Here is a 144,179-nt window from a genome sequence, read left to right as displayed (position 1 = left end):
GGCGGGACGGGAGGGACAGACCAGGGCGGGACGGGAGGGGAGGGACAGACCAGGGCGGGACGGGAGGGGAGGGACAGACCAGGGCGGGACGGGGGAACAGGAAAGACAGACCAGGGTGGGACGGGGAAACAGGAAAGACAGACCAGGGTGGGACAGGGGAAACAGGAAAGACAGACCAGGGGGGGACAGGGGGAACAGGAAAGACAGACCAGGGTGGGGCAGGGAAAATGAACAGTTCTGGAGGCCAGGGTGTAGCCGAGAGTCCATCGGACGGCCAGGGCGGAACAGAGAGTCCATCGGGCGGCCAGGGCGGAGAAGACCCCTCGGGCGGCCAGGGCGGAGAAGACCCCTCGGGCGGCCAGGGTGGAGCCGAGAGTCCATCGGACGGCCAGGGCGGAACAGAGAGTCCATCGGGCGGCCAGGGCGGAGACGACCCCTCGGGCGGCCAGGGCGGAGACGACCCCTCGGGCGGCCGCGGGGGAGACGACGCCTCGGGCGGCCGCGGCGGAGACGACCCCTCGGGCGGCCGCGGCGGAGACGACCCCTCGGGCGGCCGCGGCGGAGACGACCCCTCGGGCGGCCACGGCGGAGACGACCCCTCGGGCGGCCACGGCGGAGACGACCCCTCGGGCGGCCACGGCGGAGACGACCCCTCGGGCGGCCACGGCGGAGACGACCCCTCGGGCGGCCACGGCGGAGAAGACCCCTCGGGCGGCCAGGGCGGAGACGACCCCTCGGGCGGCCAGGGCGGAGACGACCCCTCGGGCGGCCGCGGGGGAGACTCTCCCTCGGGCGGCCAGGGCGGAGACGACCCCTCGGGCGGCCGCGGGGGAGACTCTCCCTCGGGCGGCCAGGGCTCAGGCACAGGAACTGGCCACACCGGCTCGGGCACTGGAACTGGCACCACCGGCTCGGGCACTGGAACTGGCACCACCGGCTCGGGAACTGGAACTGGCACCACCGGCTCGGGCACTGGAACTGGCACCACCGGCTCGGGCACTGGAACTGGCACTGGAACTGGCACCACCGGCTCGGGCACTGACGACAGACTGGCACCACCGGCTGCCAGGAACAGGAACAGACTGGCACCACCGGCTCGGGCACTGGAACAGACTGGCACCACCGGCTCGGGCACTGGAACTGGCACTGGAACTGGCTCAGGAACAGACACTGGCTCCGGCTCAGGAACAGACACTGGCTCCGGCTCAGGAACAGACACTGGCTCCGGCTCAGGAACAGACACTGGCTCCGGCTCAGGAACAGACACTGGCTCTACGGCGACCATCTTGTCCGAAGGCACAGGCTCGGCAGGCGTGACGTGACCAGGCTCCGGCTGGGCAGACGTGACGTGAACAGTCTCTGGCTGGGCAGACGTGACGCATCGCTGAGGTGGTGCAGGCCGTGCGAGCAGGCTCACTGGAACAGGGACCACCGGAACAGGGACCACCGGAACAGGGACCACCGGAACAGGGACCACCGGAACAGTCACGGAAGGAGTCTTCTTCCTCCTCCTCCGTTTCGAGACCACTGGAACTGGAGCCATTGGACTCGGGACCATCGAAACTGGGAACACTGGACTCAGGACCACCGGTACTGAGGTCACCGGAACTGGGACCCTTTTCATGGCCTCTCGCTCCTGCAGGCGAGCGAGACCCTCCACCATACCCTCAAAAGTGCTGCGGTCATACGCCCTTCTCAGAACCCAATCCATGGGCTCGTCAAGGGCATAAAAGAAAAGGTCCTTGAGGGGCTCCTCGTTAAGACCCAGTCCCTCTGCAGCACTAAGGAATTTGACTGCGAACTTCCTTAGATCAGTTCCCTGCTGGCGGAGTGCAAACAATGATTGAACGCGAAGAATGCGTTCATAATGTTGGCATGAGTCCGGGGAAACAAGTGGATGCTGGGACTTCCTCTGCTGAATCTTTGACATGGTCGGATCGTTCTGTCACGGTGAAACTTAAGAAAACGAGGGAAAAAACTCAAGTGCAAAGGAAGTTTAATAAACAAAAGAACAAAGTAAAACAAACACCCACGAGGGGGGAAAACACAACTAAATACAAAACAACAACTTGGAAACAAACATACCAGAAGGGTCAAGGGAGAACAAGAGACGTGTACAAGACAACGATCCGACACAGACTGCAAACACAAAGGAACTTATAAAAGGGACAAATCAGGCAGGTAATAAGGAACAACAGGTGGGGCAAATGAAACCAATAATGAGATAACAAGGAGGGTGGGGTCAAACAGTGACAGGAACACAAACACCACATGTGCTACACAAGACAGGACAGGCATGTGACACCAAATAGGGGCAAATTGGACATACTATTGTGACGACCTGGGTCTTCATTGGGTTTTCCCAGTAGCAGACGGATGACTCCGCCCCCCCGTAACCTGGTTGCATCCGTGACACCTGTGCCTAATTTCCCTTGCCTCTTTAAGAGAAGTAAGCTCGATGGCAGAGGGCGCGGGCGGCCAACTTGATTGCTTTCGTTATTGTTTGATTATGTTTCTTTTTGCATGCATCACGACACTACAGCACATTACATTCTCACACATACACCCAGCACGACATTACTGACTTTTGACTACTACAGTACACTGGGACCCAGAAAAAAAAAGTTTTTTTAATTTAGTTTTTTTTTTCATGTCATCACACTGTTAAGAGCACAATAAACAAATGGTAAAAAAAACATTTTTGAAAAATAATATTTTATTCATACGTTATGCTATGTCCTCTGTAGTGGACGCCAGGACTAAATTGTTTAAAAAATTAAATGACATGAAATTATATGTATAGGCAAAAACAATGGGATTTTTTTTTCAATCACCAATAAATTTGGGGGTTTCAGGATTTTTTCAACCACAATTTGTATAAAGATTATTCTCAACTATGTTATGAAAAAAATAAAGGAATGAATTGATACACCATTTTACTTTATGCAATATGTGGGTAAAATGTCCATAAATTAATATTCCCATTCAATGCAATGTATCTATACACTGTATCTAATTTGCACCTTAATGTGTCCTTGGAGCAACATTTAATGAAAAAAGAAGTGTAATAATTGGAGTAATAATTGGCAACATTTTAATAATAATATCTAATATTTCATATGAATATTGATGTATAATTTATTTCCATATTCACTTGTTGTGTCTCACAAAATGCCTGATAAACATGATTTAAGTCCTGGTGTCCTCTACAGTGGACACGTTTGAAATCAATGCCCTGTTCTGTAACAGAAAATATTTTTTATTTCAAACCCCTTGACATTTTCCTGAGATGTTGTTGTATGAAATACAATTTGAAAAGTAGTCCAATTTAAATTATAATTACAATATATAATCATATTTCCATAAGAATGCTACATTTGATCACTAAATTAATGTCAGACATTTTTTAAAGACCAAGGAGAAGTTGTTTTCATGGTGAAACCTCCAAACATTTGGTATCTCTGAAAAGTCCTGAATGTGCTCTTTACAGGACACCCAGGTTGTGTCATGTGACATGTATGATGTCAGAGAAATTCACTAAAATATAATGTCCACTACAGTGGACAAAAGTCTATTCTTGGGTCCCAGGAGGATATTTATCTTATCTGAATAAAAATGTTTCTTTACGAATTGGCTTTCTTATGTCCCCTTTTTTTGTTGCGTCCCCTTTTTTGAGTCACGGGGCGTAACAAATGGGGGCTCGTCCGTTCTTAGGCTAATTATATGCCTTATTTATTTGAGTTTTCGTCGATTTATTTGAAAATGTTTGATTATTTGGATTGTTTTGTTGTTTCCCATTCCTTTAAATTGGATTTGAAATTATTGTTTGGGCGTGACGTTTGAGGGAATCCCAATTTGAATAATTACGTCACGATAAGTGCTTTGGGGACATCTGAAAGCATTTGGTGCAGTTGTTTGGTCGTCGTTTGAATCCTCCAACTGGTAAGTTTACTTTGTGCAATATTGTTGGTTTTGACTTGGAATTTATCCCTGTTAGGTTTAGCGATGTGTTTCCTTTTAAACATGTCGGGTTTTGTTATTTTTGTAGTGTTGTGGTGAACGCGGGTAGTAGCGGTTGTCTCAGGACTTGACTGTGAAGTAAAACTTAGCGATAAGAGAATAAAAGAAAGTAGTATTAAAACTGAGTTGAAAAATAAACTGGTTGATAAGAAAGTTTTGACAGTTGAAATGAGTGAAAGTGATCAGCACGTAAAAAGTTTGACTACACAGTCTGCTTTAACTTTTGACCAGCAAAAAGAGTTATTATTGTTACAAATGGAATATGAGAAAATAAAGCAGAAGTTGGAGCATGATAGAATGGAATTAGAAAAAGCAAAGATGGACTTGCCTTTTTTAAAACTGAAGCTCATTGAAGAAGGTAAAGTTGGTGACGTTGGTTCAACTGTTGGTGTGAGTGAGAAGTTTCCACTGAATCAAAGTTTAAAACTTGTTCTTAAATTTAATGAGGTTGATCCGGATGTTTTTTTTTTACTATGTTTGAACGTGTTGCTGTGTTACAAGGTTGGTCTAAAACAGATTGTGTTCTGTTACTACAGAGTGTATTATTTGGTAAGGCGCAGTTAGCTTTTGCTGCTTTGAGTACAGATGACTGTAGAGATTATGAAATCGTTAAATCCGCGGTCTTGAAAGCATATGAGTGTGTACCAGAAACATATCAACAACGCTTTAGGTCGTGTAAAAAGGAGCAGGGACAGACTCATTTGGAGTTTGTGCAAGATTTAAGACGACATGTTACTCGTTGGTGTGCGTCGCTTAAGGCCAAAACATTTGAGGAACTGCTTGAATTGATTATAATTGAACAGTTTAAACTTTCCGTTTCTGATCCAATTGCGATGTATATCAGTGAGCACAAAGTGGAGTCTCCTGAGGCGGCAGCGTTATTGGCTGATGACTTCATGCTCACTCATAAAAACACTGCTGCTGATTGGAGAACACGTGAAGTTGCCGTGAATCGCGTTTCATATGCTGTTTCTCAGGGTGGTTACTTTTCTTCAGGGAAGTCTGATCCGTCTAAAATCTGTAACTACTGTCGGGGAAATTAGGCACAGGTGTCACGGATGCAACCAGGTTACGGGGGGGCGGAGTCATCCGTCTGCTACTGGGAAAAACCCAATGAAGACCCAGGTCGCCACAGCTATAATATATGATCTGTGGGGTATTTTGAGCTGAAACTTCACAGAGACATTCTGTGGACAAAAAGGGGCATAATAGGTTCCCTTTTATCAAATCTCGTTGATTTTCACAGTCTGCCAGTTTGTTTTTAATTTTCATGAACTTTTAGTTTGCATTCCCTTGGTTACCACTTTTCCTTTGTTCCATTTTTCCACTCTTCATTTGTTACCATGGTTATTGATTAATTAGTTGTCACCCTGTGTATTTAAGTCCTTCAGTTCATTCAGTTCATTGTCCAGAATTGTTTGTAATATGCACACCGTTTGTTTGTTTTTCTTCTTATTGGATTACCTGAGTTTATTTTATTTAATAAAAAATGCTTGTAGTTTGAAACCTTTTGCCTACCATCCTCACCCAGCCAGCAATGACATGTGGGGCCCAGATGAGGGCTTCATGGGCGGCAAATGTGGGCCCCATTATGGGCTTGCACCCGGGATCCACATTGGGGCCAGCCGTGGAAGCCCAGACGTACTAAAAGTGGGACCTCTAAGGGTACTGCATGGGTCTTAATTGGGCAATTCATGTCAGACCCATTTGGGCCCCACCTGCCCAATGGGGTCCAAAGTGGGCTTTGCAACATGGCTACACAGATGGGTTTTAAGTGGGATCTGTAAGGGTCTTATATGGGTCTTAACTGGGCAATTCATGTCAGACCCATTTGGGGCCCACCTGCTTAAAGGGGTTTAAAATGGGCTTGCACCCGGGATCCACATGGGGGCCAGCCATGGATGCCCAGATGGGTTTTAAGTGGGATCTGTAAGGGTCTTATGTGGGTCTTAACTGGGAAATTCATGACAGACCCATTTGGGGCCCACCAGTCTGAAGGGGTTTAAAGTGGGTTTGCACCCGGGATCCACATGGGGGCCAGCCGTGGATGCCCAGGTGGGTTTTAAGTGGGATCTGTAAGGGTCTTATGTGGGTCTTAACTGGACAATTCATGTCAGACCCATTTGGGGCCCACCAGTCTGAAGGGGTTTAAAGTGGGTTTGCACCCGGGATCCACATGGGGGCCAGCCGTGGATGCCCAGGTGGGTTTTAAGTAGGATCTGTAAGGGTCTTATGTGGGTCTTAACTGGGCAATTCATGACAGACCCATTTGGGGCCCACCAGTCTGAAGGGGTTTAAAGTGGGTTTGCACCCGGGATCCACATGGGGGCCAGCCGTGGATGCCCAGGTGGGTTTTAAGTGGGATCTGTAAGGGTCTTATGTGGGTCTTAACTGGACAATTCATGTCAGACCCATTTGGGCCTCACCTGCCCAAATGGGTCTAAAGTGGGCTTGCACCCGGGATCCAACCATGGCTACCCAGATGCAGACCTGCAAACTCCTCAGAGTAAAAAAGGTGACAGTGTCGCGGGGGGTGTCACCCTGTTGACTTCAATGGGGCAAGTTTTAAACCTGCTTTTTGCCTCTTAACATCCTTGATGTGTCATTACAAGTTCCCAGCTAATGTGAGTGATTCCTTCAGAGTGAACACGGGTGAATCTGACTGCAGTAGATGTGAAAGATATGAATAAAAGTGATGTTATTTCAGCAAGCGCACATACCTGTATTTACATCCTGTTTTCGGTCAAAGTCCATAGTAATCGATTGTCGAGTTCACGAGCATTGGTTTAGTACCTATGATCATGTGCGTGAACTCGACAATCGATTACTATGGACTTTGACCGAAAACAGGATGTAAACACAGGTATGAGCGCTTGCTGAAATAACATGATTTTTATTCATATCTTTCACATCTACTGCAGTCAGATTCACCTGTGTTCACGCTGAAGGAATCACTCACATGACCTGTGCACTTGTAATGACACATCAAGGATGTTAAGAGGCTAAAAGCAGGTTTAAAACTTGCCCCATTGAAGTCAACAGGGTGCAAATTTTAAAAAGAGGATAACACGGTGTAGGCAACACCAATGTCGTTGTTCTCTGTATTGACAGCACTCCAAATGTACAAAAAAATGAGCTCAATGTTAAAATTGACCGGAGTTCTCCTTTAAGGAAACAATCTAAGAAAACGCTTTGAACTGCAAGAAATATATTGTTAAATTGAACAACAAAAATGATCTTTAAAAAACAATTTAAATTTCACAATGTAATGGGTACCGTAGCAACGGCACCGTGGATAACAGATTAATTCCTGTAAAACAGGAGAGAAACGAGGAGACAGTATTATCAGTTTCGAGCTCTCTGCAGTAATTTATTTTCTGAATTTTCTTCAGCAATCACATCTCTATTGTTAAGTATCATTGTATGTTTCACATATTACATGTTCAGTGTCTTTTTAACATTACAATTAATTTTCAGTGTCCATGTCAATGCAAAATCCATATTAAAATAAACCTCTTTCCACCAAATGCATGTTCACTTACTCTTAATGCTTGTATTTTATACTATTTATCAAAATGAAATGTAAAGACAATGGTAATATTCACTAGCTTTTTTTTAGATACTTAGAATCTTCCATTCACAGTATTTTATCAGTATCATGTTAATACAGTACTGCAAAATCATGCTCAGAACTCATAAAGTGCTTAAAGCCCATACACAAAAGAAATATATTTTCAGGATATATTTTGGAATATATGCAAATATTTGAAATTGGCCCAATAAATATATTTCATACTTATATTTCATATATTTTTGTTATATTTCAGAATATATTTCAATGTATTATGTATATGCCACATATATTTTTGCCATTTTTGGGGACCCATACAGAAAAAAATACATTGAAATATATTCTGAAATATAACAAAAATATATGAAATATAAGTATGAAATATATTTATTGGGCCAATTTCAAATATTTGCATATATTCCAAAATATTTCCTGAAATTATAATTCAAATATATTTCTTTTGTGTATGGGAGTGTAACTTTTAACCTCATTTTAAACTGTAAACATTTTTGTATAAACTCATTGAGCAAAAAAACATTTCCAACAGATGGTGGGAAACTGACATACAGTGAGCTAAACATATCTGTTAACATTACAAGCTTAAAAAAATATCATATAGGCCTACGCGGGGAAAGTGTGTGTTGAGCTGACTTGCTCTCTAGTAATGTCTCTCGACCGTTAGTCTGTAGGACTTTGCCCTCTCGTTTCAACTCATTTCAAACTAAATCAAAAACAGACCCTAACGAAACTCATTTTACTAAAAACAGTTCACTCATATCTCACATACATTTCAGCATAGATAAATGCTACTTCTGAGGTGTTTTTATACATTTACCAACCTGTAAAACAGGAGAAAAACGAGGAGACAGTGTTATCAGTTTCAAGCTCTCTGCAATAATGAGAAACCCGCAACTCACGCAGCTACAGTAACTCGTCACTCTACACTGCCCCTACTGGCCTGGAGCAAACACTACACAATTCACTTAAATACAATCACTTGTTTCAATTAAAAGACAGTAATTGTGAATATTCTTAAAACACAAATACAACACTTTTGTGGTCGTCACAACAATATACCGGTAAACAAATCAAAAATATATTTAAATAAAAAAAAAAATCTCTGAAAAAAAAACCAGCTCTCCAAAAATACATTAATACAAAATTGTTACATCGAACAACAAACATAATCTTTAAAAAACAATTCAAATGTCACAACATACCGGTAAATAAATCAAAAATATATTTTTATATATATTATCACAGTTCAAACCCATACCCACTTTGCCCATAAATGTACCATGCAGGACCCATATATGTGTTCCCAGTTCAAACCCATGGCCACTTGGCCCATAAAAATTCTATGCAGGACCCATATATGTGCTCCCAGATCAAACCCATGCCCACTCGGCCCATGAATATGTCATGCAAGACCCATATATGTGTTCCCAGATCAAACACATGCACACTTGGCCCATAAATAAACCATGCAGGACCCATATATGTGTTCTCAGTTCAAACACATGCCCACTTGGCCCATAAATATGACATGCAAGACCCATATTTGTGTTCCCAGATCAAACCCATGCCCACTCGGCCCATAAATATGTCATGCAAGACCCATATATGTGTTCCCAGATCAAACCCATGGCCACTTGGCCCATAAAAATTCTATGCAGGACCCATATATGTGTTCCCAGATCAAACCCATGCCCACTCGGCCCATAAATAAACCATGCAGGACCCATATATGTGTTCCCAGATCAAACCCATGCCCACTCGGCCCATAAATAAACCATGCAGGACCCATATATGTGTTCTCAGTTCAAACACATGCCCACTTGGCCCATAAATATGACATGCAAGACCCATATTTGTGTTCCCAGATCAAACACATGCCCACTTGGCCCATAAATATGTCATGCAAGACCCATATATGTGTTACCAGATCAAACACATGCACACTTGGCCCATAAATATGTCATGCAAGACCCATATATGTGCTCCCAGATCAAACCCATGCCCACTCGGCCCATGAATATGTCATGCAAGACCCATATATGTGTTCCCAGATCAAACACATGCACACTTGGCCCATAAATAAACCATGCAGGACCCATATATGTGTTCTCAGTTCAAACACATGCCCACTTGGCCCATAAATATGACATGCAAGACCCATATTTGTGTTCCCAGATCAAACCTATGCCCACTCGGCCCATAAATATGTCATGCAAGACCCATATATGTGTTCCCAGATCAAACCCATGCCCACTCGGCCCATGAATATGTCATGCAAGACCCATATTTGTGTTCCCAGATCAAACCCATGCCCACTCGGCCCATAAATATGTCATGCAAGACCCATATTTGTGTTCCCAGATCAAACCCATGCCCACTCGGCCCATGAATATGTCATGCAAGACCCATATATGTGTTCCCAGATCAAACCCATTGCCACTTGGCCCATAAAAATTCTATGCAGGACCCATATATGTGTTCCCAGATCAAACCCATGCCCACTCGGCCCATAAATAAACCATGCAGGACCCATATATGTGTTCTCAGTTCAAACACATGCCCACTTGGCCCATAAATATGACATGCAAGACCCATATTTGTGTTCCCAGATCAAACCCATGCCCACTCGGCCCATAAATATGTCATGCAAGACCCATATATGTGTTCCCAGATCAAACCCATGGCCACTTGGCCCATAAAAATTCAATGCAGGACCCATATATGTGTTCCCAGATCAAACCCATGCCCACTCGGCCCATAAATAAACCATGCAGGACCCATATATGTGTTCTCAGTTCAAACACATGCACACTTGGCCCATAAATATGACATGCAAGACCCATATTTGTGTTCCCAGATCAAACCCATGCCCACCCGGCCCATAAATATGTCATGCAAGACCCATATATGTGTTCCCAGATCAAACACATGCCCACTTGGCCCATAAATAAACCATGCAGGACCCATATATGCATTCCCACTTCAAACCCATGGCCACTTGGCCCATAAAAATTCTATGCAGGACCCATATATGTGTTCCCAGATCAAACCCATGCCCACTCGGCCCATAAATAAACCATGCAGGACCCATATATGTGTTCTCAGTTCAGACCCATGCCCACTTGGCCCATAAAAATTCTATGCAGGACCCATATGTGCATTCCCAGTTCTAACCCATGCCCACTTGGCCCATAAATATGTCATGCAAGACCCATATATGTGTTCCCAGATCAAACCCATTCCCACTTGGCCCATAAATATGTCATGCAAGACCCATATATGTGTTCCCAGATCAAACCCATTCCCACTTGGCCCATAAATATGTCATGCAAGACCCATATATGTGTTCCCAGATCAAACCCATGCCCACTTGGCCCATAAATATGTTATGCAAGACCCATATATGTGTTCCCAGATCAAACCCATGCCCACTTGTTCCCATGCCTGTCCCTTCTGGGGCCCATGTAATCAGCTCATATGGGCTTCCTATGTGGGACTCGTACTACAAAACCTACATGGGACCCGCTGATTTCACCCAGCCAAAGCCCATGCCCACACAGTACCCATGGAACCCGTAGTTAACCCATCTGGGCCCCACGTGTCATTGCTGGCTGGGCATCTTTGGACTAAAAACGTTACAGAGATATCTCATGAGAAAGCTTGAAACAACTTTAACTATGGGCAGAGCGATGCTAATGATGATGATAATGATGATGATGATTATGGTGATGATGAAGATGGTGATGATGATGATGATGATGATGGCAGCTCTAATTCCAGATTGACTTCAGTCTCAAGGATATTCAAAGAAACAGTCGTGTCAGATAACAGTGATAAACAAACATGCATATCTTCTATCTGTCTCTCATTTCTGCTTCCTTGTTCTCTATAACGGTTCTGCGAATGAAACTTCAGTCTAACTGCATTGGTTGTTGATTGGATATTGAGATATGGGCTTGGCTCTGAAAAGTGTATGCAGATGAGCGTGAGTTTGCAGAGGCAGAAAATAGATGATGCTGGATTAGGCTGAATTTTCAATCCATGCCGACTCTAAGACAGTAATTTTTTTATTTTCCCCAGTGATAACTAGAGGCCTCTTCTAGTTCAATCCAAGTTTGCTCAGTGCTTTTTCATGCTATACAACAGATTATAATTATTATAATTTATAGTACTATACTGATGAGCATCTGCATTGTGTGTGATTGTATGCATAAATTGGTCTGCATGTCTTTCACTCATATCTCAACACTTATCTGCCCTGTTAGAGATGCAGATGGGTGGAACCGTTATAGAGAATAAGGAAGCAGAAATGAGAGACAGACAGAAGATATGCATGTTTGTTTATCACTGTTATCTGACACGACTGTTTCTTTGAATATCCTTGAGACTGAAGTCAATCTGGAATTAGAGCTGCCATCATCATCATCATCATCATCATCATCACTATCATCATCACTATCACCATCACCATCATCATCATCACTCTCTGCCTGATCTCAGGTCAGTTCTTTACTGGTCTGTCTGGGTCAAATATCTTATTATTACGATTAAATGACCTTGTGTTTGGCAGGTCTGGTACTTTGTTTCAAAGTGACTGGATGCTCTGGAGGGAGTTTCAATGTTCAAGTGCATGAACCCGAACCGGAAAAAGTCTAATGATTAGAGAATGCCATTCTTGTTTTTTAAAGAAATTTTGGTAACACTTTAGAATAATGGTCCGGCATTAATAAGCAACTGTGCAGGAAGTAATACAGGACTTACGAGTAGTACTACATTAACACTACAACTACTACTATTAACTAATATGGAAACAAGCTTAAAGCTGCAGTCCGTAACTTTTTTGGGTTAAACATTACAAAGAGAAACTACCTGGGCAGACTTTCAGCTGAAATTGCAATTAGTTTTGTTTATAATAATTATTATTTGATTTCATTTATAAATATTCTTCGGTAACACTTTATAATAACGTTCAGTTGTAAGTTATTTATAAGTGGTTAGTTGATGATGAACTAATCATTTACAAAACATTCATAAATGATTAGCAAGTGATGTACTAACATTTTATGTATGCTTTGTAAATTCTGTTACAAGTCATTTACAAGTGATTAGTAAATGATTAACTAATTATTTACGAAACATGACTATGCGTTCATAAATGATTAATAAGTGATATGTTCATTAATGTATATGTTTTGTAGATCCAGTTATAAGTCATTTACAATTGATTAGTTAATGATTAACCAGTCATTTACAAAATATGAATATGTGTTTCATAAATGTTTTAATAAATAATGTTTGTTTTTTTGTATGTATGTAGCAATTAGAGGGTGCAGAAAGTGTTGTACTCGTACAGATCATTTGTAACAAGTAAGTGTAACACATTTACAAGTGATGAATAGTTTAAACTTTAGATAAGGGGATGCAGAAATGATTTATTCATGCGTTATAACAGGTGTTGAACACTGTAGTTTGTACTGCAGTGTAAGTGCTCACTGGTGAGGGTATAGACAGCTGTCTTCTGTAGTGTGCAGTGTAGTGTGTACTGTAGTGTGTAATGCAGTGTAAGTGCTGACTGGTGAGGGTATAGACGGCTGTCTTCTGTAGTGTGTTGTGTAGTGTAGTGTGTAGTGTAGTGTGTACTGTAGTGTAGTGTAGTGTAGTGTGTAGTGCAGTGCAAGTGCTGACTGGTGAGGGTACAGACGGCTGTCTCCTCTGAAACACATGGAGTCTTTAACCACTGTGCACCTGATGTGAGCAAAACATACAACAAAATCCTTTATTAAACATTTATGAAATGCATATTCATGTTTTGTAAATGATTAGTTAATCATTAACTAATCAATTGTAAATGACTTATAACTGAATCTACAAAACATACATAAAATAATGAACATATCACTTATTAATCATTTATGAATGCAGTCATGTTTCATAAATGATTAGTTAATCATTTACTAATCACTTGTAAATGACTTGTAACGAAATTTACAAAACATACATAAAATGTTAGTATATCACTTGCTAATCATTTATGAATGTTTTGTAAATGATTAGTTCCTCATCAACTAACCACTTATAAATGATTTCCAACTGAACGTTATTATAAAGAACGTTATTATAAACTGAACGTTATTATAAAGTGTTACCTATCTGTCTAATATTTTATATTTTAATATAATTACTGCAGAAATGTGCAAAGTTTGCCATCATTCTGATTTGAATTTGCTTTTATCAGTTTGTTAGCATTCAAAGAATGTGCTGCAAATATATAGTGTTTTGCAGATGGTGAAGAATGAATGACAAAAGTGTTCATGAATTTGAGAAAATGTGGTCATTGAATATATTTTGTGTGAAAGCAATGAAAAAGGATTCACAGTTTGTTCTGCATATAGACTTCTGTGTCACTGAATGTATGAAGAGTTTCGACGATGTGACTTCAGTTTTGACCGATGCATGTGAGCAATCGGAAAAAAAGAAAGAAGAGAAACTTTCTCAAGTTTAATTTTCCACACCACAACTATTTTTAGTCAGTAACAGCTTTTTGTCTTCTTCTTTTTTTTTTCAGTAATGATAGACCAGTATAATCTGCAAACATTTAGTATTTTTGAGATTGGCAGCTTATAACTGTGCCCGCTTAAATCAATCGGGCTAGTTTCTGCTTTCAGATTGTTATTGTTTAAATATTTTGTGATATATTTAAATTTGCTATCATTTAATTGTATTTAATTTGACTATAAACTATTCTTGGAGCTCAATAGCAGCTGGACTGAACTGCCAGGAGCAGCAGGAGCCAAACATTCAGATGTGGATGAAAATAAATAAATATGTTCATTTATTCAAAGTATTTTTAAACAATTTACAGAAACTAGAAAATTATTGTAACTTGTGGAAGGTCACGTGACCTGTTATTAGCAGCTCCTGCCAGCGAGTTGAAGATTGGACCCCTACACACAGTTTACAGAGAGTGTGTGTGCATTTGTCCTCAGTGTTCACCTCACACAACAGGATTTTATGATCGTAAATATTTAACATGTTGGATATTTTACAATTTTATATCGTTGTGGCCCCGACTTTCTTCCGAGCAGATTCAGTCACTCTTAACACACCTCACACCACAGGACAATCTGATAAAATAATCTGTAGAACCATCAAGATAATTGGGACTTTACTATAGGACTGTCAGAAGGAGGGATTTGAGCCCAAAACTGACCCGATTATCTTGTAGTGTGTTGGTGGCTTTAGATGGATAGAGGCAGATACTGTACCTACTCTTTTAAAGCACCACCCTTGGATTTTTAATAACCACAGAAAGATCTCAGTTTAAAATCTCATCCAAAGCATGTCTCCATCACTATACTGGGCATTAGACCCACACAAACCATGGGTTGTCGAATGCGCATGCGTCGCGTCTGAACGCGTTGTTGTCTTTGGAGCTCTATCGATTTGATTTATAATTCTTGATTTTACTCTTTAAACTTACTTACAACAAACATTTTCTACTTTTCCTCACTGAGAAGCACTACTGCTCAAACCTCATAGTTACAACGCGGACTGTTGAGCAGACGTGTCTCAAGCCTGTTAGTGATTCTACGCTGGATACTCTTATAGGTTACTCCCGGGGATCACGGCTGAACGCGTCTTCTCAACACTCACTTACAAACATTTTTCACCTATCGTGCGTCTACTCTACACCCGTACCACTTAAAAGACGGATTATATCTAAGACGCTTGTCAGAAATTAGTATTAATTGATAGCATCACTGGTAGTGTCGTTGCTAACTTACTGTCCATCTGTTAAAATGGCGAATATATCAGATGCAAGTAGTCTACCTTTTGGTGCAGGTGAGGACACATTTGAGCTGCACGCGGTACAGTCTGAGCTGGAAGCTGTTGAGAAACAGATCCACGACCTTTTAGTGAGACAGGCCGAGCTGAGAGACCGGCGTTTAGCTCTTGAAACATCACGCGCTGATGCTCACAAATCAGAGATTAATGTTACTAACCGGCTGACTCCGACCTCGTCTACTCCGTGCGTTACTCGGCATCGGTTCCGAGCGCCAAGGTCGCGATCAGCCATGGTCTCGTTCACTCCGGCTCCAACACGCCACCACGAAGCCTGGATATTTCCGCAGCGGAAGACGCGAGTCAGGTCTAGACCAAGACCCTCTCCGACCCTCCCGGTTTTCGAGTTATCCACACAAAACCGCTTCTCCGCTCTTCGCGAAACAGAACGCGATGCTTTGATCATCGGTGATTCCATTGTTCGGCACGTCCATGCTACATCAGGTAAAAATAAGGTGCACAGTCACTGCTTTCCTGGTGCTCGTGTTTCTGAAATCGCTGCTCGCGTTCCCGAGATTCTGAACGATAACGAGCGCGTCGGAACTTTGGCATTGCACGCGGGAGTGAACGACATCAGGCTGCGCCAGACGGAAGTTCTGAAGAAAGACTTCAGGAATCTGATCGATACGGTACGCAGCACATCGCCTGATATAACGATCATTGTGTCAGGACCGCTTCCCACGTACCGTCTAGGACATGACAAGTTTAGTAGATTATTCGCGCTAAATGAATGGTTAACGTCATGGTGCAATGAGCAGAAACTGCTCTTTGTAAATAATTGGAATCTGTTTTGGGAGCGTCCTAGGCTATACCGTGCTGATGGCTTACACCCAAACAGATTCGGATCGGATCTTCCGTCAGATAACATCTCCAAAATGTTAAATACCTTTTGACTAGTAACCAAAAGTCCAAATCATAGTCTCTGCTGCACCAAATTAACTGATATAAATACTAGTGTAGAACATTGCATAGAAACTGTGTCTATTCCTCGTTTAGTGCGATCAAATAATAAATCTACTGCAGGATCTAGGAAAAATCTAATTGTTATTAAAACAGAAAATGTTGCTATTAGTAAACAAAAACAATTTCTAAAGCTAGGTCTTCTAAACATTAGATCACTCACACCTAAGGCAGTTATTGTAAATGAAATAGTCACAGATAATAGCATAGATGTACTTTGCCTTACTGAAACCTGGCTTAAACCAAATGATTATTTCGGTCTAAATGAGTCTACTCCATCAGGATACTCCTATAAGCACGAGCCCCGTCTGATTGGTCGTGGCGGCGGTATTGCAACTATCTATAGAGATATTCTCAATGTTACTCAGAAAACGGGTTATAAGTTTATTTCATTTGAAGTACTTGTACTAAATGTTACGCTCTTAGATGATAGAAAAACATCCCTATTATCTTTAGCCTTGGCTACCGTATATAGACCACCAGGGCCTTACGCTGATTTCCTAAAAGAATTTGCAAATTTTCTCTCAGATCTATTGGTCAATGTCGATAAAATATTAATTGTTGGAGATTTTAACATACACGTAGATAATCAAAATGATACGTTAGGGGCTGCGTTTATAGACTTATTAAACTCCTTTGGGGTTAAGCAAAACGTTACCGGACCGACTCATCGTTTTAATCATACACTCGATTTAATTATATCACATGGAACCGATCCAACCGATATAGATATCATTCCGCAAAGTGATGATGTAACTGACCATTACATGGTAACTTGCATATTACGTACCCCGGTAATATATCATGCTGCGCCGCGTTATCGATTAGGCAGAACAATCCTTCCATCCACCATAGATAATTTTTCAAATTGCTTATCGGATCTGTCTCAGCTGCTGCCTGAACCTAAACAAACAGATGAACTAGACGAACTAACCAGCACTATGAGCACCGTTCTCTCTGGAAAATGGGATATTGTTGCACCTATGAGACTAAAAAAGGTCAGAGAGAAAATTAAAGCACCATGGTACAACAATACTACTCGTGTTCTAAAGAGAGAAACCCGTAATTTAGAGCGTAAATGGAAACAAACTAATTTAGAGGTTTTTAGAATCGCTTGGAAAGACAGTACGTCACGCTATAAAAAGGCCCTAAAAGCGGCCAGGGCTGAGCATCTCCGCAAACTAATAGAAAATAACCAAAACAATCCTAGGTTCTTATTTAACACCGTGGCTAGACTAACAAATAAACAAGCGTCACCTGAACAAAATATTCCGTTACAGTTTAGTAGTAATGATTTCATGAATTTTTTCACTGAGAAAATAGAAAACATCAGATCCACAATTGTAAACGTTCAATCTTCAATCGCGCCTTATAATTCAGCCTCGATTATCACCCCGCAAGAACAATTACAGTGCTTTACAACTATAGAACAAAAAGAGTTAAATAAATTTATCATTTCCTCTAAAACAACAACATGTTTATTAGATCCCATACCAACTAAACTATTGAAAGAAGTGTTACCTATAGTGGAAGAGCCTCTCCTCAATATTATTAACTCGTCTTTATCTTTAGGTCATGTTCCAAGAACATTTAAATTGGCAGTTATAAAACCACTAATTAAGAAACCACAATTAGACCCAAATAACCTAGCAAATTATAGACCCATTTCAAATCTTCCTTTTATGTCCAAAATATTAGAAAAAGTTGTGTCTGCCCAACTGGGCTCTTTCTTGCAAGAAAATGACACCTATGAAAAGTTTCAGTCTGGGTTCAGGCCGCAGCATAGCACTGAAACTGCGCTCGTTAAAATCACAAATGATTTACTCTTAGCTTCTGACCAAGGCTGTATCTCAATACTAGTTTTACTTGATCTTAGTGCTGCGTTCGATACTATAGATCACACAATACTCTTAGATCGGCTACAAAACTATACCGGTGTTCAAGGACAAGCATTAAGCTGGTTCAGATCATACCTATCTGACCGCTACCATTTTGTCTATTTAAACGGAGAAAAATCGATCATAACTCCAGTAAACTATGGAGTGCCGCAAGGATCTGTGTTAGGCCCTCTATTATTCTCAATATATATGCTGCCACTTGGAAATATTATAAGGAAACATGGAATTAGTTTCCATTGTTATGCTGATGACACTCAACTATATATTTCATCACGGCCGGATGAAAACGCTAAATTATCCAAATTAACAGAGTGTGTTAAAGATATAAAAGATTGGATGACGCACAATTTTCTTTTATTAAATCCAGATAAGACAGAGGTAATACTTATCGGTTCAAAAAACCGCCCACAAAACCTCCTTCAATACAACTTTAACATAGTAGGGTGTCCTGTTACTTTATCCTCTACAGTAAAAGACCTGGGTGTTATATTAGATTGTAACTTGTCTTTTGAAAATCATATTTCATATGTTACAAAAACAGCCTTTTTTCACCTTAGAAATATTGCTAAATTACGTAACATGCTATCTGTTTCTGATGCAGAAAAGCTAGTTCATGCATTCATGACCTCGAGACTAGATTACTGTAATGCTTTATTAGCTGGTTGTCCTGCATCCTCAATAAACAAGCTACAGTTAGTCCAAAATGCCGCCGCTAGAGTTCTTACTAGATCAAGAAAGTTTGACCATATAACACCAATTTTATCATCACTACATTGGTTACCTATAAAGTTCCGTATTAATTACAAGGTATTGCTACTGACTTATAAAGCCCTAAACGGCTTAGCTCCAGTTTATTTAACGGATCTTCTATCGCCCTATAATCCATCGCGCTCTTTAAGATCACTAAATTCGAGGCTTCTGGTCATACCTAGGATATCCAGATCCACCAAAGGAGGGAGAGCATTTTCACATTTAGCACCAAAACTCTGGAATAGCCTTCCTGATACTGTTCGTTGCTCAGACTCGCTCTCCCAGTTTAAAACTAGATTAAAGACGCATCTCTTCAGCCAGGCATTCATATAATATTTTAATCTTACAGTTAAATCCGGTCTCTACTTCATAAACGCCAGAGGAGAACTGGCCCCCGACTGAGCCTGGGTTCTCCCAAGGTTTTTTTTTTCTCCATTAGGTCACCTGATGGAGTTTTTCGGTTCCTTGCCACTGTTGCCTTTGGCTTGCTCAGTTGGGGATACTTAATTTGATTAATCGATTCAACAGTGCTATTGATCTGCATTACCAAACGTGGATGTTTTACACCAGAAACATACACTGATGTACTATTTTATTTAATACTGTGAAGCTGCTTTGATACAATCTGTATTGTGAAAAGCGCTATATAAATAAAGTTGACTTGACTTGACTTGACTTGTCTTTCCTCTGTGAGTTAAAACCACACTGGTCAGAGATTTCAAGGAGGTACTCAACAAACTTGCACAGTACTACCACCACTCTATATTTATATGGGAACCACCAACAGGGTGTTAAAAGTAACACTGATGCAGTGTTAGAGTTAATGGTATTATTAAGTGATTAACTGAGTGATGATTGAGCATTGAAGACACCTAATGATAACAAGCAGAATCACTGAAGAAAAGAGAAACACAAGAACTACAACTGACTTCCAGAGATGAAATCAACTGAAGATAAAAGAAGACATTAAATATTGAAAGATCTCAGCAGAGGAGGATTAAACAACTCCAAAAACAGCATTGCCAGCTTCACTTATTACCAACTAGTTATTGAGAATTAATAGAGGTGTAGATGTTGATGTTTTATTGGAAATTATAGGTTTTGTAAAGTTACCATTATGGTGATCGTTGTTTCCTTTAGCTGGGCAGTTTGACTTGGTTATTTTTATGCAATTTTGTGGTCTTTGTAACAGTGTTTTCAAAAACACATAATTTGTCACAAAGAAAGCCAGAAACAAAGATGATCAGGTGATATAGTTTTAACCATCATGGTTATTTGTTATTAATAGGTTATTTTAACCAACAATAATTTCTTGCCACAGATCAGACATTCTAAATTGTGATTTTTAAAATACATTTAGGGGAAAATTATTTTAGACACACACAGACATCAAGAATCTTCATATGAATCGCAAGAATGGTGACATGCTTCAAGCAGCAATGCATGCATGAAATATTTCTTAACGACACAATGCAATAAGACTTTCTGTTAATAAAGTATCTGGTAAGAATCTATTCTGTATTAACAATGCATTAAATCACATTACACATCAATAAACCACAATAAATAAAACAAATGAAGTGATGTCTCATGTCTCAAGTCAAGTGAATTACGAGTCATTGGACAGGCGTCCAATCGCAACTGACTTCTGGAAAAGGGGAAAAGTAACCAATGACATTTGAGGTTATTAAAACAGTAAGTCCCGCCCCTCGACTGCCAAAAATAAAATTGTTCGAGCGAGCAAAAGCAGCAGGCGAGAGCAGATCAAGCGCGAGCGCGTAGGGATTGATCATGCGCGCGCGAGGGCTTGTATTGCGTGCAGACAAGCGTGCCGCACAAGCCCTGAAAGTGAAGCCAAAACGTCTCGATCGCCCCCCAGTGACTGGTCCTAGTATAGGTCATAAGTCCCGCCTCCCTGTGTTATTCAACGGGACGTGAGACCAACTAAACAATTAAATTACACTTCAAATATCTTTTTTCCAAATGCGGTTTCTTTCATTTGCTGTCGTTTTTATCACGCTGATGTAAGTTCAAGTGTCTGTTTCAAAAATAAGTTGTTTTTTAGTTAGTTACGTGATGCGGTGGTGTAACGTCATGATTGACAGCTGTGATTGACAGGTTCTCTGAGCAAAGTAGTCACTGAAGCACCAACGGACATTTTTTTCGGGATCTTCGGAGGACTGAGGAGATTGTATTTAATTTATTTTAACAAGCCTCTTGTCGTACTGCAATCAATTTTTAAAAAAGTGTGCAGAATCCACTCTCCCTGAGTGTATTCTGCGAGAGTGAGGGCGGAGCGCTGATTTCGCGGCTTTACTTCCTGCTCACTACTGCGCAGGTCTGGTCCCGAGATCGCTACTGCGCAGACTCAAGTTCCAATATGTCAGCGCCATATCGGGACGCTGGCGGCTTCAGTTCTCATCAATGGAAGAGAGCGAAGGGGCGTCGTCCATCTTTTTTTACAGTCTATGCGTGCAGAGATGATGTTATGCGCGCGCGCAGGGTTTGAATGAGCTCGTGAGTTCCCGTTTCTTCGCGTGTAGATCTGTTATCCTCTCGCGGAAGTCATTTACCGCGCGCGCCCGCATCAGTTGTGCGCTCGTTTTTTATTGGCATTGATTTGCCGTCATAGTAATTCCCAATCTGCTACACATGTGAAACAAAATCATCCTGAAGCTATCCTGTTTTACTAAAAGATGAATAAAAAAAAAAATGAAAAAAAAAAAAAATACTAAGAGAAACTACCTGGGCAGACTTTCAGCTAAAATTGCAATTAGTTTTGTTTGTAATAATTATTATTTTATTTCATTATAAATATTCTTCTAATATTTTATAATAATTCCTGCAGAAATGTGCAAAGTTTGCTATCATTCTGATTTGAATGTGCTTTTATCAGTTTTGAAAGCAGTGTTTGCATTAAAATATATATATATATTTACTGCAACTATGCATATATATTACATAAAACTATGTTTTGCAGATGGTGAAGAATGAATGACAAAAGTGTTCATGAATTTGAGAAAATGTGGTCATTGAATGCATTTTGTGTGAAAGCAATGAAAAAGGATTCACAGTTTGTTCTGCATAGAGTTTGTGACTTCAGTTTTGAACGATGCATGTGAGCAATCGGAAAAAAAAAGAAGAGAACTGAAAGTTTCAACTATTTTTGTCAGCAACAGCTTTTTTTTTCAGTAATGACCAAGACTCAAACTAGTTACTGTAATCTGCAAACACTTAGTATTTTTGAGATTGTCAGCTTATAACTGTGCTCGCTTAGCTGATTAACAGAAGACAATCAGGCTAGTTTCTGCTTTCAGATTGTTATTGTTGAAATATTTTGTGATAATTTAAATTTGCTATCATTTAATTGTATTTAATTTGACTATAAACTATTCTTGGAGCTCAATAGCAGCTGGACTGAACTGCCAGGAGCCAAACATTCAGATGTGGATGAATATAAATAAATATATTCATTTATTCAAAGGTTTTTTTTTTTTATTACAGAAAATAAAAACTTATTGTAACTTATTTAATTTAATGAGCCTAAATTAATATATCTCGAAGGTCATGTGACCTGTTATTGACATCTTCTGCCAGCCAGCTGAAGATTGAACCCACACACACAGTTTACAGAGTGTGTGTGTGTTTGTCCTCGGGGTTCACCTCACACAACAGGATTTTATGCTCGTAAATATTCAACATGTTGGGTATTTGTTGGATATTTTACGATTTAAGATCGTTGTTTCAATATTGTTATGATTCTTCTGAAGAATTCTTTCAAAGGCATATGCCATTTTTAATTTCCTTAACTTACGGGAAAAGTGCCCAACTTCACTCTTTATAAATATCTAAAAATAAACCAACTCAAAGTGGTTTGCTATAGTCAGTTGCTATAGTAAACTGGTTTAACTGGTCTCTCAACCCAAACCCCTCTAAAACCATTAAAACTGTTTGTCCAGACTGTGAGACCAGTTTAGGATATTCTTCTTAATAGGTTTTTTTCTTTTCTTTCAGGAACTCAAAGTGCTGCAGTAAACTTAGACCATGGAGGACAACTACAGAGATTTCATCAACTATACCACAGATTATGATTTCTATAACCATGGCATTGGAAATGAAATATTTTCTTATCCAAGCTATTATAATGTTTTTGAAATCAGACTGTCCATCTTCTTCATCGCTGCTCTGTGTGTGGGGGTGCCGTGTCTGATTTGGGCTTTTTATTTTGTGCATCTTCAGAGAAAGACCAGAGGCCGGATCTCTGCCTTCATCATCCTCCTCCCCCTTTGTGACCTGTTGCAACTGCTCCTGTATATATATATAGTGTCAATACTTCTTTCTTCAGGTCTTGGCTTTAACTTCATATTAATCTATGGATATATTTGTCTGAAAGTGTGTGGCGTTCACCTGCAACAGCTGGTGTCTCTGGAGGGGGTTCTGACACTGAAATATCCACTGATCTCTGCTCAGATTTTCTCCACCCCCTGTTACATCATAATCTCCATCATTATACTTATTTTTCCTGTAATGTGTGCATTATTGATGGGTTTTGGTGACCGTGGTTATGGTTTTTATCTCGCTGTTGGCTCAATTCTGGCACCTGTGTTTTTATTGGTTGTCACAGGCATAATCACATGCAAAGCCCCGCCCACTCCTGCCAGAACACCTGTCAGTGACAACAGACCAGGCGCATCGTTGTTTCTTGTTACCATGGTTACCTTAGTTGTGCTCTATTTACCATGTGTGTTGGTTCACTGTTCCCCCATCTTTCATGAGTCTTGGTCCGTGATGTCTCTCTGCTTGTTGAGTTTGACAGTGATTTCAGAGCCTCTCCAGTGTGTGCTGGTCTGTAGAGAGAATCTCAACACTCAGACCAAACAAACTCACATAGAGCTCAACTCTGAACAGACATCAGTCTGAACTGAATATCCAGACGAGGCTTATGTCTATAAAAAAGAAAATTGGTTAAACTTTATTTTGATGGTCCCTTTAGGTCCCTTTAACACATTCTGTTGACTACAAGTAATGTTGCACCTACGGTTGTTACCAAAATTTTAAAAGAAATATAATCACAAATGCTTAATTTTTCTCTTGTGCTGAAGTTAGCGAAATGGCTTAAATGGCTTATGACACACACACACACACACACACACACACACACACACACACACACACACACACATGCACACACACAGTTGCAGCTCACACGCTGCTGCCAGAAAATATGAACATATCACACCAGTCCTCGGGTCCTTGCACTGGCTTCCAGTTGCATTTAGAATTGATTTTTTTTATTATATTTTTTTTATCTTATTTATGTATAATTGTTTTATTCTTTTTATAACTGTTTTACTTATGCTGTTTTGTTTTTTGGTTAGGGCTGTCTGGTTGGAAGAGTTGAGAGGATTTGGAAGTGAGATGGTGATTACCGAAAGCCATCAGAGGCGACAGTCGCTAGGAAGTCGGGAATTGTTACTAGTGTGTCTCGCGATCCGAAGCTCTCCGACTCTTCCATTCAGACAGAGGCACACCGAATTTAGTGATTCCGGACTCTCTGCTTTTATTGTTATTTTTATCTCTTATTCATTATATTTTTACCTTATGCATCTGTTGTGATTATTTTATGTCAATTTAAATTCCTTCTCTATGTTAAGCATTTTGAATTATCATTGTGTATGACATGTGCTATATGAATAAACTTGCCTTGCCTATTGTGTTTATATACAGCTAATAAATACTGTTTTTTTTTTTTGTTGTTGTTGTTTTTTTATTACAAATGAGGATATTACCAAAAGGAGTGATATGTATATATCAAATGTAATATGAATATAATAGTTTTGAATCTGTGTATATCAGGGTTCTTATGTTTAATTTTTTCCCCCATGACCGGGTTTCTTCCCAGTGTGTCTGATTAGTTCACTAGTATAATAACTAGAAACTAGTTAAAAATCTCATTAGGTCCTCTGTGTATTTATAGTCCCTGTTTGGTTCTCTTCGTTGTCTGGTGTTAAGTTAAGATGGAAATACACTGTGCGATTTCAGCAAGGTTACCTACTCACATTGTACGTAGATCGCATGTGATGTAAAGCCACACAGCAAAATATTAGTGATGGGAAACCAAGGCTTTCTGAAGCGTTTGAGGCTTTCATCAAATTGTGCTCAAAACTGTTCATTACCCGAAGCTTTTAACACAATGCGCATCAGCAACATTTGGTGGTCAGACTGGTTTTCTCAACCATATCTAACAAATCACCACAGAGCAGAAAAAGCATGTGACCAAACAAAGCTTCGGGAGTGGAATCAATCTGGGATCAATACAGTTCTATCTAATCTTCTAAATTAATTTGTGCCAATGAGACAACAACACGTGTCAAGTGTAGCCTGGTCAACGGATTCACACATTGACCATAGGCTAATACAAAATATACAAGTATGTGATCATAATTAGTAACTGACGTAATTAGTTGAACAAATATTGTTCTGTTCTGTTTTTTTTTTTTAATTTATCTTATAGTAAGTAAAGTTTATTTATAGAGCACTTTTCACAGATAAAATCACAAAGTGCTTTACAAAGTGCAACCACGATAATAAAACAGTATAGCCTACAATCAATAAAAATTAAAACATTTAAAAAGCCCAAAATAAAACCCAGTCAACTGAAAGCTTGTTTAAATAACAGTGTCTTGAGTTGCCTTTTAAAAGATTCGACAGAGTCGGCCACACGGAGGAACAAGGGCAGGGCGTTCCACAGTCTGGGGGCTACAGCCTGAAAGGACAGGTTTATAACGAGTCTTTGGGACCATTAAAAGACTCTGGCCTGAGGATCGAAGGGCACGGCTTGGGGAGTATGTGCAATGTATTGTGGGGCATGACCATTTAAAGCTCTAAAAGTTTAAACTAATATTTTAAAATCAATACGAAATTTGATGGGTAGCCAGTGTAGGGAGGACAAAATGGGTGTGATGTGTCTCCTTCTGCCAGATCCGGTTAAAAGCCTTGTTACAGCATTTTGAACCATTTGAAGACGATTTAGAGCAGATTTGTTAAAAAAAAAGTAAAAAGAAAGTTACAGTAATCTAAACGTGAAGAAATAAAAGCATGGATAACCATCTCGAGATCAGAGTCTGAAAAAATTGTCCTCAATTTTGCAATATTTCTTAGATGATAAAAACAATTTCTGACCAAAAGTCATAGAATGGCAGTGCAAATACATTGACTGGTCAAACCAGACACCTAGATGTCTGATGCTCGACTGGACAGAGGAGCTCAGAGAACCAAGGTGTTGAAGGATGGATGGGATTTTACTGTCTGGGGCAACAATTAGGGTTACAGTTTTTTTATTTTTTTTATTTAATTGGAGACAGTAAGCCACGATTTAACACAAGAAATACAATTAATAAGAAATACAAATCCAATAAATCCGTTAGTTTGTGGAACTCAGAATCATTGAACGAGCAATACAACTGTCTGTCATCAGCATACAACGGTATGACACATTGTTAAAATGGCTCACAATTTTTCCAAGAGGGGTAATGTACAGTAAAAACAAAAGTGGACCTAGGACAGAGCCCTGGGGAACACCATTCAAGAGTGGAGTGGCTTCGGACAGTATACCATTTACATATACAGAAAAGGTTCTGTCACTCAAGTAGGAGGAAAATCACTTTAAAACAGACCAAACAATACCAAACTCTTTTTCCAATCTATTCAACAGTATTTCGTGGTCCACTGTATCGAAAGCTGATGATACATCCATATAAATAAAGTGTGTGTGATACACTGTGTATCTACCCCGAAGTGACAAAATAAAATAAATTTCTGTATAAAAATTTATAAGGAAACACCAGTACTTTGTTTAGGCTTGGTTCGTAGGGAATTACAGACCTGCGCACATATACTCAAACACACATAACTATAGAACCAATTCTTAATGCGCATGTGAATGCCATCAGCGTTTCTCACAGGTTCGCGTTTAAAGTCTGTGTAGAGAGAATGGTGTCGTCTTAGCGGCCCCTAATTTAATAACAAATGATCGTTGCGACGGAAGCGAATCAATCACAACTAACTTTAGCTGGAATATAACTTTATTAAAGAACCACTATAAAGCCAAAACAATCTCTGTTACCATAAATTATACGTTTATCTCTGTAAAGCTGCTTTGAAACAATCTGTTTCCTTATCATTTTTGATACAGAATTTTATTTTATTTTATTAATTCGGGGTAGATACGCAAATTGAGTTTTCCCGACGACGCTTTATCTGTAGAGTGGTAAAGGGATCCTCCATAGGGAGAGACTAGCTGGCACTTCAGCACTGCGTTGTCATCGGTCCAGGCGAAGGTCCTTCGTCAGATCTGGATGCGGCCTGGATCCGGCAGGCTGCGGGAAAACCTCGGGATAAACACAGCGACCCCATAGACTTCAACGGAGAAAAGTGAAGGCAATTAGAAGCACTCACTTCCTGATGGCTGAGCGTAATGCGCAGACTCAAACTGAGCTTGACGACGTACATGTGACGTGAGTTTCAACCTGTCTGACAATTGTAAGTCTTCTAGTAGCTGTGCCAAGAGAAATCTGAATCATTCCTTTCCGAATCTTGCAGAGACGGAGAGTGTGAGTAGGAGGTGTCCATGAGCAGGAGCAGGAGCAACTTTATGACTCTCTATGGGCTTCTCCCTTGACTTTATCGGACTTTAAGCCTCCACGTACCCCCGATTGACTGCAAGCTTCTCCTCCTGTCCATATGGTAATTTCTCTACTGTGCGACAGAGAGTTGCGTGGTTATGATGCAATCGTTAGCCTACTTTTACAAAAACTGCTTCTACGGGGCCATAACGTAAGATACAGGGTAATGGAGCCTTTATATACATTGTCGTCTTTCTTTAGAAATAAACAATGGATAAATAGAGTATTTAAATGCCTCAGATGTAAAGTTATTTACTGTCAAAGTGACGCCAAAATGAATGGGAGTCAATGGAATGCTAACAGCAGGTGATGGCTTGTTAGCCTATGGCGGCCCCCGGGGAAGGTACGCTTTCTGGGTGCTGGATTACCCCCTTGATCGGGACACTGGTGGCTTCAGTTCTCACCAATGGAAGAGAGCGAAGGGGCGTCGTAAATCTTTTTTTATATTCTATGCTGGCTACAAAGAAATCTCTGACGTTAATTTTGGTCACGGCTTTTCTTGAAAAACGAAGACAATTTGACGTTGTTGTAGAAGTCGCACTGCAGGACTGTGAGCCAAATCTTCTGACACTGCCTGAATTTCGGCTGAGGTAAAATTTGATCGCAATGGTCATCAATCGGCTGTCGGTGAACATGTCAAACTAACGGTCAAAGACTTCAGCAGTGCCTCCCCTAGGATAAGCCCTGTCTCCCTGAGAAATTATCTGACCATCTGATGATAAACTTTTGTATTCATGAAAACAGCTACATTTCAAAGTGGCTTTTTTTGTGCATATTTTTCCATCGCTAGCAAATGGGTCTGACCCAACAAAAATCCAGTTTGGCGGTGTTTGACAGTGCACGCGCGCTTAGGGCAGAAAAAGTGCATCATGTCAGAACAGAACGCCAATGAAATGTTTACCCGGCAAAGCTTTAAAGCACGAGCAAATAATGACCTTATGTGATTGCGAATAAGTGCAGTGTCCTGTGAGTGTAACTCTACCACTGCATTAACATGTGATGTGAATTTACGTCGAGTTTTACAGTATTGGGACTAAGGTGCTAGAACTGCAGCTGATAGAATGTGCATATACTGTACGTATAAATACGTACCATATTTTAGCTTCCATGCTTATTGTGTTTCTACAAGAATGTTAGTGAGTAAATCTACTGAAATGGCCACCATAACAGTGGAGTGTGATGTGTAAGATAAGAAAGCAGAGGTTAACGCCTGTTTCACACATACTCCGTGTGGAGTGCGTATGCACACGCTAGTGCTACACATATGCTGTGTTTGCAGTGCGTAACTGATTGGCGGCTGTACCACAAACACATACTCACTATTTTTATCTTAAATCCAGAAGTTATCAGCAACTTTTATTAAAAAAAAAAGTTTTGTCAGCATTGCGATACTCTTTGTACACATATAGCCTACACTCTTCAATAGACGTATTCACGTAATTCAAACAATGCATTACTTCTATATAGATTTATATATTAAGTTGCTCAAGCAAGTGGTAAAATATTTAACCATGTACTTATATTAAAATCACAAACATTTAAAATTAAAAATTAAAATTGACAAAAACAGCCGACTCTCGAAAACAAACAGTCCCTAACCAGACCGTTCATTAAAAAACATGTAGCCTATTGCTTTTCTATTGGCCGTTATTGGGGATGTGTCAGTCTGCTGTGGCAGCACATTAACAGACATTAGCAGCAGTCACAGTTCACTCTGCACACAGACGACATAGATTTTGAATCTGTTGGCAGCTCGTGTTAAAACGCTCACTGCTCACAACGTTGTTATTTTCTCATTTAATGCTAGTGTGTTCTTATAAGCTTTTCCTGAAAGTCTTGCAGTTGAACAGTTAAGTTTTGTTGGCACTTTTTTTGTGTCATTTTAGAAGGCTATTAATTTGTTGGGTAACACACCCTAGCTCAGGCTGCTTAGATAGCTGCTAGTCACTGAAGGCCAGGCAACAATACATCCCAATGGGGCTATTTTTTTCCTTTACTCCTATCAAAATGAAACTTTACACAATGAAAGTACCCATGAAAAGTAAAAAAAAAATTGTATTACAAGTTTTTTTGAAAATGAATTTTAATATGCAAATGAGCTCTACACTAATCGAATATGCCCAAAATACACCCAAATAGGCTTATTTTTTTCCTTTACTCCTACCACAATAAAACTTTACACAATGAAAGTCTAAAAGAAAAGTAAAACATTTTGTATTAGAAGTTTCTTTGAAAATGAATTTGAATATGCAAATGAGCAATATACTAATCGAATATGCCCAAAATACACCCTAATGGACTTATTTTTTCCCTACTCCTATCACAATCAAACCTCACAGAGTGAAAGTATACATGAAAAGTAACATTTTTGTTTTACAAGTTTCTTTGAAAAATCTGTTTTAAATATGCAAATGAGCTCAACACTAGGCCTAATTGACTTATGGCTGATAAACCATAAAATCACAAGTAGAAAAAACAGGGGCCAAATAACTAACACATTCATGTCCATTCAGTAAGTTAACCTATGCATAAACACGATAAATTTGAAGTCACTTGCCACACTTACCTGGGTCACTTGCCACAAAAGACTTATATTGACCTTAAGAACTGATTGCACAATCTTGCCTCCAGTTGCTTTCTAAATTCTTTTTCTTTACTTTTTTTTTTGGCGAACAAGCCTTACCTAATGACATTCCTCCACAGATAACATCAGAAGAAAGTCAGAATAGCATCTTAGTCATTAGTAACGTGGTGAGATTAAATTTTGGGCTGGTAGATTTACAAATGATTGGTATTGTTGGTAAGATTACGAGATTACAGGCAGAAGTCATTCTTACCAACTAAACGATTCACTCTCACACAGAAGACAGATGAAAAACCAGATAGACACACTTTCCAGACATTCCAGCTCTTTAAAATAATTTTGCCAGACACCAAAACTGTACAGTACGCTTGGGTCTGCCGAGTCTGCAAATGTCTATGTCTGCTAGGAACGTTTGGCCAAGTCTCCTGTCAGAGAGATCTTCAACTCGGTGGTGGACACCGGAAGTAAAGAATGCCGTCAAGCTGAAGAAGGAGTCCTATCGGGCCTGGTTGACTTGTGGGACTCCTGAGGCAGCTGACGGGTACCGGCAGGCCAAGCGAACTGCAGCCCGGCAAACCGTCCGGCGCCTCAGGAGAGGGAAGCAGTGTCCTACCAACGCTGTCTACAGTAGTGGGCAGCTGTTAACCTCAACTGGGGATGTCGTTGGACGGTGGAAGGAATACTTCAAAGATCTCCTCAATCCCGCCGTCACGTCTTCTATTGAGGAAGCAGAGGCTGGGGGCTCAGAGGTGGACTCATCCATCACCCAAGCTGAAGTCACAGAGGTAATCAAGAAACTCCTCGGTGGCAAGGCACCGGGGGTGGATGAGATTTTTCCTAATTTTTTAAATTAAGGCATTAAGTTCAGTTTCCAAAAGATGATTTTTTATTCCTCTTTTTAGTCAACTTTAGCATGGGTGTCTAAACTTATGCATAGCACTGTATATATATATATATATATATATATATATATATATATATATATATATATATATATATATATATATATATATATATATATATATATATATATATATATATATTTTTTTTTTTATCTGGATTTATATATTTTATATTAACTATATTTAAAAAAGTTATGTTGCCTCTGCTAATCATATCATAATTTCAATTCTTATAGTTTCACAAAAATAGCTTTTATTTCAACTCACTAGGTCTCCTGACCCCCTGTAGCTTAATATGTTATGTTTCCTTTTATCTATAGGCCTACTGCTTACATTTATATGTATTCATTTAGCAGACACTTATCCAAAGCCACTTACAACAAGAGAATAACATTCAAATACTGTTCTCATACTGTTCAAATGAGCATACAAGTAGAGGATACAAGTAGCTCCTAACTGGCGAATTTAAGAGAAACTCCTAAAAATAATGGGCATGTCACTCATAACTTTAGACTCCTAATGTGTATTAAGAGTAATTAACGAAGCATTTTAGCCCTTGTCTATACAAACGAGACTTCAGACTCGTTTAAAAAACTCTCTCGTCCTTCTCGGTAGCCAACATGTGTAGCACGTCTTCTCACAAGCAAACACCTGTCACTCATCATCAGGCAATCACCTTATCTGATATACAGTGGGGAAAACAAGTATTTGATACACTGCCGATTTTGCAGGTTTTCCCACTTACAAAGCATGTAGAAGTCTGTAATTTTTATCATAGGTACACTTCAACTGTGAGTGACGGAATCTAAAACAAAAATCCAGAAAATCACATTGTATGATTTTTAAATAATTAAATTGCATTTTATTGCATGACATAAGTATTTGATACATCAGAAAAGCAGAACTTAATATTTGGTACAGAAACCTTTGTTTGCAATTACAGAGATCAAACGTTTCCTGTAGTTCTTGACCAGGTTTGCACACACTGCAGCAGGGGTTCTGGCCCACTCCTCCATACAGACCTTCTCCAGATCCTTCAGGTTTCGGGGCTGTCACTGGGCAATATGGACTTTCAGCTCCCTCTAAAGATTTTCTATTGGGTGTGTTTTTATTGTGTTCCGGGTCATTGTCATGCTGGAAGACCCAGCCACGACCCATCTTCAATGCTTTTACTGAGGAAAGGTGGTTGTTGGCCAAAATCTTGCGATACATGGCCCCATCCATCCTCCCCTCAATACGGTGCAGTCGTCCTGTCCCCTTTGCAGAAAAGCATCCCCAAAGAATGATGTTTCCACCTCCATGCTTCACGGTTGGGATGGTGTTCTTGGGGTTGTACTCATCCTTCTTCTTCCTCCAAACATGGCGAGTGGAGTTTAGACCAAAAAGCTCTATTTTTGTCTCATCAGACCACATGACCTTCTCCCATTCCTCCTCTGGATCATCCAGATGGTCATTGGCAAACTTCAGACAGGCTTGGATATGCGCTGGCTTGAGCAGGGGGACCTTGCGTGCGCTGCAGGATTTTAATCCATGACGGCGTAGTGTGTTACTAATGGTTTTCTTTGTTTGGAGGAATAAGAAGGATGAGTACAACCCCAAGAACACCATCCCAACTGTGAAGCATGGAGGTGGAAACATCATTCTTTGGGGATTCTTTTCTGCAAAGGGGACAGGACGACTGCACCGTATTGAGGGGAGGATGGATGGGGCCATACATTACTTTAAACGAGTCCACCCCACAAGATTACAGTTATAAACATGAACCTCATCTGAAAGGCAAAAGGGGAGGTGTTCCTGTAATTTATAGTAATATTTTCAAAACCACTAAGAAATCAAGTTTTAAATATACTTCTTTTGAAGTGTTGGTGCTTAATGTAAAAATATATAGTGTAAACGATAAATCACATTTGAGATTTGTGCTGGCTACTGTATACAGGCCACCAGGGCACCATACAGACTTTATCAAAGAATTTGCGGACTTTCTATCAGAATTAATATTGACTGCAGATAAAGTACTAATTGTTGGTGATTTTAATATACACATCGATAATGAAAAAGATGCATTGGGATTGGCATTTAAGATTGTAAACTCTATTGGAGTTAGACAACACGTGTCAGGACCTACTCATTGTCGTAATCATACTCTAGATCTAATATTATCACATGGAATAGATGTTGATGCCGTTGAAATTCTGCAGCAGAGCGATGACATCTCAGATCATTATCTAGTCTCCTGTAAATTACATTTAGCCAAGGCTGCAAAGCCGACTCCGTGTTACAAATATGTTAAACCTATCACTTCTGCCACTAAAGATTGCTTTATTAATAATCTTCCTAATCAGTTTCATCATCTCAGCATCCCAGATAGCTTAGAAGAACTAGATATTACAACAGAAACGTTTAACTCTCTCTTTTCCAGCACTTTAGACACAGTTGCTCCGTTGCGCTTAAAGAAGATTAAAGAAAATAGTCCAACGCCGTGGTACAACGAGCACACTCGGGCCCTTAAGAGAGCAGCCAGAAAAATGGAGCGCAACTGGAAGAAAACAAAACTAGAGGTATTTCGCGTTTCATGGAAAGAGAGCTCGATTGCTTACAGAGAGGCTTTAAAAGCTGCTAGATCTGCTTATTTTTCAAACCTATTAAAAGAAAATAAATATAATTTTAGGTATTTATTTGAAACAGTGGCTAAACTAACGAAAAATAAAGCTTCAAGCCCAGAAGTTTCCAAGCAACACAGCAGTAATGACTTTATGAACTTCTTCACTTATAAGATTGATAATATCAGGGAGAAAATTATAACAATGCAACCGTCTACTACAGTATCGCATCAGGCAGTGCATTGTAGTCTCCCTGAGGAAAAATTGTATTCATTCGTTGCTATAGGAGAGGAAGAATTTACTAAACTCATTAAATCATCTAAATCTACAACATGTATGTTAGACCCTGTACCGACTAAGCTACTGAAAGAGATGCTTCCAGAGGTCATTGATCCTCTTCTTAATATCATTAATTTGTCTTTGTCTCTAGGATACGTACCAAAAACCTTTAAGCTGGCTATGGTTAAACCGCTTGTTAAAAAACCGCAACTTGATCCTACAGAATTAGTCAATTACAGATCTCGAATCTACCTTTTCTGTCAAAGATATTAGAAAAAGCAGTATCTTCACAACTGTGTTCCTTTCTTGAAAGAAATGATATCTGCGAGGATTTCCAGTCAGGATTTAGACCGTACCATAGTACCGAAACAGCTCTCGTTAGAGTCACAAATGATTTGCTCTTATCATCCGATCGTGGTTGTATCTCTCTATTAGTGTTACTTGATCTTAGTGCTGCATTTGACACCATCGACCACAACATTCTTTTAAATAGATTAGAACATTATGTTGGCATTAGTGGAATTGCACTAGCATGGTTTAAATCATACTTGTCTGACCGTTATCAGTTTGTAACAGTAAATGAAGAGATGTCTTATCGAACATAAATCTTAAAATATTGCGGATTACTTACAAAGCACTAAATGGTTTAGCTCCGCAGTACTTGAGCGAGCTCTTAACGCATTATAATCCTTCACGTCTATTGCGATCTCAAAATTCCGGCCAGTTAATAATACCTAGAATATCAAAATCGACTGCTGACGGTAGATCCTTTTACTATTTAGCACCAAAACTTTGGAACAGTCATCCTAACATTGTCCGGGAAGCAGACACACTCTGTCAGTTCAAAGCTAGACTGAAAACACATCTCTATGACCTAGCATTCACATAATACATTATAGACTTCTATAATTCAATATTAGGCTGCATAGATCAGGTCAGCTGGAACCGGGAACACTTCCCATAAATCCTGATGTACTCGTTACATCATAAGAAGAATGGCATCTACGCTAATTTTAGTGTCTTTGTTTATCCCGAGGTTTTCCCGCAGCCTGCCGGATCCAGATCTGATGAAGGACCTTCGCCTGGAGCCGATGACAACGCAGTGCTGAAGTGCCAACTAGTCTCTCCCTGTGGAGGATCCGTTTACCACTCTACAGATAAAGCGTTGTTGGGAAAATTCATTTCGCGTACCTACCCTGAAGTGACAAAATAAAATAAAATTCTGTTTAAAAATTTATAAGGAAAGACCAGTACTTTGTTTAGGCTTGGTTCGTAGGGAATTACAGACCTGCGCACATATATTCGAACGCACATAACTATAGAACCAATTCTAAATGCGCATGTGAACGCCATCAGCGTTTCTCACAGGTTCGCGTTTAAAGTCTGTGTAGAGAGAATGGTGTCGTCTTAGCGGCCCCTAATTTAATAACAAATGATCGTTGCGACGGAAGCGAATCAATCAAAACTAACTTTAGCTGGAAAATAACTTTATTAAAGAACCGCTATAAAGCCAAATCAATCTCTGTTACCTTAAATTATATGTTTATCTCTGTAAAGCTGCTTTGAAACAATCTACATTGTTAAAAGCGCTATATAGATGAGGATGACTTGACTTGACTTGACTTTGAGACTGTGGTCCCAGCTCTCTTCAGGTCATTGACCAGGTTCTGCCGTGTAGTTCTGGGCTGATCCCTCACCTTCCTCATGATCATTGATGCCCCACGAGGTGAGATCTTGCATGGTGCCCCAGACCGAGGGAGATTGACCGTCATCTTGAACTTCTTCCATTTTCTAATAATTGCTCCAGCAGTTGTTGCCTTCTCACCAAGCTGCTTGCCTATTGTCCTGTAGCCAATCCAAGCCTTGTGCAGGTCTACAATTTTATCCCTGATGTCTTTACACAGCTCTCTGGTCTTGGCCATTGTGGAGAGATTGGAGTCTGTTTGATTGAGTGTGTGGACAGGTGTCTTTTATGTATATGTATGTGTATATATATATATATATATATATATATATATTGATATATGTGTGTGTGTATATATATATATATATATATATATATGTGTGTGTGTATATATATATATATATATATAAATTTAGTAGATATGTATAGATATTTAGACACATATTTAGTATGTGTTTTGTGGCCTTATTTCAGGAACCTTAATTTTTAGTTTTTTCACTAATCATGCATAAACATTATTCTCTCAAAAATACAAAACATACATGTTGCTCACATATTATGAAAATATACTGCACAAATCAATTAAGCAGTGAAGTTGCCCTGCGTGAAAGGGCCAGGCTTATTCCAATGTAAAACGCTGTATAATTGTATATATTTTTAATAAAATAAGCTTGGATTATTTCTATGTTGAGCTGCCTTGTCATGAAGCTGAAAGTGCACGTAATAAAATAATATACCACTGATGCAAACCAACAGGAATCCTTGCTTTTTCTGCTCTATTATGTTTATGTTTTATGTGGGTAGGGCCCCATATTAGTTATTGAAACGGGCCCCCAGATGCTTAAGGCCGCCGCTGGTTGCCGGCCAGTCTGTTGGAAAGAATGAATAGTTATTCCTTAAGGGGGCTAAGAGGCTTAATCCGCCTCATCCCCATATGGTTCCTACCTGGGACCTGTCTCTGGTCCTCAGGGCCCTCCATGGCCCTCCATTCACTGATTCAAATGGCTGAGCTGTGGCCCCTATCGCTCAAAACCGCTCTCCTGTTGCTGTTGGCATCAGTTAAGTGGGTTGGCGACCTGCAGGGACTTAACGTGTATTTAAACGTGGTGCGTTAATATTCTTGACTCATCTGCTTTTCTGTACATAGAATGCTTTATTACTAGGCATTATAGTAAGCAAAGTTAAGCATTTTCCCACCATCGCGGGAATATATATATATATATATATATATATATATATATATATATATATATATATATATATATATATATATATATAGATGTATAGTAACAATAATGGAATAAAAGTCCAATTAATAATGTCAAATTAATCATCGTTTTAATAATCTTTAGCTTTGCATTAAAGTACACTTTTGATATTTTGACTAAAGCACATGTAAAATACTGTAGTGTGTTATTAGATAAAAAAATATAATAAAAAATAATGTAAAATATAAATTATTATAAAAAAGATTCTGACCTGAATGTTTGACATGTGTAATGCACAGGTAGAATAAAAGAAAGCCTGTTCCAGTGTAAAACTCTGATTTAACCTCGTCTGTTTTTAGTCCTGGCTCGTGTCCTCCCAGACTCGAGTCAATCAAAGTGAGACTTTATTCTATATTGTCGAGATGTTTTTATGTGGCATTTTCATATAATTATGCTCTCATATAACCAAAGGAATTTAAATGATCTATGAAAATATAGACACTGAAACCGTTGTATATTACCACCCCCTTGTGTCCAGATAAAATATCACTCTGTAATAGAGAACTAAATGAAAGCGAGGCTGTGAAGGATAGACATCTCTTCAGTGGGTTGTTCTGTTATTTAAAGTGTTTTTGGATTTACTGCAATACAAATATCATTACAAGAATTTTCAGTAGACACAAAACTTGAACTGTGGTAAATGATAAGTGATCTAGGAGCTTTATAAAGCGTTTTACAGAGGATGCCACAGAAAACACGGTACGTCTGTCCCTCACAGCTGCTCAGAATAAGGTACATGTTTGTATAATTATCAAAGAACTTACATTTTGTCTCCTGTGCATCATAATATATTAGCAAATGAAGAAAGGGATTGGACAGCATTAAACAACTACACACAAGTTTTTTAATAATCCTTCATTTATTCCCATTTGTCTTTACACCACTTTCCCACTGCAGTTTTTGTTTATTATGCACAGGTACATTCCTTCAGGCACAACTTCATTAGAGATAGTTATAAACTAGTTATAAACAAAATACAGTGTCCAGAAACATTATAAAATACCCTTTTACTCCCATTTATAAAGACAACGCAGCAAATAAATACTTAATAAAAAAGAAAAACAGGTTATGTTTGTTAAATTAATTCCAATCACAAAAACATTCATTGATGTCATTTCCCTGTATGTTAAACAAAACCCGCCAAAAGGTAGCGCAAGAATCACATTAGTTATATTACGGCCTTCAACCTGTAAAAAAATAAATAAATGATAGAAAGGTGTCCAACATTGATGTTTATTTTTTTGCTATCCCCTTCAAATTCTTCTTAGCCTTCCATCTTTATTCGTTCAGTGTTTTTGCTCCTAGTGCCTAAACTTTACACAAAACAATCCCAAGCTGTCTTGTCCCACATACTCCTGTCCTTTTCCTCATTTAGCCATGAATCACTCCAGTCATGGAGTTGGAGTCCACCACTGAGCGGTACAGTCCGTTTACCTGCTGTGAGATCGGCTCATCTGAGTTCGGACACATCTCTCTGTTCGCCTCTTATGATCGTCTCAGAGCAGTTCTGCCTCATCGTCCTCATCCTCAGAGCCAGACGGACCCTGACGGACCTCCTCGTACCATTTATTAGTGAGCGTCTTCATCTGGATCCTCCCATGCAGAAGATCCTTAGAGAGGAAGGAAGGGAGAACAATAGATGACAACCAGTTCTTCAAGTAGACTCCTCACATTATTTAAATAATTTGCTAACTTTCAAATGATGACACACATTCAAAATTTTAAAATGTGTAAATGTGGCTATGATGCAAGGGGGATTCTGGGTGGTTGCCAGGGTGTTGCTATGCAGGTGCTAAGGTGTTCTGAGGACAGTTTTGGCTAGGTGTTCTGAGTAGTTTATATGCACTGTGGTTGCTTGAAAGCCCCAGTCAAAAACTTTTTCTTTAAGCCTTATAACTGGAATAATCTGTTAGGAAGGTTATGACCAGTCCAACCTCTTGTGTGAGTCTGCGGGTGAAGAAAGGGTTCAGATATTTGGCATCAAGCCACAGGAAACCCTTCAGATCCTGCCTCTGAAAAATCTGAGCTTCATACTCTTCCTCTGTCAGCTCAGACAAATGCTCAGATTCGATGGTGTTACCCTGAGAGAGAAAGAGAAAGATATATTGCATTTATGCAATTTACTGAAACCAAACCTGTGAAGGGAGTCCAGAAGATCCCACAGCGTTCCTGCACACATAATTGTAGCAATTCATGGGCTCTCTGTTTAATTTTTAGTACATAAAGTATTGAATGAAAAGTGTTAGAGTAGCTTCATGAAAACATCTGTGTATTTGACAAACATTTCATGTAATCCAGTTCATCTGTGAAAAAGTTCATCAGTGACTATAGCATGGTAAACAAGGGGACGGGGCCAAAACAACCGAGATTTGGGACACTTTCATTTGGGGGAGGGGTTGAAACATGATCAAAATCACGTTTTTCTGGGAAAGCCCCAGCCACCTGGCTCCAGACCCTCTTGATTTCCTCCTCTTTACATTACCCTTGTGTGCTAGATCTTGTGCTGATTCGTTTAGTCTTCGATCCTGTCTAAAGCATGCTGGTAGTTTTGCAAGTCTAGAAAGCATGATTTTTTCCCCCAGACCAGTTCAGTGCAAATCCCACCCAGTAGCCAATTACATTGGGTAAGTTTAGGGTGTGAGGTGGGGTTAGGGTTTAGTATCTGTTGTAGCATTGTGTAGGCAATCAGCCCTGTAACTGACCAGACCAATGACCTCTCGGCTGCGGGACGGAGTTTGCGCTGAACTGGTTTGGGGATTTTCTGCCTGCCTGTTTTTGAAAGTTTTATTTCTATCCTATTTTTTATTAGTTAGTTTTGAGTGTTAAATCTGGACGTTAACAAACAAATGTTTAACTATGAAATCTGAAGTTTTATCGTTTCGAAAAGGTCCATTTTACACACAAATTACTGCGAATGTACTTGTTGATAGGGCTGGGAGAAAAAAATGGATTCACCCAGCTATCGGGATTTTTTTTTTTTCGATTCTAAAATCCAGAATAATTCAAATTCAATTGCTTTATTTTGTCCTTCCATTTTTGAAAATGACCTTTCATGTAGTGTGTAACAGCTCTAAGTGAATGAAAACATCCTGCAAAGTTTTAAATCTGAAAGTGCACCGTATATAAAGTTATTGTCTTTCAAAAGTAAGAGTCGACTCTGAGTCAATTAAATTAATCGTTTTTCAAACGAGTCATAAGTCGTTTCGTTGTGACGTCAAGACGAAACATTAGCATATTGTCCGCCCACTTATTGCGCGCGCAGACACCAGGGAAAACTCGAACCTCAAACCAGCAGCTGATTCCTGTGGATACTGGACAGCATCATGTCGAGAAAACGCTGTTGCTCTACAATGTGAAGGTAAAGCCAGTTTTTTTTTCACTGCCCAAAGACGAGCATGTGAAGAGTCAGTGGTTAAAGTTCATCTTTACCATGGTATCACAGCAGTATAATCCTAAACTTTTGCTGCGTTCCCTTTATTTTACTGACGACTGCTTCTCAAATCTCGGAGTTCAAGGCAGGATTTGCAAACCGCTTGCTCTTGAAAGATGGTGTTCAAAATACTTAGTTTTGAGTTTTATATTGTGTATGTCTCCTGCTAACTGGCTAACTCATGTTATTACTGTCTTAAATACTTCTGCTAATCAGTTGCCCACTATTACCTAAAACTGTGTCTATTAATGCAGATTGTCTGTCATTCTCACTACTTTGAGGAAATATTTGTTTTAGCAATGTTTATGTTACATCAGATCATTCACGCTAGAAAGCTCGGCTAATGTAAACATTGCATACATGCACTGTTATTGATACAGTTTTCACGTGTTCACCGCAATATATTAGAAAAATACTCTGTAAATAAAGTAGTACAAGTAAAATAATCAGTTTGTTGATGGACATGCACTTGTTAATGCTGATGGTGAGGAATTACAGTTGCAACATCTCATAATGTCCCTCAAACTGAGTAGTGTATCACTGAGAAACACTGAGTCCTGTTCGAGTCGTTCTTGCGATGGAGGTTCGGGTTGAATAACTAGTTCTTCCAGTGTTTCATCATCAGACTCGCGCTCGCATTGATATGGTCAAATCGACATCATTGTATATCTCGCGGAAAGGAGGGATTTATGGAGATTGATTCATCTGACGAGTCGCTTGAGAGTCATTGAAAATGTGGTGATGTGCAAATGTATATTATAAGGAAATGAAACAGTTGTTTGACCTTTGGTGCATGTAAACATGTTGTAGGAGACTCCACAACAACATGAGGAAACTTTAAAATAGCATAATAGGGGCCCTTTAACTTTTCCCGATGGTCTACTGTTAAAAAAAATTGCAATATATTGCAATATCGAATCGCAATACTTGTAGAATCGCAATTCTTTAAAAAAAAATCGTAATACATATCGTATCGGCACCCAAGTATCGTGATAGTATCGAATCGGGAGATAGGTGTATCGTCCCAGCCCTACTTGATGATTTATGAAAATTTCTTGAATAAGGACCATTGTCTTTAAAATTACTTTTTTTAACTCTTTTCCACGCCATTGACAGAGCTTTCCAGCTTCTTGTGTTTTCACTGTTATACGGTAGGGGGCGCTATTACACATCTTCAGAAAGAGTACTGAATCTCCTGGTCAAAAAACAGGAGAAGCAGCAGCAGAAACAAGAGGTATCATATGTAAGTGCATATATAAAATAATGCGATAATCAACATTAAAGGTGGGGTAAGCAGTATTTGAAAAACGCTGTTTGGAAGTTAATCGGACCGACACGCGAACAAACAAACGTCACATGTGTAGCCAATCAGCATTAGGGGGCGTACGATGGTGGAGGAGAGAGAACAAGCAAGAGGGAGATTTGAAGAAAGCCTGCAGAAATATAGATGAGACACAATAACAAAAGAGAAAAGCTCAGAAGAAATCACTGGAAAAATGAAGGGTTATGACTGGGCAAGAGCTTGAGGAACCGTGTTAATATTAGAAAAGCTGTCCAGCGTTGAGGAGAGCTAAGCGGGAAGGCCTGAAAACAGACACGGATGTTGCTATGATTCGCTCCACATGTGAGTAACACTGGGTTTGAGTGTCATTGCGTGTCTGGAGCTGCTGTGCTGTTGGCAACTAGTAACCGACAACCGACTCTTGTTTGTAATTACTACTGTGTACTGTACGTTCATTTTTTGTGGCTCCTGGTCATTCGTTTATCATCTGCGCTTTATTTTTCATGAAGCATCATTCTGTTAACTTCTGCTATGATAAAGAAACATCCTCTCTTGGATTGCGTGCGTAACGGAGGCCAGTTAGTCAGAGTCGCGCTGACGACTGCTTGTGAATGCGGTGTTTAGCGTCATTGTTCGTGCACTCGACTGGCTTGCGGGGGGTCGGGGTTCGAGACCGACTCGGAGCAGGGCTGTTAGGATTGGAGTGTGAGTTTTGGAGGAGGAGCATTGAAGAGAGGGGTGTGTTTGTTTGGGTTGATTTCAAATATCAACATTGTCCAACAGCGCTTTTGAAATACCGCTTACCACCTTTAAAGAGCAAATCAAAACTGCCTAACTTTACAGAATAAAATGTCGACCTAGGACGAGCTACAGGACTGAGAAGCTTTGAAGGTGTTGATGGACTCGATCTACTCCATCTGTGTTTTTAAAATCGTTCTGAATCCCATCCGGACATAATCTTTGACAAAAATTCAATTTTCTTAGCTTTTTGTTTGAAATGTTGCTTTTTTTACGAAACGTACCCACATTCAAATGTTGATAAAAAAGAATATTGAAGCTAGAATATTTTTTTTTTCTTAAAGCTGCAGTCCGTAGCTTCCGTAGGTTAAAAATTATCCGAAATAAATTTTTGAGCAACTAGTCTAGATGGGATGTACCCAAAAAGTGAAAGTGAGGAGCATTTATGGGTACAAGTCGGGAACCGGCCTACTTTACATATTTCAAGGGTGCTGAATCCCAAAAAACTGGTTCCCAAGCAAAATTTTGAGTGTTTGACCTTCTAATTTGCATATCAAAATGGCCGCCAAATTGCTATCTTGCTCAGTCGTTGGACCATTTTCCCCTAGTTTTTTTGTAAGTAGGCAATCAAGATGAGAAAATTAAGTTTCTAGATCGATAGTCAAGGGTCAGAGCAAAGATATAATGGAGGCTCACTGCCTTTTTTATGTATATATATATATGCAAAATACCAACTTTAAAGGTGAAATTAAGCATTATTTGTGTCATTTTTTAAGGCCGACATACATATTCAATCAATATCACTCTTAAATGTTCCCAGTGTATATATGATATGTGATGTATTCCATATTATATAATAACTAAGAAAAACACCATTGCAAGTTGTCTGAGATTTCATTTTTTTATGCAAATTAAGGCGAGACACTACAGGTGAATAGGGTAAAATTTTTAACTAGCAGATATCACCATGAAACTTTCACAGTTGATTACCTACATTAAAATTTAATGTTTAAATATGCAAATTAGGCAATATCTAATGAAATGTGCACTAATTTGCATAGATTTAAAAAAACGAAATCTGAGTATTGGATAAAGCCAGGTTAAAAATTATTTTTTCATTGTGTTCACATATTAGATGGGAAAAAAATTACAGAGGGATTTATGGATATCTACTTTTGTTATCCTGTAAATCAGAAAATACTGTCAATAGCCTTAAAAAAATGATTTTCGTCATGTTTTTTGGAATAAAAGGTTATATAAATCAGGCTAGGAATAATATATTTACAAATCCCTCTGTAAATGTCTTCATAATATAACTAGGTACAAGACTGGAAAGTTTGGTGTATAGGTGCTACTGAAGTGGAGCGTCATCCATGTGGTTTCCTTAGTCTGCTTCCGAAGCCTTCACCGGCCCCAAGCAGGAGGACGGCACCGCCCGTCTCCGCCCCTTAGCCCGCCAAAACGCCAGGCTAAGCAGCACTCCTGAGATGGGCAGCTTGGAGTTAGGGCTCAGTTCTTCTCAGGAGCTGGTAGCAGGACCACTCCTTCCCCCGGTGGAGGGCCGTGGGAGAATCTTTTTTCTAAGAACTGATGCCCCTTCCTCCGAGCCCCAAGAGGCCATGGATGGCAGTGTGCGACGCTCTGCCTCGCCACTCTTGTCCCTCTCTGTCGCCAGACCTCTGTCAGAGCAGGCCCCCCGTGGAACACTGGTCCTTCCCTGGCCTCCTCTGTCAGGATGCGGCAATGGCCGTGCCCCCACACTGGGTCGCTACGCCACCCAAGTCCGGACCGTTCATTCCACTTCGCTGCCCTACCGAGGGTACGTCTGTGGTTCCCATGACCCCGCTGGTTCAGTTCTTGGGAGCCTGGCTAGAGCTTCCCAACCTGTCCCGCTGGGTTGAGAGAACCACCAGGCTCGGCTATGCGATTCAGTTCGCATGATCTCCTCCCCGCCTCCGGGGAGTCCGTTACACTATCGTGGGTGGCAATGCCCCTGTCATGCGTGCGGAGGTCGCTACCTTACTGGCGAAAGGTGCAGTCGAGATTGTCCCTCCAGCCGAAATGAAGTCCGGGTTCTACAGCCCTTACTTCATTGTACCGAAGAAAACCGGTGGGTTACGGCCAATCCTGGACCTGCACGTCTTGAACCGATCCCTTCACAGGCTTCCGTTCAAGATGCTCACGTGCTCTCATGGCTTCAGCCTCTCCCTGGAGAATGGAGACTCCATCCAAAGACGGTTCAGCTGATTTGGGATCAGTTCGGGGGCGCACAGGTAGACCTGTTTGCCTCCCACAACTCATTCCATTGCGACCTGTTTTACTCCCTGACCGAGGGCACGCTCGGCATAGACGCACTGGTGCACAGCTGGGCGTGGGGCCTTTGCAAGTATGCGTTTCCCCCAGTGAGCCTTCTTACAGAGGCAGGATTGAGTACCCAACCACCAGCGGTAGTGGCTACCATCACTTCCGCTAGAGCATCGTCCACGAGACATGCCTACGCGTTGAAGTGGAACCTCTTCGTCACCTGGTGCTCTTCTCGCAGTGAAGACCCCAGAAAATGCCCGATCAGTGTCGTGCTTTCCTTCCTGCAAGAAGGGTTGGACCGAAGGCAGTCTCCCTCCACCCTGAAAGTGTACGTTGCCGCTCCTCAGCAAAGAAACATATCTGCATGTTGCCAGCATACTTCCTTATATACCCATGAAGTAAGGCGGAGTTACTCAATGCAAATTCCGAAGACCCATGGCATTTCTTTGCCATTGGCTCGTTTTATTTCTCAAAGATGAGAGGCTTTCTAAGCGAAACCCCATTCGTCATCATGATGTAACGTCTCCGTTCCCTACTCAGGGAACGAGGGTTACATATGTAACCGAGACGTTTTACGCCCCCCTCTCAGAAGCCTTGGACATTTGGGACAATGTGTCAAAAAATATTTTCTCTAACCTCAAACCCTTTCTCCCACATTGTATGTAGTAGCAGCAACCATGTGTGGCCCACTATAGTCTTCTATCAAATAGCAGTATTCATTGGTTCCATGAGAGTGGGTCCAGCCCATAAAAATATCTTAAATTTTAACATCTAGTCGGTCCACAGTCTAATTCTGCTCTTTTTGGTTTTCAGCTATTGTTTTTGTCTGACTTTTATTATGTTTTATTAAGTTTTGTCTGTGGGTCATAATTTGTCATTTACTTTTTTGCAGTTTCGTCTGAGATGCTCTGAAATTGGTCACAAGTTCACTTGTTCATTATAGTGAATGGCACTTTACTTTGTACTTTATGGAGAAAAGAGAAATGAAATTGAGTGAGCGGCTTAAGATGATAGAATTTGTGTGTGCCAGAGAGTAGAAATAACTATTTTACACTTTAAAAAATAATGACGATAATAACTTTATATAACTTTAGATGGTATAATGAAAATAAATAACTTGTTCACTTGTTCTCATATTCATGTCATATTTAATAGATAGTTCATTCATATTAATAGAATAATAATACAAAAACTATAAAAATAATTAACAATGATATAATTGTATTATTTTTACTTATAAATTTGCCATAAAAAGCAATAAATAGAGCACATAATACATGAAAGCTGTATTCCTTTCAGGGTCATCTGGTTTTGATTATTTTTAGTTCTCTTACGAGAGATACTCTCGTACTGCGTAGAATACGCTAGGGGAAAATCCTTTTCCACGAGAATACTGAAGCCAAAAAATTATCCTTTAATTTTGTATTAATGTAAAACGCGTTGCGGCAGCATACAGACATAGGCGAGGCAGCTCGCGCGCCTATTGGCTGGTCTGCTGGCAACTGCTTAAGCCTATCGAGCGAGACCTAGAGTGACGTCAGACCCAATGAGGGCGCTTCGCGCCCTCTGCGTCACGTCCCGCCGAAACGGGCGTGGCTTAGGTCTATAAATACCGCTCGCAGGCATTATATCTCTGGTTTTTCATCCTTCAGCGAAGCAACTCACATCGCTGGATCCGAGAAGAAGCCGCGCTGTTGAAGGAGCACCTCAGCGGGACGAGTCGAGGAAGCTGCTGGCCGCGCCGCCTTCATCGCCTTCCTGCTGCGCTATCCAGCGCCTATATCCTTTTCATTGCACTGTGTGTGTGTGTTCGCCGGCGCGACTCACACTATCTAAAAGAGCTGCGTCTTTTTCAAGATGCCTGCTTGTGGCTCGTGCAGAGCCGCACTCAGCGACGGGGACCGCCATGTCATCTGCGCTTCCTGCCTGGGTCAAGAACACGCAGCTCTCGCGCTCGCTGATGGCGGCTGCCATCACTGCGAGCTGTTGCCTTTAGCGACTCTGAGGACTCGCTTGGCACTGTTCACCGAGACTGCGCCCACACCTGCCGGTTGAAGAGGCTATTGCAGCGCACTTATGCCCGCCCTCCGCTGGACGGCGCGCTAAGATGGCGCTGCCCTCAAAAGCCTGCCGCACGACGTCAACCCTGCTCCGCCGCGCTTTCTCCGCCGCCGGGCAGGCCGCGTCAGCGTTGCACACCATGGCCACGCTCCAGATATACCAGGCCGATCTCCTCCGCCAGCTGGACGAGAGAGGACCTGACGCAATCTGCGTGCCGGACTTGAGGAGCGCTACAGACCTCGCTCTTCGCGCCACCAAGTCAGCAGCACAGGCCATTGGACGGAGCATGGCCTCGCTCACCGTGTCTGAGAGACATCTGTGGCTTACGCTCTCTGACATGACTGAGTCGGAACGCACCGCGTTCCTCGACGCGCCGCTTTCCCCTGCCGGCCTCTTCGGAACCTCGGTCAAAGATTTCGCCGATTGGTTCGCTGAGGTGCAGAAAGCGACCCAGGCCATGAAGCACTTCCTCCCGAAGCGCTCCAGTTCTGCAGCAGGCCGTGTGAAACCGTCTGCTCAGAGCTCACAGCCTAAGCCTCCGCCCGCCGCCTCCTCTTCTCAACGCCGCCAAACCCAGAGCTCGAGACCGCGCTCTCGCTCATCCAGCCGCCGCCCCGCCCCGCGAGGCCCGCGGCAGAAGGTTGCGTTGAAGCCAGAGGCCCCGAAATCATCCTAGCACGCCTAGGAAAGCGACGGTGTCCAAGTCCCGCTGCGGCCGGACTTCCACCAAAGCTTACCGCTCGTCCAGTTCCAGGAAATGTGACTGGTCCAGCGTATTTAGCAGCCAACAAGCCGGTTCCATTACCCGCTTGCCTGCACACAAAAGCCGTTTTTACGGCTACCCAGATAAATCCCTTAAAGAGTGTATTTTCTGGTGTCCCGGCCACGGCCGACGGTGTTTCATGTGTAGAAAAAATGCCCGCTACTCAGCGCCCATTCCTGCACACAAGCACAGCCCTTCACACAGGGCGCGCGCACATAAAATCGACTCAGATCGATTGCGCTTCAAATGTAGCAGAAGTGCCCACTACCCAGTGCCCACTAACGCTACTTCCCACATGTCTCACGGTCCCTGTAAATACAGGACCCGTATGCATATGCTCTGCTCACGCGAACAATGCTGTAAAGGTGGTGTACGTGCCCGCTGCTCCGCGCCCACGCCCACACACAGACATGAAACTAGCCCAGCCCTCCTCCTCTCAGCTAAACACTAAATTGCTAAACAGCTAAATTCTGCCCGCTGTTATCAGCGCGCCCCCTGCCTCAGATGTCATGAGCGCGACGCTTATGTCACAGCACACAAAAGCCGCTGTATCGCGAGCCGATCAGAGCGCGCTTCGCATCCGGCCCCTAGCTACTCGCGCACCTGCGTGGGAAAAGCTTCCCGGGGTTTCGAGATGGGTGCTGAACATCATAAAAGGAGGCTATTCGCTGCAGTTTCGCCGACGCCCTCGCCGCTTCATGGCGCGCGTCGAGACCACGGTAGAATCGGAAGTAGCCCATCTACTTCGAGCCGAAATTTTGAAACTGTTGAGCAAAGGGGCTATAGAACCCCTATCTCAAGCTCAAAGCGAGGGGGGGCTTTACAGCAGATACTTCCTGGTGCCCAAAAAAGACGGGGGTCTCAGACCCATACTAGATCTGCGGCAGTTGAACAGAGCGCTTATGAAGCGCCAGTTCAGGATGCTCACAACCAGAAAAATCCTTGCGCACATCCGCCAAGGGGACTGGTTTGTGTCAATAGATCTAAAAGACGCGTATTTTCAAATACAGATAGCGTCACGTCACAGGCGATTTTTGAGATTCGCCTTCGAGGGCCAGGCATATCAGTACACAGTCCTGCCTTTCGGCTTGTCCCTGGCACCCCGTACATTTACGAAGTGCATGGATGCAGCGCTCGCACCCCTCAGGTTACGGGGCATACGAGTGCTGAACTATCTGGACGACTGGCTGATTCTAGCCCAATCTCACTCAGAGCTCGTAGAGCACAGGATCATTTTACTCGATCACCTCGAGAATCTCGGTCTCGCAGTGAACTGGGAAAAGAGCTCGCTTTTCCCCAGACAGATTATATCTTTTCTGGGAATAGAGCTGAACTCGCTGCTAATGACAGCACGCCTGTCATCTCAGCGCACACTGGACATTCGGCGCGCAGCCGGCTCGTTCCGCTGCGGCGCGATAGTCCCTCTCAAAGCTTTTCAAAGGATGCTAGGTCTGATGGCATCAGCATCTTCAGTTCTCCAGTTGGGCCTTCTGCGCATGCGCCCACTGCAGTTCTGGCTCAGAAAGAGAGTACCACGCTCAGCGTGGGCCTCCGGTCAGCTTCGCGTCAAGGTCAATCGAGCATGCATTGCAGCTTTGAAACCTTGGGAGGCAAAAGACTGGTACCAATCAGGTGTAAGCCTGGGGACTTCCTCGAGAGTGATGGTGGTGTCCACGGACGCATCCACCTCGGGATGGGGAGCGCTGCTCGAGGGCAGACCGCTTTTTGGCCTATGGTCAAAGCGGGAGAAGCTCTTACATATCAACTGCCTCGAAATGCTGGCAGTGAGTAAAGCGCTCACGCGCTTTTGTCCCCTCATACAGGGACACCACGTGCTAATACGTTCAGACAACGTCTCAGTGGTGTCCTACATAAATCGCCAGGGCGGCCTCAGGTCCCTGACTCTGTACAGGCTAACCAGGCGCCTCCTGATATGGGCCCGCAGCAACCTGCTCTCGCTGAGAGCAGCGCACGTGCCAGGGCTCCTAAACATAGGACCAGACAGACTGTCCAGGAACCAAGTTCCGACAGGAGAATGGTCTTTGCACCCACAGACAGTCCAGCTGCTGTGGAAGAAATTCGGCAGAGCGGAAGTAGACCTGTTCGCGTCTCAGGAAAACGCTCACTGTCCAGAATTTTTCTTGAAGAGCAAGGACGCGCTGACCCACGAGTGGCCTCGCCTTCCTCTCTACGCTTTTCCCCCCGTCTCCCTCCTGACTCAGGTGGTAGAACGGGTCAGGGAAGAAGGATGCTCAGTGCTGCTTGTAGCCCCACTTTGGATGAGCCAACCTTGGTTCCCAATTGTGATGCAGTTAGCGAGCACCGCCCCGTGGCCAGTGCCTCTGAGGAGGGATCTCCTCTCTCAAGCCAACGGCTCGATTTGGCATCCTCACCCAGAGCTGTGGTCCCTCCATGTGTGGGCCATCAACGGGTACCCGCTGACCTCCCACAGGGAGTGTTAAACACCATCACACAGGCCAGAGCTCCGTCTACGCGACGTCTCTATGCCTCAAAATGGTCAGTGTTCTCTAGCTGGTGCACAGCTCGTGGTGTGTCACCCCTGCATTGCGGTGTGACGGAGGTTCTTTCCTTCCTACAGGAGCTGTTGGATAAGGGCAGGGCGTTAAGAGCTTATGTGTCTCGCTCGTCTGTTTTCAGACAGACGGAGCAGCTCTTTGTTTCGTTCAGCGGGCGTTCTAAGGGACTAGCCGCTTCGAAACAGACCCTATCCAGATGGGTAGTGGACGCAATAGCGCTAGCTTACACAACCAAGGGCATGCAGTGCCCGCTGGGTGTCAAAGCGCACTCCACGAGAAGCATGGCTTCATCGTGGGCATGGTCAAGTGGGATTGCCTTGTAAGAATTTTTGTATGGCGGCAGGCTGGGCCTCTCCGTCTACATTTATAAGGTTTTACAACCTAGAGGTTCCCGCACTACAGGCTAGACTACTGTCGGTCTAGTATGGCCAAAATCTCATAACTGGCGCTGTCAGTTATGCAGCTATTGAGTATTGCAATCCTTGCTCTATGCTGCTATAAGGAAGATAGTGGCTAACCCCCCCTCTCTTCCAGGATTCCCTGTGAGTCCCCTGGGTGATTATGTACTGTATGAACTCCGGGCTGTCGCCCTTGAGTCTATGGTATCAGATCCCAGCACGCACGGCGTTTTACAGTAGGTTCCCCTAGCGTATTCTACGCAGTACGAGAGTATCTCTCGTAAGAGAACGTACTCGGTTACTAACGTAACCTCGGTTCTCTCTAAAGAGAGGAACGAGTACTGCGTATGCTGCCGTGCCTGCACGCGCTCTGGTTGCTTCGGCTATGAAAAACCAGAGATATAATGCCTGCGAGCGGTATTTATAGACCTAAGCCACGCCCGTTTCGGCGGGACGTGACGCAGAGGGCGCAAAGCGCCCTCATTGGGTCTGACGTCACTCTAGGTCTCGCTCGATAGGCTTAAGCAGTTGCCAGCAGACCAGCCAATAGGCGCGCGAGCTGCCTCGCCTATGTCTGTATGCTGCCGCAACGCGTTTTACATTAATACAAAATTAAAGGATTATTATTTGGCTTCAGTATTCTCGTGGAAAAGGATTTTCCCCTAGCGTATTCTACGCAGTACTCGTTCCTCTCTCTAGAGAGAACCGAGGTTACGTTAGTAACCGAGTACGTTTTCTCCACATGGACTCTGTGTTTTCACCTTGGTTAGCTTGTCTTCATGGTTGTTAATTTGATTCATTACTCAGTTCAGGTGTGTGTTGTGTTCAGGTGTTCATGTCTCGTTATCCTCTAACTACTTAAGTTCAGATCAGTTTGTGTTTCGTGTTGGGTCTCGTCTATGTGTAGTTGTGTTTGGATGTACCTCTTTGGATTACTCTGTTGGAGCATTAAAGCCTAACTTTCGCCGTCGATTCTTTGGTGTTTTTGTTTTCCGTCTTGTTTGTGTTTTTGTTTAAATTTTTTTTTGGTTCATCATGGACTTCCCTGCTGTCAAGCTGCTTTGCCTTGAGCAGGGAGACAGCTCCCTCGAGGAACGGGTGGTGCCGTCCTCCTGCTTGGGGCCGGTGAAGGCTTCGGAAGCAGACTAAGGAAACCACATGGATGACGCTCCACTTCAGTAGCACCTATACACCAAACTTTCCAGTCTTGTACCTAGTTATATTATGAAGACATTTACAGAGGGATTTGTGAATATATTATTCCTAGCCTGATTTATATAACCTTTTATTCCAAAAAACATGGCGAAAATCATTTTTTTAAGGCTATTGACAGTATTTTTTGATTTACAGGATAACAAAAGTAGATATCCATAAATCCCTCTGTAATTTTTTTCCCATCTAATATGTGAACACAATGAAAAAGTAATTTTTAACCTGGCTTTATCCAATACTCAGATTTCGTTTTTTTAAATCTATGCAAATTAGTGCATATTTGATTAGATATTGCCTAATTTGCATATTTAAACATTAAATTACAGAAAACTTGTAATACATTTTTTTCCTCATCTTAATGTAGGTAATCAACTGTGAAAGTTTCATGGTGATATCTGCTAGTTAAAAATTTGACCCTATTCACCTGTAGTGTCTCGCCTTAATTTGCATAAAAAAATGAAATCTCAGACAACTTGCAATGGTGTTTTTCTTAGTTATTATATAATATGGAATACATCACATATCATGTATACACTGGGAACATTTAAGAGTGATATTGATTGAATATGTATGTCGGCCTTAAAAAAATGACACAAATAATGCTTAATTTCACCTTAAAAGTTGGTATTTTGCATATATATATATATATACATAAAAAAGGCAGTGAGCCTCCATTATATCTTTGTTCTGACCTTTGACTATCGATCTAGAAACTTAATTTTCTCATCTTGATTGCCTACTTACAAAAAAACTAGGGGAAAATGGTCCAACGACTGAGCAAGATAGCTTGGGAACCAGTTTTTTTGGATTCAGCACCCTTGAAATATGTAAGGTACTGTAGGCCGGTTCCTGACTTGTACCCATAAATGCTCCTCACTTCTTATAGAAGGACATTTTTCTAAAATCTGTCTAGTCTAAACTACATAACCAGCCAGTGTTCAAAACAAGCTTGCCGTCGCTCGATTCAAAACGGTAAGCTTGTAATAATGTTTTTAACTCCAGTGGTACTGGTGGATTTCCGCTGGAAATTCGAGCATGTCTCTGCGTCATTACGTCACATCTGTACACATAAAGAAGAGTCTCGGCTAGTAGGCGATGAGTGTGAGGATGCTGGAGGTGGAGATTTATAGCCTTTTCTCACACCACTTGATATAATTAAACTTATCAATTTGATGGTGGATCCAGAAAGGTTCAAATGACAATCACCAGCGACAACTGGAGATTCACCCGAACAAACGCGAAAGACTTCGGAGAAAAAAACAGACTGCAACCGGCCCATGCGAAAACAAGGATAAATATCAGAAGGGCATTAAATGTAGTCACGCAATGCTGTTGTTAACATTAACAATTTGAGAACAAAGTATAATTTGACGTGATATAATAAGCGATTGTTAGATTTAATTGGCGCGATTTACTGCAATGCTTTTTCCCCTTAGTTGGTCAGAACAAAAGTGGATGTTACTTACTTCTTTAGATGACATTTTACGGTGAAAATTCTTATGTTGGTCATACTTCCAAAAAGTAGATGATTAAGAATGACACTGTATCCACACTGACTGACAGCCGCACATTCTCCTCATAACACCGGATTCGTCCGTGCTGTGCCGTGCCGAGGCACAACCCACATAAAGTTGATAATTCTGCGAAAAACTGCAATTGCAGATTTCGAACAGAGATGGCGACAAAGAGGAAAAACTACGGACTGCAGCTTTAAAGCAGAGGGTCTGTTCTTTCTTTGATATATTCCTGTTCATGTTCAGATATTCATACAACAAAATATTCTGAGGACCTTTGTGAAAATGATTAAAAATGCCGGCAGCGAAAGATTTAAAAGTCTCACCATTTTCTGAGTTTTGCTCAGGTTGATATCTTTTTTGTTCTTGCGCCGTGACTGGCTCTCCTCAATGTCCATGATGCGGATGAGGGGCATGGTCCCGCCCCCCAGCAGCAGGATGGTGAAGAGTACGATGACTATGGTGGTGGTGCCGATCAGCTGACGCTTCTCTATGGGCTCCAGACCCAGATGAAGACTGAGGGCGTACGGGATCGCACCCCGCAGACCTGACCATACGAGCATGGAAGACACGGGCTTAGACCGAATGCAGCTTTATGACTATATGGAACGATTGTATTTCTAACAATTTACACATTATGGTAACACTACTGACAAACTACAAAAAAAACTCAAATGTAATTTAAAATCGGGAAGAAGGAATAGTGACCAGTTGCTGTCTCTAAAATATCTCTATGTCTTATACCTTCATATCAAATTTTACTTAAAGTCCCTCTGTGGTGAAAATCAAGCTTTTAATGTTGTGTATATGTCTATGTGGTGTTTTTAATATGCTTTAAGACAAATCATGTGCAAATTCAAAAGTCCACACCATTTTCTCCTTAAAACTGCAGTGAACCAAAGACAGTCTCAAAAACACGCTTTGAAATCGCAAACTACCTTGTAACCAATCAGATCAACGTGTGATCGTCAACGAGTGGATCTCTGAGCTGAGTGAGTGAGTGGAGGCGGGGCTCATTTGCATATTCAGAGAACCACGTATACTAAATGAGGCAAGGGTGTAGAGTTATATTTAAAAACTTTTGGAAAGAACAAGTGGAAAAAAAATTTAAATATGTAATTTTGGCGATCAAAGATGAGTTTTAAGAATAAAATGATTGACCACAGGGGGACTTTAAGATGTTGCTGAATAGAAGATGTTCAATAAAAAAAGTCAATGTAATTAACGACTGCTGATTTAAAAAGTGAATGACTTAAGGCCCGTACACACCGGGACGAATATCGGCGCGCGTTATTCGCCAGCGTTTTTCAACGCGTTTTTTGTGTTCACACCCAAGTGATTTTCGCTGACGATGAGCCGAGTGAACATGCAAATTCATTCCCTGACATTAGATGGCGCTTAATGTAAAACAGAAACCACTCCATAACAGTTCTCTTTTATCAAGATTTTTGTAGTCGCTGTCGCGTTTGTCATATAGTTCTTTATGTTCCGACACCAACGAGACCAGCAGCTCTACATTCATCTTGCCTTGCATCTTCCTCGTCTTATTTCTTCCCGGCAGTGTTTAGACGCTACTCGGCATATATCTTCTTCGCCGTTACGTATGTGTGCTTGGCAAGACCGTTTTGTGTTTGAGCGCCCCCAAGTTGTGTTTTACTGTAACTTCAGAAGCTCCAGACACGTGAGCAAAAGCGCCAATCTCATTGGTCGGATAGTTTTTGACGCGGTGCGTCAAACCAAAAAAACGAACCCGAGGCGTTTTTTAAAAAATGACGCTTTTACGCGTGGCGTTTTTCGCGTCGGTGTGCACACTCACATTGGCGCCCTTTGTTTAGTCACGAGGCGTTAAACGTCGGCGAATATCGCGCGCGAAATTCGTCCCGGTGTGAACAGGCCTTTAAGAGGAAATTGGTAAAAAAAAAAAAGTGAATGTTTGAAGTATAAGTGTTGGCTGCAGTTTAAATGCTAAGATTGAAACAGAATGTTTCTCACTTCTCACTTCTAACCTTCAAATCACAAAGAAATGTATAATTTCTTTATTTTTTTATTTAATGTATAATTTACTGGGTCTTCTTACCACTGAACCACATGATGAACATCATTTTGGGGGTGATTTTATGATCTCTGAAGAAGTTGAGCATGAAGGAGAGGGGGAAGATATTCACAGCCCGACCAACAAGAATCAGAACCTGTGACAGGAAAACACTTAGTCTGAATTCTGATGGCATAAACATAATAATAATAAACCTTTTTCTTTGTTTATTATAACTCAGTTTAGATAAGACTCCACAGAACCAGTGATGTATCACGCCTTCAGCAAGCATTCATGTTTAAACAGATATTGAAGAGCAGAAAGCAGTAAAGCTCTGGGGCAAGACAAACAAAGATAACAAGCACTCTGAAGGCACATACAATACACCAGATGACAAAAGACAGCTCGAATTTATGAGGGAAACTGAAGATAGACAGGCCCAGGAACGCAAACACGCATGTTTCTGTGGAATAAAAACAGAAGAGAAGAGTAAAGTTCATGTTTACAGAAGAACTCCTCTATGAAGCGGTAGGTTTGTGATAGGCGTGCGAGGAACTGACCGCACATGAAGGCCACGGTTCGAAGAGTCTGTTGCATGAGAATCTGGGTGACGGGCGACAGGTTATGATGAGTGTAATGAGACATGACAATTCCTGAGAACAGAATGGCCATGATCCCTACAAACAGAAAGACATCAATTCTAATGGATTTTGATACTGAAATCACAACACATTTGATCATGGATCTGTTTTTAAGCTCACCAGAGAGTTTGATGCCCTCAGCAAGACCATACGGCAGATATGCAAATATAATCATCATCCCAAACTCCAGAGACGGAGTCTTCCTCAGGTCGAAGTGTTTCAGAGACTACAAACTCTCATTCAGAAATATAATCTCACAGGAATTCAGCAGAGTTCTTCAAATAAACAACTATGTGTAAACAATATAAAATCAAAAATTACATATGTTGGCCCACATACACGCAAATAAATGTAATATTATAGTAATATGTATTTTCTAATATAGGATATTATTCACTATATGTTTAGCACTCCAAGCATCTATGTACTGACCGACTAAATACAAACATACTAATAGTGTTTATTCTGATCACTTTTCCCGATTATTTTCACCAACTTGCAGATATAATAAATAAACAATGAATGCACATATTATAAGCATTATATAATAAAAACAAATTAAGTTTAATTATACAGTTTATTAATGATAAATGTATTTATTCAACTAATTAATAAAAACCACTGTCTACTCATTTTTCCCAAAAAAACAAAAGTGCCCCTATTATGTTTTTTTTTTCTAATATAATCTTTCATACAGTGTGTAATAGAGCCGGGGGGAGCAGTTGCTCATTATCATTTAAAGAGACATGCACCGAAACGGGTCGCTGTGAACAGAGCTGTTTTTGAGGAGGTAAAAAGGTGTTGCTTTACACAACCATTGAGGAATTTTAACCAAAGTATGTAACAAACTTTACAATACGACCCTAAAGAATCACACCAACTTGTGGAAAACCGAACAACACAAGACATAGCTCTGCTCTTTAGCAGATTTACTAGGATTTCATTTATACAGTGAAGATTATGCAGTGTTGTTTTACATTTGATTACTTCCTGTTGATGACTCTTCTGTTTTTTATTTGTATTATTTATTTCACAGGAATGCTGTTTGTTAAGCTCTATGCTGTTCCTAATCATCTCTAAGAGAGGGAATGGAATATGTTGCACATGTTGGTTGCCAATAAATCCATGATATTTTCTCATTGCTACATCTTTTTATACTTAAAATACATTGTTGTCAAGAATAGTATTAGAGAGGTTTAGAGCAACTCATGATTCTTCGAACAAACTATTTTCAGACACTTTGAGTAATGAGGGGGTGTGCAATGTATATTATTAGAAATTTAAAGTTTTTTTTATCTTTTTTTTTACCTTGGATGCATGTAAACCTATTGTAGGAGACTCCAAAACCAAATTAGGAAACTTTAAAATAGCATAATAGGGGCACTTTAAAACACAAACTCACAAGGATACAATAGCAGAGATGAGACCAGTGAGTGTGCCCAAGGCGGCCGACCCAAAGAACATCTTCAGGAAGTAGCCAAGCGCCTGCATGAAGGTTTCCCAGCCCGTCGAGACATCCGAATCAGCAAAACCCTCCGCTGTGCTGAAATACCAACAACAACACACACATCAACACTGCTCACATCTGCTAACTCAATAAAGAGTGACAATCAAACCAGAATATGAATGCATTGTGTTTAATGTTTAAAATCAAGGCCTGCATCATGTACATCCAATACAATATTTAATATTTGCAAGGTACCAGAAAAATAACTAGGATTTTTGTAAATATTTTTAAGGGCAAACTATTAACTAAATCATGTGTATCGTATCTGATTATTTCTGTTCATCATGCACACTGATCTCCTAACCTTAAACAAACAGCTTCAATTTGGTCAGCAGGGGGCAGTAAAGTCACATTCAGATCCCTTATTTATTGTACAGTAGTGGCCATAAGTGATGTTCGGCCTAGGAAAATTGACATCTTCACCCTTTAATGAAATATTATTTAAAAAATGTATAAAGATGTTGTCAACATATTGCATAGTTGTGCTTGGAGTCAATTGTTTTATTTGTGAAAACATGCCAACATCATTTTTTATGAACACATGCAAACACAAGAGAACCAACAAAATATTAATAACTGATTATGATCATACATGTATGTTTTTTTTTCTCATACGTTGATGGTTTAATCAAACTTATAGGGTCAATAAAAACAAATATCCCCTCCGGACATCACTTTTGGCCACTACTGTACATACCTGGACGAGACTTGCATCCAAGATTAATTTAACCACCACGAACAATGCATACTACACAAAACTTGAACACTAAAGTGATTCAGTGACTGAGCCACAGATAAGCTGCTAACACTTAAAACAAACTGTTGTATGTAGGCTACCTGAGCATCCGAAAACAAATGGACTTAAAAGTGATGTGTGCATGCTTTCATTCAGTTGTCTCTGCTCATTTAACTGATAGGTTAACATATGGTGGGTAGCAGGGTTTTTTTTTAATGGAATAATCGACTTATCCATATTTTCTTTGGTGTTTGATAACTAACTTGACATTATGAGCTAGCCCAGTGGCTTCCAAACTTTTTCTGTCGAGCCGAAAATATTTTTTGTATACACAAATATTTTCAAGCCTCAATATTTTGAGGCACACAACCCTGTGGTCTCTCTTTATTAGCGGCTAGAGTCTGGTGTAGACACGTTGTTTTGGTATTTGTGAATTTTACGTAGGTTCTTCTTCTACTTTACATTGTCCTGGCACTGGCAGTCCTTTCACAAACTTGTCCATGCTTAACGCAGAACAATGCATCTTTCATCCATATTTTTCCATGGCTCCCTGTAATACTACATTCTGATTCTTCGATCGTGCCAACAACCGCTACAGCTGATTACAGACCTCTCAAACAAGTACAGCGGGTCATTTTGAGGTAATAATGCCAAATTAATATTTTGTGTTCAATTATTTACTTGTGTCAAGTAGCCACTACATAATTACGCAGTGGAGTCTTGTATCACACTGAAGAGGTTTCTTTGCATAACAATATGCTGACTGTACACTATCCCTTATTCTTGCTGTGCCCCCCTTTTTAAAACGCTGCGCCTCCCAGTTTGGGAACCACTGAGCTAACCTAATGATGCAGATCAAGGTTTTGGCAATGCCCCTCTAAAGGGTTAGTTCACCCAAAAATTGAAATTCTTTCATCAATTACTCTCTTTCATGTCGTGACAACCCCAACAAGTCTTTCGTTCATCTTTGGAACACAAATGAAGATATTTTTAATGATATCTGTGATATTTCTGTCCCTACACTGGCAGTCCTACTACTTTGACGCTTCAAAAAGTTTATAAAAAGATTGTTAAACTAATCCATATGAATTTAGCGGTTTCCATATTTTCTGAAGGGACTCGATCACTTTATGACGAAACTATTGAATTTAGGCTTTTATTCACATATAAACATTGATCAGCGAACATAAACAGAAGCTCAACTGAACCTGCTTGACGCGCAAAAATGAACCTCATTGGTTCTTGCAGAAGCTCAAACGTGCTGCTAAACACGAGAATGAATCTCATTGGTTCTTGCAGAAGCTCAAACGTGCTGCGTAACACCAGAATGAATCTCATTGGTTCTTGCTGAAGCTCAAACATGCTGCGTAACACCAGAATGAATCTCATTGGTTCTTGCAGAAGCTCAAACGTGCTGCGTAACACGAGAATGAACCCCATTGGTTCTCGCTGAAGCTCAAAGGTGCTGCTTAACACGAGAATGAATCTCATTGGTTCTTGGAGAAGCTCAAACGTGCTGCATAACACCAGAATGAATCTCATTGGTTCTTGCAGAAGCTCAAACGTGCTGCGTAACACCAGAATGAATCATATTGGTTCTTGCAGAAGCTCAAACGTGCTGCGTAACACCAGAATGAATCATATTGGTTCTTGCAGAAGCTCAAACGTGCTGCGTAACACCAGAATGAATCTCATTGGTTCTTGCAGAAGCTCAAACGTGCTGCGTAACACGAGAATGAACCTCATTGGTTCTCGCTGAAGCTCAAAGGTGCTGCGTAACACGAGAATGAATCTCATTGGTTCTTGCAGAAGCTCAAACGTGCTGCGTAACACGAGAATGAACCCCATTGGTTCTCGCTGAAGCTCAAAGGTGCTGCGTAACACGAGAATGAACCCCATTGGTTCTCGCTGAAGCTCAAACGTGCTGCGTAACACGAGAATGAACCTCATTGGTTCTCGCTGAAGCTCAAAGGTGCTGCGTAACACCAGAATGAACCTCATTGGTTCTTGCAGAAGCTCAAACGTGCTGCGTAACACCAGAATGAATCTCATTGGTTCTTGCAGAAGCTCAAACGTGCTGCGTAACACGAGAATGAACCTCATTGGTTCTCGCTGAAGCTCAAAGGTGCTGCGTAACACCAGAATGAACCTCATTGGTTCTTGCAGAAGCTCAAACGTGCTGCGTAACACGAGAATGAACCCCATTGGTTCTCGCTGAAGCTCAAAGGTGCTGCGTAACACGAGAATGAACCCCATTGGTTCTCGCTGAAGCTCAAACGTGCTGCATAACACAAGAATGAATCTCATTGGTTCTTGCAGAAGCTCAAACGTGCTGCATAACACGAGAATGAACCCCATTGGTTCTCGCTGAAGCTCAAACGTGCTGCGTAACACGAGAATGAATTTCATTGGTTCTTGCAGAAGCTCAAACGTGCTGCGTAACACCAGAATGAACCTCATTGGTTCTTGCAGAAGCTCAAACGTGCTGCATAACACCAGAATGAATCACATTGGTTCTTGCAGAAGCTCAAACGTGCTGCGTAACACGAGAATGAACCCCATTGGTTCTCGCTGAAGCTCAAAGGTGCTGCGTAACACGAGAATGAATCTCATTGGTTCTTGCAGAAGCTCAAACGTGCTGCGTAACACGAGAATGAATCTCATTGGTTCTTGCAGAAGCTCAAACGTGCTGCATAACACCAGAATGAATCTCATTGGTTCTTGCAGAAGCTCAAACGTGCTGCGTAACACGAGAATGAATTTCATTGGTTCTTGCAGAAGCTCAAACGTGCTGCGTAACACGAGAATGAACCTCATTGGTTCTTGCTGAAGCTCAAACGTGCTGCGTAACACCAGAATGAACCCCATTGGTTCTTGCAGAAGCTCAAACGTGCTGCGTAACACCAGAATGAACCTCATTGGTTCTTGTAGAAGCTCAAACGTGCTGCGTAACACGAGAATGAACCTCATTGGTTCTTGTAGAAGCTCAAACGTGCTGCGTAACACGAGAATGAACCTCATTGGTTCTCGCTAAAGCTCAAAGGTGCTGCGTAACACGAGAATGAATCTCATTGGTTCTTGCAGAAGCTCAAACGTGCTGCATAACACCAGAATGAAACTCATTGGTTCTTGCAGAAGCTCAAACGTGCTGCATAACACCAGAATGAATCACATTGGTTCTTGCAGAAGCTCAAACGTGCTGCGTAACACGAGAATGAACCCCATTGGTTCTCGCTGAAGCTCAAAGGTGCTGCGTAACACGAGAATGAATCTCATTGGTTCTTGCAGAAGCTCAAACGTGCTGCGTAACACGAGAATGAATCTCATTGGTTCTTGCAGAAGCTCAAACGTGCTGCATAAAACCAGAATGAATCTCATTGGTTCTTGCAGAAGCTCAAACGTGCTGCGTAACACGAGAATGAATTTCATTGGTTCTTGCAGAAGCTCAAACGTGCTGCGTAACACGAGAATGAACCTCATTGGTTCTTGCTGAAGCTCAAACGTGCTGCGTAACACCAGAATGAACCTCATTGGTTCTTGTAGAAGCTCAAACGTGCTGCGTAACACGAGAATGAACCTCATTGGTTCTTGCTGAAGCTCAAACGTGCTGCGTAACACAAGAATGAACCTCATTGGTTCTTGTAGAAGCTCAAACGTGCTGCGTAACACAAGAATGAACCTCATTGGTTCTTGTAGAAGCTCAAACGTGCTGCGTAACACGAGAATGAATCTCATTGGTTCTTGCTGAAGCTCAAACGTGCTGCGTAACACAAGAATGAACCTCATTGGTTCTTGGAGAAGCTCAAACGTGCTGCGTAACACGAGAATGAACCTCATTGGTTCTTGCAGAAGCTCAAACGTGCTGCGTAACACGAGAATGAATCTCATTGGTTCTTGCTGAAGCTCAAACGTGCTGCGTAACACAAGAATGAACCTCATTGGTTCTTGGAGAAGCTCAAACGTGCTGCGTAACACGAGAATGAACCTCATTGGTTCTTGCTGAAGCTCAAACGTGCTGCGTAACACAAGAATGAACCTCATTGGTTCTTGCTGAAGCTCAAACGTGCTGCGTAACACAAGAATGAACCTCATTGGTTCTTGTAGAAGCTCAAACGTGCTGCGTAACACAAGAATGAACCTCATTGGTTCTTACTGAAGCTCAAACGTGCTGAGTAACACGAGAATGAACCTCATTGGTTCTTGTAGAAGCTCAAACGTGCTGCGTAACACAAGAATGAACCTCATTGGTTCTTGTAGAAGCTCAAACGTGCTGCGTAACACAAGAATGAACCTCATTGGTTCTTGTAGAAGCTCAAACGTGCTGCGTAACACAAGAATGAACCTCATTGGTTCTTGTAGAAGCTCAAACGTGCTGCGTAACACGAGAATGAACCTCATTGGTTCTTGTAGAAGCTCAAACGTGCTGCGTAACACGAGAATGAACCTCATTGGTTCTTGTAGAAGCTCAAACGTGCTGCGTAACACAAGAATGAACCTCATTGGTTCTTGTAGAAGCTCAAACGTGCTGCGTAACACAAGAATGAACCTCATTGGTTCTTGCAGAAGCTCAAACGTGCCACGTAACACCAGAATGAATCTCATTGGTTCTTGCAGAAGCTCAAACGTGCTGCGTAACACGAGAATGAACCTCATTGGTTCTTGCTGAAGCTCAAACGTGCTGCGTAACACAAGAATGAACCTCATTGGTTCTTGTAGAAGCTCAAACGTGCTGCGTAACACGAGAATGAACCTCATTGGTTCTTGCAGAAGCTCAAACGTGCCGCGTAACACCAGAATGAATCTCATTGGTTCTTGCTGAAGCTCAAACGTGCTGCGTAACACTAGAATGAACCCCATTGGTTCTCACTGAAGCACAGTCGTGCTGTGTAACACGAGAATGAATCACATTGGTTCTTGCAGAAGCTCAAACGTGCTGTGTAACACGAGAATGAACCCCATTGGTTCTTGCTGAAGCTCAAACGTGCTGCGTAACACGAGAATGAACCCCATTGGTTCTCGCTGAAGCTCAAAGGTGCTGCGTAACACGAGAATGAATCTCATTGGTTCTTGCAGAAGCTCAAACGTGCTGCTTAACACCAGAATGAACCTCATTGGTTCTTGCAGAAGCTCAAACGTGCTGCGTAACACGAGAATGAACCCCATTGGTTCTCGCTGAAGCTCAAAGGTGCTGCGTAACACGAGAATGAACCCCATTGGTTCTCGCTGAAGCTCAAACGTGCTGCATAACACAAGAATGAATCTCATTGGTTCTTGCAGAAGCTCAAACGTGCTGCATAACACGAGAATGAACCCCATTGGTTCTCGCTGAAGCTCAAACGTGCTGCGTAACACGAGAATGAATTTCATTGGTTCTTGCAGAAGCTCAAACGTGCTGCGTAACACCAGAATGAACCTCATTGGTTCTTGCAGAAGCTCAAACGTGCTGCATAACACCAGAATGAATCACATTGGTTCTTGCAGAAGCTCAAACGTGCTGCGTAACACGAGAATGAACCCCATTGGTTCTCGCTGAAGCTCAAAGGTGCTGCGTAACACGAGAATGAATCTCATTGGTTCTTGCAGAAGCTCAAACGTGCTGCGTAACACGAGAATGAATCTCATTGGTTCTTGCAGAAGCTCAAACGTGCTGCATAACACCAGAATGAATCTCATTGGTTCTTGCAGAAGCTCAAACGTGCTGCGTAACACGAGAATGAATTTCATTGGTTCTTGCAGAAGCTCAAACGTGCTGCGTAACACGAGAATGAACCTCATTGGTTCTTGCTGAAGCTCAAACGTGCTGCGTAACACCAGAATGAACCTCATTGGTTCTTGCAGAAGCTCAAACGTGCTGCGTAACACCAGAATGAACCTCATTGGTTCTTGTAGAAGCTCAAACGTGCTGCGTAACACGAGAATGAACCTCATTGGTTCTTGTAGAAGCTCAAACGTGCTGCGTAACACGAGAATGAACCTCATTGGTTCTCGCTAAAGCTCAAAGGTGCTGCGTAACACGAGAATGAATCTCATTGGTTCTTGCAGAAGCTCAAACGTGCTGCATAACACCAGAATGAAACTCATTGGTTCTTGCAGAAGCTCAAACGTGCTGCATAACACCAGAATGAATCACATTGGTTCTTGCAGAAGCTCAAACGTGCTGCGTAACACGAGAATGAACCCCATTGGTTCTCGCTGAAGCTCAAAGGTGCTGCGTAACACGAGAATGAATCTCATTGGTTCTTGCAGAAGCTCAAACGTGCTGCGTAACACGAGAATGAATCTCATTGGTTCTTGCAGAAGCTCAAACGTGCTGCATAACACCAGAATGAATCTCATTGGTTCTTGCAGAAGCTCAAACGTGCTGCGTAACACGAGAATGAATTTCATTGGTTCTTGCAGAAGCTCAAACGTGCTGCGTAACACGAGAATGAACCTCATTGGTTCTTGCTGAAGCTCAAACGTGCTGCGTAACACCAGAATGAACCTCATTGGTTCTTGCAGAAGCTCAAACGTGCTGCGTAACACCAGAATGAACCTCATTGGTTCTTGTAGAAGCTCAAACGTGCTGCGTAACACGAGAATGAACCTCATTGGTTCTTGCTGAAGCTCAAACGTGCTGCGTAACACAAGAATGAACCTCATTGGTTCTTGTAGAAGCTCAAACGTGCTGCGTAACACAAGAATGAACCTCATTGGTTCTTGTAGAAGCTCAAACGTGCTGCGTAACACGAGAATGAATCTCATTGGTTCTTGCTGAAGCTCAAACGTGCTGCGTAACACAAGAATGAACCTCATTGGTTCTTGGAGAAGCTCAAACGTGCTGCGTAACACGAGAATGAACCTCATTGGTTCTTGCAGAAGCTCAAACGTGCTGCGTAACACGAGAATGAATCTCATTGGTTCTTGCTGAAGCTCAAACGTGCTGCGTAACACAAGAATGAACCTCATTGGTTCTTGGAGAAGCTCAAACGTGCTGCGTAACACGAGAATGAACCTCATTGGTTCTTGCTGAAGCTCAAACGTGCTGCGTAACACAAGAATGAACCTCATTGGTTCTTGCTGAAGCTCAAACGTGCTGCGTAACACAAGAATGAACCTCATTGGTTCTTGTAGAAGCTCAAACGTGCTGCGTAACACAAGAATGAACCTCATTGGTTCTTACTGAAGCTCAAACGTGCTGAGTAACACGAGAATGAACCTCATTGGTTCTTGTAGAAGCTCAAACGTGCTGCGTAACACAAGAATGAACCTCATTGGTTCTTGTAGAAGCTCAAACGTGCTGCGTAACACAAGAATGAACCTCATTGGTTCTTGTAGAAGCTCAAACGTGCTGCGTAACACAAGAATGAACCTCATTGGTTCTTGTAGAAGCTCAAACGTGCTGCGTAACACGAGAATGAACCTCATTGGTTCTTGTAGAAGCTCAAACGTGCTGCGTAACACGAGAATGAACCTCATTGGTTCTTGTAGAAGCTCAAACGTGCTGCGTAACACAAGAATGAACCTCATTGGTTCTTGTAGAAGCTCAAACGTGCTGCGTAACACAAGAATGAACCTCATTGGTTCTTGCAGAAGCTCAAACGTGCCACGTAACACCAGAATGAATCTCATTGGTTCTTGCAGAAGCTCAAACGTGCTGCGTAACACGAGAATGAACCTCATTGGTTCTTGCTGAAGCTCAAACGTGCTGCGTAACACAAGAATGAACCTCATTGGTTCTTGTAGAAGCTCAAACGTGCTGCGTAACACGAGAATGAACCTCATTGGTTCTTGCAGAAGCTCAAACGTGCCGCGTAACACCAGAATGAATCTCATTGGTTCTTGCTGAAGCTCAAACGTGCTGCGTAACACTAGAATGAACCCCATTGGTTCTCACTGAAGCACAGTCGTGCTGTGTAACACGAGAATGAATCACATTGGTTCTTGCAGAAGCTCAAACGTGCTGTGTAACACGAGAATGAACCCCATTGGTTCTTGCTGAAGCTCAAACGTGCTGCGTAACACTAGAATGAACCCCATTGGTTCTCGCTGACGCACAAACGTGCTGCGTAACACCAGAATGAATCTCATTGGTTCTTGCAGAAGCTCAAACGTGCTGCGTAACACTAGAATGAACCCCATTGGTTCTTGCTGAAGCTCAAACGTGCTGCGTAACACCAGTATGAACCCCATTGGTTCTTGCTGAAGCTCAAACGTGCTGCGTAACACTAGAATGAACCCCATTGGTTCTCGCTGAAGCATAAACGTGCTGCGTAAAACGAGAATGGACCCCATTGGTTCTTGCAGAAGCTCAAACGTGCTGCGTAACACGAGAATGAACCCCATTGGTTCTTGCTGAAGCTCAAACGTGCTGCGTAACACTAGAATGAACCCCATTGGTTCTCGCTGAAGCACAAACGTGCTGCGTAACACCAGAATGAATCTCATTGGTTCTTGCTGAAGCTCAAACGTGCTGCGTAACACCAGAATGAATCACATTGGTTCTTGCAGAAGCTCAAACGTGCTGCGTAACACGAGAATGAACCTCATTGGTTCTTGCTGAAGCTCAAACGTGCTGCGTAACACAAGAATGAACCTCATTGGTTCTTGTAGAAGCTCAAACGTGCTGCGTAACACAAGAATGAACCTCATTGGTTTTTGTAGAAGCTCAAACGTGCTGCGTAACACGAGAATGAACCTCATTGGTTCTTACTGAAGCTCAAACGTGCTGAGTAACACGAGAATGAAACTCATTGGTTCTTGTAGAAGCTCAAACGTGCTGCGTAACACGAGAATGAACCTCATTGGTTCTTGTAGAAGCTCAAACGTGCTGCGTAACACAAGAATGAACCTCATTGGTTCTTGTAGAAGCTCAAACGTGCTGCGTAACACAAGAATGAACCTCATTGGTTCTTGTAGAAGCTCAAACGTGCTGCGTAACACGAGAATGAACCTCATTGGTTCTTGTAGAAGCTCAAACGTGCTGCGTAACACGAGAATGAACCTCATTGGTTCTTGTAGAAGCTCAAACGTGCTGCGTAACACAAGAATGAACCTCATTGGTTCTTGTAGAAGCTCAAACGTGCTGCGTAACACAAGAATGAACCTCATTGGTTCTTGCAGAAGCTCAAACGTGCCGCGTAACACCAGAATGAATCTCATTGGTTCTTGCTGAAGCTCAAACGTGCTGCGTAACACGAGAATGAACCTCATTGGTTCTTGTAGAAGCTCAAACGTGCTGCGTAACACGAGAATGAACCTCATTGGTTCTTGCAGAAGCTCAAACGTGCCGCGTAACACCAGAATGAATCTCATTGGTTCTTGCTGAAGCTCAAACGTGCTGCGTAACACTAGAATGAACCCCATTGGTTCTCACTGAAGCACAGTCGTGCTGTGTAACACGAGAATGAATCACATTGGTTCTTGCAGAAGCTCAAACGTGCTGTGTAACACGAGAATGAACCCCATTGGTTCTTGCTGAAGCTCAAACGTGCTGCGTAACACTAGAATGAACCCCATTGGTTCTCGCTGACGCACAAACGTGCTGCGTAACACCAGAATGAATCTCATTGGTTCTTGCAGAAGCTCAAACGTGCTGCGTAACACTAGAATGAACCCCATTGGTTCTTGCTGAAGCTCAAACGTGCTGCGTAACACCAGAATGAACCCCATTGGTTCTTGCTGAAGCTCAAACGTGCTGCGTAACACTAGAATGAACCCCATTGGTTCTCGCTGAAGCATAAACGTGCTGCGTAACACGAGAATGGACCCCATTGGTTCTTGCAGAAGCTCAAACGTGCTGCGTAACACGAGAATGAACCCCATTGGTTCTTGCTGAAGCTCAAACGTGCTGCGTAACACTAGAATGAACCCCATTGGTTCTCGCTGAAGCACAAACGTGCTGCGTAACACCAGAATGAATCTCATTGGTTCTTGCTGAAGCTCAAACGTGCTGCGTAACACCAGAATGAATCACATTGGTTCTTGCAGAAGCTCAAACGTGCTGCGTAACACAAGAATGAACCTCATTGGTTCTTGCAGAAGCTCAAACGTGCTGCCTAACACCAGAATGAATCTCATTGGTTCTTGCTGAAGCTCAAACGTGCTGCGTAACACAAGAATGAACCTCATTGGTTCTTGCTGAAGCTCAAACGTGCTGCGTAACATGAGAATGAACCACATTGGTTCTTGCAGAAGCTCAAACGTGCTGCGTAACACCAGAATGAATCACATTGGTTTCTTGCTGAAGCTCAAACGTGCTGCGTAGCATGAGAATGAACCTCATTGGTTCTTGCAGAAGCTCAAACGTGCTGCGTAACACGAGAATGAACCTCATTGGTTCTTGCTGAAGCTCAAATGTGCTGCGTAACACAAGAATGAACCTCATTGGTTCTTGCAGAAGCTCAAACGTGCTGCGTAACACGAGAATGAACCTCATTGGTTCTTGCTGAAGCTCAAACGTGCTGCGTAACACAAGAATGAACCTCATTGGTTCTTGTAGAAGCTCAAACGTGCTGCGTAACACCAGAATGAATCTCATTGGTTCTTGCAGAAGCTCAAACGTGCTGCATAACACCAGAATGAATCTCATTGGTTCTTGCAGAAGCTCAAACGTGCTGCGTAACACCAGAATGAATCTCATTGGTTCTTGCAGAAGCTAAAACGTGCTGCGTAACACCAGAATTAATCTCATTGGTTCTTGCAGAAGCTCAAACGTGCCGCGTAACACCAGAATGAATCTCATTGGTTCTTGCAGAAGCTCAAACGTGCTGCGTAACACGAGAATGAACCCCATTGGTTCTTGCTGAAGCTCAAACGTGCTGCGTAACACTAGAATGAATCACATTGGTTCTTGCAGAAGCTCAAACGTGCTGCGTAACACGAGAATGAATCACATTGGTTCTTGCAGAAGCTCAAACGTGCTGCGTAACACTAGAATGAACCCCATTGGTTCTCGCTGAAGCTCAAACGTGCCGCGTAACACCAGAATGAATCTCATTGGTTCTTGCAGAAGCTCAAACGTGCTGCGTAACACGAGAATGAACCTCATTGGTTCTTGCTGAAGCTCAAACGTGCTGCGTAACACAAGAATGAACCTCATTGGTTCTTGTAGAAGCTCAAACGTGCTGCGTAACACGAGAATGAACCTCATTGGTTCTTGCAGAAGCTCAAACGTGCTGCGTAACACCAGAATGAATCTCATTGGTTCTTGCTGAAGCTCAAACGTGCTGCGTAACACTAGAATGAACCCCATTGGTTCTCACTGAAGCACAGTCGTGCTGTGTAACACGAGAATGAATCACATTGGTTCTTGCAGAAGCTCAAACGTGCTGTGTAACACGAGAATGAACCCCATTGGTTCTTGCTGAAGCTCAAACGTGCTGCGTAACACTAGAATGAACCCCATTGGTTCTCGCTGACGCACAAACGTGCTGCGTAACACCAGAATGAATCTCATTGGTTCTTGCAGAAGCTCAAACGTGCTGCGTAACACTAGAATGAACCCCATTGGTTCTTGCTGAAGCTCAACCGTGCTGCGTAACACCAGAATGAACCCCATTGGTTCTTGCTGAAGCTCAAACGTGCTGCGTAACACTAGAATGAACCCCATTGGTTCTCGCTGAAGCATAAACGTGCTGCGTAACACGAGAATGGACCCCATTGGTTCTTGCAGAAGCTCAAACGTGCTGCGTAACACGAGAATGAACCCCATTGGTTCTTGCTGAAGCTCAAACGTGCTGCGTAACACTAGAATGAACCCCATTGGTTCTCGCTGAAGCACAAACGTGCTGCGTAACACCAGAATGAATCTCATTGGTTCTTGCTGAAGCTCAAACGTGCTGCGTAACACCAGAATGAATCACATTGGTTCTTGCAGAAGCTCAAACGTGCTGCGTAACACAAGAATGAACCTCATTGGTTCTTGCAGAAGCTCAAACGTGCTGCCTAACACCAGAATGAATCTCATTGGTTCTTGCTGAAGCTCAAACGTGCTGCGTAACACAAGAATGAACCTCATTGGTTCTTGCTGAAGCTCAAACGTGCTGCGTAACATGAGAATGAACCACATTGGTTCTTGCAGAAAATCAAACGTGCTGCGTAACACCAGAATGAATCACATTGGTTTCTTGCTGAAGCTCAAACGTGCTGCGTAGCATGAGAATGAACCTCATTGGTTCTTGCAGAAGCTCAAACGTGCTGCGTAACACGAGAATGAACCTCATTGGTTCTTGCTGAAGCTCAAATGTGCTGCGTAACACAAGAATGAACCTCATTGGTTCTTCAGGGTTCCCACTCTTTTCTTGAAATGATTTTCCAGGACTTTTCCAGGACATTTTCAAGACTTTTTCAGCTGCTACAGTGCGAGTCAAGTTATCACAACTAAGGCTGGGCGATATACCGATATTATCATATCGAGATATATTTTGAAACAGATGTGATATTGTACCTATACCGTATCTGTATTAAAGTTGTGCAAAGATTGTTGTCTTTCACAATGCCACCTGCTTTCCTCTACTTGCAATGTCACACTACTTAAACAGAAGTTATTCTCTACTTTAGTTCATACACTGCTATTTTACTTGCTGATATCAGTGCACATTTGCCACATTTGCACATGTCACATGTCCGTAGTTTAGAGGGGCAAGTCCTACCAGCATAGCCTAGAAATCTGGACACAGCCTAGCGGCAGAAAAATGTGTTTTGCAGCCAGGGTAGTCTAGCAACTCTCCATTTGTCACGTTAGATACAAACAAAACCGAGGACACAATTGCAGCCAAAACAAGAAGAACTTTAATAAAAAAACACAATAACAAAAATACCCACGAGGGGGAAAAAATACAAGAAACTCTGAAACAGAACTGGGACTGGAAACAGAACACCAAACATAGACAACGTAACCACACAAGACTACAGACACAAGGAGACTAAATAGGGGAGCAAACAAAGGAGGGTAACGAACACAACAGGTGGGGCAAATTAACCAATAACTAGCTAACAAGACAGGCGGGGCTAACAATGAACATGAGCACCTGACTTAACATAACCAACACCCAAGTGCAAAACAAGACAGGACAGACATGTGACACCATTGACTTTTGAGCTGCAAAAACCTAAATTGGGTCAGGCCAATCACATCGTGTATAGAGTAGGCGGGGCAGGCTTAACATAATGACGACAGAGTTGCGACGGTTCCCTGCCTGCTACTTAAAAAAAACAAAGAATGACGGCTGCTGCTGGAGAACAGCCTTTCGAATCGGCTTTGGTCGCGACTCTGGAGGACTTGGAGTTAAGCTTTTCTTTGAGGAAAGAGCAAAGAACGGCACTTAAGTCATTCTTAAAAAAAGGAAGATGTGTTCGTAGTTTTGCCGGCCAGATATGGCAAAAGTTGAATCTATCGACTAGCTCCGCTGTTGGGAAAACGCTCTGGTTGGTTGGTTGAAGCGCTGTCCTATTGCGTGCAGAGGGAATTTGAAAGACAGCCGTTTATCCCGCCCCTCGGATTGAGCCGTGTCTATGGTGAGTTGCCAGACCTAACATCTTGATGTAGGTCTGGCTTGCCAGGCTACTACCAGCGTACTGAGATGTCAAATTGCGTACTTGCTACGCAAAATGCGTACATATTGGCAGGTTTGTGTCACGTGGGGCGTTGTGCTGGCTACATGCAGAAATGAAAGCAGACAGCTCCAGCCCAATATTACCAGAGCCCGTCTACGGAGAGCCTTGGCACTTCCTATTAGCCCCATTGTATCAATCTTGGTTGCAGTTCCATTAGAATTCCACTGGAGGTGATCGCGGACGAGTGCAGACTGAATGGGAGTCTATTGGGCTAGACCATAGATATCATATAAAGGCTAGATGTCTTAAGGCGGAGTCACTTCCGGTATCACCGGCGGCCATCTTGCCACAGGGCTCTGTGAATTAAGGTGAGTGATCAGCACGCACACAAATCCTCTTATCTCGCTGAAATCTTGACGAGACATCTAGCCTTTATATGATATCTATGGGCTAGACGGCTAAATTCGTCTCTTTCACCCGATTGCTGTTGAGAAATCTCAGATTTAATTGTAGGTTTTGCGAGGTCAACATGGGTTATAGGTTGAAAGTTGAATGAACGAGTACTTCTGTCCTTCTGATTTCTTACAGGTTGAGTTGTTGTTGCCCATAACACGCTAGCATTCTGCTTATGAACGCTGATTGGTCAGTGAAGGTCTGATTACGACCAGAGATACCGCTTGATGGCATCGTGGCATCCGAAGCGGGACCAGAAACAAACAAAACAAAAACTCTTCTAGCACGTGTGTTTACCTGTGTCAGCTGTGTTGTCGATGCCTCCAGAGAAAACAAAGCGCAGAGCTGAAAGCACCAGAGTGACTGAAGGATTGCCGTAAAGCAGTATCTCTGGTCGTACGATGTGTATGACGTCATTGACATTTTAAGACTTTTTAAAGCAAATAAGTGACTCTAAAAAATCTAACACCCAGCAATGTGTAATTTCTTTGCATCTCCTTTCGAATACAACATTCAAATTACTAGACAAAAAATTATATCCTGAGAAAAGTGGATTTTGATGGGTATAGCTCCATAGACCTCCATTCATTCTGCACTCGCCTACGAGCTCCCCCGCATGGACAGAGACGTGTTACTGCAGCCAGTCCAGAAACCGGAAGTAACCAGAGAGTGCCAATTGACCTATGGCTAAGCCACGGCCCCGCCACTCACTCTGACAAACAGTCAACATTCGGTAACAGGCGCTATGGCAGTTGTCACAGTAGGACACATTTCACAGGAGGCAATTGATGATTTTTGAAGACAGAAATATTATATATCATCTCGAAGTCACCAGAAGGGCCTTAACTATGCATTGGAGGGTTATATTAATAATTTTATTGTTGAGAAGGTCAATAAGCTTCAGCTCCATACAAAGATGTACAGGTGACAGTGTAAACGTTATAGTTTGGTGCTATTTCGCTTCAAACGCTTGCTTTAAACTCGCGTCTTATTCGCTTTAGACGCGCGAATGGATTCAAAAGGTTTAAGCTTCGAACTAGACGCGATACGCGTGATTTTAACGTTACATTAGAGATGTTAAAGATAACGTTCAAATACGTTGTTGACTTGCCTTAGAACAGATGTAGACATCCTTGTTTAATTTATCCACGTTTAATTGGTGTTGTGGTCTACCGCATAACTCAATCCAGAGCAGACACTTTTCTCGGTTGAGATGTGGTTTGGGAAAAAATACACACCGTCGCCCAGCCTCTCAGGATACCTAGTTTCGGAGTTGCATGTACCCCATGCACACCGTTTGACCATTTTAAACTTAAAATGACAAGAAAAAACATATAAAAACGAATGAAAACTGACTAACTGCAATGCATTTCAATGGACGTGGAAGCAGAGAATGTCCGAGTGTATTGGGTTAGCTATGCGCACTATGATTGGCTCATCGCGTTTGGGGGCGTGGCTTAGTCATAGGCCAATTCTCTTCCTATTAGACATTCTCTGATATTATTGAAGGCAGCTGAAAACAGACATTCATGCGTAAAATGTTTAACCCGTTTGCATTCATCCACAAGGAGGGAAAATTATTTTCCAGGACAACACAAATGTTTCCAGGACATTTTACTTTATTTCCCATTTTCCATGTGTTTTCCAGGACTGGAAAATTGGTCTTTCATTTTCCAGGTTTTCCAGGTTTTCCAGGATGCGTGGGAACCCTGTTCTTGTAGAAGCTCAAACGTGCTGCGTAACACCAGAATGAATCTCATTGGTTCTTGCAGAAGCTCAAACGTGCTGCATAACACCAGAATGAATCTCATTGGTTCTTGCAGAAGCTCAAACGTGCTGCGTAACACCAGAATGAATCTCATTGGTTCTTGCAGAAGCTAAAACGTGCTGCGTAACACCAGAATTAATCTCATTGGTTCTTGCAGAAGCTCAAACGTGCCGCGTAACACCAGAATGTAGTGCTGGGCGGTTTGACCAAAAATCAACATCACGGTTTTTTTCTAAATTATACCGGTTTCACGGTTTTAACCGGTTTTTTTTTTTTTCCCAAGCATGATGGGTGTTAACCACATTTTCTACTGAGTGAGAGAGGAAATACTGCAGTAGATTTACTTATAATGCCCTATTTTATTGTCATGAGTGAATATTATAGAAAAAATCCACACTAATATTAATAATACAGGGTTGCAAGGCTGTTTACAAAGAGGTGCCAGCAGGACGCGCTTTAGGAGCGGCAGAAACAGTGGTTTCCCCGGTAACGGCTGTACACAAAGCAGCAACGCTCATAAACACTGCTTTATCAGGAAAGATAAAGAAAGATTCAATCGTAATAACAAAGAAACTTTTCTAAAGACCGTCAGATCAGTTCAGATACGTTAATACAGTATAAAAACACGCGCTCCGCGAGAAAAAAGACACTCTCACCCCCACACGTCTCGTGCCCATTCTAGTCAATGCTTGTGTTTCAGATCGAAGCTTCCCAGAAGCGGCTCTCCGCGCCGCTTCGCTAAATATAGGCGCCTAGTCTATTTTGACGCACCGCGTGGAGGACGGAATAAAACCTTGTCGCAGCTGTAATGCGCCGCAGACGTGTGTTGTAAATGAGGGGTGAGACTGTGTCGCGCAGCGCCGCGTTCCGATTAAAGCGACATACACCGGTATTGCGGTATATTAAAAATTCATATCGTAACAAAAATAAACACCGGTATTCGGTATGAACCGGTAAACCGCCCAGCACTACCAGAATGAATCTCATTGGTTCTTGCAGAAGCTCAAACGTGCTGCGTAACACGAGAATGAACCCCATTGGTTCTTGCTGAAGCTCAAACGTGCTGCGTAACACTAGAATGAATCACATTGGTTCTTGCAGAAGCTCAAACGTGCTGCGTAACACGAGAATGAATCACATTGGTTCTTGCAGAAGCTCAAACGTGCTGCGTAACACTAGAATGAACCCCATTGGTTCTCGCTGAAGCACAAACGTGCTGCGTAACACCAGAATGAATCTCATTGGTTCTTGCTGAAGCTCAAACGTGCTGCATAACACCAGAATGAATCACATTGGTTCTTGCAGAAGCTCAAACGTGCTGCGTAACACAAGAATGAATCTCATTGGTTCTTGCAGAAGCTCAAACGTGCTGCGTAACACAAGAATGAACCTCATTGGTTCTTGCAGAAGCTCAAACGTGCTGCGTAACACAAGAATGAACCTCATTGGTTCTTGCTGAAGCTCAAACGTGCTGCGTAACATGAGAATGAATCACATTGGTTCTTGCTGAAGCTCAAACGTGCTGCGTAACAAGAATGAACCTCATTGGTTCTTGCAGAAGCTCAAACGTGCTGCGTAACACCAGAATGAATCTCATTGGTTCTTGCAGAAGCTCAAACGTGCTGCGTAACACCAGAATGAATCTCATTGGTTCTTGCATAAGTTTAAACGTGCTGCGTAACACCAGAATGAATCTCATTGGTTCTTGCAGAAGCTCAAACGTGCTGCGTAACACCAGAATGAATCTCATTGGTTCTTGCAGAAGCTCAAACATGCTGCGTAACACCAGAATGAATCTCATTGGTTCTTGCAGAAGCTCAAACGTGTTGCGTAACACCAGAATGAATCTCATTGGTTCTTGCAGAAGCTCAAACGTGCTGCGTAACACCAGAATGAACCTCATTGGTTCTTGCTGAAGCTCTAAGGCGCTGCGGAACACGAGAATGAAATCTCATTGGTTCTTACAGAAGCTCAAACGTGTTGCGGAACACGAGAATGAACATCATTGGTTCTTGCAGAACCTCAAACATGCTGCGTAATACGCGAGAAGGAACCTCATTGGTTCTTACAGAGGTTCAAAAGTTCTGTGTAACAAGAATGAACCTCATTGGTTCTTGAGGAAACTCAAACGTGCTGCGTAACATGCGAGAATGAATCTCATTGGTTCTTACAGAAGCTCAAACGTGCTGTGTAACACACAAGAACAAGGTTTTAAGGGGTGGTAATATTATAATAAAATCCTTTTTAGAAAGGAATGGTATCTGCAAGGATTTCCAGTCAGGATTTAGACCGTACCATAGTACTGAGACAGCTCTCATTAGAGTCACAAATGATTTGCTCTTATCATCCGATCGTGGTTGTATCTGTCTATTAGTGTTACTCAATCTTAGTGCTGCAATTGACACTATCGACCACAACATTCTTTTAAATAGACTCGAAAATGATGTTGGCATTAGTGGAATTGCATTAGCATGGTTCAAATCATACTTATCTGACCATTATCAGTTTTTAGTAGTAAACGAAGAGATGTCTTATCAATCACAAGTTCAGTATGGCGTACCACAAGGCTCAGTACTAGGACCGTTGCTGTTCACTCTGTACATGCTACCCTTGGGAGATATCATTTGGAAGCATGGCATTAGCTTTCACTGTTATGCTGACGATACTCAGCTGTATATTTCTTCGCGCCCCAACGAAACTTCCCAATTCACAAAAATAACGGAATGCATAGCTGATATAAAAAAACTGGATGACAAGTAAATTCCTTACTTAATTCTGAAAAAAAAAAAAACAGAGATTCTAGTTTTTGGACCAAAAACCTCTGCACGCACAAAAACTTGATGGCTGCTCTGTCAAGTCTTCGTTGTCGGTTAGGAACCTGGGTGTGCTCTTTAAAACCCATCTTTCATTTGAAAGCCACATTCCTAGCATATGTAAAACCGCATTCTTAAAAATATTCAGTATCTAAATTGAAGAATTAAATCTAGAGTAAAAACTCATCTCTTTGACCTAGCATACACATAACACATTATCAACTTCTATAATTCAATGTTAGGCTGCATAAATTAGGTCAGCCAGAACCGGGAACAGTTGATGTAAAGCCAAAACAATCTCTGTTACTTTAATTTCCTATTATCACTTTAAAGCTGCTTTGAAACAATCTATATTCATTAAAGCACTATATAAATGAAGGTGACTTGACTTTATTTAGATGCTACCCAACAGACATTCTGCTGACTATAAGTAACTTTGCAACTGCATGTCAACTTATTCTACTGACACCTATCCCTAACCTCACAGTCTACTACAGTCTACTGATACTCTCATGAGAGTTAGTTGACATGTAGTTGCAAAATCTAATGTCTAAAGTTGAACAATGTAATAAAGTTTAACCCACAAGTGTTCGACTGTTCTTGTTATTTACTGTATATGTAAACCTGGTTCCCTATCAGTCGGTCACTCTCGACGTACGTCAGGACCGGCGAATAGGAATCTTGCTAGAGAGGCAAATCTACTTCACATTGGCATGCAATCATTTGCATTGGTGCGGGCGATACGGTGCGGCAGCATGGTCGACTTCTTCTCTTTCTCTATATATATTTTTTTTTTTTGCAAAAACAGCTGGTAAACAGCTGGTGTTTTTGCAGCTGGTGTTCTTACAGCTGGTAATGGGACCTTGCAGGCATTTTCGGTCGACGAATCGTGCCTAGAGTTCGGGCTGGGTGACAACATGACTTGACTTGACAAACTTTATTGTCATTCAGTATACAGCAAGTGTATACAGAACAAAATTTTGTTTGCATAGGCCACAGCTTTTACAGTTTCAATGCAGTGTAAATGTTTGTACAGCAGTTCCTAAGCTCTTGTTTTGATGTTAATTCCAGCTGCAGGTGATCCATTTTTCCATCCAGGGAGCGGACATTTGAGAGAAAGATGGATGGAAGCGGCGTTCTGTGGGGGTTAGCATTTAGACTAGCTGTTAGTCCTCCCCGACAGCCGCGCTTCCGCCTTCGGTCACACCGCCTCCGCTTCCTTCTCTGTTGGCTTGTATTGGTAGGCGGGTCCGCTGATCTATCGGCCGCTGGATCTTGCCAGCATAGACACTCCTGGACACTTACATCTACGAACCCGAAGTCACTGTATGGTCGTAATTCCAGTAGATACTGGCGATCATACACTACCTCATGATGACATCTATGACATCTATGACGTCTATGACAGCGTCTATGTCCTCTGTCATAGACGGAGTAATTTGGTCGGAAAATCCGAAACTGTCGTGAGTTGTCGCAGCCAAACGGGGCACCACCATTGTTTATATCAACAACCATGTTGTATTGAGACCCCGGCCTGGCTATGTGCCCATGGTTCCTACCACTCCCTTCAGGGACCAGGTAGTGAACCTGCAAGTGCTGACCCTGGAGGAGGCAGACCCAGCCCTGGCTTTGCTCCGTCCCGTTTGCACTCTGCGTCTGTACGTGGACAGAACTCAAAGTCTCAGGATCTCAGACCAGCTCTTCGTCTGTTACGGAGGCCAGCAGAAGGTAAAGGCTGTTTCCAAGCAGAGGATGGCCCACTGGATAGTGGATGTCATCGCCTTGGCTTACCAAGCACAAGGCGTACCCTGCCTGCTCAGGTTGCATGCACACTCCACGAGAGGTGTTGCATCCTCCTGGGCGCTGGCACATGGCTCCTCGCTAACAGATATCTGTAGAGCTGCGGACTGGGCGACACCTAACACGTTCGCTAGATATTATAGCCTATGTGTAGAGCCGGTCTTCTCCCGTGTTCTCACTCTAAACGGGTAGAAGCACTGAGAGGCCCGGCTCTGTCAGCTTGCTGCACCCTACTGTGCACCCTTATTGCTCCAGAGTGAAAAACCTGTTGAGTCCTCCAAAACCCTCGGCCCGGACATGGCGGAGAGTCCAGCACCAGGCCCTTATCCTTTGAACCGGGTCTGGGCTAGGTCCCATATGTGTGACCCTGCGGGGATCACACTTTCCCTTGGGCTAAGTCACACAGTATTTCATATGCAATACAACCTTCGGGTTAGTCCATATGTATATCTCCACATAACTCCTTCGGGGAAGAATGTGGTTTCCACAGCATTCTCCTTCCTAACAGAAAGGGCACGCTTTCCCAGTGTTATCCAATAATCTCACTGTATGGGTTATCATGGAACAACAGTGACAGATACACTCGGTGTAAGCCCTCTCCTATCGTCCTTCCAGGTGAGAAGGGGCAAGAGGCTTGCACAGGGCGCTGGATGGGGTCAGCAGCTGTGGCGCTTTGGTAGCGATTCCTATTCATCGGTCATGACCGACTGATAGGGAACGTCTCTGTAAAGTATGGTAAGCCTCGTTCCCTGAAGGAGGGAACGGAGACGTACGTCCCATCTCCACATCTGCTGCGACCACCCGGGGCAGCCAGTTCATCAGCTCGGCTCCTCAGCAAAAAACTGAAGTGCAATCGCACCTGCGGCTCATTATATACCCGCGCTGCGTGGCTGAACAGCAGATGCAAATGATTGCACGCCAATGTGCATTGGCTCATTTAGTGTCACTCTCTAGCGAGATTCCTATTCATCGGTCACGAAATGCGTCTCCGTTCCATCCTTCAGGGAACGAGGGTTACCATACACCTAACTGAGGGGCTGTTTACACCTGGCCACTTTATGCGTTTTCTCAGGTCGGATAGCTATCGGATTTATCAAAACGATTCCATTTACATAAATGTATGTTATGGTCACATAAATGTATTTTGGCAAAACGGATTTAAATCCGATCTTCAATTCCCGCGCTATATGCAGATTTAATGGAGTGCACGTCATCGAAAGCAACAGATATGAGCTGCATTTTATTGATCATCATCTAAAATTTCAAAATCAAAGACTGCAATAAGAGACAACGGCAACAGCCCTGGTAAGATAATTTTGTTTCTTTACTTTTAATGATGATGATTGTGTTAAGCGCCTGCGACTTACTTTCACTTTGATTTGCGATAGTTTGCACGTTGGCTTAATGAATAGATGCTCAGCTTCTCATCTGCGGGGATGCGTGTTGCAGTAGTCTCGTCATATCTGGCTATTACATTACATAGCCTATAATACGCTCTCACGTGTTTATTTTTTTTAGCATTTTGGGGAGGAGTACAATTTACATATGTGGTTTCAACAACCAGATGCATTTACACTTGTCTAGTTTTGTCTAGAATGTGGCCCAGACCACCTCCTGAAGTGGTTTGAGCGATCGGATTCAAATCCGTCTCGAATGCGTTTCGGAGGGCATTTACACCTGGTCTTTTCACGATCGGATAGCTATCCAATTACAGAAAACGCATGAAGTGGCCAGGTGTAAACAGCCCCTGAGACGTTTTATTTAGAAGAATGTATTTTTTCAGAGAGCCATTACAAAGGAACAGTAGCCAGGACAGCTTTGCAATCAGGCGTAAAACTACACCCAGAGAAGAATTACTGCTTTCTAGGAAACACACAAACAGCTGACGACAGCAACTCCGTAGAACCGTCAATTATGAATGAGATCATTTTACCACCCCACACTCCAGAGACAGTCGTAGTACACACTCACAATGAGCACAAAAAAAACCTTGACCAGAGGTAGAGACCAGACGTGATGAGTTGAAAAGAGACTAGATGAGGAGAGATGAGAGATATGATGGAACAAAAGAAGAGACAAGAAATGACAAGAGATAACAAACAAGACAAAAGATGAGAGGAGACAAACTAGCAAGAGACTAGATGAAATGAGAAAAGAGGATTAGACTGTATAAGAGAGACAAGGGACAAGATGAGACAAGAAATGAGAAGACAAACTATGAGATGAGACAAGTAAAGTTAAATAAGAGACTGTATGAGAAGAGAAAAAAGAGAAAGGAGATGAGAAATGAGAAATGAGAAATGAGAAATGAGAAATGAGAAATGAGAATAAAAATATACGGGGAGAGATGAGGAGAGAGAACGGGCAATTTGAGACATGAGATGAGAAAATAAACTAGGGGATGAGAAAAGACGCTGTATGTAAAAACACTGACACAAAAGACGAGATGAGGAAAAATTTGACGAGAAGAGAAAGGCAAAAGAGGCTAGATGAGAAGAGACAGGATGAAAAAGACAAGAGAAGAGAAGAACAGAAGAAACGTCAAGAAGTGACTACAAGAGAAGACACGAGACAAGAATGGAAGAATAAGGATAAGACGAGAATAAGACAAGGAGAATAAACACAAATAGGTGAAAACAGAAGAGACAAGAGGAGAAGAGAAAAGAAAACAGATTATTTGAAAAGAGAAAAGAGTTGAGTTGAGACTAGATGCATGCAAACATGAAGAAGAAGAGATAAGAAGACAAACTATGAAATGAGAAGAGACAAAAGGGTCAAGATAAGACAAAAGACAAGAAAATAAGAGACAAGAAGAGATGAGATGAACAGAAGAGAAGAGAAAAAAAATGATTTGAAAAGAAGAGACCAATAAGACCAACGAGATGAAACTAGATGAAATGAGACGAGATTAGAAAAGGGACAAGAAGCGACAGATGGAGACTGAAAGAGTTCTAACACACAATACAGTGTTACAGCCACAATGAAAGACTGCAGATCCGTGAGCTAGTTAGTATGTGGTGCAGGGGACCACACATCTCACCCTTCCTGTTCAACGTGTTTGCAACATCATGTCATCAAGATAGTTGTCATATTCATTCTGTGTGAATCTTCAAAAACACAAAGTCCCATCGAGTGTAAAACATGTAAAACATTTAAAAGACGTCACATGGCCATGACCTCCTCACACATTACATCTCCCCATGAGGTCAACAGTTAATGATGAGGTTTTGACTTCTAATCTCTGATATTCCATTAGAATCAGCAGTTTCTACATAAACGCACAAAGACAGCTGGATTTGTGTTGCTAAAACAAAACCAGCATGACTGCATGTAATTGCCTAGTGGACTGATATTATAATCATTAATCATGTATGCAAAGCTACACATGCACAAAAATAAAACGTCAATCTCAAACGTTGCTTAATGTGACACTGTATGAGAGATGTAAACATACGTATGAGCCGGCTATAAAGATAGAAGCGCTCATGTTATATATGGATCTGATCTTGTCGTGCTCAGCAAATTCAGGATTTGCCCGGCCACCCTGACCCAAATCCACAGTCGTAATCTCCCATCATTCAAGAGCTGGAAGGAAAGGTGGTGAAAGATGAGTCACATGTTCATTACTGCAATTTATTATAGGCTCCATATTTCCTGGAACTCATTAAATGAGCTTGATTTGTCTAAGCACAAAGACAAAAGTTTTGATCACTAAAGAGTGTTCAGTTCCATGTAATAGTTCTGGTAATTTCTTACAATGTGGCACGTAAGTGGATCTAACGGCTAATTTAAGATCAGGGCTTTTAAATAATTGACGAGACAAGACCTCCACAATAGAGAAGTGCTAAATGACTAAGCAGAAAGGCCAGTTAAAGCACTTGAAATGTCATCTATTTTTATTGTCTATTTTTCTCTGAATTCCACTTCTAATGTTAGTTAGGCTTATTAAAACAAAAAACAAAATTATCATAATTTTCCACATAAACACAAATTCCCTTGACTTTTTTAAGATTTGATTAATTTCCATGATTTTCCAGGCAGAATTTTATTTGGGAACCCTGCAGATTAGATCTGCATACAGATCAAAACAGCAATTTTTGTCACCTTTAATTTAGAGTATCTACTGATCTGAGAAGAGAGTGAGTTCCTGCTGAGAAAGAGCACTAAAGAAACACCCATTCATTTATATCCACCTCATGACCAAGAGTATATGGACACCTCCTTCTAATGAATGGGTTTGGCTGTTCCAGTAATTCTAGTGAAGACAAACGTAGCATTAGCACCACACAATGCCATTCTAGAGAATTATCATCAAGTGTGTTTGTCTAGAACAAACTCAATGTGGCCATCCAGAAAAAAAGGTTGTACAGGAACACCAAAGTCCATCAGTCCTAGTCGATTATAAAAATCTGCATGTATATACTGTGCGAAAGTCATTTATCATATTGAAAACACACCTTTATATGGTCATAAATCATGGGATGTGGAAGCAGAAAATGAGCAGAAGGCAGAAACACACAGAATGAGGATGTCTGCAGGCCACAAAGCCAACGGCAGCTTGGCCACAGACAGCAAAAAATGCCTGACACACTTGCACACAAAACCTGCACAGAAACAATGTGTGACCGAGATTGCAACACCAACTCCTGTCACACAGCACTTTCTCCTAAATCAAAGCTCAAGCGCAGTGTCTGCAAACCTCTTTTGAGAAGCTGTGAATGAAGTTGTCTTTTGCTTTTTGAAAAATTGTACCACTTGGCCAATGATAGTAGTGGTGGCTTGAGACCAGCATGTTTTAGAGCTGATCTTTCTAGTGGAAACGTGTAGAATGGGGGTGAGACTGTGCTTAGGTTTCAGTACTAGTTGGTGTAAAATGACAGACAAAGAGTTATGATGGTTCAGTGAGGCGTACTTTGTTAAGACGATGGAGACGGCGTCATTTAGGATGCTCTCCCCGAACACCAGCATATTGAGCACCGGATCCACATTAAGGGCATTAAAGATGGCGATAGTGGCGACTGGATCCACAGCGGAGATCAGAGAACCAAACGCAAAACTAGAGAGAAGAACAACAGAGGAAAACCATGAAGACATGAACGTACACGCCAAAGCCTTTGCTCAATAGTTTCAGATGTTTTCTCACCTGTCTGTCATTGTCATCTTGTAAATAACATCAGCCTATTCAAGAAACACATCCAAACATAACAGTCATAATCATGGAGAGATCATGTCAAAGGAGCGGTTAAGGTGTGCCAACTAGTCCAACTAGATAAACCACTTATGATCACTTATAGGTCTGCTTACATAACTGTTGATGTCTATTAAAACAATAAGAAAATACCTGTCCCAGGAAATAGATCCCCCCTCCAACGATGAAGGCTGAAATCGCTGTTCCAAAGACGGCGAATAATGTGATTGAGCCAATGTTTTGGAAAAAATTACCCTGTGGAATAAAAACGTGTCTGTTTATATACCTATAGCAGTCTCTGAATACAGACTCAAAAGTTTTCATTGAAAAAGGTTTGCTACTCTATACAACTTTTAATATTTATTATTATTATTATTATTAAAGCAATAAACCATCTGCATCACATGGCTTAGTGTTTCATTCGAACTTCTGTTTTTGACTTTGGGTCTCACCGTTACAATAATTTGTAAGGCCAAGTCTTCACACACAGTTTCACAAAGCTTAACTACACTAAACCTGCTTCGTTTTAAGACACCAACTTGCAGTGAGATTCTGCTCTGAGCAATTCTGTTTACTCAGTGGAGGACTCATTCTAACTAGTAACTACTGAGTTTTACCCTGGTAATCCAGAGCTCTTGTGAGAGCACAAGTTGAATTTGCTCAGCGAGTTAGTCTGGCGTCGGGTAATGATGCTCATTAAATATGCCCCTCGATCTGAGCTGCACCAATCACATCGGGTTATCTGACATAGGCGGGCCAGAGGCGAGATGACGACAGCGCTGCGACGTCGAAGTCATTAGTAAACATTGCAAGATGGCTACGGATGAACACCATTTGTCTGAAACGGCTTTGGCCGCTACAATGAACGAGTTAGACTTTTTCTCTAAAAGAGGAACAGAAGACGGCGCTCGAATCGTTCCTTTGCAAGAAGGGCGTTTTTGCTGTTTTGCCGACCGGATACGGCAAGAGTCTAATCTACCAGTTATCTCCGCTGGTAGCTGAGCGTATGGGGCTTGTTGTGATTGGTCGTAGTGTTATCCAATTGCGTACAGTGAGATTTTCAAATGCATGCTTGGTGCCGCCCCTCGAGCTGGCCGATTTTCATTAGTCGACGCCAGACCATTAATCTTTTAGATTTAGGTTCTGGATTTCCAGGCTAACTGAGTTTGGACCTTTCAGACGGATTCAATGGTGCTTAAAGCATATAGTGCTGACATATTTTACAACAACTTATTCATGGCTCTTTTTTGAAAATTAATAATATCTCAGTAATATTTACCTTATGCAATGAGTATCCAGACTCAAAAATGATTGGCGGTAAAAGTAATAGGAAGAACATATTGGGACGAAACATCTCCTCTTCCTGTGAAAGAAAGGAAGAAAGAATGATGTATACTTGAACATGCAGACATTTTATTTCATCGTGGATACTGCTCATATGAATACTGTTATTATTAATAGTAGGTTTGTCTTACAAGCATTTCAGTCTATTATGTGATTGTGATTTCAGTCAGGGGTGATTGTGAAATCAACACACAGTAACAGTTTAAAACTGGCCCAATTCTGAGGAAAACCGCAGATACCTAGCCTGGGAAAACCCAGACAACTTCCGGCAAATTTAGATTTGCTCTGCAAGTAAGTCTGGCAAAGAGCTCATTCAAGTCCATTTCCCCATGCCGAGAAATCAAGGCACCAATCAGAAACGTTGAGGCGGGCTTTACACATGACGATCGCTCTGATTGGTTTTAGGTCTAGCCTATCCAGAGGCATTTGAGCGACGTCCACTCCGACGTCCGTTGGTGAAGCACACCAACCTTTGCAAACACATGAGGACAGTCTCCATGAAAGACCCACTGGCAGATGAACGTGCTACTACATTTCTCTCCGAAACAGTAGGAAATTAAATTAGATTTAATAGAGGATTTTAACTGTGACAAGATGATTGACAGGGCAGTTTACGTGACGGGATGCACGCGACAGATCTGTCCGATAAAGATGATGAAGTAGTATGTCCCAAAGCTTGCCTACTTTTTTGCTACACATTCAAAAGTAAATACATTTTCTTCACAAAAAGAGTACATATGGCGTAGTGTAACCATAGACTGTAAAAAAAATAGAGTGTAACATAGGCGAATTGGGACGCAGCATACGGCTTTACACATGATGATCCCTGATTGGTTTTAGGAGTTTTAGGTCTATCCAATTGTGCACAGAGCCATTTGAGCGACGTCCGTTGGTGACGCCCCTTTGGAAATGAGTTATTAAAGGAGCTTTGCCAGACCATAACTCAGTTACTACTGAGAATGGTCTGGTTTTAACCAGGCTAGCAGATACCCTGTTTAGTAGCACTATTAACATAGTCATTTTCAATGATATTAAGCACAGTAACAGTAGTAATAGTTTGACTGGTAATCATGTCTACTTTAGGTCTCTTTATTGAAGAAAAAAAAAAATCATCTTTTTTTTCTTATAGTTAAAACAAATGATTAAACTATATTTTTTTAGATGAAACCATAGATAGACTGTAAAAAAATATGGACGTAGTGTCCGTGACGTCACCCGTAGATTTCTGAAGAACGTTTTTGAAGCCTAAAGTGGGTGTGGCCGACCGTCGCCATCTTGGTAGCGCGTCAGTCCCGGATAAACGAAAATGGGTGAAAAACCCTAACGTTACGGCTAACAGACAGCAGACAAACGGCTAATGATGACTAATGACCACAGCAGCGGGAACCTGTCACTCAAAAGTGGACACACCCTTAATTATGCAGAAATTTAAGGCTTAATATAATTTAAAAGGATGAGTAATAAAAAAATTCACCCCCCTCACAGTTGTCATGAAGGGCAGAATTAGCTGTATAGACCAAAGCCACTTTTTGCTCCAGGCTGTAAACATGTTTTTTTCTGCTGTAAAGTTGGGCATTTCAACATGGGGGAGATGCAGATTTGACTCACTTTTGCAGCCAGCCTCAAGTGGCCAGTCGATGAATTGCTGTTTAATTCACTTGCGTGTTGGTTTCAAGAGAGAGACAGGGAGGTTGCCGCTTGGATGAAACTCCATTTTCTTTTTAGATAATTTTATAATTTTTTGACCCTGGCCTTTATATATTAAATATGACACACACACACACACACACACACAAGTGTCAGTGACAGAGTGTGTGTAATGTGTTGCAAGCATATGCGTATATTTGTGTGTGCAAGTAAACATGTACATTACACTGGAGTACAAAGCGGAATTGCGTTGATCCTGTGACAGTGATAATGATGGCATGTGTGCAGAGATGTACAAAGATCCCCTTCATGCATGTAACCACCAGCGCATCACATTTCATCACTTGCACACTGTCATTCTTGAAGTTCCTGTGTAGGGAGGCCTTGCTACACCACATTCCCTTTCAGTTCCATGACGATCCATCACTCACTGAGAGGCAAAAACTACATGTTGGGTCATGAACAGTTAGAGAAACTCAGGGAACCGTCTTGACAACGGCAGAGAAAGATGAGAGGAATTAGGAATTGTGTAGGTGTTAAAACATGAACCCTTGCATGAGAGTTGTTGGCATTTTTGTTGTAACTCTGGGAACTTTTTTGGACACGATACGCAAGCTTCTGACAGCAAAGCTTTTACAATCAGAAGGCAGCAAAATGACGTTGCCTTATAAGATGGATCAAATTAAAAGCACTAATCTTCAAGGATAAAGCCAGAAACACTGTATGCAAATGCAAACACACTCAACGTAAGCTTGATCTGATAAAAATTGTCAGAATGCGTTTCGTAACTAAGGAAGTACACATTGCATTATCAGAGTTGTCGCAAGGGCTGCTAAGGTTGGGCATAAGTGTAAACCAGGTTTTTTTTTTTAACCGCTCTCTGAGCCCAAGGCAATCCCAGGATGCATTGCAACAAGCTCTGTGGAAATTAGCATTTTGAAAATGTTGTTCTGAAATCTGACTAATACATAAAAGCATGTCCATCCAACTGAAGATTAGTCATTTCAACCAACATTTGTGACATTTTTTACTTACACTCAATGGAAACGTCAATTTCGCTTGAAAAAAGTTTTTACGCTTGCATGAGGTGTTTTCAGACAATTCGTAAAAAGGAATATTTTGCAAAACTGCAATGGAAACAGTTTTTAAAGGGGTAGTTGATTATGATTTCACTTTTTTAACTTAAGTTATCAGCAAAGTCACAACGCTCAAAGTTCAAAGCAAAGGGAGATATTTTCTTTTAAAGAAATTGCTTTTTAAAGGGACACTTCACCCATTTGCATTAAGCTTTGCATTGTTAGAAACCCAGTCATACTATTGAATGGTCGTGCAATACTCTCTCATTTTCCCCTGAGACGGGAGAAATCTGTTATTTACCTCTTACACTTCCTCCTACAATGACGCAAAAATCGTCATTTTGCGTCATTGTAGGAGGAAGTGTTAGAGGGGGGGATTTCTGTTAAGACTACAGACACTAGTTTCTCATCTTTCCCAGGGTGGGGCGCGCTCACGCTACAGACCTATTACAGATCAGTGGGTGGGACTTTACTCTCTGAAACTGAAAGCAATATCCTCCATCTTGTTTGAAGCTAAGCTAACAGGCGCTGTGGAGACAGATGTAAAGTTATGACAATAGCGGAGGAGAGTGCTCAATATGATATAGAAGAAGAGGATTTCGGAAGTCTGATGCTTGAATCAGGTGTTTGTGGCTACCTTTACAAGCCGCATTATAGCGAAGAGCAGCCGAGGCAGAAGACCTGCCTGCCGCGGACGAGGAGCCCGGACTGGCTCGAGTTAGGGCGGACTGGTGGCGCCGGTGATCTCACTATGCAGCTACGAACCGCTACGAACACAGAGATAGAGTCCGTCTGCGGCAAAGAATTTCAACGATGACAATTTCTCCTGGACGAAATCTCTGAATCAGACGAGGACACGGACGTTTGTGTTGAGAACTATCCTAGTTTCGCACCGCATTTATGTTCTGACTGAACATCCAGGTACCATGCAATAATTCACCTTTTCGAAAGAAATACAAACGAGGAGTAATGCACTATATGAATTCGCCAACTAACTAGACATTTTGTGTGAATGTGAAATGAATTTCAAGCTCTGGTAGTAGCTAGCCTTGTAGACGGAAGAGTGATTTCTCTTATAGGCAGATATGCGCTTTCTGGATTAGTGGGAGTGGCTTGCAGAGCTGTGCAATGTGGTGCATTGTGGGAGTTGTTGTCTTTCATACAAATGCGTTCTGAAGTTATTTTTTGTCTTTTCTCGGTCACGAAGGCACCAAATTCAAAAATTATTTTACATTTCGACTACATATATGACCCACTTTAAATAAAAAACAATGTTCAAATGGGTGAAATGACCCTTTAAGGACTACAACAAAAAAGCAATTAGCTGGTAGAGACTACACGACATTCCTCCCGGGTTAGTGACATCATGAACCCTAGAATTTACATAAACCCCACCCCCGGGAACGCAATTTATAGATTATCATGACAGAATATGCTAACCAATGATTAGAAGATACATTACATTAGCTACATAAATTCATCAACTAACCATTCAGAAATGTTGTCTACATGTTGCACTTCTTCTTGAGTCTCTCCATCATTGTCTGACTCCGGTTTGAACATAAAAGGCTGAAAGTTTTTGAAATGTTCAGTGCATGTGTGTGTAAGGTAAAAGGACACCAGCTGTAGTAGCTCCGCCCCCTGTGCCGGGAGCAGCAGCTCATTTGCATTTAAAGGGACACACACAAAAACGGTGCATTTTTGCTCACCCTCAAAAAGTAACAATTTTAACATGCTATATAAAATGATCTATTGGGTATTTTGAGCTAAAACTTCCCATACACACTCTGGGGACATCAGAGACTTATTTAACATCTTGTGAAAAGTGCATTATACCACCCCTTTAAGCATTTACAGGTCACCTGATGTAGATGGGGCGGTGTGCTGGACAGAAGATGAGACAGTTCTTCAATAAAATCATTAAAGACAAAACAACAAACAACAAAGAAATGCCATAATTTATCAAGAGCTTGAAGCAGATCTGAGGGAGAAACACCCAGAAACGCCTCATATGGACAGTATAAGGAGCTTTCCTTGCCATTAATGCTTGGATAACACACCTATGTCTCCTCCCATTATAATAACGGCTAGTGCGGTGGCTGAGATATATATATATATATATATATATATATAAACCTACCAACATCCATTGCCATGGTTTTTGGGATGGCTTATCACGAGAGGAAAAAAAGTACGCTTTAGTTGCATAACATTGGTTAATGGAAACGCCGTCATTTCACAATAGTTTTCTATCTACATGCAAAAGTTTTGTGCAAATCTGTAATGGAAACATGGCTTGTGAAGCTTTAGGGGTGTTGATGGACATGATCTACTCGACATGTGTTTTTATCATCGTTCTGAATCCAAGTCTTTGACACAAACGTGACTTAAGACGTAAAGAGGGGGAAAAGATGCACTTAAAAATGTTCCGTCACTGCATACAGTTTCGATTCAGTCGTGGTAGATTTGTGGTAAATTTTAGTGAAGGGGCTGCTTACAAAAAGCTCTTCAAATCAGCAACTTCATTTCGGTTAGGGTGTTGCCTTAGGAGGTCGCTGCCTATGTAGACAGCAGACAACAATGCAACCAACTAGAACTTGCTGAAGGCTAATTTCAGGCACGAAACATGTACATCACGAGGCAGAAAATCCTCAAACTTCAGCACAGTTTTATTAGAAATGGGGCTCAGGAACGTTGTGTCAAGACACATGATTACATGTGCATCGGGTACAAAGCCTTATTTATGGACTCAGAGCATATGGGCAGACGGGTAAAGGTGCTTCGAGTCCATCTGTAGTGACAAGAGAACAGCATGTCGTAGCTTCAGGAGGACAAGCTGCTGGCAAGAACAAGCATGCTATTTTGAGGCTAGCCTCAATCAATCAATCGATCCAGTTTATTACAAGCTCAGTTCATTTCTTTTAGCTCATCTCATCTTTAAACTAATAGTCGGCTCACTGATTCTTGCAAAATGAGACAAAACACGTCACACAACCAGTCTTTAGTTTGTTAAATAGCAACATTTCTACTTTGAAATGGGTCAGAGACGATCATTAGTACGTTCTTAACACAAGTGTCCCATTTCATTTGATTTTCTCTATATCAATGTCATTACATTATCACTCACTACCCCTAAAACCAGCTGTCTCAACTCAATATATGTCAAATGTACTGGTGCTTTGGTATTGTCAGGGATATGTTGTGTTTTGTCTGAGTTATTGTTCAATAGCTGTTTTTCCTTTGACCCACATTTTCCATGTGTTTGGGAAAATGTCTTTAAACTCGTTAATCAGTTCATCAGTTTCCTTTGTTTGCCGCATGTATCTAAGCTTTCAGTTTCAGTCTGTTCCTGGTCCGGTTTTTGTTCTGCGTTGATGGTTATGTGGTTGATTATCTCCAAGTTATTCTCTTGTTCCTTGTTTAAATTAAGAATTACGGTAAAAGATTATTCCCATTGGACTCTTTTGTCGTGTGCTTAGTACAGCCACTAACCGTGACAGGTATCAAGTATATATATTTTATATATATATACTATATACTCTATAGACTTTTTTTTTTAAGTAGATACCAAACTTTCTATTTACTAACAAAGTAAATAGGGTTGATTTTGATTTCATGGCGACTTTAACAACATGTTTTTGAAGCGTTGAGCATTGAAGCCTATCACAGACATTCCTGTTGATGCAAAGCAACATTTTCTGCATCACTACTCTTCAGTATCACATTATCCTTCAAAAATCATAGTTTCATGATAAAAACCCACCCAGAGGAGAGAGCTGCATCTGTGCATTTACACACAACTGTGTGAATGTGCCCTAAGAAAAGTGCCTAACTGTGGGTCAGATGAACCTGAAGATTGGTCTACCAAAACTGAAACATATTTTCAAAATCGACAAGATGGTTACATGAATAATCAATTTTGAAAATATGTTTTGTACATTATGTGCCTTCTAGAAACATGTTTTATGCCACATCTCAATAATCTGTGGTCTAAAAAAAGCAGAAAAGAGTTGAAGCACAGAACGAATGAAGTGGAGACACGCTCCAGTTGAGCCGTTCATCCAGAGGGTCTCTGGTTACCAAAACACAGCGAGAACTGAGGGGCCCTCTTGACCTTTAGACTTCCTGAAACAAAAGGAAGCTCTGTACTCACAGAGCCTGGCATCACCTCACATCCCAGACAAAAATGTTAATTAAGGCCAGAGACAGAGATGAAAAGGTGGAGAGAGGAAGAGAAAAGAAAGGCAGGCATGAGAAGCGAATGCTGGAGAGAGAGAGAGAGAGAGAGAGAGAAAGAGACTTTGTGAAGCCCGAGAGAATGAAACAGAAGACAGAAAGTATGAGAAGAGGAAGGAAACGAGGGAAGCGCAGGACAGAAAGATATATGTGCATGGAATGGCTTCCTCTGCTCTCAAAACCTCCACAATGAATGCTTCAGCTAACATTTGCATTACATCATCATACGCCCGTCTTCAGAGTCACATGATCCTTCAGAAATCATTCTTATATGATGATTCGATGCTCAGGAAACATTTCTGATTATTATCATTGTTGAAAACAGGTGTGGTGCTTAGAGGAATAGTACAGCCAAAACTAAAAGCGTCCCGATTATTTCCTCACCCCCAGGCCATCCAATATGTACTCGACTTTCTTTCCTCAGCCGAAGAGAAATTTAAGCATTGGAGGAAAACATTCAAGGATTTTCTCCATTTAAAGCAAGTGAATGTTGCCCAACGTAGACCGTTTTTGATGGTCAAAAATCCATATTTAGGGCTTCAAAGGGCTCCACACGACCCCAGCTGGCAAATACGGGTCTAGCAAAACGGTCAGTCATTTCCAGAAATAAATATATATATACACTTTTTAACCACAAATGCTCGATTAGTCTAGCTCTGCGAAGAATTGTTTACAAGGAGTGTGTGAATAACCAGAAAAAGGGTGAGTAAGTAATCAGGACATTTTCATTTTTGGCTGAACTATTACTTTAATGCTTTTGCGGAAACCGTGATCCCTTTTTTTTCAGGATATTGTGATGAATCGAACATTTTAAATATCATTATTTTAAACAGAATTTTCTGTAACAATGCCTTTACTGTTAATTTTAATCAATTTATTGCATCCTAAAGTATCAATTTATTTCAAAACGTAAAAAATGAAAATCTAACTGACCGAAGTTTTGAAAAGTAGTGTAACTTTGACACATTTCAACCAAATCTCAGTAAGAAAAGCACAGTACGTAGTCGAGTAATGAGACAGTCGCCGCTTAATGAAATTCCCAACTGGTCACAGGACGTGTCTGATGACTTGTTACTGGATTACTAAACACTGGTTGCAAACATAGCAAAATAAAACCAAAGTGATGGTGAGAGGATCGTACCTTCCAGTTGGCCAACTGCAGGGACTCGATGATCTTGATAAACGCTCCCATCAGAATCCCTGGAAAAGAAACGGCAAATATATTGTGTACAATTAGTATCAGTTCAACTCCTGTCAAACTACCCTTTTCTGAAGAAGTAATTACCTGCAATATGAATTATTAACAAAAGAATAGATTGGATCAACTAAGAGGAACAATCCTTTGTAATTCACCCAAAAATTTAAATGCTATTATTACTTATTTAATTGTTGACCATTATGTCATTCCTAAACAAATCTTTCTTCTGTGGAACATAAAAGAAGACATTTTGAGAAATGTCTCAATTTGCATCACAAATGACACACTATGCACTCATGCACTCATCCGTGAAGTGTATGCACTTTATTAGGTTATTTTATCTTCAGTGAACACACTGTTACTCGCACCATCAACACTACAAAACGGCGTAACATAGTGCATGGGACACACCTTCAGAGTGTTTTCTGTCCATTCAACAGATCTTAGTCAGGCTAGTGCCATATTAAACAAAGCTGTGACTGACAGAAGTTCAGTGTGTTCAATGGTCAGCTATCGAAACATCGTCCACAAACTTTCAGTAAACTCTCCCTTACAGGTCTCTGGCAGTCAAAACTGTTAGGCTTCCACTAACAATCTCCCTCTGGAATAACATGAGGGAGAGTAGATGATGAGAGAATTTAGATTTTTGGGTGAACTATCGCTTTAAATGTTTACTCAGTCTGTAATACTTTTGCATGCTAAGAGGAACTGATCTTGTAATCTTACAGGAACTACATTTGTGTTCATTTCAGACTCACATTGTGAAACACATCAAACTGTACACACACACACACACACACACGTACTCCTAACATTCATTATTGATCAGTTAATTGATTGTTCTTAAAACAGAGTGATCTGATATCTAAGACACATTGCTTGGTCACATGCAACAGGACCATTTTCTGTTTAGTGTTTCTGTCATCATGACTGACTCAATCGCTTCGGCCGAGAACGAAGAGCAACTGTGAGGTGAAAGAATGAGATCATGAGGACACGTACCCAGCGAGACCACAGCCACGCTCTCCGGCAGAAAGTGCAGCTTGAACTTGATCAGCAGGTGCACCAGAATAATACAAATACCTGCGGGGGGAAACAGCAATCAATAAAACTCACACACACACACACACACACACACACACACACACACACACACACACACACACACACACACAGACTAGTTACTACAGTTATAGTTACTGCAATAACACAGTGATATCTTGGTATCAGCACCACAGTCAGCAAGCCGAGAAAATAAAATACATGTTTAAGACATCAAATTCATTTATCCTTGTTTTGCAATAACAAGCATTTAGGGCACTAAAATAATCATCTTAAAATCCTAAGTAAATTTAGGGAAAAATATAGGAAAATACACAACAGTTCAAAATTTTGGGATCAATAAAAAGTTCCAGTATGACTTTTATTGAGCAAAGAATGCATTGTGTTTCCACACATATATTCATCAGCACGACTGTTTTCAACACTGATAATAATCATAAATGTGTCTTGATCATCAAATCATCATATTAGAGTGATTTCTGAAGGATCATGTGACACTGAAGACTGGAGTAATGATGCTGAAAATACAGCTTTGATCACAGGAATAAATTACACTTTAACATATATTCACATAGAAAACAGATATTTTAGTTTGTAATAATATTTCACAATTTTACTGTCTTTACTGTATTTTGGATCAACAATTCAGCCTTGGTGAGCAGAAGAGACTTCTTTTAAAAAGACTGAACCATTTTACTGACCAAACCTTTTAACGGTAGTATATGTGTGTTTAATAAAGGGTAAAGAGAGTTAAAATATATATTTTTTGTTATCAATAAATATTAACATTTTTGTATATGTGCTTTTTTTTGTCTCTCTTTTGTAATTGGATGTTGTTGTTTTTTTTTATTAATTTTTTTTGATGCAATAAATGATACACCCAACAAGTACATCGCTATTTAATATGCAATATCATCATTTGTTATTCTATAGTCTTTGATATGGCACACAAAACTGGAAACACTTCAGGATTTCCAAAGCTGTCGTCTGATTGGTTGAATGCTGCAGGAATTATAACGGTTGTATAACAGTCCGCCTGGAAACAAAGATGCCGTGAAGCCAAACCCCCTCGTGGAGAAACAAATCGTCGTGTTTACAACTTCGACAATGAGCACTTATCAGGATCAACTAAACGCTGGATTTTCAAAAGTATGTGAAGTTCATGGCAAAGACGTCCAAGAGTTTACAGTGTTGTTGTAGGGACATCGACGTTACATTTCCACGCCCCTAAACATGACGCGGAGCAAGACGAACTGTGATTGGTTGCTTTACCTGTCAGTCAGACTTGATATAAAGAGACAAAAGAGGATGAATTGTGAGAGTGCTGTGTCACTGATACCTATAGTGATGTGTCGTGCAGGTTTATAATTACACTTTAACCTAGATTCAGCCTCCAGGATCACATTATAAAGACATAATGAACGAAGTCAAGGCATGAGTCCTCGTCATACGCAGAGCTGGTCAGTATGTAAGACTACACTCGGCACAATGCACCGAACACACACATAACACACGACATCACAGGGAGACGCGTCACCGCAGAGGGCCGATCCCAAAACATCAACACGTAACTTGAGACCTCTGAGCTTTCAGATGACACAAAACACACATGAGGAGTCTCACTGTGACATCATCGGTTCTGCGGTGTCAGATGCACAACAGCAGGCGTAACCCTTAGCAACCGAGGAGGAAGTGCTGGCTGATGACTCGACAAACAGCGCAGGAACAGATAAATGTAAAAGAAAGCCACAAAAATTACAAAAGATACATAGAAAAAGAGTTATTGGTAGACTTGTGTATCGGCCAGGCCAATTATTTCATTGACATCTATAAATTCTCCATAAAATATTGTGCTATGCATAAATCAGCATTCAGAGTGCATTAACAGTCGCCATCATACGTGGCAATTCAAGTCACACAAAGGGAAAAAAGCTACATTTATCTTCGGCAGGGGTCAAGATAAGGGGTTGAGATATATTTATGGCTGATAAATTTGATGTGAAGATGTAGAAAAAAAGTTAAATTTGAATCATTTTGACATTCCCATCAGCCACACTGATGGGAATGACACACACACACACACACACAAAAGCACTGTCCAATAATGGTAAACAAATTATGCTGGACTGAAAGAGAAATGGGTGCAGTAAACCTGACTGACTCCATCGAATCTGAACCCATATAATGTCATCTGTGTACATGTAAGCTGGGTCACGTCATCAGACTCCAGGAATCTAGTACTTGTAATTAGATGATATATTATGTTTTTAAATGCTAATAATCTGGTTACGGTTACTTTTCATGGATTACATGATTACATATTCATACAATGGCAGTAAATTATTTCTAATTTTATAACATTTTGATTGTTTTTATTTTCAAATAATTTTTTTCATTTAAATTGTACATTTTTATGATTTAATCAATCATTAGCTTTTCATCAACTCTCAATCCCCCTGCAGGTCTTTCTTTAATCCCAGTTTGGGAAACCCTGGCATAATATGCGTTTCATGTTGTTTATAACAAAGAATGGACAATATTTTCTTTATAATATATATATATATATATATATATATATATATATATATATATTTTTTTTTTTTATCTAAGTGATAAATGAGATCAAAACAGCAATTTAAAAGTACTCAAAAAGTAGTCTGAATAAATCACATAAAATATGTAAATCTAGATAACGTTACTATTTTTATGACGAAATTTGTAATCAGTAATGACTACAATGTGCAAGTAAATCTGCCCAGCGCTGCCGAGAACTTCACATGCATTATCTTCAAGACTGGGAACCACTCAGGAAAACCTCAGAGAGCTGACCATCTCCCATTAGAGGAACTATCTTAAAGTCCCCCTGTGGTTAAAATAACGCTTTTAATGTTGTTTATGTCTATGTGGTGTTTTAAGACAATCCATGTGTAAATTCATAAGTCGACAGCATTGCTGAGTATTTAAGACAGTCTCAAAAACACGCTTTGAAATCGCTGGTGTTTCTGACGTCACAAACTACCTTGTAACCAATCAGATCAACGTGTGATCGTCAACCAGTGGATCTCTGAGCTGAGTGAGTGAGTGGAGGCGGGGCTCATTTGCATATTCATAGAACAGCGTATACTAAATGAGGCAAGGGTGTCGAGTTACATTCAAGCTATTTTAAGACATGAAGACATTTTTTTTCAAGGAAAAAACTTTAAATATATAATTTTGGTGATCAAAGATGAGTTTTAAGGGATAGAATGATTGACTACAGGGGGACTTTAACCTTTTAACTGTCCATCGGTGACGAACAATAAGGAGATGCAGTAGCTGCATTTCCTTATTGCTCGTCACTGATGGACATCTGGAGAACAGGGAAGCTTTGGATACAGTTCTGATGCAGTTTAGTTATTAAAAGAAAATAAATATGCATCATTCTCACTTTGAGATCATGTCTGCCTTTAAAACAACTCACCAATGACCAGCAGGCTGAAGAAAATGGTCATCCCGCTGGACTGCTCCTCTTCCTGGGCCTTGACCCCCGTCTGCTCCGGCAGGATGGGCTCATTCTTAGGAGGCTCAGGGGTCGCGGGCTTGGGCACAGCTGTGGTGCTTTGAACAGTGTCGTTGCTGGAGCTTTCGGTGTCATTCCTGTCAGATGAATACATTTACATAATATATTATTACACATTTTACTTTATAATCACTTTTTTAATTTAATGTAGGCCTACATATTATCTCCTAAGATATATCTCAATGACGAAACATCATGAAAATATATTATTATTGTCTATGAAAGTGGATGGATGGATAGATTTTCTAAACGCTCCTACAAAACTAACTTACTGAACAGAAAGACAGAAAAAATAACTTATCTGTACACCATGACATTTACAGCCAATAACTGTAGGTAGATCTATACTTGTACAGGGAAGGTGTCAGGTGGTAATACCAAGCTACTTTGATATATATGTGTGTGTGTGTGTGTGAGTGTGTGTGTGTTTGTGTGTGTACTATCAATGACATATTTGCTCGAACTTAGTGATGAACATATGTTACTGAATATTATTCGTCACTGTACTGTCCGGCACATCACAGCTGTCAATCACTCACTCACACTTTCTGCTGTTAAACCTGCGAGCAAACTGATGATATGTGATAACATGTGAAGATATGTGATACAGTAATACCTGGTCAGCTGTTCTGCGTGTCCATCAGCAGTTTTCTGATCCTGTGAATCACTGTCAGACAGATCATTATTATTATCGACAGGTTCTTCTTCACTGTGTGTCTGATCATCTGCCGCAACACACCGCGCGAGATCAGCCGTCAATATTATTAATAACACACCGATTACAGCAGCTCGATTACTGACACTCATCGTGCTTATAATCATAAATAATCATTAGACGAAAGGAAAAAAACGCAAAATTAAACTCATGTCGCCACAATCCATGTTTCGCAGAGTAAATATATCGTCATCATTATTTACCCGGAAGCACTGGGAAATGTAGTTTTAATTTGTAGTTTTAACCTCCGGATATTTTTTTTAAGCATAGACAATGACATAAAACCTGTAATCCTGTATCGACATTCACATACATTATAGCATCCACAAAATAAATGACTTATCGCTGTATAGAAAAAAAAAGTAGGCTAGTTTAAGAAACGGAGCTGATGCAGTGATGTCTGCTGGGAGTTAGAGTTCATAAGGTGGGCGTGTCTACAATGCGCATTTCTGTGGTGCATCAGTCTGGTATGAAAGGTTTCATGCCATTAGTGTTAACATTTATGATCGACCTACAGTGATTGTGATTTTCCGTTTGTGTGTGTGTAGGTGTAGCCTAACTATATAAACTTGATCTCAAACACTTCCTAAGTTTGCAATACAGTCACTGTTTTATTAACACATTGTTCTGTTTTATTCCATTCCATTTCATTTGGTGTTCTTTTTAAGCTTGTTTTATTCTACTCTAAGAGATGGATTCATTGCTAATGTGATTTTTTTTAGCTCATAGGCAAAAAAAAAAAAAAAAATGAATTGCCCCTTGGCGATCAATAGGCGCATGTCGAGGCTACTGTACATGCCTGTGTGTTTTACAGCCTTTGATGAAAACCGGACGATGAGTGCAGCGTTACGTAATCACGTAAAGTCATGCATTGCGATGTTCACACACTCCCTCCTGGCCTGATATCTGTGCGTAACTCGAGTCCCATGCGCTCCCATTCATTAGCAGCGCGCGGGTGTGAGCGAGTGTGTGTGTGTGTGTGTGTGTGTGTGTGCTCGCGCGCTGTCCCTACATACTGATATCTACACATGGAGATGATGAGACTCTGCTAACACGAGTGAACCTTCTAGACTGGATACCTTTCGGGATCGCACCTGAATCAGCGTGTTTGCGCTAGGACTCTCCATCTGGGTCTATTAACGGATCATATCTGCCTAGCCCACATATCCAGAAGAATATCTGTCTATATAATGCCGACACATATAAGATTTCGGAGAAGGTCATTCCTCGGGCTTTTATTTCTCTTCTCGCTCTCCACTTCTGCACTGTACTTCATCTATTCAGCTCCTGGTATAGGTAAGGCAAAATTTTATTTGATTTTTTTATAAGAATAACATCTGAATACATGTGGGATCTGCGGTGTGATTAATATTTAGGCTGGTCTGTGTTTTTATATACTCGGTTTTCTCCTTTGATGATGATCATACCCTAATTGTGTTCGTGTTTAATGTAATAAATCAGCGATCGGTGTTTGTGTTTGGAGAAAACGTTCTGTCAGACAAGCATCATGTATGAAGATGTCCATTTAGCCTATAGAGAACATAACACAATGAGTGAATTTCACGTTTATATTTTTGGGCCGTTCAACTTTGTTTATAGACTGTGTTCCAGTGAAATTATGAATTGTGCTATATGTTATAGCTATAGCTATAGGTTATTCGCCCTTTCCGGGTGCGTTGGCTCGGACGCGCACAGTTTTGGGTTAAGCCCCGCCCACAGACGCTCCTTCCCGGCAGCGAGATGACAGTCCTGTGACCGCATGATTCAGTCATGAATATTCAATTAGGCCATGCTGACGTTTTTTTAGTAACTCTCACTGGAGGAAAAACTGAATCATACTACTACAAGCCAGCAGGACTCGTAAATGTCGATTCGCGAATAACTTTTAATTAGCTTTATTTAAATCTTAAATAATGCAGTATCAAACATTTAACAACAGGGTACATTAACAGACGTTATTACGCCATATTAAAATATTATTTAATATACACATAATTACAGATGACATAAAATATAAAACTGTATATTTTTAGTCAAGTCAAGTCACCTTTATTTATATAGCGTTTTTTTACAATACAGATAGTTTCAAAGCAGCTTTACGGAGATAACAGGAAAATAATGCAAAGCGTAATAGTTCAGTGATGGTTCATTTTTGTTGTTAAAAAGTTATTAATTGAAAGCTTTTTTAAGCCGTATGACTTAATCTATTCAAGTAAAGATGTGTATTAGGTTAAAAAAATAAATCAATTAAACGTAAAACTATAATTGGTAGTACAGAACACAGAGACCAAATTAGAGGCATTGCAAAGCTGTTTTGCTATAATATAATATAATATCCTCCTGAGACCCTGAAAAAAAGTTTTTTTGCAAAGAATATATGGCATAATATATATATTTATATATATGGCTATGTTATGCATATGTCATGCTATGTCCTCTGTACACCAGCACTCAGTTGTTAAAAAGAAATACATGAAATGACTAGTATAGGCAAAAACAATGGGATGTTTTTCATTAGCCAATCAATTTTTAGGTTTCAGGATTTTTTTTAACCAAACTTTGTATAAAGATGATCAACTATATGTTATGAAAGATATAACAAAATGAATTGACATACCATTTTGCTTTATGCAATAGTGCCATTCAATGCAATGTATTTATTCACTGTATCTGATTTGCATATATCATTCTTGGAGAAACATGTAATGAAAGAAGAGGTGTAATAATGGGAGTAGTAATTGGCAACATTTTCCTAATATAATCTAATATTTAGGAATATTGATATATAATTTCTCTTTATCAATGCCTGATAAACTGTTAGTCCTGGTGTCTACAGTGGACATGTATGAAATCAGTGCCCTGTTCTGTAACAGAAAGTCATATTTTGATTAAAAACATTTTCCTGAGATGTTGATTTATGACAAATGATTTGAAAATGAGCGAGATTTAAATGATAATTACAAACATATTATCATATAAGAGTGCTATACATTTGATCACTAAATCAATATCAGTCATATTTAGAGAAAAAGGAGAGGGAGTTTTCATGGTGAACCTCCAATCATTTGGTGTCTCTGGAAAGCCCTGAATGCTTAGGACATCTGTGAGATGTACATGGTGTCAGAGAAACTCTTCTCCTGCGTCCTGGTAAACCTCGGACAGGAGTCCGGTGTGGTCAAGTGTGTTACTGCTGTGTGCCAGCCTGTGAACGTTTTACCCATCAGTGTGAAAAAAAGTAGTTTCCCAACATTGCGTTGTCATTTCTCCTCTGTATAGGCATGTTCTGCAATGTTCTCCACTTTTGCAAATCTGCTTATTTATTAATGAAGTCACTTTTAGAAACCATTTTAGCTTCCTTCTGCCTTGGGGGTTTCCACTCGTAGTAGGTGTTTAAAAGAGACCAGTAATGCTAGTATGTTAAAAATGAATGAAGTGGTGAGCGTCCCGGACGGAGGGGGGATGGGGGGGGGGGGGACTGACAAGATCAACGGGAAAACCCTCTTCTGGAAGAAGGCTTTGTTTAAATGCAGGGAAACAGGAAATGTCAAAGCCCCTAGTGTATTTCTGCTATTTGTGGGGCATACTTTTGGCTCCGGCACAGGATGAAATATAAAGATATGAGCTCTCCTTTGGAAACCAATGATTTTTGGTTGTCTTCGCCCGGAAAATAAAGCTTAGGAATTTGTTAAACAAAAGTGCTCGTGTTAGTTTTTGTGTTCATGTAGATCGGATGTTTTTACTGTGATGGAAATCTATTCTTTCTGACATACTGTAGTTCAAAACTGAAAACACAAATGGTCTGATCATCCTCCATAACACGGTCACTATTTCCATCTCATATCGTCTCATAACTCTTGCGTTACCAAGGCAACGACTGCCGCTTTTGTATTATCTTCCTAGGGCTCCGTTATCAGACCCTCAGTGGAAAACGAACGCGTAACTGTAACTGTACCGGATCGGCACAATGGGATGAGAACCGTTCGCCCGACGGTGGAAAAGTGGCTCTTGTCTATGAAACCGGGGTTGGTGTGCTGTAAATATGTGTTTTGATCAATTTTTACATGCGAATAAAAGTCTACATTAAATCTGTTCATCATATAAAACGTTTGGGTTAAACCGCGGATTCATATGGATTACTTTATGATGTCATTATGAACTTTTTGAAGCTTGAAATTTTTGGGTCTCGTTGACCCATCTAGTAGACTGTTAGGGATGGTTAGTGTTAAAGTTGAGATGTAGTTGCAAAGTTATAGTCAGTAGAATGTCTACTCTAAAGTTGATCATTGAAATAAAGTGTCAATGATCAAAAATGATGAGGGAATATATTAAAAATGTCTTTATTTGTGTCCCGGAGATGAATCAAAGTCTTCTGGGTTTGGAACGACATGAGGGAGAGTTGGCTAAATGATGGCAGAATTAAGAGTTAACTAAACCTTTAAGTACTTAATTTGGTAATACAAATTTGCAGATTTGAATGAGCTATAGACTTAAGTAAGATTCCTCGTCAACCGGTAAACCCTTGAGCACTGTAAGATTATATGAAAACACTGAGGTTGCAGGAGCTTTTGAATCAACATACTTCTAACTAACAACTACAATTAAACTTTATGACTACATGTCAACTAGTAGACTGTTAGGGATGGTTAGAGTTAGGGTTAGTAGAATAAGTTGAGATGTAGTTGCAAAGTTACTTATAGTTAGTAGAATGTTTACTCTAAAGTGGATCATTGAAATAAAGTGTCCCTTTAAAAATGACCATGCCACTGTCACAGGTATGCAGGGAAGAAGAGAGGTGAGGCTCTTTGAGCAAACAGCCTTTATTCTGTGAACACACAAACACAAAGACAATCCAAACAAGAAGCCAATGGCAATAAACCAAACCAAACCAAATGGCAATGGCAATGGCAATGGTCCAAACAGGGAAATGTGACAGCTTTACAACTGAAGTGTAAAGACAATGACCAACAAACAAGGACCAAAACACAGTGGGTATAAATACACTGGGTAACAAGAGGCTAACAAGCAACAGGTGAAGGTCATTAGTCATCATGGTAATTAATGAGGGAAACTATGGAGACACTGGCTGCATCCGAAATCACATTCTCTCTTCAGTAGATGCTTATTTTAAATAACTAATTACCTATATAGTATGAATATAGTATGAATGTGTGTAGTATTCACCATGTTGTCATTATCACATGATCTACCAGTGTCAGTTGCATTGCTTCACTGCCATTCACAAATCCTCTCCCGTGGCCTTGCCGTGCACGTATGCACACTTCTTGCTGGAAGTAGTAGGTCATCCGGGTACTTTTTCCTACTTTTTTATGAGAACTGTGAATCCAGACATATTTCTTTTGTCACATACTGTTTTAAGTACTGTATGCAATTTCGGATGCAGCCAAAGGCAAACAGGAATAAACCAAAGGAAGAGAACAGCTAGACAAAAGAATATCAAAATAAAAGTCCTGAAACATAAAACACTGTCGAATCATAAGTCACCTTGACGAAAGTATTGGTCAGTAATTTCTAATTCGTCTTGTCAAAGGACAATGCATGTTTTCTGTTTTCAATACTATATTTATATTGTGCATTAAGTGCAAAAAAAGTGTTTATTTTATAAAACCAATTACTTGAATTGTATTAAGGACTTGAATATCCCTAAATTGTATTAGGCTATATAAATTGATATTATATTGGTCATTGATCACCTTGCTCTCAAAGTCTTGACTATAAATATTGTAATTAATTAATCGAATCAATTGCAAGTAATACCCTAAATGACAACAGTTGAAATTACATTGTTGTGGCAGACAAAAGCTTTGAATAGACATTGCAAAAAAATAGCTTTAGCAGTCAGTATATTCTCGATTAGTTGGATTAAAGTAAACATGCAGACTGATGTCTTTGGCCATGCAAAATTAAAGTAAGACATATTTTCTTTTGTTTTTTGATGTATATGCAAGTGTTGCAGATTATTGAAAAATAAAGAATGTGTGCGAGAACTTTCTGTGCATCGGTTGTCGATTGGATGTTGAGATGTGGCCGCTGGAGGCGGATGAATGTGAGCTTGTAGTGGAGGGATTGAAGTGGACTAAATTATTGGAGAAGTCCTGCATACAGTGTACGTCACCAGAGAGAAGTCACTTGTTTTCACCGCAAGATCCAGTTACGACATTTTGAGAAAAAATAAAGAAACTTCACACTGTTGACAATAAGACCTAAAAAAAATGCATTTATAAATGGATAGGATAGGGTGAATTTTTATTTTAATGCCGACTTTATGGATATCAAGGACAATGGCCAGAGTTCAGTACATCAGGAACCAGATGCAACTGACCTCAATTTGGCTAAATACACACAATAAGAGTGATGTGTTGACTCAGTGGGATCCATGGAGATACATGTCTCGTGTCCCCATGGAAACAACCCCCGAGGGGTATTTAATGCTTGTGAAGGTTCGAAGGCCACCGAAACCTTCAGTAAAGCACTTACTGCTCATCTCCCACACGCCGCAGCTCGGGGGAGGGATCGCGGGACACAGGTATGTCCGATTGATGCAGTTTATTCAATTAAACCTAGAGAAAATCTTGCTAGAGCAATAGACAATAGACACGGACCCATGGAAACCCAGGTGCCTCCGTTCGTAGTCTTTCTGCAGGACTGCCTTTGTTCCAATCCTGAATATCCAGTTAAGGTTCATAAAGGGTCAGATCTGGGGATCGGAGGAACAATGAAATACATCTGACATAATCCTGATGTTCATGAACTCATTGTTGAAATTGTTGAGCGGTCTCTATAATCCACGACTACAGGATTAGATCCATTGATTCCCATGAGATGATGCTCCTATATGAGATTATGCCAAGTAGGAATCAACATCTATGTAGGTTCTGGAGAAATATTCCCACTAACCTGATCAGCTTTTAGGATTAGGGTAAGTCTTTGGACTGGGGTTGGAGTTTATCCAGTTAACTGTTTTCCCTTTCATTTTAGTTAATGGTTGAGGTCTGTTTGTTTGAGAAATGTTGATCATTGTTGAAGTTTGCTCAATGAACTTAATTAAATTAAGGGATACTTTTCCTCGCAATTAATTTAGGTCAGACTCAGAGTACAATAAGAAGGAAATAAGTTTATTTAAACTTATACTGTTTAACTTCCATTAGGAGTGTAACGATACCCTAATGTCACGATTCGATACATAATCACGATACTGAACTCACGACACGATGTTATTGCGATCCTCCAAGACATATGATAAAAGGTTAACAAAAAAACGTACCATTGATTAAAATGCTAAATTTGATATTAAACTGTGTGTGTAAATGAATAGACTTGGTCTTGGTGCTGGAAACCCAAAGCTCAGGACAATAGAGACACCAGAATAACAATATTCATGATTATGAAGCTAAAATACAGATTTATTCTAGATGAATATGCTTGCACTCTGTCACTGACTAGATATATTTATAATAATGTAACTATACACAATACAGATTGTCACTATCCACAATACATATTGTTACATTTTTGTATTGTGATATATTGTGACTCAATATATTGTTACACCCATAACTTCCATGTGTCATTCTAACCAGACATGTCTTTAACTAAAATGCACTATTACTATATAGATTACTACTGAACATTAAACACGGACATGTCTTTCCCTGTACTGAAAAAGACACCTAATGCAGTTGCAAAGCATGCACTGTAAACAAATATTTGCATGATTTGTTATTGCAACTTTTTTTAACTAATTTTTGTGGTTTACATAATGTAATATTTTGAGTTTCTATTTATTAATCTCCTTCACTGTATTAACTCAAATTTTGAAGTTCAATGAACTCAAAATATTAAAGCATACAGGTAACTTACTTTTTTAAGTTAAACCAACAATATTTATGTACAGTGTGCAGGGAACTACAGATCCTCTGCCCAGTTAGTTATGTCAACAAAAACGATCCATGTAGTCCCAATGCAAACGAATTAAGTAAACTTCAGTATTAAGTTTTATATATTAGTGGATTGAACAAAATGAAATTAAGTTGTGACAAAAAGTTGCTTTAACTCATGATTAATTAACTATACTGCAAAGTAAATATATTACAGTAATTACATTAAAGTTGCATCCATAAAATAGCTTGTTACAATGTTATTTTTATTGCCTCAACCTCTACTGATTTGAAATGCAACAATTCAGTCATTAGTTTTCCTAATCTTCATGACTTGTGTGACGCCACCATTGCAGAAAGCTATCTTGGAAAAAGCTGACATTCAGCGGCAGGAGATATTGTCATTACTTTGATTTTGTTGGGAGAAATGATGCCAATAACACCGTTGTCGAATGTAAGGCATTATAATTATTGAACGTTACATGGATCGCACATCCACGTCACTTTGATCCCGATATACATTGACCCACCTTTTATCACAAATCTTTCTAGATACATCATGAAATCTTATCATATCTGGGTAACAGGTCATTACAGTTTTAGGTAATCAAGCTACACATGACAATTTATGAGATTGATACAATGCTTTTACTCCAAAATAACTTTATAACTTTAACTTTAATAATAAAATTAATTTGTAAATAACTTTGTAAACAGATTGTGATATGGATTTTGGTCATGTGATAAGGCGGAAATGTTTATATATATATATATATATATATATATATATATATATATATATATATATATATATATATATATATATATATATATATATATATATATATATATAATATATATATATATTTATTTATTTATATATCATTTGGTAACAAAAATATAGCATATTCATTACTTCAATGAGCTCATTGTTTCTGCCTTAAATTAATACATTGTTTACATTAATACATTATTAGTGTGTGATATATATACATTTCTGAAATACATAACTTAGACACAGTCACCTTTGATAACAGATCACTCTAAATTGTAATGCAGACACATGCATTTTCTGTAAAGCTGCTTTGAAACAATACTGTATGTATTGTGAAAAGCACTATACAAATAAATGTGAATTGAATTGAATTGAAATGTTATTTGTAGCATTTTTGGATAAGCTAATCGCTACACCTATTTAGTATTTCTTATGTTAACATCCTTTTTTCTCATAAAAATAACCCAAATCTCATGAAAATAAAGTAAAAAGTATTTTTTATAAAAAATAAAACCATAAGCTGCCATAATCGTGTGTTTATTAGTTTCATGTTTCATGAGTAGAAATGTTTCTCTGGACTAGTTTGTTATTGGAAGAGAATTGCAGGTTATGAACAACACTGTAATATGAGTGACGTATGAGCAGCGAATGACCTTCCTCTGAATCATGACATTGATCGTGAAGACACAGGGAGACAGCACTAGACACCAATATGCTCTCCAGATCACATGATTCACTGGAAAAGTAATAGAAATGATTATTCTGTCTGAAGAAATACAAACTAAATGTGTATATGTGCCAACATATGCAATTACCAATATTGTGAGGTGTAACGGAAAAGTAATATAACAAATAGTGTAACGAATTACTGTTGGCAGGGAGTAATAAGTAATAATATTACTCTTGAAAGGAGTGGGGGTTTTTTTGTTTGTTTTTTTAGCACCGAGCCCAACAGTAATGGTGACCTTCTCTCTGTCAGAAAAACAGGTTGAAGTTGATACATCAAACCACATTTGTGTGTTCCACTGCAATGATTGAGGTCATGCTTTTGTCTTTCTGAATGGAAATCATCATTTCTGTGCAGCCTGTGGTTCAGACTGTGACTGGTTACATGGGGTTTCGTGCAGTATGAACCGAACTAACTGCGTGCAAACCATAGACTGTAAAAAACGGGAACACAGGTCTGAAAGTACATCGCTGGCTCCATGATCATTACCATCATACAGTCAAACCAAACATTATTCAGACACCAGATATACTTGATATACTTGATCTATACTTGAGAAATGTTGAATGCATCTGAATATATTTTGGTTTGACTGTATGAGTATCGGGGCAATGAGCCAAATGAGCCGACTCGTAATCAGAAGGTATCAGTATTTCGAAAGTATTTCGTCAGATAGTCAAGTTCCTGCTTGTTTCCGTTCCCAGAATGTGCCAAGGTTAATGAAATGCTCCGGGCGAATGTTAAGGTGTTGCGGAGGTGTATTTGTCTTTGCCAAAAGAGCAGATCCCCAAGACTCGATGATATTCAGGTCCGCACACTAAAAGTGGGAACCTGCAATAGTTTAAAGAGCAACTGATTTAATAAAAATGAGTTTTGTTGGTTGGTTTAAAGGTGCATCTGACTTTATGCATGAATGCGAGAAACATAAGTGGTTTGCCAATCATGCGCGTGCGACTTTTGCTTTTCTGCTCTTCTAGCTTTGGTTAACATGGTGCATTTATGTGCAGGATGTTCAACACCACAATCCTCAACCAAAACCCTAGATGAGCACTCATGGAGACGCATGCAAATGCTGCTAGAAATAACTTTTCCGTGCAGAAACAACACATGTTAAAACACGCAAGCACATCTTCAACGCGGTGGCATTAGAGGACGTTTACAAGAGGATCTAATGCAGGATCTGCGCGTCCAGCCGCTCTACATTGTTTTATCTTCGTGAAAGTCTAGCTGGTTCTGGTCTGGGTCATATTTGCATGGTCATTTGTTTACAGAAGATTAGGTCATGGAAATGTGCCAGGGAGGATCGACAGAGAGATTTACACCTACGCATGTTAGTCAAGTCACCTTTATTTATATAGCGCTTTCTACAATACAGATTGTTTCAAAGCAGCTTTACAGAGATAACAGGAAAATAATGCTACAAAGTTTGTTTCCAGAAGAAAATTGTAAGTTCAGTGATGGCTCATTGTTTTAAAAAAGTTATTAATTTAGTTATATATATATATATATATATATACTGTATATATAGCCGCTCTGGAGAAAACAGTGATGCCATAGTCCAGCTCAGTTCAGTTCTCATATGATAATGTCAATGCAGGCAGATCAATATTATTGTTGAATATTAAATTAAATGTTAAAATTGAATACTAAGTGTCCCCAACTAAGCAAGCCAAAAGACAAAAGCGTCAAAGGCAACAGTGGCAGGAACCAAAACTCCATCCGTGACAGAATGGAGAATAAAACCCGTCGCTCAGTTCTCCTCTGGCCAACACAACAGTGTATGATTTCACCCCACAACATTGGTATTTGCATATTTTGTCACAGAGAGAAAAAAAAGAAACTGGACATAGACATAGCAATTTATTTAAAGAATAAGTTATTTGTATTACACCGATTATCCTGAGAAATGTGACCTATAGTAGACAGGTTTTTTTTTTGCAGCATCATTTGTTGAACGGAAACAGATCTGTGTAGTGCAGGCTGAACCCTGATAGGATCAGTCTAAGTGTTGCATGGGTGACAATGCTCACAGTTGTCAGAGATAGGGTGTTATTAACCCTGTGTTGTCTCAGCATGGCAAGCCCATCCACTGGAGCTGCTGGTTAAGGTCCAACGACGGCCATGTGACACCAAATGCCTCATTAAGACTGGAATTTGGTTAAACATCAATGTGTAATCCTCTTTCATAGCCACGTGAAAAATGACTGAGCTAATCTATTTACTCATTCAGTGATACGAATGATCAGCAGTCTTATCTTCTGTTCATGACCGAGAGAAAAACTACAGTACATACTCTCAGGTTGCGTGGTATTTAGTACACACCCTGTACACTGTAATACATAGCTTGTGAAAAGTTGTCTCGTACGTTATTAACTGTATTACATTAAATAATTGTGATGCATGTACCAGCCTGTTTGGCTGATGATGTACCCACACCATTGTATTTAGCACAGATGGGACGAGAGATGTTCAGGTTATGACTGAAAGTTAATCAAAAGAGGCTTTTCCAGGGAAAAACAAACAAAACACAATCAGGCTACACAACACATTGCATTAAGTATTTACTATACAACATAAAGTGTGACATAAACAATCATATGCACATATATAATATCAAATAAGGAGATGCTGATAACGGCCTCAGCTTTTCATTGTATGGAAAAAAGTGCAGTGAAAGTGAATGGTTTTACATTTACATGTTGGCTAATTGGTGGCTAATTTGTACGATCTCATTCAAATGTTTTCATACAATCTGCTTTACGCCGCACTGATGGTTCGGTTAAGGCTTGGAACTAAAAGCTTATGTTTTTCTATAAATCAAATTGCACGAATACATGTAAAATGTTCACCTCGTAAAACAGTGACGTCTTCTCATTGAGATTGGGTTAGTCAGTCAGAAAGGTTTGGAACAACATTTTTGGCAAGCTATTTTACGAGGTGGCGATTTCGTATCTGTTAGAGCCATAAGCAACATTAAGAATTTTGTAATATCTTTCTTCATAACGAGAGTGATTTTGCTTATCAATATGTGACCCTGGATCACAAAACCAGTCACAAGTCGCACGGGTATATTTGTGTCAATAAAAACATTGTATGGGTCAAAATTATCGATGGGTTTTCGATCATTAGGATGTTATGATCCATGAAGATATTTTGTACATTTCTTAAATATATCAAAAAAAAATTTTGGAGAGTGGATGCAGCAAAATCGCAAACATAAATGAACAACTTTAAAGGAGATTTTCTCAATATTTAGATTTTTTTGCACCCTCAGATTCCAGATTTACAATAGTTGCATCACAGCCAAATACTGTCCTATCCTAACAAACCATGCATCAGTGGAAAGCTTATTTATTTAAACAAATTGACCCATAAGACCGGTTTTGTGGCCCAGGGTCACATACTGTATATGTATATTTTGTATTATCTGTATTGTATCATGATGTGACTTTAGCTAGTTTGCTCTAGACCCTGGAAAAGGTTCAAAATCACGTTGTTGAATCTTGATTAAGTGTAAATAGTTTTTGAGTTTCATTCTTTTCTTCTGTAACTTGATAAAGAAAACGTAATCTCACTCTCGGTCACTGGGCGGGCGGGACCCTTTCAAAAGTTGCACCTGACTTCATATTAATATGTCAATAAAAGCGTGCTAGTGCGTGCCAGTCACGTACCCACTGTCACTTCTGGGTCTCGATCGGGCCTCGTCTGGGTTTTCTGTCCCGCCGAATACGGAGGCGGAGTTCACCCGAGTCTGGAGACGACAGCGCCGGATGATTCACACACATCTAACATCAGCATTAAAGACTTTTACAACCATTTTAGCTCAAAGCTCACTTTCAGACAGCATGAGTGTTTGAAATAACTTCTGTTTGTGATCCGATGTGGATTCGGCAGAAATAATTATACGTGATACTATGCGTGCTAACCGTCACTCACCATAGTAAACACGACCGCTTGAAGAAATCAGACAAATCATATCGGCTATCATCACAGTCGTGTATTTATTTTATCTGTCAGTATACGTCTCGTTTAAACTCAGACAGCAACATAGTGTCGGCCCAGATCCGGGCCACATCTGGTACAGTACATGTGGATTCAACACATGACAGATGTGGGCCGGATCTGGGCCGACAATACATTGCTGTCTGGGTTTATACCGGACTTTCCGATATCCATATTTAGCTCCGCATATGTCAGGAAATAAAACAACTGAATGAGCTTCCTCTTTTTCTTTTTCTGTGGAAATACAACTGTATTGTGACTTTCACTGGAGAGAAAATTTGAGGAAATTATAATTCTTTTTAAATGTGATGTAAACATACGGTCCTGTGACTACAGTAAACCCTCAGACGGTCCTCTGTCATTTCTGACCGAAACATTTTCTGTTTTGAATTTCTAAAAATCACAGCTTCATCGGAATATTATGAAACTTGGTGACTTTTATGGCATTAGGTATGTGAATACAAAAAAAACCATTGAGGTCATGATCCGAGCATGCTAAGTGGTCGTAAAAAAAATAGTCACACTTGTGGTCTTCGGTCAAAAATGACCCCCATTGGAAATGAATGGGAAATTGGCAAAAAAAAAAAAATATTATTTTACATAAAGTGTTATAATTGAATGAATTGCATTTTTTGTTACAAATTCTGTAAAAAAAAAAAAAAAAAGTAAACGTGTCCATAAACAGCTGGGGAATTCACATGCCTCTCCATAGAGAACTGTATAGATGCCATCTAGTGGTTACACCATGGTTCTACGCTTTCTCTCCATACTCTCACCAGATGGTGCTAATCTGCTTCAAACATTTTTTTTTGAAGGCCAAGACTCTATATTAAACGAAAATACTGCATAAATAAAAAATAAAAAAATACATATATTTATATTTTTTTTTATTAATTTCAATGGCAAAAATAGACCATAAATATTGCATAAATATTAATAAATTCAATAAAATGATCTCAAAATACAAAATTAAAAAGAATAAATATTATAGAACAAACGTAAATTGCATTGGTTTTACTGGGATGGAGGAAGTTTCATTTTTAGGCCTCCGCTCACTTCTGACTGGGAAGGCCCAGGATGTGACTCCGAAACGAAGACCGTCTGAGGGTTAAACAGAAACAGACTGAATAAGTGTGTCCCTTTCATTTGTGAAGTAACGGTAAACCACTTTATTTCTGTGTGAGTTATGTGCCATCTTGACACAAGTGTATTCATTATGATCAGTGTATCACTTTTTATTGTAAACCTGTGGTAAAACATCGAGTGCTTGGGTTTTAAATCTGTAAGTAAACAACAAAAAATCAAACAAACGGCCACTTTTATCATGTTCGTTTTGCGTTCTCGCTAGTTTCCAGTGATTTCTTTCTGATAAAACTTCCATTTGTTGGTGAAATGAAGGGTTTGTGTGACGTTGTTCCAGAGAGGCGTGTTGAAACGACAGTGGAAACGCGGATAATGGTACATATTCAAACCTTTTTACAGGGTATCGTACCAGTGACAGCGCCTATACCATTTTTCTGAGAGGATATGGTTATGGTTTCATGCATCAAATACTTTGTGTAAGACCCCTGCAATGGCGGAGAGCAGAAAATGGTACATTAAAGTTTAATTTTTAGAAAGAAGGTATAAGCAGGAAGGTTCACCTCCATTCCCACCCCTATTGTACGAAAACATGCAAATGAGATCATACAAATTAGCTACCGATTGGCAATGAGATTGTGTTGGTAAAACTATTCTACGTGTCGCGGGTCTTAGCCAAACTGCAGGACAATCAATGATGAGAATATCCAACATTCATTCGAATTACTTTTAAATAAATGTTTTTTCATTGTATGCAGAAACTACAAACAACAGGTTTTAAAATGCCACACACAAACACACAAACTCTACAGTGTGAATGTGAAACCTCTGTGGCTTCAGACGACAGATGATGTGTAGTTTGGCTCTCCTGCACATGTGTGGGTGTTCAAAAGCTGAGGCATTACTCTCGCTCGACTGAGTCTGATCTCGAGTCGAATCCTCCTCCAGTTCCTGTTTCCTTCCAGCTAAATCCTCAAATACTTCTGAAGAATAGACAGAGCGGTATCAAAGGGCAACGATCTGGTGCCCTACTTTGACCCAGCTAGCACACCGAAATGTCTTACTTAGCCTAAATAAAACAAGAAAAACAGCTTGCAGTATAGCTATAAACTGCCTGAAGTTTACTGTACCATGTCAGGAAAATGACAAGGAAATATGTGAGCCAAAGCAATAACCAGTTTTATTATGATCTCATGAAATAGTTACTATTTTACGAGAGATTACGAGAAACCGCTAAACTGAAGCCCTCGTGGGTGTAAAGCAGTGGCTACCAGACAGTACAGGTTAGATCGTATAAATTCTCACTAGTTTGCCACTAATTCGTCAATATGTGAAATAGTTATGAAATTATGAAATAAGTATATATTTTTTTACTAAATGTTTGGGGTATAGCTGATAATATTCAGTATATTTCATTAACATATTACATTGTATTTTTAAACACAATTTAGGGTATTAACATTTTTATTTTATTTTTTATTTGCTACGTGATGCATAAAGTCACCATTAAACCAAAAAGGAATCAGAATATCTCCCCCCCCCCCCCTTGTAGTGACATCATCTCTTCTCTGATGACAAGGGCGGGGCAACCTGTCAATCACATGAGATCAGCCAATAGCAAACCACAACCATTTAATCAATTATTTTTGTCTTGTCAAAAAAGCCATTTCACTCAGATATACGTCACAACTTCCATCTAAAGCTCACTTTCATTTTTAACACTTGATGCAGAAATAGCTGTGCGTTTTCTTTGATGTTTCGCTCTTGTGGGGTGTCTGCACACACTAGGTGAGTTATTACACCCCAGCCGGTGAGGGGCGAGAGACTTATCACACACAGCAGATGAGACGTTTGTCCTGTTATTACAGCAACAGGGACCTTTGTGGATATCGTCGTCATGGCAGCAGGTCTCAGGCTCACCGTGTCATAATAGAGCCGGTTTATTGAATCAGGTTTATTGTATCCATCTGAGAACATAGATAGACTGGGGGAAATTTTGCGTTGTGAACATTAGGTCCGAAACATGCAAGTATGTCAACTGCGAATCTATAACAGGCATTATTCATAGCACATATGGTTTTGAAAAATAAATAGAGGTGGAAAAGATTTTGTCCTCCTAACATGCCTCAGTAAATCACTTAATGTACGCGCGCACACACACACACACACACAGACACACACTTGTGTTCATATGTTAGGAGTTCTCATTCACACCCATTGTTTATATAGGACAATTGTAAATATTGCAAACCAGCTCCTGGGCCAGATCCAGATCCTGACTGATGGAGACTCCACGCTCAATAATCTAGAAACTATGTGAATCAACACCACAACAAATGAAGCAGCAAACTTTGTGAAACACAAAATCGATGTCATTGTCAATACTTTTGGCCACGGCTTTATGTATAAATAATGGAAATCTATGCAATGTGCCTGCTTAGATAACTATATTCATAAAGCTGTGTGTGTGTTTTCTGTGATGGGCCGGTTTAGAGTTAGGGTTAGTGTAATGGGGGAGAATATACAGTTTGCACAGCATAAAAACCATTGTGTCATTGGAGAGTCCCCATAAAGATAGTGAAGCAGACGTGTGTGTGTGCTTTTGTGAGTGTGTGTATAAACCACATCTGCATTTATAGTTTATTTTAAGTGTTAGTAAGAATAACTCCAGGGAGCACTTCATTTGGGTGTGTGAAGAGCTGGTGTGTTGATGAGGCTTCCTGTGATTGTGTGGCTGTAATTCAGACCCTTCCGCCACTGCGATCTGACATTGCACTGCAGCTAATCACTAATATCCAAAGCATGAGCAATAGTAACAGTGAAGCTCGCCTCAGCACCGCTAATCGTGTGTGTGTGTGTGTGTGTGTGTGTGTGGTGCACGGGTGGGCTATACACTGATGTCTTATGAGTACAGCATGACTGGCCTTCATGTGATGTGGTGCAGAGTTCAGATCAGGTCATTGCTAGCATGTGTCTTGCTGTATAAATATATTTATATATGCAATTCATTAAAAATTGACAGAAAAGTTAGTTTATAATGTAACAAAAGATTTCTATTTTAAATAAATGCTGTTCTTTTCATCAAAGGATCCTGCAAAGTAAATGTATGTATGCATTTTCAACACTTATAATAATCATAAATGTTTCTTGAGCAGAGGGTCGTGTGACTCTGAAGACTGGAGTAATGAGAGTTTGCTACATCAAATAAACAAATCTCAGCGACTTTTGAAGTTTAAGTGAGGCTTCATATTTTTATTTTTTTTATTTTCTTTATTTTTCAAGCAGTGCTTTTATTAATAGACCATCAGATCCATATTTAGTCTGAACTGCATGTTTTTTAAAGTGTTTTAATCAGAACCCCCCCCCCCTCATGATCATGTGACCCCAGCTTACTGAAGTCACGAGCACTTTACGGCGAGGTTGAAATGTTGGCAAACTGCTGACAGGGCTATAAAATATGTGCTGATATTATATTACACAAACAATTCCTCATAATGGCACACATGAATGTAATTATATCTCAAATATACGCAGTACACAAATGTTTGCCTTAGAAGCTTGAGGTCATCAGGATTCAGGATACATGGAAACGAGATAAAGGAATCGGAATCACTCAGGTTTATGGAGATGTTTATTAGTTTAGTGCTTTAGACTGGTATTAATGAAAAGCCCATTGATGCTCTTATTGGTCATAATATGTTATGCTAAAAGCTTAGTGTGCTGTTGTTCTTTGAGAAGAAGAAAACACAATGATCATCATCTAATCGTTTCATTGGAAAGAAAAGTCACAGATAAAATCCTTTTAAATATCTATATTTTTTATAGAGGCTCTTGCTTCTCTTACTGCATAGTTCAAGAGATATATTTTTATAAAAGATATAAAACACCATTAGTGGATGCTATTGCTATTGTAAGATGGATGGTTGAGGGCCTGAATGCTGATTGGTCAGCTATGCTAAAACACGACGTATAGTAACATCCGTGAGGTGAAACTGACCAAACACTGAGCTGTGTCTACATGAGCTGAGTCTACATGAGCTGAGTCTACATGAGCTGAGTCTACATGAGCTGAGTCTACATGAGCTGAGTCTACATGAGCTGAGTCTACACTGAGTCTACATGAGCTGAGTCTACATGAGCTGAGTCTACATGAGCTGAGTCTACATGAGCTGAGTCTACATGAGCTGAGTCTACATGAGCTGTGTCTACATGAGCTGAGTCTACACTGCGTCTACATGAGCTGAGTCTACATGAGCTGAGTCTACATGAGCTGAGTCTACACTGAGTCTACATGAGCTGAGTCTACATGAGCTGAGTCTACACTGAGTCTACATGAGCTGAGTCTACACTGAGTCTACATGAGCTGAGTCTACATGAGCTGAGTCTACATGAGCTGAGTCTACATGAGCTGAGTCTACATGAGCTGAGTCTACATGAGCTGAGTCTACACTGAGTCTACATGAGCTGAGTCTACATGAGCTGAGTCTACATGAGCTGAGTCTACATGAGCTGAGTCTACACTGCGTCTACATGAGCTGAGTCTACATGAGCTGAGTCTACATGAGCTGCGTCTACATGAGCTGAGTCTACATGAGCTGAGTCTACATGAGCTGAGTCTACATGAGCTGAGTCTACATGAGCTGAGTCTACATGAGCTGAGTCTACATGAGCTGAGTCTACATGAGCTGCGTCTACATGAGCTGCGTCTACATGAGCTGAGTCTACATGAGCTGAGTCTACATGAGCTGAGTCTACATGAGCTGAGTCTACACTGAGTCTACATGAGCTGAGTCTACACTGAGTCTACATGAGCTGAGTCTACATGAGCTGAGTCTACATGAGCTGAGTCTACATGAGCTGAGTCTACATGAGCTGACATTACAATAATAATGATCGTGAACAACTTCCAGAGCTCTGGTTGCACCGCCTGACTGCTGCAGATTCATTTCAGCGTTGATAGTGTTGACATTGAAATGTCATGGGTTGCCATCTCTTCATTACGGTTATGACTTGAACTCGTCGTTTCGGTTCTGTCACATGCCTGTCCTGTCTTGTGTAGCACATGTGGTGTTTGTGTTCCTGTCACTGTTTGACCCCACCCTCCTTGTTATCTCATTATTGGTTTCATTTGCCCCACCTGTTGTTCCTTATTACCTGCCTGATTTGTCCCTTTTATAAGTTCCTTTGTGTTTGCAGTCTGTGTCGGATCGTTGTCTTGTATACGTCTCTTGTTCTCCCGTGACCTTTCTGGTATGTTTATTTTGGAAGTTGTTATTGTGTATTTAGTTGTGTTTTCCCCCTCGTGGGTGTTTGTTTTACTTTGTTCTTTTGTTTATTAAAATCTTTTCTCTGCACTTGAGTTTTTCTCGTTTTCTTAATACTACCGTGACAGAACGATCCGACCATGTCAAAAACTCAGCAGAGGAATTCCCAACATCCACTTGTTCCCCCCGTCTCATGCCCTCAGTATGAACGCATTCTTCGCGTTCAGTCACTGATTGCGCTCCGCCAACAGGGAGCTGACCTAAGGAAGTTCGCGGTCGAATTCCTTAGTGCAGCCGAGGGACTGGGCCTTAATGAAGAGCCCCTCAAGGACCTTTTCTTTTATGCTCTTGACGAGCCCATGGATTGGGTGCTTAGAAGGGCATATGACCGCAGTACCTTTGTGGCTATGGTGGAGGGTCTCGCTCGCTTGCAGGAGCGAGAGACCAGGAAGAGGGTCCCAGTTCCGGTGACCTCAGTGCCGGTGGTCCCGAGTCCAGTGTTCCCAGTTCCGGTGGTCCCGAGCCCAGTGGTCCCAGTTCCAGTGGTCTCAAAACGGAGGAGGAAGAAGAAGACTCCCTCCGTGACTGTTCCGGTGGCCTCAGTTCCGGTGGTCCCTGTTCCGGTGGTCCCTGTTCCAGTTATCCTGCTCGCACTACCTGCACCACCTCAGCGATCCGTCACGTCTGCCCAGCCAGAGACTGTTCACGTCACGTCTGCCCAGCCAGAGACTGTTCACGTCACGTCTGCCCAGCCAGAGACTGTTCACGTCACGTCTGCCCAGCCAGAGACTGTTCACGTCACGTCTGCCCAGCCCGAGCTTGTTCACGTCACGCCTGTCGAGCCTGTGTCTTCGGACAAGATGGCCGCCGCCGAGCCTGTTCACGTCACACCTGCCGAGCCTGTGTCTTCGGACAAGATGGCCGCCGCCAAGAGTGATCCCGTCACGTCTGCCGAGCCTGTGTCTTCGGACAAGATGGCCGCCGCCGAGCCTGTTCACGTCACGCCTGCCGAGCCTGTGTCTTCGGACAGGATGGCCGCCGCCGAGCCTGTTCACGCCACGCCTGCCGAGCCTGTGTCTTCGGACAAGATGGCCGCCGCCCAGGGTGATCCCGTCACGTCTGTCGAGCCTGTGTCTTCGGACAAGATGGCCACCGCCGAGTCTGTTCACGTCACGCCTGTCGAGCCTGTGTCTTCGGACAAGATGGCCGCCGCCGAGAGTGTTCCCGTCATGTCTGAGCCGGAGCCCGTGTCTGTTCCTGAGCCGGAGCCCGTGTCTGTTCCTGAGCCGGAGCCCGTGTCTGTTCCTGAGCCGGAGCCCGTGTCTGTTCCTGAGCCGGAGCCCGTGTCTGTTCCTGAGCCGGAGCCCGTGTCTGTTCCTGAGCCGGAGCCAGTGTCTGTTCCTGAGCCGGAGCCAGTGTCTGTTCCTGAGCCGGAGCCAGTGTCTGTTCCTGAGCCGGAGCCAGTGTCTGTTCCTGAGCCGGAGCCAGTGTCTGTTCCTGAGCCGGAGCCAGTGTCTGTTCCTGAGCCGGAGCCAGTGTCTGTTCCTGAGCCGGAGCCAGTGTCTGTTCCTGAGCCGGAGCCAGTGTCTGTTCCTGAGCCGGAGCCAGTGTCTGTTCCTGAGCCGGAGCCAGTGTCTGTTCCTGAGCCGGAGCCAGTGTCTGTTCCTAAGCCGGAGCCAGTGTCTGTTCCTGAGCCGGAGCCGGTGGTGCCAGTTCCGGTGCCCGAGCCGGTGGTGCCAGTTCCGGTGCCCGAGCCGGTGGTGCCAGTTCCGGTGCCCGAGCCTGTTCCTGAGCCGGAGCCAGTGTCTGTTCCTGAGCCGGAGCCAGTGTCTGTTCCTGAGCCGGAGCCAGTGTCTGTTCCTGAGCCGGAGCCAGTGTCTGTTCCTGAGCCGGAGCCAGTGTCTGTTCCTGAGCCGGAGCCAGTGTCTGTTCCTGAGCCGGAGCCAGTGTCTGTTCCTGAGCCGGAGCCAGTGTCTGTTCCTGAGCCGGAGCCAGTGTCTGTTCCTGAGCCGGAGCCAGTGTCTGTTCCTGAGCCGGAGCCAGTGTCTGTTCCTAAGCCGGAGCCAGTGTCTGTTCCTGAGCCGGAGCCGGTGGTGCCAGTTCCGGTGCCCGAGCCGGTGGTGCCAGTTCCGGTGCCCGAGCCGGTGGTGCCAGTTCCGGTGCCCGAGCCGGTGGTGCCAGTTCCGGTGCCCGAGCCGGTGGTGCCAGTTCCGGTGCCCGAGCCGGTGGTGCCAGTTCCGGTGCCCGAGCCGGTGGTGCCAGTTCCGGTGCCCGAGCCGGTGGTGCCAGTTCCAGTGCCTGAGCCCTGGCCGCCCGAGGGGTCGTCTCCGCCGTGGCCGCCCGAGGGGTCGTCTCCGCCGTGGCCGCCCGAGGGGTCGTCTCCGCCGTGGCCGCCCGAGAGGTCGTCTCCGCCCTGGCCGCCCGAGGGGTCGTCTCCGCCCTGGCCGCCCGAGGGGTCGTCTCCACCCTGGCCGCCCGAGGGAGAGTCTCCGCCCTGGCCGCCCGAGGGAGAGTCTCCGCCCTGGCCGCCCGAGGGGTCTTCTCCGCCCTGGCCGCCCGAGGGGTCTTCTCCGCCCTGGCCGCCCGAGGGGTCTTCTCCGCCCTATGGACTCTCGGCTCCACCCTGGCCTCCAGAACTGTTCATTTTCCCTGCCCCACTCTGGTCTGTCTTTTCTGTTTCCCCTGTCCCACCCTGGTCTGTCTTTCCTGTTCCCCCTGTCCCGCCCTGGTCTGTCCCTCCCGTCCCGCCCTGGTCTGTCCCTCCCGTCCCGCCCTGGTCTGTCCCTCCCGTCCCGCCCTGGTCTGTCCCTCCCGTCCCTTGTGGAGCGTCTGGTAGCCGCTCCTTAAGGAGGGGGTAATGTCACATGCCTGTCCTGTCTTGTGTAGCACATGTGGTGTTTGTGTTCCTGTCACTGTTTGACCCCACCCTCCTTGTTATCTCATTATTGGTTTCATTTGCCCCACCTGTTGTTCCTTATTACCTGCCTGATTTGTCCCTTTTATAAGTTCCTTTGTGTTTGCAGTCTGTGTCGGATCGTTGTCTTGTATACGTCTCCTGTTCTCCCGTGACCTTTCTGGTATGTTTATTTTGGAAGTTGTTATTGTGTATTTAGTTGTGTTTTCCCCCTCGTGGGTGTTTGTTTTACTTTGTTCTTTTGTTTATTAAAATCTTTTCTCTGCACTTGAGTTTTTCTCGTTTTCTTAATACTACCGTGACAGGTTCAGTGAACAAGTGCGCAGAGGGATGGAAATACACATGTTGACAGGATTCGGACCCAGTGCAATGATTGGACGAACACATATAGAAGATATATGTACATTTTTAAATATTGAGACCACTCCTCTTATTGATTGCTGTCAGGATGTGAAGAGAGTTTCAACCAGGATAACACAAGTGTGTATAAACATCGGCTACTCTACCTTTAAGCAGTTGGTGTGTTAGTGTTCGATTTATGTGAATGACTCTTGGCTTGCGGAGGAAAACAGTGTCCCACTTGCGTCTGGTTTGTGTCCTCCTCGGAGCAGCACGGCTCATTCACAGGCCGCTCTGGGAATGCTGAGCTCTCCGGCTCACTTTATATTCACTTTTGCTCAATTACCAATATATTTTGCCAATACAGGTTACTTTACAATACACAATGTTATTTGGATGGCTTTTTTCACAATACTCATTGTTTCAAAGCAGCTTTACAGAAAATCATGTAATCATCTTTGTAATATCTTCATGACTTATAGTTGCATTTTGCATATTATATAATAATATAGTTCACATTTTGCGCTGATAAACAGTCAAGCATTTGAGATTTGCTTTATAGTATATATCGCTTTATGTGTGTTTGCGAAAAGTTGGATATACTTATAGTATCTGCAGGTTAGACTTATTAATTTGTGTTAATGTGTTGATATATCATGACAATATCATGTCGCTACAATGGGATTAACTGATTAACGATTAGATTCGCAAATGAATCTCTGGTAGAAAGAAAGAAGAAATTGTCTGAAATAGTTTGTGATTTGACTTTATCGTTTGCAGTGGTTTCTCACACTGAAATAGTGTCGCCTTCGTTTAAAAAACTGAAAACAAAACTATTAAAATCTTGTGATTTGATTTAATATTGACTCATTTGGATAAATATTAGGTACACAAGATAAGCATTAATTTTTCTCAAGAAAAAAAAAAACTCACCTAATGCTGTAAACATACAGAGAGCTCTATCAGCTGCTAGTATTATTTAAGGTAAAAAATAACTCAAATTAAATATAATGCGGTTTTTTTTTTATTATACTAACAACTTTAGTAAAAGTAAAATAAAATTTGTTAAGTAAAAATATAATAAATTCGTATAGTACACATATTTAGCGAAATAGCCAACTAACGTGCTATAGCCTAGCCTGGCAAGCCAGACCTACATCAAGATGTTGGGTCTGGAAACTCACCATAGTCACGGCTCAATCCGAGGGGCGGGATAAACGGCTGTCTTTCAAATTCCCTCTGCACGCAATAGGACAGCGCTTCAACCAACCAGAGCGTTTCCCCAACAGCGGAGCTTAGTTGATAGATTCAACTTTTGCCATATCTGGCCGGCAAAACGACGAACACATCTTCCTTTTTTTAAGAATGACTTAAGTGCCGTTCTTTGCTCTTTTCTCAAAGAAAAACTTAACTCCAAGTCCTCCAGAGTCGCGGCCAAAGCCGATTCGAAAGACCGTTGTTCTCCATCAGCAGCCGCCATTCTTTGTTTTCAAGTAGCAGCAGCCAGGTAACCGTCGCAACTCTGTCGTGTATGTTAAGCCCGCCCCCGCCTACTCTATACACAACGTGATTGGCCTGACCCAATCTGGGTTTTTGCAGCGAGAAGGTTTATTGAGAGTGTCTAGACTACCCTGGCTGCGAAATACATTTTGCTGCCGCTAGGGTGCGTCTAGATTTCTAGGCTAGCTATAGCCCCTATTATGGTCATTAAATGGCTTTCCTGAGGTAAATGTTATGTGACATAATTGTTCTCCAGCTGTTTTTATTGACCCCTTTCCGCGGATGAAAAACACTGATTGATCAATATCATGTATGAGGAATATACATTTCGGTAAGTTGTAGGCCTACTGTGTCTTTCAACAGTGTTCGTGTTTTTTTTTTACTATTAGCTAGTAGAGATGATCGGGTCACGTGCCTCTAGGGATCTGTCACGTAACATTTAGGCTACAAGCGCCAAACGGTATTTATTGTTTGAATTTCATAATAAAATTGACAGAATCTGAGAGCTGAGATTTTTTTATATCATAAGTAACCTGCTCTGTCTAGTCTGTCGGTCTCCGTGTCCTCTTTGTTTTTGCAATTTTTCTGTGCATGAGAAAATGGATGTGTGGCGGGAAAGCGTGTGAAGAGCGTCAATCGCGTGAGTCTCGCGGTGAATGTGTGAGTGTTGGCAGCTCTGCCACAGCCTCTTGTTGCATTATTGATGAATACCCTAAGGTACTTTTAATACCATAATTCCTGATGGTTTGAGGATACATCCAATGTATGCTGTAAAAACTGTTTTCACAAAGTTGTAAATAAAAGATTTAAGTCTTTCACGTGCGTGCGTGTCCGAGTGTGAGTGTGTTTGAACAGAATGTTTTAGATTTACATGGACAAAGCTGTTGTAGCATGTATGTAAAAAATATCATTTAAAAAAAAATATATATATTGTTTACTGCAAATAAACTGAAATTAATTTACTGTGTTTATGTCCAGTGTATTTAAATCTCAGATTTTGGAAGCTAAGTAAAATAAAATAAAAAAGCCCAAGCAAAAAATAAATAAAAAGCATTCAATGAGTTGAGTCCTTATTCATTGCAGTAATATAACCACATACTGTCCCGCTGACTCTTCCAGAGCTTCTGCACGAGATCTCAGGGCTGTGGCTGTGTTCAGTGTTTCAGGGAGGGACTGCAGTTGTAAATGTAGAGATACACACACTTACTCAGAGTGTGAGCATGAAGATGTGTTCAGGGTTATCTGAGGGACACTCATATCTGCACATAAAGAGCGATTGTTTTCTGCTTTATCTGTGCGGCCTTGTGACTGCACAGGACACACACACACACACACACACACATACAAACTCGCGAAGGACGGAGTCCAGCATTAAATGATGGCACACCACATTTTATCTTGCTGATACAAAAATCAAACATTAATGCCGGAAAATAAGGTTTGAATGGATGAAAGAGTTGAACGTGTGAAATAGCGCTCACAGCAACACCGCCTGTGGGTTTCTCACCCAACAACACCACTATGCAAATAGATTTGCTAAAGGTGTTGCACTTTGCATACACTATGTGTACATTATTTGATATATTTACACTATTGTAAAAAAAAAAACCCACATATTTGTTGGCTCTTTGTTTAAGCCAATGATGCAAGAAGGTCCAGCACTTTTGCTGTGTTCCAGAAACTTGCATTCGCTCCTTTCTCGCCTGCTGAAAAGACCAACGCAGAACGGCATGCTGGGATTTTCAGCGGGTTAACACCACGCAGTCGCCATTGAGTGATGTGGACTGGGCAGTGAGGGATATAATGGGGGGGGGGGGGGTGAAGAAACACCTGCAATATTTCTTAATCAGTTGAATGGTTTTAATTAAATTAAATTAATAATAGCACCGTGTCACCCTCATGTCATTCATGTGACACATGTATTTTTCTTTTCTTTTTTTCATGACAGTGAAAATTAATGATGATGAGGCTCAAGCTTGAAAAATGAAAAAAAAAAAAAAAAAAAAAATAAGCATACTATAAAAGTAGTCCATAGCTTGTGTGCTTCGTCCTGAAAGCATGTGACTGCTGTGAGCGAGACTGAAACTTCAGCAGATATTCACTATACTCTTCTCCTCGGCCAAAATTCAATATGTGCATACTTAAGTAGTGTATGGGAAGAATTTTAATGTATAATGAATAACTTTTCCTATCACATGGCTTGAGAACACTTGAACACTTTACAATATAGACTGTATCGAAGCAGCTTTACAGTGATAATAGGAAATTACAGTAACAGAGATTGTTTTGGCTTTATAGCAGCTCTATAATAAAGTTATTGTCCAGCTAAAGTTAGTTTTGATCGATTCACTTCCGTTGCGAAGATCATTAGTTATTAACTTAGAGCCGGCTTACAGAAAGCATTTAATGTGTCCTGGCCATTCATTTGCACGACGACAGCGTTTGGTGGCTCCAGAACGCAGACTTTGAAACAGGTTCCAAGACGCCCGTTAAAAACGTTATCATCTCCGTGACATTTCATTAAATATTCCTTTAAGTAGGAAATGTTCTTCTCTCTTGCTGTTCTTTTTGAAGATGAACTCGTGTTTATGGCCCAAATGTTAGAAATGTCTCACAGCAGCTGTAGACTGATGGCCATAATCATAATAATGAGTAATAACTCATATAATAATAATAATATAATAACTATATAATAAACTATATAATATATAAACTATATAATAACTAATAAATATAATCTCTCTCTCTCTCTCTCTCTCTCTCTCTCTCTCTCTCTCTCTCTCTCTCTCTCTCTCTCTCTCTCTCTCTCTCTCTCTCTCTCTCTCTCTCTCTCTCTCTCTCTCTCTCTCTCTCATTAGTTAATGAATACCTGTTCATGGCTCAGGCCCGGGGAATCCAGATCAGGAACATGGGAGCTCAGGTGATTGAGCAGATGGTCCGCAGTGCCTACAACGTCAACAGCACAGGTACAAACACTCCTGATGTGTTCTCACCAGAGCACACCACTGGCACCAGCTATGGCATATCCTCACCAGATAAACGCGTTATGAGATCCTTCTGAGACCCACCAAAAAAAAATAACACTTCATAATACTGTTCCTTCATTAATGAATAACTGCACAGGAGCAAATGAGTAACACAGTGTTAACATTCTAGTAACTACAATTAACTAATAAGAAACTCTGATTAATGAATTAGTTAGTAATAGCGCTCAGTCTATGTGGAAGTTCACCATTAGCTAATCAATAACTACTATTTTTCATACCTCACTGAAGACTAAGAACTACTATATACAGATTCATTATTAATATTAATAATGCAACATGTATAATATAAGGTAATTGTAACTCATTAATAATGACTCAAGTCTAACTACATCTTTCTAAAGGAACTAGTTATTTGGATCAGTATCTAATGTGAAAATCATGGGATTTTCCAGTAATGACTAAAGTGTTTCCAAATCCATCAGAAGGAATTAATATTCAAGATCTTACAAAAATATCAAAAGCGTACAATGACTTCAGTCAATATTATCATGTTTTTCACTTTATAATACTGACCTAAATTATTAGTAGTTCCTTTAGAAGGTTACCTTTTATTATAAATTCTGCATTATTCATGTTAATTATGAACCTGTATATAGTAGTTCTGGTAACACTTTATTTTACAGTGTCCTTGTTACATATGTTACATGTACTTACCATAATAATAACAACAGTAAATTAAGCATAATTGCATGCAACTAACCCTCAACTGAATCCTAATCCTACCATAACCCTATAGTAAGTACATGTGGTTCATTAATATTACTCAGTACTTAAATATATAATTACACTGTAACAATGACACCTCAAAATAAAGTGTAACCGTAGTTCTTAGTCTTCAGTGAAGTATGAAAAAAATAGTAGTTATTGATTAGCTAATGGTGAACTTCCACATAGACCGAGCACTGTTACTCACTAATTCATTAATCAGAGTTTCTTGTTAGTTAATAGTAGTTACTAGAATGTTAACACTGTGTTACTCATTTGTTCCCGTGTAGTTATTCATTAATGAAGGAACAGTATTATAAAACGTTACCAAAAAAGTTTTTCAATCCCATGCTCTGTAGAGAGAGGCTTGCTTTAGCCAATCATATGTTTCATTCATAAAACAGGGCAGCTTTTTAGCCAGTGTACCCGTACTTAACAAAGTACTTTGCGACATTGATTTGATGAAATTGTTTAATGAGATGCATGTAAAAGATGTTTTTGAATGTAAGATGATCTTTAGGACTCCACCTCCACCTCCCAGAAAGCTTTCCATGTCTCACTATTTAAAACCCCTGATTCGACGTCTCAGAGGCTCAGCGTGTTGAATAGGGAGACATGTAAAACATTGTGGGATGTGGATCCCGACTCGAGGGCTGGAGTTGAGAAACACTGCGTCAGGATACGCCAGGCTTTAAGGAAGACAGTGCTGGAGATGTACATGTGCATGACTGTTTGATTCTCTCATTTTCTAGACTACACGTATGAGTATAACTTCAACGAGACAGAAGATCCCTCCACTCCTTTCCTCCCGCTGGGCTTTACGTACAAGCCGGATCACGTCTGCCCGGAGAAACTGCCCTCCATGAGTAAGTGCACAGACTTACAGACAGCTAGTTTACTAACAGCTTTACAAAACAGCTTTTTCGTGTTAAAAAAAACTACTGTCAGGATTCACTGAAGACGCGCAGTGAAAAGTTAGCGCTGAAAAGACTTGGACAGGGGAGAGATGTACAGACGTCTTCTCCTTGACAGATTCAATCGGTGAGATTTTTGAGTCAAGTCATCTTCATTTAGTGCTTTTAACTAAATTAATTGTTTCAAAGCAGCTTTACAGTGATAATAGGAAATTACAGTAACAGAGATTGTTTTGGCTTTACAGCAACTCTAGAATAAAGTTAATGTTCAGCTAAAGTTAGTTTTGATCGATTCACCCAAACAATCTCTGTTACCTTAAATGATACGCTTATCTCTGTAAAGCTGCTTTGAAACAATCTACATGGTTAAAAGCGCTATATAAATGAAGATGACTTGACTTCCATTTCAAAGATCATTAGTTAGGGACCACTAACATGACACCGTTTTAAGAGAAAACGTTTAATGCGTTCTGGCCGTTCATTTGCACGACGACAGTGTTTGGTGGCTCCAGAACGTGGTGCAAGTTTTGAAACATTTTGAAAAACGTTATCATTTCCGTGTAAAATTCTAAACCATGAATCCGTGAAAACGGTGACGGTGTGCACATGCATATTATGTGTTCAGTCTATAGTTATACGCGTTTGAATGTCTTTCTTTACAAATTGACATCGCCAAATTACTTACATAATACAGAATTTAAGTCGTTTCTGCGGATCCATGCGAACTGGAGCCAGTTTGATAACGATTAAGTCAATTATTCCGCTTATACTTCAGTTACCACACATCAAGACATTGTTCAGATGATGTATTTCAAGACGTTTGTCAGGTTTCTGTCCTTGAAACGCTCTTGTGTGTGGGACTAATTTATTAGTCATTAAATCATTTCAGAGTTAGAATTATTTCAGAACAGAGACTTGAGCCACTAATGCTAGCATACTAATGCAGTTATTAATGGAGTTATGAGAGAGAGAGAGAGAGAGAGAGAGAGAGAGAGAGAGAGAGAGAGATTAAGCGTGTGTGAGTTACCTCAGTATGAGTCTCTTAACTGTGTTCAGCACCAGTGTCTTCTAATAGCTCCTAATCTGCACCTCGCTAGTGAGAAACGTCATGTAGCTTTAAGTTGCTAAACTATTTTACTGATAAAATCGCCAGAGCAGCGCTGGCATCACACAAGTGTGTGTGTGTGTTTGAGTGGGCGAGAGAGTGTGAGAAAGTGATATGTGCTTTTCCATAGTAACTAATACATCAATAATACATAATAAAATGTAATTTTGTGGCACAAAACAATAATTAAGACCTGCTGGAACTACTTTAGCCGTGTGTTTCCCTGAAAATAATTGCACAAATTAGGACATTCATCAACCAATCAGAATCAAGCATTCAACAGCCCCCGTGTAGTATAATGTGCAATAATAACCTAAACTGACATCCAGTATGGCTGTCATGGCTACCAAATAACAAGGTTTTGAAACAGAGCTTGTGCGTGTTCCTGGTGTCATCAGCTAGGCTACATAAGTGCTTATAAGATCAGCAGTGATGAGTGTTCTCTCCTCCTGTCTGCCAGAGGGCCGGCTGAAGGTGAACATGAGTGAGATCTCTCTGTCTGAAGTGGAGAAACTTCTGGATCTGGCAGATCCGAGTCTTTCTCTCGGAGGCCACTGGAAACCTCACGACTGTCTCCCACGCTGGAAGGTTAGTGAAAACACCTCTCTGGTGCCTACTTTCTCTTTCCTTCTTCAGAAGTGTTGTGGTTAGAGATATAGATCTCAACCAGTGAGAGAAAAGGTTGTTGCATGAAAAGCTCTGTTGCGAGATGCTCGCTTCTCTTCATCTGGTTAAAACCACACTAGTGTTCAAAAGAGTGTTCATTTGGGTTTGAGTGATTCATTTGCAAACAGCAATTGTTGCCTAGTTCATTTAAAATGCTTTATGCGAGAAGTACAAGGATGTTTTTTTATTTAATTTCATTGACATGCTTCAATATAATAATATACATATATATCCCAGGTTTCACAGACAAGGTTTAAGCTAGTCCCAGACTAAAATACATGTTTGAGCTGTTTTAACTGAAAGCAACTTGCACTGATGTTTTGTCTCAAGATGCACACCAGTTATGTTTTTTAAAGGCACGTTTATAAAAGCTACTTAAGTGTCCTAATCCTAGGCCTAATCCTGACTTAATCTAAACCCTGTCTGTGAAACCAGGCCATATTATAATACATAACAAATAAAATAAAAAGAAATATCAATTTAAAACTAAAATTAAGAATGCAAAATGGGAAATTCAACACTGAGTGATGAAGCGGTTTTAGTCAGTGAATCAGAGTAATAAAGCAATTCATTGAATTGGACAAAAATAACTGCAGGATTTCATGGAAACGAATCAAACTCTCATCAGTATTTTTTGTATTTGTGATTTTTCAATCAGATACTAGATTGGGACAGTCTTTAGAAGACACCAAATAAATATCAAATATATCTTAAATATTCAGTATATATGCCTAACATGCACACACATACACACACACACACACACACACACACACACACACACACACACACACACACTCCTGACAACAGTGACCCTAAATACGTCTTATATATTTGAATGTGTACTGCAACATCACACTGCTGAGCTGTGGGAATCTTTGACGCTGCACGTTGAACACACGGGTAATTCAAGTGCTTTTTCTGAATTGATATTTCCTCATTTTTGCTGTTGTTTTTCCTATTTCACATGTTTTAGGTGGCCATCCTGGTTCCTTTCCGAAATCGCTTTGAGCACCTTCCGATACTTTTCCGCCATCTGATCCCAGCGCTGCAGAGACAGAGACTGCAGTTCGGCTTCTACGTCATTGAACAGGTGAGAGAGTAACACAGTAAATCTCACCGGCTGAGATCTTTAGAGTCCTCGTTAGCTTTTATAAACACACACATAAAGTTTGGACTGACACACCATTTCTAAAAACGGTTTTACAAATGATTTACACAAATTCATTCTGCTAATATGTGCTACTGCAAGATTGCCACTGTCATGGGCAGCACTAAAGCAGTCCAGTTTCATTGTCAAATAGTCATTTTACAATAGTGCTAAGAGTAAAGGTGTGTGTGCGTGTGTGTGTACAGGCCGGAAACGAACCGTTCAATCGTGCCATGCTGTTTAATGTCGGGTTCAAAGAGGCCATGAAGGACTTGAACTGGGATTGCGTGATATTCCACGATGTTGACCACATTCTGGAGAACGACCGCAACTACTATGGCTGTGGTGACATGCCAAGACACTTTGCGGTCAAACTCAACAAGTACTCTTACATGTAAGTTTCCACAATACACTGTTTTCCTCACATGCGATTTTGAAGTGTGTGAATCATTCGTCTCTGAACAAACGCCTCCTGGAACATGTACAGGCTTCCCTATGAGGAGTTCTTTGGCGGCGTGAGCGGGATGACCACGGATCAGTTCCGGAAGATAAACGGCTTTCCCAACGCTTTCTGGGGCTGGGGAGGGGAAGACGACGACCTTTGGCACAGGTACGAGCTCGAAACGCCTCAGAGCAAATAATAGGTTTTACAACACTGTGATCTCATAACTTTCCCAAAGAGACACTCCCAGATTACTGTAAAAGCTGATAGTGACTATCTGGATCCCACTAAATCTATAAATGTAATTACTGATAATGGCCGTTAAAGGTGCTCCCAATAATATTTTCCTCAATTAAGATGGATTACAGATAAAAGATGATACTTTTGAATATGTCATAATCATATCTCTAACCTAATAAAACCTGTTTTATTTTACATGGAGAGGGTCACAATTTTGAGACTACTTTAAAAAAAAAAAAAAAAAAAACAATAAGTTAATTTCATCAGTATAGTGAATAGTATATTTTATGCATACTAAATATAGTATACTAGTATGAATGAACTGCTGGTATATTTGTAAGTGTCCCACATCCATACTTCTTTTTAGGACTAAATTAAAGTATACTTAAAATTTAAAGTATACAAAAGTAGACTTTGACACCTCAAGTTTACATTTAAGTTTCTCTTTTCTATTGCAACTGTTATTTATACTACAAATGCATATGTATGTATACTGTTAGTTAACTAGCTATATCCTTCTAGATCACTTATTAATATATCTGTACATTTTGAAGTATAATCTCAGTAAACATAATTTTACAGTGATACATGTTTTCTTTAAATTAACTGGTAACACTTTACAATAAGGTTCATTAGTTAATGTATTAACTAACATGAACTTACAATGTGACATTTATTACAGTATTTATTAATCTTTGTTAATGTTAGTTAATAAAAATACTGATGTTCATTGTTCATGTTAGTTCACAGCGCATTAACTAATGTTAACAAATACAACCTTTGATTTTAATAACGTATTAGTAAATGTTGAAATTACTATTAACTAAGATTAATAAATGCTGTAGAAGTATTGTTCATGTTAACTAAGGTAGTTAAATAATGTAAACTAATGAACCTTATTGTAAAGCGTTAGTAATGAACTTAACATCATATGCTTTACTTACACCATTGAAGAATAATCAATAAAATCTGCCAAACGTTTATCTGTTAGTAGCTAGTACTGTTACACTTTTCTTAAGTAGGGTACAGCCAATTTGATCTAATATTTGATGTTTTTTTTTTTTATGTTGTAGATTTAAGTAGCAAATGAGAATCGCAACAGTTTTTTCAACTATAGAAGAATATGTAAAAGTATGGTATTTGTGGTAAAAGACATAATTAACATAATAATAAATATCTGGCTGACTTTTCCATTAGTTGACATGACATGGTTAGATTCAGATGGCAAATATCATATATTAAGTTGGGTTTTATTAACCTTATAGATAATCACCATAATTATAATGAAACCATCATATTTGAAAAAATATGAAATTAATCATATCATATAATAAAATATAATTTATTGTTACTACTGTAAATCTATATTAAATTATTATGGGATCTCTTTCAATTCTTTTAGAATCTTTTAATATATATTTCCAAATTACCATATTTTTTAATGACAGTATATTTATTGCACATATTTATTCTTTTATATATCAAAATCAAGAAAAAATAGTACAAACTTTGCTAAAGTGATTATTTTGAAGAAGTATTAACTTAGAAATTATTAAAAACATTATTTTACCTAAAGTATTTGTATAATACAAATGCCCCCCTCTCCACCTCATACATTTATATGATTTTTAAACAATATGAACCACTTTTATGATTTTTAAACAATATTAACCACTTTTATGATTTATTTGCACACAAAATCTGTTGCTCCATAAATGTTCAATACAAACATATATATTTTTTCTGCAATCATACACTATGGGAGTAGTGAAAAGCACCGTTGTACCATAAATCTCGATCAAAAGATTAAGTACAAGTATGGGCCAAATATAATCTGTATTCTTATCAGTATAAACCAAGTACACTTATATAAATGTAAGTATATTTCATATAAAAAGTCGACTGAAAGTATATTCTCTCTGTAGTTTTAAAGAAGTACACTGACTGCCCAGGATAGCCAAACACTGCTCACTTTGTTTTGTCTAACCCCCGTTATGAAACATAGAATAAATTAATCTTGGCCAAATCTATTGTAACCTACATGTAAATCTATTGATTTTGCATGATGTTGCATCTATAGATTTTAGTTAATAGAGTAGTTATAGAGTATCGTAAATAGTTCATAGTAAATATTGCAAATAGACACTTGTGATGTTCTGTGCAGTGGCCTGAGACTTTGTTGACTCTAATATGTGTGTTTCTTTTCAGGGTTCAGTTCGCCGGCTACAAAGTGAGCCGTCCTCATGGAGAACTGGGCCGCTACATGTCTATACCACACCACCACCGAGGAGAGGTGCAGTTTCTGGGCAGGTACGTTGAGAACAGGCCTCTTCTTCTGAATGTCTGAAGTCTCCATTTCTTATGCCACGTCCCAAAAGACATCCTGGACGCATGTAGTTTGGTGATGTCGGACGGATTGTTGGGTTCTAGAATGTCATGATTCTCAATATTGCATTGAATTGTATTGAATGAAAAAGGCTTTTGTAAGGTTTGGCCTTATTCATGAGCAGAATAAATGTCTGTGTAAATCGTTCCTAAATCCATTCATGGGCCCTATCACACACCCGGCGCGACGCAAGTGTGTTTTGCTAGTTTCAGCCTGACGCAGTTATCATTTTCACGTCCTGCGCTACGTTGTTTAAATAGGAAATGCATTTGCGCCCATGGGCTGCTGGTCTGAGAACGAGGTGTGTGTTCTGGCGCATTGTTGACGCGTTGCTGTTTCTTTATAAGTCTTTCCACTTGCAAATTCCTCCATGTAAATAGCGAATCTGCAATGGCACGAGTGCAACTGGCTTTAAAGGGAATGGGAGATTAGACTCTGGTTGCTTTATTGCACGTTACGCCCAAAACACACCCATTCCTCATTAAGAGAATAGGGACAACCCTTTTAGACCATGCTGACTATTGTTCCCGTCGTTAAATAGGGCCCCATATGTCAAGTGTCAGTTTTCGACAGGTTGCTGAAGACTTATGCACGTTATCTCCTTTTGCTTTTCAGATACAAGTTGCTTCGTAGATCCAAGGAAAGACAGAGTCTGGATGGCCTCAATAACTTGAATTACTCCCCTCTAGTGTCCCGGAGGAGTCTTTACACAAATGTGTCAGTGACGCTCAGCCGAGACCTGGCGCCCATCGCTGACTACTGACATCACACACGGGACGGCAGGAGAGACGCATGCCACATGCCACACCACTTTATCGATTTTAGTTATTTTTTTACGAAAGGGGGTGATTCCACAGATCCTCATGTCTTTTCTTTTATCATTTACCTAATTTTTTTTTTTTTTGGTGTTAATTTCACCAAATTTGAGCTTTTAAAATTTCAAATTTTAAAATTTCCTTTGTCACTCATCCACTGTCTGTCTATCATGTAAATTGATCTGTTCTGGAATCGAAAACCCCAACTGCTGGTTTCCCCTCGTCGGACTGATCAGATTCGGTGCGATGTGTCTTCTAATCAGGCTTCTCCGGGGGGGGGGAGTCACATGTTTACAGCAGGAACGAGAAAAGTTATCGATGGCAGTTATGCTAAACCACTTCAGAATAGCCATTGCAGGGTTTGGGGACTATGCCCCTTTCTCTGCCAGAAACAAACACAGCTGGTTCTGTGTTAGAATATCAAACTAATAAATGCAACAAAAAAAAAAAAAAAAAAAAAAAAAAAAAACATTTATTAAATGTAGAATAAGCAAGCATGCACTGATACTCACAGTAGATGCTACTAACATCACACGTTCGTGTGGAGACGAACACCTCGCATAGTCCTTTTAGCTGTACAATATAAACAAGCTTATTTACCGGCAAACGCATACAACACAGATTTTTCTTGACATCAAGAAAATGATCGAATGACATCAGATTTTTCGTGACCTCATGAAATGGCTTGACTTAGCACAGTTTTCTTTCATGTGTTGATGTATGTTCCACTAAAACAGGAAGATGGGCGAATCAAATGCCTTAAAAAAATAAAAATAAATAGCCAGCAGCTTTTAGTGTATCTCACAGCTGTGAATCTCAGATGGTATTAGAGAGAGGGACATTTGATTAAACACAAAAATGGGCATGCCCATAAGCGCAAGATTAGTCATCAATAGTTTTGCCATTTTTAATGCATTTATCATAAGTGAATGTTCTCAACTCTCAGGAGTACACCAGCATATCAGAGCCAATAGACATGGACTAAAAGCCACACAATGGGATCATCAACAAACCCAAGCCGTATACAAACCACCGCAATGCCAGCAGAACGCGCTTTCGTCTGAACGATCAGGTACTTTCGATAATGTGTGTCATGGGAGGTAGAAAAGGACCAGCTGACTCGATAGTTTCAAAATTTGTCAAGCTGTATTTATGTGGGTCTGCAGGCCATTGAAAATAGTTGGATTGTCTGACGAACAAACATTTTGTGGTTTGTGCTTCCAGAGGGGTTTTCCCTTTAGTTCCTGCTTGCATTGTGCAGATATTTTAAGAGTTTTTCCCACACACTGCCCTTCACAAACACATTGACATGCTTTGCATTTAGAGAAATCTGCTGCTGCCTACGTGCTGCGCGTGTGTACTCACCTCATATTGAAACAAGGGGTGTGTCTGTGTGTGTGTGAGGGGATACAACTCTGTTCCGCTATTAAGTTTTACAAGAGCCAACAATTGACATTGTTTAATTCTGAGTGTTATTAACGGTTAATCTCTTGAGCTAAACTTGGACAAACATTTGGCTGAACAACAAACTTTATTAGGCCAAACACTCTCACTTAGGGCCTCCTTCATGAAACACCAGAATGATGAAGTCATTAATGAAACAATTTTTGCACAAGTTTTCATATTTATCCGTCAGGTTGCTTTCAATAAGGAATTTGTGTGCAAACCGTTCAGATATATGATGCCGTTCATGAGAGCAGACTCAAGCTCTGCTTTATCATTCATAAAAACGTTCTTCCACAATTTGTCACATTGAACTTAATGCAAATGACATTCTGCACATAAATGTGTTTCGTACGATTCTGAAACATGATGTTCGCGTCAATCATTTATGAATCATGAGCGAGGCCCTTTGCTTTCATTCTAACATGCTAGTATATTCTCAATACATGCGTTGATGCCGTTTAGAGATCTAGAGGCTTCGTAATGCGTATTTGTGAGCGTGTGTATTCATCAAATCATAGAGGCTGGCCCTCATATTTATTAATTCTTTTATAAACATTTAAATTTTTCAGTTTTTAGTTAATTGTTTTACTGTAATTGTGATTATTTTGAGGGAAACAGATCGATAAGATAACTGTGATGTAAAAACAAGCACTGAAATATGTTTCTAATGTGAGGCTAAGTCTTTCGCTGTTAAACTGAATGGACGACTGTTTCGGATGAAGACGCGAGGGGAGGAGAACGCTTAGAGAGACCGTTCTTGAGCGCACATATAACCGATGGTGCTGATCTCACGGACATTAGTATTGTGCTACTTCTGTCTTGTAACAGATAATTATACCGGATTGAAACTAATGACACTCACTGAGCATGTCGGCAGCGTAAGCTCTCCATGTAGCGTGTTTAGCGCTCCAAGCACTTCTCTCTAATGTTTGTCTCTCTTCGTGTTTGACGCTCGTGGAGTTCTGCGCCAATGTTTGGGGTCTTTTTACTCGTATAAAAGCTAACAGTTAATACTCTTACACTGTGTCCAAGTAAAAACCAAGCTACCAACTAAATGTCCTGTCGCTTGTCAAATTTGGTTTAAAAAGAAAAGAAAAAAAAGACTTTACATAGAAGAGTCTTTTTGATTGCTTGTTGCTGTATTGTGCATCTAAATCTAAAAGTAAAGTCACTATGCTCCGCATTGATTCGCAGGTGTTTCACCTGTATGGAAATGTCGGGTAATGTACTGGCCAGTACCTCTGCTTTACTACAGATCTTTGTTTACAGTGAAGGACACAGTTATAAGTTCAAAATCCCAATTAATTCATTGCTAATGGAAAAACTCTTGGAGCTTGGAATCAAATGCTGCGTTCACGCCATGTCGTGATTATCGTCGTTTTGAGATGACAACCCGTCTACTCTGAGCTGTTCTGAGCAAGTCCTCGGACTGGGAATTTTGCTTTTCCATTGCAACGCTATCAACAACACCTACATTAATCTACAATGGTCAGGTGGTCCCAGTAGGAGCTCTCAGAAATTTCCCAGCGTACAAGTTGTAGGCTAATTTCGAGCTCTACGAGGACACAAATGCTTTTTACAAGTTGAATTCACGTGATTACGAGCATTACGCTACGACTTGACGTGAACGCACCCAAAGTTCAAACAGGAATTCTCTACGAATTACAGGATTTCAACAGTATTTGATTCCTTGCTTCCAAAGTATGATTAGCATTCATTATGGGTTATTCCATTTCATTATGTTTAGTGTGAGGAAAATGTTTGTAGAATCAAAAGTTTCTTGCAGCTGCTGGGTTGATTTATCTTCCATATAAAAGAAAATGCAATACTGGTCCCGTCATTGGCACACTCCTCTATATCCCCATTCAGCTCCAGTTGAAATGACAGAGACGGCACTAACCCGTACCTTGAACAACTGGCTGCCTTAACACCTGTTAATTTATTCAATGATATCATGTTTTTATTTTTTATAAGCAAATATATTTAAATATGTTAATGTGTTTTTTCACTTGTGCATACTGTGTAGTGTTTCGGAGCATAAGTTGTCATATAAAGGATCTACAAAGATTGATTTACTATTAAGAAAGAGTTTGGAGCCATTCAGTCCGACAATGATTTGGTGCCATTTACCTCTCTGTGAATGCCATGTATTTTCTATTCACTCCAACATTTTTTTTTTTTTTTTTTTTTTATCATACAAGGCCTTAAATACTGTTTCAGGATTATTTGTGATGATGAAGATTCTCCTCTTATGACATTATCATATTTATGTCTTACTGAAAGGTCTTTTGTCGGCCAAACCTCTGCATCAATCTCAAAATGAAAAAAATTCAACATTATTTGTATAATATCAAGACAATTGAAATGTTATGAGAAAATAAGATGCTGTCGACCATCATAAGGAGATCCGGTCTCCTTGAAGTGAAGCCATTTGCCACTCGTACAACACATCTCGGCCTTAGTGTTTGTGTATGAACAAATCTTTGAGTAGAGACACTTTCTATGATGTCTGATCTTTTTTTTTCTATTATCATTGTTGAAATGACCGAAGTACACCAATAAAATACGTTTAAGCAATATCTTGTTTTAGTCCTTGGTATGTTTGAGTGAATCAGTCACTTGTCTTTCATTGCACACAATGTCTTTCATTGCATTATACCTACAAGTGATCAAAAACTGAGAGACATCTGCACTCAAGTAATGCTCAGAGGACTCATATTTAACCTTATAAAGCCCTCTTTATCATATTTGATACGCACATTTTTAAGGCCTCTCTAGATTATCAGCGTGATCAAAATGTTGCTGGAAATCCTGTTGTGCACAATCCACTACATTACATGCCTTCTGTGTACATTTTTATCAAGCAAATTTAAGAATACATTTTATATTGTTAATAATATTTGTAGACTGAAGCAACAAAACATAAAACTTCTCATGTGGTTTTGATGTTAATTTACTTGACAACGGCGTTTCATGGCCTGAAAATGCACTTTTGAAAATGATACTGTTATTATCTCCATGTAAACTACAAAATGCGAATTTGTGTGCTCATGTGTATTATAAAGTGACATCGCCAACTACTGGATTGGCATGAACAACACAGCGTTTTTAGTCGTTTTCGCAGATCTGTGTGAAAGGGGATAGTTTTGACTACGTTGTCGTCTTTACATCAAAGGAAAAAAAAATATGTTTTTAGTACATTGTTATCATGTAAGCTTACCCTTAGATTTACTTGATTATCCATACATGTTTTTTGGAAAGAATTGTTCAAATATGAGCATCAAATATGATCCATCAGGCTGTTGAGGAACATTTAGGCCTAGTTGTTTATTTATTTGTTCTTTTCTCAATAATCATTGCAAAACTACAGAGCTTTTGTCATAAAACTAAGCATTTAAGTATCATCTCACTAAGACATTATTGGTAGATGTATCTAAGTGACAACTGATATAAACATTTTGTGCATAATATACAGTTATAAAGATTACACTGATTTATAACACTAATGTCATCTTGCTTTTTGGCCATATAAATCAGCAACTGCTTTTGCTCAGTTTGGGTATCTGAATAAAACTGTGTTGTTTTAGTTTGAGCTCCACATTCTCAGGAACTGCCTATTTCTGTTTAGTTTTCATGAACTTTATCCTTGTTTTGATCAGTACCTGTTTTCCTTTCTTCCAGATTCCCGCTCCTCGTTTGTTACTAGACTCAAATCTAGACTAAAAACACATCTCTTTGACCTAGCATACACATAACACATTATAGACTTCTATAATTCAGTGTTAGGCTGCATAGATTAGGCCAGCCGGAACCGGGAACACTCCCCATAAATCCTGATGTACTTGTTACATCCTAAGAAGAATGGCGTCTACGCTAATATTAGTCTCTCTGTTTATCCGAGGTTTACCGCAGCCTGCCGGATCCAGGCCGTATCCAGATCTGATGAAGGACCTTCGCCTGGACACGATGACATTGCAGTCCTGAAGTGTCAACTAGTTTTTTCCCTGTGAAGGCCTCCTTCCCTTTACCTCCTAGTCACCACATGGATACGCAGACGTGATAAATAATTCTGTATTATACATTTTTAAGGCCAGACAAGTAGTTTGTTGAGGGTTGATTTGTAAAGAAGGAATACACGCCTGCGCACATATATATTCAAACGTACATACCTATAGACTGAACACATGATGCGCATGTGCGTGATGTCGGTGTTTGCGCAGAGGTAACTGATAATCACTTGCACCTTGGAACATATTTCCGGCGTGCGTTCTCGAGTTACTCGCGTTGAGGGTTTTCTGTTAGAATGGTGTCGTGTTAGTGACCCCTAAGTTAATAACTAATGATCTTTGCTACGGAAGTGAATCGATCAAAACTAACTTTAGCTGAACATTAACTTTATTCTAGAGCTGATGTAAAGCCAAAACAACCTCTGTTACTGTAATTTCCTATTATCACTAAAGCTGCTTTGAAACAATCTACAGGGTGGGCCATTTATATGGATACACCGTAATAACATGGGAATGGTTGGTGATATTAAAGTCCTGTTTGTGGCACATTAGTATATGTCATGGTCACCACCCATCTTGAGGAGTTTGCCCCCTCACATATACTAATGTGCCACAAACAGGACTTTAATATCACCAACCATTCCCATGTTATTACGGTGTCTCCATATAAATGGCCCACCCTGTACATTGTAAAAAGCTTTGACTTGACTATGGTTTCTGATTAATGAGCACCATGTGTATTTAAGTTCCTCCTTTTTATTCAGTTGTTGTCTGGTATTGTTCGTGTGATTGTGTGAAACTTGCTGTTATGTTGCCTTCCTGCATTTGGATTACCTAAATTTGTTAGAATCACAAAGAACCTTTTGTTTGTTGAAACTAGTTTGACCATTTCATCTTCATCTGGGCCAGATCGTGACAGACATAAGGTAGATACACTAATGTGGTTTAGGTAAGAAGCTTTTGTGTTTTTTGTCTGTGTAAAATATCTTTCATTGTCTGTGCTCATTTTGTATTAGTCATGTCAACCTTTCCCTTCTCTGTAGTATCAAACATATCTCTTACATTTGATGTTTGTAAGTGTACGTGTGTTTGACAGTGTGTCCTACTGTAAATGAAACATTGTAAATGTAACAGGATCTTCAATGAGAAACAAGGGATGGGACAGATGTTGGGGTTGTAAAGTAAAGAGGGCTCGGTGACATCATCGCCCCAAAAAGTAGGTTTTTTTTTGTTGTTTTTTTCCTTCTTTTTAATAGCATGCACTGATGAATTGCAGTAGCACCTCAATGCAGTACACGAGATCCGGGGGGGCGGAGTTGGATCCAGATATAAGGGGTGGAGATTGGTAGGTTTAAGGGTGGGTTTAGGGATTAAGGGGTGGAGATGGGTAGGTTTAGGGATCAGGGGGTGGAGATGGGTAGGTTTAGGTTAATGTAAGGTGGGAGGAGTTGGATCTGGATCCGACTCCTCCCCTTGGATTTCATGTTCTGCAGTGAGGACCATCTCATGAATTGTGCCAATAAAGTGTGTTAAAGGATAATTCCGGTATTTAGCACTTTGAGTCTCTTTTCTGGTTTGTTTTGGATGAACAAGAGTGGTGGACACCGAAATTTTGACGATGAGTCCTGTCTCGCCTTTTTGACTCGTTTAGAATCGCCTTTGTCCGCTTCAGAGAGGCTGGCTACGGGCATGCACGAACATGTCCTTAACAACCCTTAATGTTCGTTTTCAAAACTGTGCAACTCACCGAGTGGTTAGTGGTGTTCATTGATGATTATAAACAAATATATCAGCGTAATGTATGATTTCAATCCGTGTTATTTGCTATAGTGGAACTATTTTTTCAGATACCTCACAACCGCGTATAAACTTTCGATATTTGAGTCTGAAGCGCAGTAATATCAACGAGCAATGAGTCCTCCAACAGAAATCAATGGGATTTTACAAAATGCCAAATAAAACACGACAGAAACTGTATTTCGCTACGCTACTTGTTTTGGAACATCAACGAACACCACTAACCACTTGGTGAGTTGCACAGTTTTGACAACGAACGTTAAGGGTTGTTTTAAGGACATGTTCGGGCATGCCCGTAGCCAGCGACTCTGAAGCGGTCAAAGGCGATTCTAGACGAGTCAAAAAGGCGAGACAGGACTCATCGTCAAAATTTCGGTGTCCACCACTCTAGTTCATCCAAAACAAACCAGAAAAGAGAATCAAAGTGCTAAATACCGGAATTATCCTTTAAGTACTGTTAATAGTGTTTTTATTACATGCTTGCGTTTTAACTAAAGTGCGCTGAACTTTTCATTCACATATCATCCAGCCCCAACTGGCATTTCATCAGATGCTAAACTGAAACAGAATTGGCATTTTTTTATGTCCTCCCCTAAAAATAACGCTCCCCATGTTTAGCACTCATCTGCTTCTTTTCAACATACAGCTGGAGAGACTCGAAGAGCAGCAGAAATACACAGATGGTGATTGTGTCAAACAGGAAGCATGAATGAATTCAATTCGATGACAGCTCTGAATGGACCGCTTATGTTGGGAACAGATAAGGAATTGAAACAGCAGTTTTAGAGCTTGATGGGATGTGGCTTTTTGTGCATGTACTGTCTCATACACTGCATTTTTATAATTACTATTTAAAAATATTTGGTAACACTTCATTTCAATTGTCCATTTTAGACATTCTACTAGCTATTTTGCAACTACATGTGAGCTAACCCCAGGACTTGACTGGGACAAGATTTTCTAGACTGGTAAATTGTCTCGGTTACAAATGTGACCCTGGTTCCCTGAGAAGGAGAATGAGACACTGCATCCTAGGATGTTTTGGGGAAAGCCTCCAGCATTGTCTGAAGCAATTGTCAACGCAACAATACTATCGGCCGGTGACAGCCTATGCTGTCATACCCGAAGCGTGGCGACGAGACGCAGTGTCTCGTTCCCCTTCTCAGGGAAACAGGGTTGCATTTTCAACCAAGAGGTTCCCTTTTGAATGGGAACTGAAACATCCTAGGATGCTTTTGGGTAAAAAATACTCACATGCCATGCTGAAGGAATGAATGTCGTAACAACTGACATAACATCAGTGACTCCATAGAGCTAAGTCCAGATTCACCATTCCCTGTCCTACATGGTACGCACCAGCGGACTCTATTAGTGACTCTGTTTCCTAGGGCAACCTAACAATGCTTCCCTAAGGGTGATACACCAAGGAGGCTCACAGAGAGCCATACGACCCGGCAGAGCCACCCTGACCGAGGTCTAAGAGCGGAGGTCTCAGCAAGATGACTCTCTAAAGCGAGAGGAAGACTAGCAAAGCCAACCTTGAAGACAATTAATCCGGGAGGCTGCAAAATTCCTCAAAGGCAAACATCAATTTGATTGATTACTCCAATTTTAAAATATCTGCATTAGCTACCCGTGCATCTTAGAATTGAGTTTACAATTTACTATTTGTCTGAGCTACTCTATCTATACAATCCCACACAAGGTCTGTGTGATAAGAGACTTCTCTCCCAGATCATGATTGAAGCACAGAGGAGATCGAGCTTTTGCCATTACTGGCCCTACGCTGTGGAACAGCCTCCCGAAGGTGCCTTACTACAAATAAGGGTTCGCAAACTATCTGAACCTAACTGTCAGGTTCTCGAGATTGAAGGAGCTCATCCCAGGGACTGGAAGACCCTGCTTCAAGACCCGACTCAGGGGGAGGGTTCAGCTCTTCAGTCGAACCAGAGGAACAACGTCCTCTCTAGACTTCAACACTCACGAAGGTGCCTACAGCTAGGAAGGGTTTGCAAACTAGGGGCGAATAAACGCTTCTTGTCGGGTTCCAGAGATCGCTACCACGAGCACTGCTATTGTGCGGGCCAGCAGAGGGGGCAGATCTAAAAATAACACCTGTCTTCACTCTCTCTGCATCTATTTCCACAGAATTAGGCCTCTCACGTTAGTAATAGCAGACCGATAACACCTCCGCCCACCAGCTCTGATACGGAGGCACATACTGCACTTCCAAGAGACGCGTGGCTGAGATATTGTCTCACACGTACATAAACAAATTGATCCTGAAGACAAAAGAAATTCTTGGTGTGTACTACAGGAGCCCTTTTATTCTCTGATCGCACCGGTACTGTCC

The 144,179-nt window shown here is 40.8% G+C and overlaps 2 protein-coding genes across 3 annotated transcripts; one reads left to right on the top strand and one right to left on the bottom strand.

Annotated features, from left to right (window-relative positions):
* Positions 1 to 37,884: 37,884 nt before the first annotated feature.
* Positions 37,885 to 98,824, bottom strand: slc9a8 (solute carrier family 9 member 8). 2 transcript variants are annotated; one of them, XM_081387378.1, is made up of 16 exons: positions 98,512 to 98,824; positions 97,797 to 97,972; positions 94,277 to 94,357; positions 93,218 to 93,276; positions 85,053 to 85,136; positions 83,927 to 84,028; positions 83,729 to 83,763; positions 83,498 to 83,641; positions 57,383 to 57,515; positions 56,093 to 56,198; positions 55,892 to 56,008; positions 55,712 to 55,794; positions 55,377 to 55,488; positions 53,626 to 53,846; positions 38,995 to 39,141; positions 37,885 to 38,670 (listed from the first exon to the last, which is right to left on the bottom strand). In XM_081387378.1, exons 1-16 carry the CDS (start codon positions 98,715 to 98,717, stop codon positions 38,557 to 38,559), a joined length of 1,920 nt encoding a protein of 639 aa, XP_081243504.1. In that variant the 5' UTR covers positions 98,718 to 98,824; the 3' UTR covers positions 37,885 to 38,556. The 2 variants fall into 2 exon arrangements, with proteins under 2 accessions (XP_081243504.1, XP_081243503.1); XM_081387377.1 differs by having other exon boundaries at positions 55,892 to 56,198.
* A 656-nt stretch (positions 98,825 to 99,480) lies between these two features.
* On the top strand, positions 99,481 to 135,331 carry b4galt5 (UDP-Gal:betaGlcNAc beta 1,4- galactosyltransferase, polypeptide 5). The gene is made up of 9 exons (XM_081386061.1): positions 99,481 to 99,906; positions 125,965 to 126,072; positions 127,611 to 127,724; positions 129,338 to 129,465; positions 130,520 to 130,636; positions 130,900 to 131,087; positions 131,181 to 131,303; positions 133,584 to 133,685; positions 134,377 to 135,331. The coding sequence occupies exons 1-9, from the start codon at positions 99,801 to 99,803 to the stop codon at positions 134,522 to 134,524; spliced, it is 1,134 nt and encodes a 377-aa protein (XP_081242187.1). The 5' UTR covers positions 99,481 to 99,800; the 3' UTR covers positions 134,525 to 135,331.
* Positions 135,332 to 144,179: the final 8,848 nt, after the last annotated feature.

Source organism: Scardinius erythrophthalmus, assembly GCF_964197995.2.
Source record: "Scardinius erythrophthalmus genome assembly, chromosome: 15".
NCBI lineage: Eukaryota > Metazoa > Chordata > Actinopteri > Cypriniformes > Leuciscidae > Scardinius > Scardinius erythrophthalmus.
This window is presented reverse-complemented; position numbering and strand designations above follow the sequence as displayed.

What these genes read in the sequence shown, in the direction of transcription:
- slc9a8 (XM_081387377.1), bottom strand. Translation starts at nt 98,717, where the DNA reads ATGATTATAAGCACGATGAGTGTCAGTAATCGAGCTGCTGTAATCGGT. An exon ending in AAGATGACAATGACAGACAG is followed by an intron (nt 83,642 to 83,728) that starts GTGAGAAAACAT and finishes TCTTCTCTCTAG; the next exon opens with TTTTGCGTTTGGTTCTCTGA. An exon ending in AACCGTGGCCTTCATGTGCG is followed by an intron (nt 55,795 to 55,891) that starts GTCAGTTCCTCG and finishes TTTATTCCACAG; the next exon opens with AAACATGCGTGTTTGCGTTC.
- b4galt5 (XM_081386061.1), top strand. Translation starts at nt 99,801, where the DNA reads ATGCCGACACATATAAGATTTCGGAGAAGGTCATTCCTCGGGCTTTTA. An exon ending in ACTGTCTCCCACGCTGGAAG is followed by an intron (nt 129,466 to 130,519) that starts GTTAGTGAAAAC and finishes CACATGTTTTAG; the next exon opens with GTGGCCATCCTGGTTCCTTT. An exon ending in GACGACGACCTTTGGCACAG is followed by an intron (nt 131,304 to 133,583) that starts GTACGAGCTCGA and finishes GTTTCTTTTCAG; the next exon opens with GGTTCAGTTCGCCGGCTACA.